Genomic DNA, 144,179 nt, shown 5'->3' with positions numbered 1-144,179 from the left:
CCAAAAGAAACACACGAAGAAACTCACAGAAGAAATCGAGCAATGTTTTATCAGCAGCACAGGTACACCAGATGCAAACAGAATAGCAAAACAACTTGTGGAAATGAAAAAGTACAAGTTAAAAGAAAAATATTCCGACTGTGTATGGTTCCATGATTCCTGTCAGTACGATCCTAAGGCAAGATCGCCAAATAAAAGTGGTGCCTTGTTCGTTTAAAGTACTGTTCTATGGGAATTGTGGACAGATTCCTCAAAAATTAAATTTAGTAAATCGGTGATAGTTGTTTAATCCAAACTCTCTATAGCCTCTTCAGTAAATTTAGTAAATAGGTGATAATTATATAATCGAAACTCTCTATCACCTCTTCAGGATAAGGCAAACAACTTTCACCATTTCAAGTGGAATTTTCTTCATTACTCGCAGTGAGCCTTGACTTTCCCTTATTCGGAAGTAAAAAAATTTGATTTAATTATCAGCGGCTTCGTAAGTGCAATGGTCGCAACGGGTCTGCGAACACACTCGGCCCCAACATAAAACAGTGCGAGATCCGCACATACTTACGAAGACCGACTAAGCAACGCATTTATTCATTAGTTAATTTTCTGATCATAATGGTTAATGGGGGGGGGGGGAGGTTGAAAACTGCTCTTATGTGCGAGGGGAGTTTCATAGAATTAATGAATATCGATAGACATCAGTATGAAATCTTTATTACAAAAAGAGCTTAAACGATATCTCTTATTAATACAAAGGAAATAATGTCGTTATTTTCGCTCATTCAAATGCTATGGAAAATAACTTTCCGGGGGTGAAGGAAAGATTGATTTAGCAGTCTGCCCTCTCCACGATGGCGAAGAATGAAAGGAGTGGTGGGAAGAAGAATAAGGGGTCTCATTGTTGCGACTAAATAATTGCACTGCCATTTTTACAAGAGAATGGAGTTACCAAGATGCGCTCGCCACTACCATAGACCAAACATAGTAAAGAGCAAAAGTCAGAATAAAAAAGCGTCAAAGTGGCCTCCCCACCGAAAATCAAGTAACTCAAGTGAATATGTATCATAGCGACACTCGTTTACATGAACAAAATAAAATCACTTCAAGGCTGAGAAGTTGCTATAGAACTGGAAATACGCAAGACCAACCGCTCACCAGGTGGTCGCGTGTCCCAGCACATAGGACCACGAGTTCATTTCACGAAGTTACAATCTAGAAACCTAACTCCACACGCGTGTCACGAGAAAAAGATTAAATAAAAGAGTCTGCAGGCGATACTGCAACTCTGAGAACAAGAATATTTACCCTGGTATGAGCGACAGATGACCTCGCGCTCGTAACGGCAAAGGTCAGACGCCATGTCCAACATTACTCACGAATCATCGAATTCACGAAGCAAAATTCATGAGGAACGAAAAGAAAATAGTGCTTTCTCACTAACGAATCCCTAGCGCTGTAAGTGCATTGTAACCAACTACGTTGGCATTCATTGAGTTCACAGATGCCTACCAGCGTCGTGACCTCAGGCCTCCACCAGCGAGCAGGAAAACAACTGAACTGACCTAGGTTCCACGTCTCCAGAGGATAGCTGTGAGCGATGGGTCGCGAGCAATGGCGCGCCCCTGCCCCAGACAATCAGAGGCTACGGGATTGGCGCGGAACACGACGCCATTATGGCTAGCCGAACAAACTCTGGGTAATGGCTCGAGATTCGTCAGAAGACAATCACAGTTTCGTCAGAGAGGCTATCTCCACCGTTAAAATGGTCGGTACTACATCTTGTGAGACCAGGAAAGCGGAACAACTTTGGCCACTATATAGCATTCAGACTGGTCCCACAGGCTCAGAACAGCAATGATCAGCGAGTGAAAAGGTAACCCATTATGGCTACTGCAGGAGACTGCTAAATTGGGCCTACAAATATCGAAAAATACCCTGCACTCATCCTCTCTCATTGAATCAGCGTAATATTGCTACATAAAATTGTCTAGACATATAGGCATCCTACTGCAGTTGTAAAACGATGAAAGAATTGCAAAAAGAATAAAATACGAAAGGTATGCATAGTGAATGGTAATAAAATGCACGTGTTTCAACGTTATTAAAAAATCAAAGTACATGCACATAATAACCGAAATCAATAATTCCGACAACAGACTTAAGGCAACATTGAACGTAGTGAAGCGAGAGAAAGGAATACTAGCCACAGGACAACACAACAGCGCCATTGAACGAAATGGGAGTTCTATAAATGATGAGTCACAGGCAGCATATGCATTCAAAGATAATTCATTTCTTAGATGTAGTACAAAGCATAGTGAGCAACAGTTGAAGAGCAGAATCACAGCAATGTGTTGAAAATATAACTTCCATAAAATTCAGTCATCAGGTTGACTTCCATTAGAAAAGTTGGTGCACTCACCGACTGTGATATTATTCATAAATTATTGAGCGCAGCAATCAGTCGTCCTTTTTTGTGTGTTTTATTTGGCAAATCCAGATTTCGGCTAGTGCCTAGCCATTATCAATGCACTATTTTCTAGTCTCGATACACGTCAGTTCCCTCTTGTTCGGGAGTCAGAAATTAAGAAAAATTATAGATTCTCTCAAAGATAAAATCTCACTTGGTTTTGATGTTATTTCCAGAGAGTACTAAAAATTTGTTCCCATGTAATAAGCCCAATCTTATCGAAATATGTAATGCATCACTGATTGAAGGCATTTCTCCAGAGAGACTGAAATATGCCATTGTTAAACCCCTCTTGAAGGAAGTGACACGAAAGATGTCAATAACTACCGACCTGTCTCACTGCTGACATCATTCTCCAACATTTTTGAGAAGGTGATATATTCTAGAATAGTAACTCACCTTAGCAACTATAGTATTCTTAGCAAATCACAGTTTGGGTTTCAGAAGGGTTGCTCTAATGATAATGCCATTTACACGTTCACTCACTTGATTTTTACAAGCATTAAATAATAAAATAGCACTGGTTGGTATTTTCTGCGGCCTCTTTAAGGTAATTGACTGTGTGAATTAGAGTATTCTCCTAGATAAATTAACATTTTATGGGAGTAACCAATCGATAATGTCATTCTAATCAATAGAATGCAAACAGTTGTAATTAGTAATACAGTGAATATAGCCCAGGGACATAATTCTGACTGTGGAGAAACCACGAATGGGGTTCCCCAAGGTTCAGTATTAGATCCACTACTGTTCCTCATATATGTAAACGACGTTCCGTGTAGTATACAACGGGCAGAATTAGTTCTTTTTGCAGATCCAACCATATCTACAGAAACGAAAGAAATGGAAAACATTCTTATAAGTATCACTGACTGGTTTTCCGTGATCAGTCTCACCCCCAATTTTAAAGAGACTCAACATATTCAGTTCTGCGCAGCTAGAAGTACTACACCATTGATAAGAGTAACACATGGTGAGGAAATAACAAAGAGAGTGGAAACTTCGAAATCCTTAGTCTTCATATTGACGAACTTCGTTCAGCCACATTTGCGCTTAAAACCATTGCAAATCTCGGGGAGAGAAACATCAGTATGTTGACATATTTTACATATTTTCATTCAGTAATGTCATGTGGGGTAATTCATCTTCATGAAAGAAAGTCTTCGTTGCAGGAAAACGTGCTGCGAAAATAATATGTTGTGTTAATTCACGATCATCTTGTCGACATCTGTTTATGGAGTTGGGCATTCTGACTACTGCTTCACAGTGTATTTATTCCCTAAGGAAGTTTGTTGTATATAATCCACTGCAGCTCAAGAGGAACAATGATGTACATAACAACAACACCAGAAGGAAAAATGACATTCATTACTCCACATTAAGGTTGTCTCTAGCATAAAAAAGGTGCGCACAATGTTGTACGAAAAATGTTTGATCGTTTACGCAATAATATAAAATGTCTGAGAGACAGAAAAGTAAAATTTGATAACAAACTGAGAAAGTTACACCTTGACAACTCCTTCTATTCGGTAGAAGAATTTCTGTTATTGTAATGTGCAAAAGTTTGTGGGTAGAAATTACTATCTCACATCTGTATATCTTCTTTCCTTTTTGAAAAAAAAGAAAATGTTCAGAACGTAACTATATGTGCAAATTAATTTACAATGTGAACGTATAATGATTCGTTCCACATCTTTATCATCTATCTTGTAAAAGATCCATGGAACATGTTAGTAACTAACTAACTATCCCTCCCAACATCACCACTGGCAAATACCATGTCGATTCCTTTAAAATGGAGATGGCCGACTCCGTGTCTATTCCACGCACGCTTCTAAAGTTTTTCATATTGTGGTTTCTTCGTTTGGAAGAAAGGTTCTGAAAGTGAAATAAATCCGTTGTTTAAATCACTGTCCAGGCGGCGGTCCTTAAGAAGAGGACGATGAAGGCTACAGTTGTACAATGCGGAGTGTGAGCTGTTAGAAGTGTCAGTATTGCTGGCAGACTGCTGAAATTAAAGAGTAATCTTTGAAATGACAAGGAAGTTCGACAGAGACTTCTGGTGATTATAGGACAATGACAACAGCCTCTAGGAAATGGTGTTGCAAATGATAACCTTCTGAAAATGGGTGGTAAACTGACTTAATGAGACCAGCACAATGATAAAATTATTTTATTGGATCTACAAGGAACCACTGACACAATCTATTGGGTGATGTCCCTATAAACCAGGTCACAGAGCCTGACATATTTCAGACTCCAAAAATTGTAACGTACAGCATATGGCCCAGACATTTATTGTTTATGGGATTTCGTGCTGCACCTTGCTTCTGCCCTTCCTGTTGAAGTTGAAAGTCACTCAAGTTTCGTTGATTCAGGTCCTATACTGAAGAAATTATATACACTCCTGGAAATTGAAATAAGAACACCGTGAATTCATTGTCCCAGGAAGGGGAAACTTTATTGACACATTCCTGGGGTCAGATACATCACATGATCACACTGACAGAACCACAGGCACATAGACACAGGCAACAGAGCATGCACAATGTCGGCACTAGTACAGTGTATATCCACCTATCGCAGCAATGCAGGCTGCTATTCTCCCATGGAGACGATCGTAGAGATGCTGGATGTACTCCTGTGGAACGGCTTGCCATGCCATTTCCACCTGGCGCCTCAGTTGGACCAGCGTTCGTGCTGGACGTGCAGACCGCGTGAGACGACGCTTCATCCAGTCCCAAACATGCTCAATGGGGGACAGATCCGGAGATCTTGCTGGCCAGGGTAGTTGACTTACACCTTCTAGAGCACGTTGGGTGGCACGGGATACATGCGGACGTGCATTGTCCTGTTGGAACAGCAAGTTCCCTTGCCGGTCTAGGAATGGTAGAACGATGGGTTCGATGACGGTTTGGATGTACCGTGCACTATTCAGTGTCCCCTCGACGATCACCAGTGGTGTACGGCCAGTGTAGGAGATCGCTCCCCACACCATGATGCCGGGTGTTGGCCCTGTGTGCCTCGGTCGTATGCAGTCCTGATTGTGGCGCTCACCTGCACGGCGCCAAACACGCATACGACCATCATTGGCACCAAGGCAGAAGCGACTCTCATCGCTGAAGACGACACGTCTCCATTCGTCCCTCCATTCACGCCTGTCGCGACACCACTGGAGGCGGGCTGCACGATGTTGGGGCGTGAGCGGAAGACGGCCTAACGGTGTGCAGGACCGTATCCCAGCTTCATGGAGACGGTTGCGAATGGTCCTCGCCGATACCCCAGGAGCAACAGTGTCCCTAATTTGCTGGGAAGTGGCGGTGCGGTCCCCTACGGCACTGCGTAGGATCCTACGGTCTTGGCGTGCATCCGTGCGTCGCTGCGGTCCGGTCCCAGGTCGACGGGCACGTGCACCTTCCGCCGACCACTGGCGACAACATCGATGTACTGTGGAGACCTCACGCCCCACGTGTTGAGCAATTCGGCGGTACGTCCACCCGGCCTCCCGCATGCCCACTATACGCCCTCGCTCAAAGTCCGTCAACTGCGCATACGGTTCACGTCCACGTTGTCGCGGCATGTTACCAGTGTTAAAGACTGCGTTGGAGCTCCGTATGCCACGGCAAACTGGCTGACACTGACGGCGGCGGTGCACAAATGCTGCGCAGCTAGCGCCATTCGACGGCCAACACCGCGGTTCCTGGTGTGTCCGCTGTGCCGTGCGTGTGATCATTGCTTGTACAGCCCTCTCGCAGTGTCCGGAGCAAGTATGGTGGGTCTGACACACCGGTGTCAATGTGTTCTTTTTTCCATTTCCAGGAGTGTACAAACAGTTCTACGAAAGACAAATACAGCGCACCGAATTCGATGTCCTGGACAACGTCCATTAATAAGGAGTGCTACCATAACTGTCAGAAACCCATCCCTCTAACACACGCAGGAACTGACGCAACTAATAACACAAACAGGCAAAGGTACAAATCGCCGTCGACCAGGATGAGAGGCTGGCGGCGAGCCGTTGCCTGTCGCCAACACATGGCGATATTACAACCCCCAAATGCAGATACCGATACTAATGTAATGCCTCAGTGCTGGGAGACAATACAGTGCAGGTCCTGCAGCATTACCGACTATATAGACGATATGTGCATGCACGGTGCAATAGAATATGAGGTTGCCAGGCACCTGAAACATCACATGTTTGATTGGGCCATCTTCCAGGCTGGTCTTTCCTTTTACGAGTGGACGAACTGGAAGACGAAATACTGCGAGATAGTACAGAGAACTACAACGACGTCCTTGAACTTCCTCAGAATGAAGATGTCACTGAGTTCACAAGAAATCCAACACCACAGGCAAACACAAACAAAGATAATTGCACACTACCCGCGCAACAAGTAGAATATGATACAACCACATGTAGACCCTATATTACACCAGTTCGTTTTGTCTACGGGGGTAGCGAACAGTCACTACGAAAAACGAAACAGTAAGGTAGCTGAACAGAAAGACACATCCTGCACCGGCACAACACCAGACACAAACACCACATAAACGGACATAAAATAGTCACATTTTACGGACAAGTCCCCGGTAGAGATCAAAAACAAGTCACTATCAGGGGAAATGTTCAGCGAAAACACATCGAACTCCACACTACCAGAAACCATAAAGCAGGAAAGACGTGCTGCACTACAAAATTACTCGAAATCGGAGAAACAAACAAACAGTCAATAACACCAACCAGATACAGCCGGAGACCCCAAGCTGAATACCGTTAATTACGTAAACTACGAAAACTTAGAAGTTAACCTACGGCTTAGCAGATTATAAAACTAGGATATATTTCAAAGAGCTCTTCGCTATCTAATACGAACTAAGCATGAAAACGGGGATAAAATCTGCTTTCCAACTGCAGAACAAACTGACAGGATGATCCTAAGAGTTGAAAATTTGCCAGCGAACCTCAAAGAGCTATGCAAACTTCTAAAGGAGGGATGTGCGCGAAAGGGATAGGGCCTAAACCCAGAGAAAGTATACGATGACTTCGTGAGAGCACATGGACGTGTGTTTCTGGATTTTAGAGAAACCACACCCAAGTGTTTTTCCTTCACTAGATATCCCTTCTGAAGGTAATACAACTAAATTGCCAGGGCAGTACCCTAGTAGACATAGAACTACGATGACTCTTAGAAGAAACAAAAGCAGACATCACCTGCGTTCAAGAACCTTTTCTGCGAGGCGGGAAAATTTCAGGGCTCCCCTCACATTACATCACAATATCTGGAACACCAAACTCGAAAGCCGCGATAATAGTGGTTAATAAAAACCTCATAGTAACACAGATAACCCAGTTTTGTTCTGAACACATTGCCACACAGAAATAACAGACGGACAGGATGTATGGCTCATGTCGTCTATTTACGCTCAGTACTCCTATGATATAGAACCTTTCTTAGACAAAATAAAAGACATTGCACGACACTCAGAAAGAAAAAGGCTGCTCATTCTAACTGATATCAACGCAAAATCCCCCTTGTGTAACTCAGGTAGAACTGACGACAGAGGGCAACTAGTGCTTGACGTGGTAAACGAATGTAACCTCTTCCTACTGAATAGGGAGGGTCAGCCACCTACCTACCGTGGAGACGCCGGTGGTGTAAGTAACATAGACCATTCCCTAGTATAGTATGATAAAAAAATTAATAGGTTAAATATATTTCAATTCTTTCAATTTAAATCTGTGTTTCATACTAGAATGTCGTGTTCCCAGTTTGGCACAGCTTTGCCACAGGAGACACGAAAGCGGTCGAAGACGTCCGTCTTCTGGTCGGCTCCTGATCCTTGTCAGAAGGAGGCTAGTTTTTTGATTACGCAAAGACTTCCATTATTTGGAAAAGAACAACCCGGATTTCTTTACGTAATCTGTATGAATTTTGTAATTACCTAAGGGACCTTTAACAATGAACAATAAAAGAAATTGCATTTGCAAATGAAATCATTAATAAATGGGGCAGCTATGAGTTGTATAGAAGACAAGGGGCGGCCTTCTGTACACGACCCGCAGTATTCTCTGCTGTAGTAAAGGCTGTTTGACATTTATAAAAATAATATGGCATGGAGGTTAAAAAAGTATATAGGAAAAGAACAGAATAAGAAATCTGGTAAACACTAAATACATTCAAACAATTCTCACTAGCAAATTAGGGCTTATTTATAAACAATATAACTTACATAATTACTTTTCTAACTGTATGGTGCGATCAGATTTCAACCTGCCCTGTGCCGTCTCCTTGGTTCACGTTTTTGTCACAAATTACAGTCATTACTTTTCTTCTTCGTTAAAGACAATTCTTGCACTGTCCAACACCTTCATAACAATAACTTGCCGATTTACAGTTTCGAACATAAATTACTTGAATTTTATTAATTAATAATGTTGTATGCACGCTGGCAAGACTGCTCACTTTTCTAGCTTAAAGTCGACCTTCTTTACGTTTTCACATTACAAGCAGAAGTACATTAAAATCTGAAGATCTACAAACGTTTTTTACTGTCATCTGTTATTTAGATCGAAGCGGAACGTCAGTTCAGCTTCTGTTAAAATGTTTCTTTGACTGTGCAATCGATGTATTAGCGTCCGTGCTAGATGCGCATCTTTACAGTTACGTAAATTATATAAAACAAATGTCTTTCAAAGAATATGTCTCATCTCATAGGTTGATCATTTAGTATACAGATAGGTGAATGCCTTTCCAAGGGTACTCACAGCTTTCATACTACGGAAATCCCAATAATATTACATCGCTTCCCGCGTGAGGAGTAATGATTCTGAAAGATCGTTACGACTCACGCGCAGTCGTAATATTATTGGATTCACGTACTTAGTGAATGAAGTATATGAGGCACATAGAATTATATACGTTTCACACTAAGTCGTCAAAGCTACTCACAGTTGCTTGATCATTAACAAACTTAGTTGTGGCATGATGCCATCATAAGTGTTCAAGGATTCCTTTTTTTGCGTGTTCTCAAGAATTACTCTCATTCAGTCAATTGAAACATTGAAATACTAACATAGATACAAGTACAAATTAAATACACATACAGATACATATATACATAAATATTGACAAGACGAAAAAAATTCTATTACAGTATTGGTGCATTTCCGCCAATTGTGAACAGAACATAAAACTTTTATCAGTCTTTCTCGCAGCGACATCACTCTTCACTTTGTAGTTGGGAGTATTTCCCATGAACTCGGATGATTTTCACAGGGAATTCTTTCATCATCTTTCACTTTTCACTGCACTAAAACTGGGGATCACCTTTTCACATTCTGGTGGAAAACACTGGGAATTTCACTATGTGAAGGGGGAAGTGATATTTCTTGACTCGACGATCCGTCGGGTCATGTCGGGAATCAGGAAAGTTGATGACTGGTTGAATGACGAATGAGTCAGTTTGGTGGCTGTTTTAATCTCATTCCAATTCATGTTTCAGCACATGAAAATACAAAAAAAAATCTGTATTAGGACTTGCTCATTAACTAGTATCTTAATCTAAGGGAATATAGAGTAAGAATTTAAGACAATAAAAATTACTACATAGACTATGTACATATACTTTATATATTACTCATATTTTGTGTCTAGGTTTTATATTCTTTCGTTAGCAAATATTAGCAAAACACGTTTCGTCTTGTACAGGTCTTTCTTAAGCAATTTATTTAGCAATATTGCCGTAGCAATTTTCATAGTTAAGGAAAAGTCATCATTAGTGTCCTTTTAATGTAAATATAGTAAAATCGTGCGTAGTTTATCAACGTCTTATTATTTTTATGTCCATTTTCATCTCAAATCTGGAGCACGCTCGCGCCCATTACGGAGAGGAGTGCTTATTGTTGAGTACGGGCCGGCGAGCAGTCATTGAATGTTGCCACAGTGCTTCACAGTCACGTGATAACGAACTGACTGTTTAACAGCGTTGGCAGTCCGCGTCCTGCACGTGGCAGATAATTCAGTGGCTACCAATCGTTTTATAACTTGTGCATTTTGTTGAATCATGGGTACTGGAGCAGCTCGTCAAGGTAACATGGTCAACCTGGACGGTAAATTGACTGTACCAGCGACGAAGAACAGTCATCGATGAAAATGACTACTGTCACCTATTGCAGTGAGTACAATTGCTTGTCTATCTTTTGACTGATAGTCACTGTATCGTCGTTGCAACGTGAGAATACTTGTAATGCTACTTCACACGCGGAACATCACTCGTGTCCATAAGTTTATTACAGTTTTGATTCACACAAGAGGTAACTAGTTTTTCGTGTCCATACATGTGTCAAATTACTATTTTACACACGTGTCCATCATTTTGTCACTGAGTCACACGCATCAATCCATACGTGTACATTTAGGTGTCTTTATACTACAGAGTAGTACAGGTAATGCTAAAATTACTTATCATGAAAGGATCATTTACAAAATATACATAGTTTTTTTTTTTTATTACTGTCCAAGACGTAACGAGAAAACGTGTTTGCTATTATGAATGGTGCTTCTGAAGCACATTAGATTTTATATGTAATTTAAATCTGATTCTTTTCCCTTTCTTATTGTTCTGTAACAGCCTTCTTTTTTCATTTATTCGGTTACATCAATAATCAGTAAAATATACCCACTTTGGCGTGCCGAACAGTTCACGTTCAAAACTTCATCCAACAGATATCTGGAAAATTATTCATGTTTCCTAGGATGCTTTTGCTCACAGCAAATCAGATTTACATCACGTTTCGATAAGTAACTGCAGATACGCATTAACCAACGAGCCACGATCGTCAATACACACAATATACACACGTCAAGTCTTTTGAACCAATCTCCAAATTTCTTCCCCTACCGGGTAGGGTAGAAAGGTAAGAATGCTGAAGAAGAAAACTACAATAGGATAGTGCAAGGAAATGAAAGATACGAAAATAGATAATAGGTGAAATAATCAGTTGAGCAAATTCATTCTTCGCCTCCACCGTTTCTAGTGTCATCCACGCGGCATAACTTGACTTCAGTATTAAAATGTCGCACAAATCCGCTTCCAAAGCATCTTCAAATATATCTCAAAATCACGGCATGTGGACATAGCAGAAGAATATAAGCAGATTATCTCAGTCCTCAACTAGGTATCTTAATATCGAAGGTTTCTGTATAATACTCGTGACATAGGAATAGTCTCTCTAAGTTTCTCCAATGCAGGACCTAATTATCATTATAAATACATATTTCTTAACTGGTTGACTCATAGTAATAAATAAATTAAAGTTTCTCTCCAGTTGCGGGTACCATTATTCATTTCTTTGTACATTAACTATATGTTGCTGCTTATACTCGGTGTAATCTACAGATTACAATGCATCAGTTTTGCATCGTACATGGTTCTAGCGACTTAAAATATCAATCCTTTGAAAGCTTAACTTAGGTCATTACTTCACATATACGGACATTCTGGTCTGAATGAGGGATTTAAAGAAAACCTTTAGTTCTTGGTAAAAAAAAGGAGATTTGCCGTAACTTAAAACTAAAGCAGCAGGTGGCACTTTGGCACATCCCTTACTCAATTCAACGACTGCAGTCTTCTATTGCTCAAGCAACTTAAAACTACCTTAAAACTAAAGCAAATCTTATTTTCCAAATACGTAGAGTACCTTCTTCAATCACTTCATATCTTTCAAGCTCCATCATTACTTTGTGTCCACCTCACTCAAATGATTACGTCACCTGCAGAATACATGTACATGCTGTTGACTCACATACTTTCTAAACAGATCACACTCTTGTTTCAAGTTGCAGCATAACATAATAAATGATATTTTTTAAATGTTTTTCATGGTACTTCTTTAGGTCTACATGGTGGTAACGTCCTTTTATTCGTCCACTAACTGGATCTGCCAACACGTAACAACCAATATGTGGCTTCCTGACTATAACAAACGGTCCTTCGTATAGGTGTTGCCACTTACGATTTTTACGTAAGATGAGAGATGGTTTGAAGTGTCCTCAGAAGAACACGCTCGTTCAGGCGATACGACAGAACTTTATTGACATGCTTGTCAAATGCCTTTTTTCTCAAATTGGCATGAGTTGTGAGAGGGATCAGGGCTTGTCTTAACTTATTATCTAGGTTGACTTCTGGACCTTGTATCTTGGGGATAGGATCAGCCCATTCATTGTTTTCCTTTAGCCTGGAGATTAATTCTGCAGGTGTGAAACCGGTCGAAGTGTGCGGAAGATTATTTACAATCTCTTCAAATGGAGTAACGAAATCGACCCACCGTGTTTGCTGGTTCGGTACATAGGTGCGAATAAAATGATTAAATTCTTTGAAGACTCGTTCTGTCGGGTTACTTTGCGGCCTAAATCTTCAGATTGGAATCTGTCTAATACCATTATTGGCAAGAAACTGTCTCCACTCTTTTCCAACGAAGTTTGAAGCATTATCAGACAACATGGTTTCCGGCTTACCAAAACGAGGAAAATAATCCTTTTCTATTCGTCTTATTAAAGATTTTGCACTGGAAGACTTCATCGCGTATAAACGCACGTGCTTAGTGAAGAGGTCTAGCAAAACAGCAAGGTACTTAGCACCTCCTCTTCCTCTAGGAAGTGGACCCGCATAGTCGAGACTGACTATTTGGTTAGGACGCTCAGTGTGGATAGGATTCAAAGGTATGACATTCGAAAGATTGAAAGGCTTTGCCTTCTGACAGATTAAACAAGTGCTTAGCAGTTTATGAATTCTCTTATGCAGATTGGGTACGTAGCAATAGGCAGAAATCTTTCTTTTACACTTCTCGGGGCCATAATGTCCCCAGGATAGGTGAGTACCATATGAGATATTCAACGTACTCCTCAGGAATACAAAAACACCATTGCTCCGTCAACATAGATGTACGATGAAATAAAACACCATTGTGTGATTTATAAAATTTCGACAAACGATGATTGGGGTTGTCTTGTAGAAGCTGTTTGACTTTCTTCCATTTACGGTCACTTTCTTGCAGAGTACCCATCTGTCGGCAAAGACGTGGAAAACACAGTAACTACGATTCAAGGGATCTTTCATAAGGAGTATCTTGTGATTGGAAATCTGTTCTACAAGTTCCGTAGGCTCCGGCATACCTTCCGGCATGTGTGACAGTGCACCTGCAACGATGTTGTTCTTGCCTTTCACGTAAACAATTTCGAAATTGTACTCCTGTAGAAATAGGCACCAGCGAGTAAGCCTCGGATGATAGAGCTTACACGAAAGGAGAAAGCTAAGAGCTTGATAGTCGGAATACACTTTGATCGGATGGCCATAAATGTAATAATTAAAACGGCAGAACGCCCATACAACTGCCAATCCTTCTAACTCTGTAACAGAGTACGATCTCTCGCACTCCGTCAGCACACTACTGGCGAAACTAACTATCCTAATCTCTTCTTTATCTCCAGTTTTCTTCAGCTGGAACAAACAAGCGCCCAAGCCTTGAAATGAGGCGTCACAAGAAATGCAGAATTTGGAGTTCATATCCGGATGACTGAGGATATTGCTATTCAGAAGAGCTTGTTTGATTTTGTCAAAGGCTTGCTGACATTCAGAGGTCCATACCCAATTAACGTTTTTCTTTAATAGATTGTGCAACACTGGACTGTTCATGGATTGATTTGGTATAAAGCGACGAAAGAAAGACGTTAACCCTAGAAACCCTTTTAATTGTCTTTTGGTGCAGGGCACAGGGAAGTTCCTTATTGCAGACAGTTTGTTAGGATCGGGAGAGATTCCCTCAGAAGAGATAATATGACCAAGGAATTTTACTTCCTTTTTTACAAACTTTGATTTCTGTAAATTGGCAGTAACGCCAAAGTTAGCAAACCTCACGAAGATTTTCCGAATCAAGTCAAGATGTTCCTCCCATGAAGTCAAGGCTACTAAGTTATCATCGACATAGACAGTTATTTTGTCCAGTAAATCATGACCTAAGCCATGGTCAAATGCGGCAATAAAGACACCTGAACTAATATTCAAGCCAAAGGGTTGTTGTTGTTGTTGTTGTGGTCTTCAGTCCTGAGACTGGTTTGATGCAGCTCTCCATGCTACTCTATCCTGTGCAAGCTTTTTCATCTCCCAGTACCTACTGCAACCTACATCCTTCTGAATCTGCTTAGTGTATTCATCTCTTGGTCTCCCTCTACGATTTTTACCCTCCACGCTGCCCTCCAATACTAAATTGGTGATCCCTTGATGCCTCAGAACATGTCCTACCAACCGATCCCTTCTTCTGGTCAAGTTGTGCCACAAACTTCTCTTCTCCCCAATCCTATTCAATACTTCCTCATTAGTTATGTGATCTACCCATCTAATCTTCAGCATTCTTCTGTAGCACCACATTTCGAAAGCTTCTATTCTCTTCTTGTCCAAACTATTTATCGTCCATGTTTCACTTCCATACATGGCTACACTCCATACAAATACATTCAGAAATGACTTCCTGACACTTAAATCTATACTCGATGTTAACAAATTTCTCTTCTTCAGAAACGCTTTCCTTGCCACTGCCAGTCTACATTTTATATCCTCTCTATTTCGACCATCATCAGTTATTTTGCTCCCCAAATAGCAAAACTCCTTTACTACTTTAAGTGTCTCATTTCCTAATCTAATTCCCTCAGCATCACCCGACTTCATTAGACTACATTCCATTATACTTGTTTTGCTTTTGTTGATGTTCATCTTATATCCTCCTTTCAAGACACTGTCCATTCCATTCAACTGCTCTTCCAAGTCCTTTGCTCTCTCTGACAGAATTACAATGTCATCGGCGAACCTCAAAGTTTTTATTTCTTCTCCATGAATTTTAATACCTACTCCGAATTTCTCTTTTGTTTCCTTTACTGCTTGCTCAATATACAGATTGAACAACATCGGGGAGAGGCTACAACCCTGTCTTACTCCCTTCCCAACCACTGCTTCCCTTTCATGTCCCTCGACTCTTATAACTGCCATCTGGTTTCTGTACAAATTGTAAATAGCCTTGCGCTCCCTGTATTTTACCCCTGCCACCTTTAGAATTTGAAAGAGAGTATTCCAGTCAACATTGTCAAAAGCTTTCTCTAAGTCTACAAATGCTAGAAACGTAGGTTTGCCTTTCCTTAATCTTTCTTCTAAGATAAGTCGTAAGGTCAGTATTGCCTCACGTGTTCCAGTGTTTCTACGGAATCCAAACTGATCTTCCCCGAGGTTGGCTTCTACTAGTTTTTCCATTCGTCTGTAAAGAATTCGTGTTAGTATTTTGCAGCTGTGACTTATTAAACTGATAGTTCGGTAATTTTCACATCTGTCAACACCTGCTTTCTTTGGGATTGGAATTATTATATTCTTCTTGAAGTTGAGGGTATTTCGCCTGTTTCATACATCTTGCTCACCAGATGGTAGAGTTTTGTCAGGACTGGCTCTCCCAAGGCCGTCAGTAGTTCCAATGGAATGTTGTCTACTCCGGGGGCCTTGTTTCGACTCAGGTCTTTCAGTGCTCTGTCAAACTCTTCACGCAGTATCATATCTCCCACTTCATCTTCATCTACATCCTCTTCCATTTCCATAATATTGTCCTCAAGTACATCGCCCTTGTATAGACCCTCTATATACTCCTTCCACCTTTCTGCTTTCCCTTCTTTGCTTAGAACTGGGTTTCCATCTGAGCTCTTGATATTCATGCAAGTGGTTATCTTTTCTCCAAAGGTGTGTTTAATTTTCCTGTAGGCAGTATCTGTCTTACCCCTAGTGATATGCGGCTCTACATCCTTACATTTGTCCACTAGCCATCCCTGCTTAGCCATTTTGCACTTCCTGTCGATCTCATTTTTGAGACGTTTGTATTCCTTTTTGCCTGCTTCATTTACTGCATTTTTATATTTTCTCCTTTCATCAATTAAATTCAATATTTCTTCTGTTACCCAAGGATTTCTACTAGCCCTCGTCTTTTTACCTACTTGATCCTCTGCTGCCTTCGCTACTTCATCCCTTAAAGCTACCCATTCTTCTTCTACTGTAGTTCTTTCCCCCATTCCTGTCAAGTGTTCCCTTATGCTCTCCCTGAAACTCTGTACAACCTCTGGTTCTTTCAGTTTATCTAGGTCCCATCTCCTTAAATTCCCACCTTTTTGCAGTTTCTTCAGTTTTAATCTACAGGTCATAACCAATAGATTGTGGTCAGACTCCACATCTGCCCCTGGAAATGTCTTACAATTTAAAACCGGGTTCCTAAATCTCTGTCTTACCATTATATAATCTATCTGATACCTTTTAATATCTCCAGGGTTCTTCCATGTATACAACCTTCTTTCATTATTCTTAAACCAAGTGTTAGCTGTGATTTTATTGTGCTCTGTGCAAAATTCTACTAGGCGGCTTCCTCTTTCATTTCTTAGCCCCAATCCATATTCACCTACTATGTTTCCTTCTCTCCCTTTTCCTACACTCGAATTCCAGTCACCCATGACTATTCAATTTTCGTCTCCCTTCACAATCTGAATAATTTCTTTTATTTCATCATACATTTCTTCAATTTCTTCGTCATCTGCAGAGCTAGTTGGCATATAAATTTGTAATACTGTAGTAGGTGTGGGCTTCGTATCTATCTTGGCCACAATAATGCGTTCACTATGCTGTTTGTAGTAGCTTACCCGCATTCCTATTTTCCTATTCATTATTAAACCTACTCCTGCATTACCCCTATTTGATTTTGTGTTTATAACCCTGTAGTCATCTGACCAAAAGTCTTGTTCCTCCTGCCACCGAACTTCACTAATTCCCACTATATCTAACTTCAACCTATCCATTTCCCTTTTTAAATTTTCTAACCTACCTGCCCGATTAAGGGATCTGACATTCCACGCTCCGATCCGTAGAACGCCAGCTTTCTTTCTCCTGATAACGACATCCTCTTGAGTAGTCCCCGCCCGGAGATCCGAATGGGGGACTATTTAACCCCCGGAATATTTTACCTAAGAGGACGCCATCATCATTTAATCATACAGTAAAGCTGCATGCCCTCGGGAAAAATTACGGCTGTAGTTTCCCCTTGCTTTCAGCCGTTCGCAGTACCAGCACAGCAAGGCCGTTTTGGTTATTGTTACAAGGTCAGATCAGTCAATCATCCAGACTGTTGCCCTTGCAACTACTGAAAAGGCTGCTGCCCCTCTTCAGGAACCACACGTTTGTCTGGCCTCTCAACAGATACCCCTCCGTTGTGGTTGCACTTACGGTACGACTATCTGTATCGCTGAGGCACGCAGGCCTCCCCACCAACGGCAAGGTCCATGGTTCATGGGAAAGGGTACAACACGAAATTGATATGACCGACCCGCAAAGATAAAGGCCGTGTACTTCCTTGAAGAAGGCGACAACTTCACCTGCCAATAGCTACTTCGAAGGTCGATGGAGGTTAGAAATTTGATACCATAAAACCTTTGCAGTTGCTCCTCCAATGCTTCCGGTCGGGTACACACAGGAACAATAATTTTGTTGATGTTCCTAGCGTCTAGAACAAGCCTAACACTTCCGTCCTGTTTAAATATAGACAATAATGGGCTCGAATATGGAGAGTCAGAGGGCTCCATTATTTTCCAGTTTAACATTTTGCGGATTTCCTGTCGTACTGCTTCCTTGCGGGATTGCGGAACTGCATAGGTGGTTTTACAGTAGGTGCTGTGGGGCTTAACCTTCATGTCGAATACATAGTTGACTATGATTCCCGGTTTTTTAGAAACACGTTGACAAATTGTGTCAACAGGTTGTATAGTTCCTTTCTTTGTCGGTCACCTAATCCTTCAGATTCATTAGCCTTCGTCAGTAATTCTTCATGTGTCGGTAATAAGTCAAAGTCTTCGTCCGCATCTCCTGACTCGTCTAAATAATTGAAATATTGTTGCCGAGATGTGAGCTTGCGGAGCTTTACTTTATGTTCTTGGCTGGACAACTTAACTTTGGTCCTCATAAGTCGAATCACTATACTCTTATCACTGCATCTGAGAGTACATGTACTGTACCTTCATACAAATCTATGATGACACGATTCTTACGTAGAAACTCCATTCCTAGGAGGCAAGGCAATGACAGATTTTTAACAACTAGAAAAGTACATGGTACGGTGTCTGATGCAAATCTCACTGGTACATGAATTTGTAGCGTCACCTTTTGAACTAGAGAGCCTACAGCTCCGGATACGGTACACCCTTGTACTGGCAATGACAGAACTTTTGCCACAGAACACACTTTCTTATATACACATAAAGACAAAACATTGATATTGGCACCAGTATCTATTATAGCGACAAGTGGTACATCATGAATATGAATCATAGTGGATGCCTGAACCTGGTTTTCCCATAAATCCTCACCATTCCAAACGTCATTCTCCTTCAGCAAGTTATCTCGTAAGTCACAGTCATTGTCATATCGTATAAGGTTGATTTGCCCCCTAATGAAATCGTCCCCAACATTTTCCGCAGCTTCCCCAAGGAGGCAAGAAAAAGAAGCTGCTTTTAGTTTTCCGCATGTTCATTAGATTGAATTTCGCTCACAATTAATTTTGAAGTACCGGGCGGTACGCTCGGTACGAAGTTTGCTTCCGTATTCCACCTAAGTTGCGCCGAGATGGTGTGTGTTGGCTGGTTTTCTTGGGCATAATAGATGCGAGAATTTTGAGGTTCATGATTTTGACTTTGATAATTAGTAAAAGCTGGAGGACTGTTCCTAAAGTTTGGAGCATACTGTTGTTTGTATTGCTTGGAAGGATCTGGAGCATTTCTCCCTTGAGAACAGTGCTGGAATCTAGGCTGGTTACCGTACTGCTGTTGACTGTTGGTGTTACTCCAACGTCCTTTTCCATTGAAATTATTGTTTTGGCGATCGTTATTGTAGTGATAGCGATCATTGTAATTTACTGGTGAATTACCATATTGCTGTTGTATTGTCTGGTATATGGGGTGGTACCTGTTTTGATCCTGGAATTTATGTTTGTGCTTCCCGTTACGGCGATAGTAGTTGTTATTATCGCACGGAACGTCGTTTCCTTTACTGTTGTTGGGTTGGTATGACATAGCTGAGTCTGCGCCTACACCGTGCGGCTGTATAGTGTGCGGGCCAAGATTACAATTACTCCGCGCACAAGCACGCACGTCTTCTTGAATCATGTCAAGGTTGTCAAGTACTGACAGAAAAGCCTCCGTGTCGTCGTCACTGACATTTACTAACTTCTCCCTGATTGATACCGGTAGCTTTGACTTAAGGATCATAATTACGTCCTTCGTGGAAATGGGCGTGTCCCAGTATTGTATTTTTCGCAGGTATTTCTCGAAGTACCTACGGAGACCAGCACTTCTCGTGTTAAACGGTTCAGCATTATATACTTCCTTTCTAAGGCGTTGTTGTATACCTGAACTCCAGAATTTGTTCAGGAATTGCTTTTCGAAGTCAGCGTAATTATTACATCTGTCAATTAGTTCTGTTCCCCAGACAGAACCCTTTCCTTGAATGTAACCTACTATAAAGCGCATACGTTGCTTGTCATCCCAGCTCTCAGGAAAAACACCATTAAATGACTTCAGAAAAACCATTGGGTGGATGTTGCGTTTCTCTGTCAGAAAAGGCTGGAACACGCGGTGCTTGAGAACGATTTCTTCTTTCATGAGCTCGACAAGAGTTACTTGATCGTTCTGGTTGCGTACTGACGGATTCTTACTGCTGTGACCATGTACAAGTGGAGAGAATTTTACACGAGACACGGGATTATTATTGTATTCATGTTCTGAAGAAAGCAAGTGTGAATGCTCACTTCTATTGTCATTAGGAAAATCATTGACTTGTTGTTTCAACTGCTCGATTTCCTCAGTGAGGTGTCGTTTCCACTCGGGAAGATCTCGGTGAAAAACTCTACGAATCTCTCCTAATTCAGTGAGAATCGTATCTCCTGATGTACCTGGAGCAGCTAAAACTTCAACTGTGGCTGACTTAACGACCTCTTTTAAGTCGTGTTGAACCTTGTTTTCTATGTACTGTTCCTTAGTCTCGACCCATTCTACAAATTCTTTTCCTATCGTGGAACGTACGTTTGCTGCAGCATCATTCACCTTCTTTTCAATGTTAAGTTCTGATAGTGCCTGTGTCACGTCATTGACCTGGCCTTGCAGAGTGATGACATTGTCTGCAAGCTTGTTTACTTTAGCTCCGACCTCAACGGACTTTTTTGAAACTTCCGTTGTAACTGCCTGGCAACTTTCGATTTGTACTTTGATGTCTTTGTTGACGTTACCTACTGTGCTCTCACATGCATCTACCTTCTGCAGAATACCTTCTATCCTGTCATTAACTTTAGTACTTAATCCCGAGATATATTCCACCGTGACTGTCCTTATTCTTGCCTCTAAGTTGGCATCAATATTATCTAACCTATTTTTCATTGTACCAATCATGGTATTTAGGTCAAACCATTTTCGCTCTGTCTCCCGTTCCTTTTCCCTTTCTTTTTGTTCCCTTTCTTTTCTATCTCGTTGTTTTTGTAATTTATAAGCTTCCCTTTCCCGTTTCTCTTGTTCTCTATCACGTTGTTCTTGTAATAAGCTTCCCTTTCCAGTTTCTCCTGTTCCCTTTCTTGAAAAAAAATTCTCATCATTTCAACCATCGAATTTTCTCCCGCTTGCTGTGACGATGATTGCTGTGACGATACGTCACGCATACCATCATCGTCTACCATTCTCTCCATTCGCGAATCGGGTCTGCCTGTTCCCGTTCGCGAACGTAGTGGGTATGACTTGACAACTGTGTCATCACCGTCATCCACACTGTTTGTCGGTTTTCCTTTGTCATCTGCCATGTTTATTTTCAAGTTTGTGACGTAACTGCTCAAAGAAATATTTCGCGGCACGCCGATCGTCAACTCTCAGATGCGTGCGCTGATAGTCAAACGTCACACCGCGGTAGCTGACAATTGCAGAGCTATACCGGGTAGAAGACAAGATGGCACCTAACTTTGAAAATAAGTGACAAACACCTACTAGACACTGAATCCTGCTATTATGGCATCCATCTTGTGTTCTTAACCGTAGCAACAATGAAGATGCTGATAATACTAACAAATAAACTTTGTATGAAGAGATGATCAGAAATGAATTCTAACTACGTAAATAAGTAACTCTGCAAGGAAATATCAGCGATAGGATAAAATGAAGCAGTAAGGAAAGAAATTCCGGAAACCAGTTTTTTTTTATACAAGACGCGAGATTTTATGCGTAATGAAAACCGTACTTACATCAGTCGTTTTGCGCACTGCTGTTATTTTTCGAAAAAATTTTTTTAATACTTCCACGGTTTTGTTCAGTACTTCCTTTACGGCTTCCCGATGTCCACCGGATGATGTCATGAAACAATAACAGAACAGATTAAAAATTTTTTATCAGGTCCCTCTTCGGGCGCCACATCTAGTATGATAAAAAAAAATTATAGCTTAAATATATTTCAATTCTTTCAATTTAAATCTGTGTTTCATACTAGAATGTCGTGTTCCCAGTTTGGCACAGCTTTGCCACAGGAGACACGAAAGCGGTCGAAGACGTCCGTCTTCTGGTCGGCTCCTGATCGTTGTCAGAAGGAGGCCAGTTTTTTGATTACGCAAAGACTTCCATTATTTGGAAAAGAACAACCCGGATTTCTTTACGTAATCTGTATGAATTTTGTAATCACCTAAGGGACCTTTAACAATGAACAATAAAAAAATTGCATTTGCAAATGAAATAATTAATAAATGGGGCAGCTATTAGTTGTATAGAAGACAAGGGGCGGCCTTCTGTACACGACCCGCAGTATTCTCTGCTGTAGTAAAGGCTGTTTGACATTTATAAAAATAATATGGCATGGAGGTTAAAAAAGTATATAGGAAAAGAACAGAATAAGAAATCTGGTAAACACTAAATATATTCAAACAATTCTCACTAGCAAATTAGGGCTTATTTATAAACAATATAACTTACATAATTACTTTTCTAACTGTATGGTGCGGTCAGATTTCAGCCTGCCCTGTGCCGTCTCCTTGGTTTACGTTTTTGTCACAAATTACAGTCATTACTTTTCTTCTTCGTTAAAGACAATTCTTGCACTGTCCAACGCCTTCATAACAATAACTTGCCGATTTACAGTTTCGAACATAAATTAATTAATAATGTTGTCTGCACGCTGACAAGACTGCTCACTTTTCTAGCTTAAAGTCGACCTTCTTTACGTTTTCACATTACAAGCAGAAGTACATTAAAATCTGAAGATCTACAAACGTTTTTTACTGTCATCTGTTATTTAGATCGAAGCGGAACGTCAGTTCAGCTTCTGTTAAAATGTTTCTTTGACTGCGCAATCGATGTATTAGCGTCCGCGCTAGATGCGCATCTTTACAGTTACGTAAATTATATAAAACAAATGTCTTTCAAAGAATATGTCTCATCTCATAGGTTGATCATTTAGTATACAGATAGGTGAATGCCTTTCCAAGGGTACTCACAGCTTTCATACTACGGAAATCCCAATAATATTACACTAGGGAACGCAAAATCTCTTCCACTAGTCAATACATGGAGGGGATTAGATAGAGCCACACACAGCGACCACAACGCAATTCTCATAACCACGGACAGATATATCAATACACATAACATGGACCACTCATAGGGAGAGCCCACTGGCAAAAAGTTCGAGATTTTGTTAAGTCGTCGTCGCTATACACTGTTCAAGGCAGTATAGATTAAAAAACGCATGTACGGACAGAGGTCCTAGAAAGAGCACAGGAAGCAGGTATACCACGCGCAGAAACTGGGTGGGGACAGAAACAACCGTGGTCGACAGAACTGGCTAGACTAAGGAAGGATTCACGGACGGGACAAAAGAAAGTACTACCAACAAGCAAAGACAGTTCCTGAAAGACATATAAGACTTGATATGCATCGTGACGCTAAACAGAAATACCATAAACAACTAAAGACAACAAGGCAAGACTACTGGACCAATTTTGTAAAAAACCAGCTACAGAACGACATCTAGGGACAACCATTCAAGATAGAAACAGAACGAGTTAAGACACCGACAGTTCTGTCAACACTAAAACAAACTGACGGCACAATGACCAGAGGATGGAGAAGCACAGCAGAATATCTTCTGAACAGGCTACACCCGGATAACGACCCCACAGAAGACGAGCGACACCACGCTGACCTAAGACAGAGCATGAGGCAACCATACACCAGTGACAGTGTAACCATGCCATTCGCGCAAGAAGAAGTAGCGACGGCAAACAGCAGGCTTAAAAACCGAAAAGCACCCGGCCCAGACAAAATACTTTCAGAAACATTAAAACAAACAGTAACACAAATCACACCTTTTTTGACTAACATGTTCAACGAGGCACTACTAACAGGCAGAATTCCAAACCTGTGGAAAACTTGGTTCAAATGGCTCTGAGCACTATGGGACTTAACTTCTGAGGTCACCAGTCCCCTAGAACTTAGAACTACTTACACCTAACTAACCTGAGGACATCACACACATTCATGCCCGAGACACGATTCGAACCTACGACCGTAACTCCAGACCGTAGCGCCCAGAAGCGCTCGGCCACTCCAGCCAGCTGTGGAAAACTGCTAATGTAGTAATAATCAGGAAATCACAAGACAAAGAGCCAACAGACCCCAAAACGTACCGACCGATCTGTCTCTTAAACACTCTCGGAAAGGTACAGAAAAGGCGCCATTCTAATCGATATAGCCGGGTCTTTTGACAACTTGTGGTGGCCGTCCCTCTTCGTCAGGTTAAGGTAAATGAGGCTATCAGCTTCCCTCTGGAATAGCCTCCTCGATTACTGCATAGTCAGAGTGGTGGAGTGGAGGGCTGGTACACGGAAGGTTGTCAAGAGAATAACAAAGGGATGTCCACACGGCTCGATCTGCGGACAAATATTTTGGGATATCGCAATCGAGCCCTTGCTGAACACCGTCAACAGTGACGAGAGGATAAGAGGTGTGGTGGCCTACGCAGGTGACCTGCTCATAGTGGTGTCAGCCAACTCGAGAGCAGCACTAGAGACAAAAGGCACGCAACTGCTTCAGAAAATTAACAGTTGGTGCAAAGAAAATAAATTAAAAATAGCTCCCAACAAAACTGTATATTTACTGCTCAGAGGGACACAGAGGAATCCAATTCTAAAATTAGACAATACAAGCATGCAGAGGAAGCAAGCCACACGTTATCTCGGACTGCATCTGAACGAAAAACAGACTTTCAACCACCATATAAAATTGACAATTGACAAAGCCTCCAAAATTGTGCACAAACTAGCAAGACTAAACACAACTCAGTACAAATTACCTATTAAGACGATAAGGACCTACCACATCGCGATATTTGAATCCATCGCATGCTTCGCCGCAAGTGCTTGGACTCACAGACTGAACATACAGGCTAACAAGACAATTGCAATACGAGGTCAACGTAGTGTACTCCTGAGAATGAGCGGAGCCTTCAACACCACGTCACTAGAGGCACTTTGCGTTGTGATGGGGACCTGCCCTATAGACATAACAATACGTTATAGAGCTGCACTTTACTGGCTTAAGAGGGACAGGTGCGACACTGACAGGCCACGGACCGTGTCCGGTACATTTAAACTATCTGGGACTAACTAACGATGAAGAATGCGTATGCGGAGAAACTGGGACACCAGAACATGTCACACTGCTGTGCCACACGCTAGTACAAGTGATTCCTATACAGAATGACAATGACATCGCCCGAATAATACGTAATCCCGATGACTGGAACAAAATAAATAGCGTAGCCGATATTGTACCGAACACTCTGCACCAAGAATACAAGCGCCAAAACCCATATGGAAGGAGGTGTAGACAAGCACAAACAACACAACAAACCACATGGGAGGACACAAACACGACCACAGATTCCGATACCGAAGAAGGAACGCTAAGTGAACATGACCCAGAAGGGATCAACATATAAGGGACCAAAACCAACAGTGTATGACACTGCATGCCACAACACAGTCACAAACAACACAACAATCATAAAACAAATAAACACCGGCACCGCATACTAAGACTGTAGTAATAAGGTATTGTCACTTGGGAGGAGAAGGCTCGAAGAACTTTTATCCCGAGGCTCCTCCTCACCAATGGCATCCTGCATAGTCTTTAAAATATACTACACACAAGCAGTCATGTATTGCTCGGTTATTGTGTGCAGACAGAACTATATTATCTTCTCTATTCAAAGCTATAATCAATGAATTTCGTATATCAGAAATGTATTAAGTTATTTAAGGAACAATGCATTCAATTAGCAATGAACTATATTCTATTTCAACTAACAAGTTACAGACATAAGTATATTTCTCATGTGAAGCTAAAATTCATGTATTCCATGTATGAAGTGCTCAATCAGCATTTAATCTGTATAATATGTCTAAACTTACATTAGCGCAAACCATATCAGATGAGAATAGCTCAAGGTTGTACCGAGACCTTCTCATATGAAATAGATAGAAATAGGCCATTACTAACCAACATGCTACTTAGACTGTATTACTCATCCAAATACAGCATATCACTTCCCTCTATACATTACAAATTATTCTTAACTACTCTCATTGTGTTACGTTTTTTATTTTCTTTTTTTTTCTTTGACATTCGCATTGTATAAATTGAATGATATTCTCATAAGGTAAGTAGTAACTAATTATATGGAACCCTTTTAACAATTGTTAACCATTCAATTCGCTGTAACCTCAGAGAAATCTTTATACATTATGTTCTTTATATTATTTAAAAAAAGCATTAACAACTGTAAACAATAAGACTGTGACAATGAGAAATCTTTGCTATTAGATTCAGAAGCATCCGACCCACCTTACATTTCAAGGCGGTGGGTTACTCTGTACTGTTAATGAAATAAATAAACAAATAAATAAAGTTCCAGACCTGCAGGACTTGTTGGGATGTCCGGCGTTTAGGAGCATCCCAGATGAACCTTCCCCCCCCCCCCCCCCCCCCGGCCCCTCCCGCTCCACCCAACCAACTGAACCATGTGTAGTGCTGTCGTGCCAACCACCCAACAAAAGGTTCAATTTTTGTCACTGCAGGCAGGATTAAATGGTTTCTAACATACATACGAGGCAGGTGAAACTTTAAAGACAGCGGGTACGGAGAGAGTTTAAGGGGACACGTCGTGTGAGGAGTGTAGCAATCGAGACGCAAGGAATGAACCATTTGAACGTCCAGTCTATATCTAGTCCTCTGCTACGAAGAGCAAAGTGTGGTACACTTTTTACAGTTCTGTCGACTACTAAATGCTTCATTTCTTTTGTATCTGTTGTTGTTTTTATTAGGTGATGTACACCACCAGCATGTGTCGTTTTTCTTTAATTTACAGGACATCTTTTATGCTGTTTACATAAATAAATTACGTTTATATGAACGCCGTTTGTTTTATTTATTTTGCTTCACCACGATGTATTTCCTCAGTCAACTACCAATCACGTTGCAGGGTACAGGAATCATTTTAGTTAATAACTGTGGCGATACTACAGTACTGAATTGGTTGGTGGTCTTCTAAACTTCTGCCAGAGGCTAGAAGCGGTAATGTAGTTAACAGAGTTTCCTCGCAGCTTACAGCCACGAGAGAGGCTGTAATCGTTTTAGTTAACATTCGTTTGATGATGTTCAGCAACTCCGAAATGCATGATTCATCAATTCTTAGATAATTACGAAAAATCGTCAGCTCTAAGCCGCTTAAGTAATAGAACGTGGCTGAATTTCTTCCAGTGCTTTAGCCCCTTTTCTGCTCACAGCTTTCTCTCGGCATTTTTGGCCTTGTTACAGCCAATGCAAACCCAGTTTTTGTTTCTTTGTAAAAAGAAACAGGATCTCGTAGCACATAAACTCAATGACCTTACAAACAACTCACGACAGGGCGGCGCTGCAATCGCTTAGTGGAGTCGGTAGTGACACGTGAAGGCGAAACTGGTCAAACCGGTCGATAAATTGACCCAACCTTGAGTAGGTTTAAGTGCGCAGCAGATTGTCGCAGTAGACGGAGCGGTACACAGTCGTCTGAGCCCCTAGGCTGTGAGTACGTACGACTTTTCTGCTGAAAATTCCCACTAGTTAGTAACAAAAAGTATCAGAGCGGGTATTTCTGAATTCCGGAAGGAAATTGACACATTCTCTTTCCTGAAAGTTATAGGAACTGTTTTACGTCTCGATTCAGATGTATTTCACTTAAAAATCTTGGGCGATAAATAACGTAGTTTGAGTTTTATTCAGTCTCAACCATGACAACTTCCTATCAGTATCCGTTATGGCTAGCTTTCAACTCCTTGATCTGATCTTCTATGCGAATCTATTTTATTGCGCGGTGTGCGTAGTGGTTAACTGATAGTGTAGTAGTTTTGGGTCAATAACGGAAAAACCTGTCCTTTATGTGTTATCGCTGGCCACGGTGGCCGAGCGGTTCTAGGCGCTTCAGTCCGGAACCGCGCTGCTGCTACGGTCGCAGGTTCGAATCCTGCCTCGGGCATGGATGTGTGTTATGCCCTTAGGTTAGTTAGGTTTAAGTAGTTCTAAGTCCTAGGGGACTGATGACCTCAGATGTTAAGTCCCATAGTGCTCAGAGCCATTTGAACCATTTTTAAGTGTTATCTTCACGTGATGCTTAAAGTGTGAGAAATTCATTCCAGCGTCGTTGATTGCGAGAAGCAGTCATATCCAGCGACATTCTGCAGTAACTTTACGCACTGTTTCTGAGCTGTTGAGATTCCAGTTGCTGTTCTGGGTCAAGAGTTGTACCAGTTCCCGGTCGAAAGTATTCTAATAATATCGTGTGAACCCCTGCGTATGGGAAGAATTTTATCTCGTCAAGGAATTATCGATGTCGACTTGTATTGTCTACAGTTTGAACTGTTTCGAACAGCTGTCAAATGTTCCGGCCATAAGCATGGACCCATCGTTAGCTTTCAAAAATCTATTATCTTCACTTAATTTCAAAATCTTTTCACTCAGTTGAACCTCCGAACTATAGCCAGGTTTCTAGGTTGTACCAATAGCTCCTCTCAACAGTGGTCTTGGAATTCTCAAGATTTGACAAATTTGCGACTTGAAATTCTTTTTAAAAAAATTGAAAACCTGCAGTTTCTTTGCGTGTACTCTCTTCCTAAAGTTATACATTCGTTTCTCAAGGTGCGCATCTTTTTCGTCAGGTGGACGAGGAAGATTGCTGTTCAGCTACGATTCCGCTATTTGAAATTTTTGAAAGGCTCTCGGCATTTATTCCGTACGGAAATCCCACACAACCAGTTCGCATACATAGTCACCACAGCCCATGTGCGACGACTGTCCTTCAACACAGTTTCGTTGTTACTTCTTTACATTACTACAAACCAGTGGCACTCAAGTAGCTTACGAAACTGCACGGAAACGAAGGTTGTCGGCGAGAGCACTGCTGACTTGCGATGACAAATAGGGTTGCCACATTAAATTGACCTGAACATTGCTTGGCGAAATAGTTTTCTGAGCTGAAGGTGAACACAATAACACTCTTGGTGACAACTAAAAATTAAATTTATTATTGCTAGCGAAGGCTTTCAGCAAATTTTTGTTAGCTTTAAATTTTTGGTAAAAGTCGTTGCAGGCTGCAAACTTCAAATTACAACGAATACATAATCCTTTAACTACATCGATACTTGTTTCTAGCGTCAGACCATAAGTATGTCATGCGACAGAAGACTTTTATACGCATTGTTGCATGGAACAACCATTATCCTTCCGGTAATTTGTATGTTAGGCATTTCTTCTCCGTTAAAAGCATTTACCATGAAAAGAAGTTGGACTAAAGACTTGACTTTAGAACAATTATAAAGTCAAGCTTTTACATGCACCAAAGTTTGATTTGGTGTACAGATCTTCGTATAAACACACTCTGGTTTATACACTCACCGCCTTTCATATATGATCGTTATTCCCACATCGACTAACAGAAAATTAGAAAAGGTGGGTTTTCGTAGTCAAACCAGTGTATATGTTCAGCTATGAGAGCTTCATTTTTGAATTTATTTTGCTCAGCCCCATTTGGTTTTCACATTCCTCCCTTAACTTCTAGTGCGAAGAAACAATTTTTTTACGTGATTTAATCTCTTTCAATGTGACCATAAGATATAATTCTACAAAATGTATGTAGTTGGGTTCCAGAAATTTAATACGTGTACGAAATTTAGGTAACTACGTACAAAATAAAAGTAGCACTCGAGTTCGTTCACTAGCAACAAAAGATCAGATAAGCTTCCTGCACTCTTGCAGGAAATACCCTTTGACTGCTTTCCAATCAAGCAAAAGCCTTTCCACAGCTGGCTCTAAAGTTGCTCACTTAACTGTTGCATGGCGAAATACGGCACGACTATCTTAGCAAAGGCAAAGCCTTAAGTACTTCTTTTAGCACTGACAGAAAATTCACCAAATACATTCCAACGAGACTTTCAATATTAAGGCAATTTCATGCAGTGTTTTGCAGGATAACAGCAGAGAGCTTTAACGATAATTAGGATGAGATTTTGTAGCTTCTGAAACACCAAGCAAGTGTAACTACCATTGACAGAGTTAGCACATTAGACTTCCATTCGGAACGACGACAGTTCAAACTGGCGTCCAGCAATGTCAAGTTAGGTTTTTCGTATTTTCCCTAAATTGCTTCAGTTAAATGCCGGGATAGACCCTTTGAAAATGCACGGCCGGTTCCCTTCACCATCCCTCCCTATTCCGTGCTTGTGCTCCATCTCTAATGACCTCATCTACGGCACGTTAAACATTAATCACCTGACCTACAATTGACCGAAGCATTGTCAGCACTATGTATAACATTAGTAAGCTCCAGACAAAGTTTCGGCAATGCTTTGATAATCGTTTTCCTGGTAGACTCTGATCCACATCCGGTTCTCTATAACAATCTAAATAGATAATTTACTATTCCTTCATCAAAGAAAATAACTACAAATGGGAACAATTTTTTTTACTTTTGTTGGTAGTGTCAATATATACTAAAATGGAATATTAAGATCTTTGTTTTCTGAAGACAGTTCCTATATAATATTGCGCCAAAACTTTACTCGTGAGTCTCCATTTTTGTTCTATCTAACTACACCTTTGAAACCAATTCCACCATTTTATAATACGGAATCTAAATTTTTTACCAGTCAGGAAACGTAACTGTATTCATGTCTTAGCGAGTGACAGATTTTAATGAGTTGAACTTCAACTATTTTCTCTTTAAAATCTTCAGAAGGTGGAACAAGAAATTTTCTGATGCTGCCTGAATCATTTTTAGTAGTAACGGTAAAAGACGTTTCTTACCATTACTGTGCTGAATAAGAGCTTTCACCCCATCATTCTTCACACTAAAGATGAACAAACCGTACATCTGACCTGGTGTTCGCCTTCTACTTAACTGATCCAACTGGAAAATCATGTCGGGGCATTTCCCTTTTTTTATCCTCCCGTATCATTAACGTCGATTTTGGAATGTCTACTGTGTTCGAAAGTTACGAATTACCTCGAAGAAAACGGTTGACAACCGACACGGATTCAGAAAATACCGTTCTTGTGAAACGCAGCTAGCTCTTTATTCTTTCCAAGTAATGAGTGCTATCGACATAGGATGTTACATTGATTCCATATTTTTTAGATCCCCAGAAGACTTGACAACGTTCCTCACAAGCGACTTCTAATCAAACCTTCAGTCGAGAGGCTGGATTAGTGAGCTTGTCAGAAAGGTCATAGATAGTTCTTCACAGAAAGTCGAATAAAACAGAAGTAATATCTGGCGTTCCCCAAGAAAGTGTTATAGGCCCTCTGTTGATCGTGATCTAAATAAACGATTTAGGAGACAATCTGAGCAGCCATGTTGGTTTTCAGACGATGCTGTCGTTCACCGTCTTGTAAAGTCACCTGCTGATCAAAATAAATTGCAAAATGATTTAGATAAGATTTCTGTGCCATGCAAAAAGTGGCAGTTGAGTCAAAATAATGAAAAGTAAGATGTCCTTGACATTAACACTAAAAGGTATCCGCTAAATTTAGTTTACACGATAAATCTCACACACCTAAAGGCTGTAAATTCTACTAAATACTTAAGGATGAAAATTACAAATAAGCTAAAATGGAACGATCACACTGATAATGTTGTGGGGAGAGGAAACCAAAGACTGCGATTTATTGGCAGAACTCAGAAAATGTATTAGGCCTACGAAAGAGATTTCTTACACTGTGTGTCCACCTCCTTCTGGAGTACTGCTGTGCGGTTGGGATCCGCATGACGTAGGGTTGAGGAAGGATTTCCAAAAAGTTCAAAAGAGGGCAAATCGTTCTGTATTATCGCGAAGTGCGGAAGTGTGTGCCACAGACGACACATGAATTACGGTGGCAGTCTTTAAAACAAATGCGTTGTTCACGGCGGTAGGACCTTCACATGAAATTTCGATAATAGTTTCTCCTCAGAATGTGGACATATTTTGTTTGCGCCCCCGTAGGAGAAACGGTCATCATAATAAAAGAAGAGAAATCGGAGGTCGCACAGAAAGGTTTAAGTTCATTTTTTTCCGTGTGCCGTTAGAGAGTGGAACGGTAGAGAAATGGCTTATCGTGGTTCGATGAATCCTTTGCTAGGCACTTAATGGTGAATTGCGCATTAATCATGTAGATGTAAAAGCACAAGAACCATGAAGATGCTTAGCGTTTCTAGGTGAAGAAGCCATATTTTAAGTACATAGCTAATATTCTTTCCAGTATTTCCGTAACAATCAAAAGAATACTAACGTATCACAATAGGTGTTAAAGAAGGTTGGTTATACGAGAGTAAACCCAAAAGTAAGGTCTCTTCTTTTTTTTTAGAAGTACAAAGACCTGTTTATTTTTACAGTGGTTTACATCAGTTTACAGCTTGAATATTTAGCTATTTTTCGACATATTCACAATTTCTGTCGATGCATTTTTGTAGACGTTGTGGCAGTTTTTGAATGTCCATGTCATAAAAGTTAACCGCCCCCCCCCCCCCCTGCGGGTCCGGGGTAAGAATAGGCCCGAGGTATTCCTGCCTGTCGTAAGAGGCGACTAAAAGGATTTTCAACCGTTTCGGCCTTCCATGTGATGGTCCCCCTTGGGATTTGACCTCCATTTTTCAAAATTCTACAGAAGTACGAGCCTTTTGGGGTAGGACGCCTTACGTGGTGTACCACTGGTCCTCAGTGCACTAAGACCTTGGCACTCAGCATTGTAACGGCGTTGTCACCATACCCACTATTCCTCAAATTGGGCCTAAACGCCTGATGGGATGTACAAGTTACGCCCATAGTGCGTCCCCATCTGCACCTACGATCATGATGGACTTTCCATGGCACTCGAAATCCAGCACGGTAGCCAGCCCGTTGTGGTGGGGTCGTCATGTACCCTCTAGGTTGTAGCCCCCTGACAACACAGGGATCGTACTGCCAATACCTGAGCTGCATCCTCCCCATGTCTGCCAAGGAGTAGATGCCCGTCTCCTTGGGGCATCAGGACTCCCGGCAACGGTCATCCTGCCAGGTGGCCCTTGCTGAGGCTGGGTGGAGCCTGTGGGGAGAGCCCTGGTCGGAGTGGGTGGTATCGGGGCGGACGTTTCGCAGATGAAACGTCAACACGTATCAGGTCGCTCTGCGGCCGAGTCTTTCAAAAGGAAAGGTACTGTCTCTGGTTCTGGTTCTCCTGCCCTTTCCCCCTTGGCCACTCCCTGGGAGGAGGGACCGGCGCGCCTGCTTGGGGCGAAGTACTTCCCCCGCTATTTGGTCTGTTCTCGAACCGATGGGGGGACATTCGCCACCTCCAAGCCCATGTTCTTTGTTCAGCACATCGAGGACATCTTCGGGGAAATGCGTTTGGGGCCCGTTCTTATAAAGATCACCTCCACCACGCAGTCGGCGGCGCTCCAGGCGTGCGACCGACTAGGGGACATCCCAGTGTCCATTGTCCTGCATCTGGCACTGAATAGGACGCAGGGGGTTATTTTTCATCGGGACCTCCTGCTGCAATCTGATGAGGAGCTCAGGGCCAACCTGGAGCGCTGAGGCGTACATTTCGTCTGGCGAGTCCAGCGCGGCCCCAAAGACCGTCGCATCGACACTGGGGCCTTTATCCTCGCCTTCGAGGGGGACATTCTCCCGGAGAAGGTAAAGGTGATGTGCTACCGGTGCGACGTGCGACCTTACGTCCCGCCTCCTATGCGCTGTTTTCGGTGTTTGCGCTTTGGGCACATGTCGTCACGGTGTGAAGCTGAGCCCCTTTGTGGCGATTGTGGACGTCCTCTTCGTGAGGAACATACATGCACACCACCACCTCGGTGCGTTAATTGTCCTGGCATCCACTCGCCTAGATCCTTAGACTGCCCCACGTATCAGAAGGAGAAGAAGATTCAAGAACTCAAAACTTTGGATCATCTCTCTTATTCTGAGGCCAGGAAGAAGTATGACCGCCTCCATCCCGTGACGTTGACCACTTCGTTTCCCTCAGTCGTGTCCACCCCTTCCACGGTATCCTCACCCCTATCCTGTCCCCCCTCCACCTCTTCCCCCCATCCGGGGTCTATGCCTCCGCCTCCCAAATCCCTCCCTTCCAAATCCCCCTCCCCCGCGGCCCCCGCCCCCTCTGCCCCAGGGGCCACCCTTCCTCCTCCTCCTCCTCCCCCCCCCCGCCGCCTGAGAAGCGGTCCTCTTCTCAGGCGTACATCGGGGAAACGTTCCGGACCCCAGCTTCCGAGGTCCGGCGTCCCAAATCGGACCCCGCACGTGAGGACCTTCTTCGGGTCCAGCCCACCATCCCTGTGCCTCTCGGACTTCCAAGAAGGCCTCCAAGAATAAGTCCCTATCCCCCTCTCCACCCCGGCGCGTTTCGTCTGACGCTCCATCCGTGAGTTGCTGCTCCCGGCCGTCCTCAGTTTCGCCGGGACGCTCTGCTGCCAGGCGCTCAGCTGGCCTCTCGTCGGCAAATGATGCTGCCCCTCCTACACAGCCCGGGACAGCGGCCACAGCTGGCGACGACCCGATGGAACAGGATCCGCCTCCAGCTGGTTGTAGCGTTGTTCCCTCGAAACCTGGCCCTCCGCGGCCGTCGAGGTGACCAGCTCTTCCCCCGTCTCGTTCCCCCTCTTTTTTGACTAGCGATGGCCTTGTTACATTGGAACATAAGAGGTATTCGATATAATCGGGAGGAATTACAACTGCTCCTCCGCCTGCACTGTCCGCTCGTCCTTGGTCTCCAGGAAACCAAGTTGTGCTCGACTGACCATATTGCCTTTACTCACTATACCTCGGAGCGGTATGACCTCACCCCTGTGGACGGTATCCCAGCTCATGGTGGGGTCATGTTGCTCGTTCGGGACGATGTCTATTACCATCCCATCCCATTGACCACCCCACTCCAAGCAATAGCTGTCCGTATTACTCTTTCTGCTTTTACTTTTTCAGTTTGTACCATCTACACTCCGTCATCCGCAGTTAGTCTGGCTGACATGATGCACCTGATTGTTCAGCTTCCTCCGCCGTTTTTATTGTTTGGCGACTTCAATGCCCATCATCCCCTTTGGGGTTCTCCTGCATCCTGTCAAAGAGGCTCACTCTTGGCGGATGTCTTCAACCATCTCAATCTTGTCTGTCTCAACACTGGCGCCCCGACTTTCCTCTCGGACTCTACTCATACCTACTCCCACTTGGACCTCTCGATCTGTTCTACCACGCTTGCCTGTCGGTTCGAGTGGTATGTCCTTTCTGACACCTATTCGAGCGACCACTTCCCCTGTGTCGTTCGTCTTCTGCACCACACCCCATCCCCACGTCCTTTGAGCTGGAACATACCGAAAGCTGACTGGGGACTTTACTCCTCCCTGGCGACCTTTCCAGACCACGATTTTCTCAGTTGTGACAGTCAGGTCGAATACCTCACGGCTGTTATCCTCAATGCTGCCGAACGTTCCATTCCTCGTACTACCTCTACTTCACGTCGCGTTTCCGTCCCCTGGTGGAATGAGGCTTGTAGAGACGCTATCCGTGCTCGACGACGTGCTTTACGCACCTTTCACCGCCATCCTACGTTGGCGAATTGTATTGGATACAAACGGCTCCGAGCGCAATGCCGTAGAGTCATCAAAGACAGTAAAAAAGCTTGTTGGGCCTCTTTCACCAGCTCCTTTAACAGTTTTACTCCCTCTTCTGTCGTTTGGGGTAGCCTGCGCCGGCTGTCGGGCATTAAGGCCCACTCCTCGGTACCTGGCCTGACCTCAGGTAATGAGGTCCTTGTTGATCCCGTGGCTGTCTCCAACGCCTTCGGCCGGTTTTTCGCGGAGGTTTCAAGCTCCGCCCATTACCACCCTGCCTTCCTTCCCAGGAAAGAGGCAGAAGAGGCTCGGCGACCTTCCTTCCACTCGCTGAATCTGGAAACTTATAATTCCCCCTTTACTATGCGGCAACTCGAACGTGCGCTTGCACTGTCCCGGTCCTCTGCTCCGGGGCCAGATGCCATTCACGTTCAGATGCTGCCACACCTTTCTCCGGCGGGCAAAAGCTTCCTTCTTCGTACCTACAATCGCGTCTGGACCGAAGGTCAGGTCCCCATGCGTTGGCGTGACGCCGTCGTTGTTCCTATACCCAAACCTGGGAAGAATAGACACCTTCCTTCTACTTACCGCCCCATTTCTCTTACAAGCTGTGTCTGTAAGGTGATGGAGCGCATGGTTAATGCTCGGTTAGTCTGGATTCTTGAATCTCGACGGCTACTTACCAATGTCCAATGCGGCTTTCGTCGCCGCCGCTCCGCTGTTGACCACCTTGTGACCTTGTCGACATTCATCATGAACAACTTTTTGCGAAGGCGCCAAACGGTAGCCGTGTTCTTCGATTTGGAGAAGGCTTATGATACCTGTTGGAGAGGAGGTATCCTCTGCACTATGCACAGGTGGAGCCTACGCGGTCACCTGCCCCTTTTTATTGATTCCTTTTTAACGGATCGAAAGTTGAGGGTACGTGTGGGTTCCATATTGTCCGACGTGTTCCTCCAGGAGAACGGAGTGCCTCAGGGCTCTGTCTTGAGCGTAGCCCTTTTTGCCATCGCGATCAATCCAGTTATGGATTGCATTTCACCTAATGTCTCAGGCTCTCTCTTTGTCGATGACTTCGCGATCTACTGCAGTGCCCAGAGAACATGCCTCCTGGAGCTCTGCCTTCAGCGTTGTCTAGACAGCCTATACTCATGGAGCGTGGCAAATGGCTTCCGGTTCTCTGAAGAGAAGACGGTTTGTATCAACTTTTGGCGATATAAAGCATTCCTTCCGCCATCCTTACATCTCGGTCCCGTTGTTCTCCCATTCGTGGAAACAACTAAGTTTCTAGGGCGGCCCGTTGTACACGTTCCCTTAATGTCCTCAGAGTTCTTAGTGGTTCATCTTGGGGAGCGGATCGCACTGTCCTGCTTCGCTTGTATCGGTCCATAGTCCGATCGAAGCTGGATTATGGGAGCTTCGTCTACTCGTCTGCTCGGCCATCCCTCTTACGCCGTCTCAACTCCATCCACCATCGGGGGTTACGTCTTGCGACCGGAGCCTTCTACACTAGTCCTGTCGAGAGTCTTTATGCTGAAGCTGCCGAATTACCATTGACCTACCGGCGCGACGTACTGCTTTGTCGGTATGCCTGCCGGCTGTTGTCAATGCCCGACCACCCCTCTTATCAGTCCTTCTTCGCTGATTCTCTCGACCGTCAGTATGGCTTGTATGTGTCTGCCCTGCTGCCCTCCGGAGTCCGCTTCCGTCGCCTGGTTTGACAATCGGATTTTGCCCTCCCTACCACCTTCAGAGAGAGTGAGAGCCTGACACCACCTTGGCTCCAGGCTCCGGTTCATATTTATCTCGACCTCAGCTCACTCCTGAAGGAGGGTACTCCGGCTGCAGTGTATTGCTCACGGTTTGTCGAACTTCGTGCTCGACTTGCTGGTCACACCTTTATTTACACCGATGGCTCCAAAACTGACGATGGTGTCGGCTGTGCCTTTGTCGTCGGGGCCGCCACCTTTAAATACCGGCTCCTCGACCAATGTTCCAGCTTTACGGCCGAGCTTTTCGCTTTCCATCAGGCCGTTCAGTATGCCCGCCGCCACCGCCATTCATCGTATGTACTCTGCTCTGACTCACTCAGTGCTCTCCAGAGCCTTGGAGCTCCCTATCCGGTCCATCCCTTGGTTCAACGGATCCATCAGTCCCTCCATTCTTTCGCTGATAATGTTTCTCCTGTCAGCTTTCTGTGGGTTCTCAGACATGTAGAAGTGCCTGGGAATGAGGCTGCAGATGCTGCAGCCAAAGCTGCAGTCCTCCTGCCTCGGCCAGCCTCCCATTGTGTCCCGTCATCTGACGTTCGTGGGGTTGTTTGTAAGAGGCTTGTGTCGTTGTGGTGGGATGCTTGGTCATCCCTCCAAGGAAACAAGCTCCGGGCAGTAAAACCGCTCCAAACTGCTTGGACAACCTCCTCCCGACTATCTCGGCGAGAAGAGGTCCTTCTGACCAGATTGCGGATTGGGCATTGCCGGTTTAGCCACCGCTACCTGCTCTCCGGTGACCCAGCCCCGTAGTGCCCTTGTGGTCAAGCATTAACAGTGCGCCATGTTTTATTGTCATGTCCCCGCTTCAGTCAACCTCGTGTTGTCCTGTCCCTGCCATCTACTTTACCGGATATTTTAGCTGATGACGCTCGAAGCAGCTCGTGGTGTTCTGCGTTTTATAACTTTGACTGACTTGTCCAAAGACATCTAACCTTTTTACTTATTTTATCTGCATCTTTGTCAGGACTTTCTGGTGTCCCCCCCTCCCCTTGAGTTTTTCTAGATTCCATGTGCTCTAACAACTGTGACTGGGCGCTAATGACTTCAGTAGTTGAGCGCCCTTAAACCCCCCCCCCCCCCCCCAAAAAAAAAAAAAAAAACAATTCACCGCCATGCTGTTCACAAAGTTACGAACCTCTTTTTTCACCTCGTCGTTGGAGATGAATCGCTTTCCGGCCAAATGTTCTTTTAACCTAGGAATAGGTGAGTCACTGGGCGCCAAGTCAGGACTATAGGGTGGGTGGATGATTATGTTCCACTGAAACTGTTGCAGGAGAGCTACGGTTTGCCGAGCGATGTGTGGGCGAGCGTTGCCATGGAGAATGTGTAGCCCTTGCTCAACATTCCTCTTCTCCGGTTCTGAATTGCCCTTTTGAGTTTTTTCAGTGTCTCACAGTACCTGTCATCGTTAACTGTGGTCCCAGTGGGCATAAAGTCGAACAAGAATACCCGTTTCCGATCCCAAAAAACGGTTGTCATGACTTTACCGGCAGACTGTTTGGATTTCCGCGGCTTTGGCGAAGAAGGATGCCGCCACTGGCATGATTGTTGCTTGTTTCAGGTGTAAAGTGGTATGCCCAGGTTTCGTCACCCTTGACAATTGAATCCAGAAAGTTGTCCTGTTCGGCTGCAAGGCGGTGAAGAAATGCGAGGGAAGCATCAAGTCGTTGCTGCATGTGGTCCTCAGTCAGCATGCGTGGCACCCATCTTGCGCACACTTTCCGGTAGTTGAATGTCAACGGGCAGAGATAATCCAGGGTGATCCGCCGATCTTCACACATGCTTTGTTCAACCTTCAACACTGTCTCCTCAAAAATTAACGGTGTCCCTCTCCTTTGTTCCGTGCGGTTAAAGGCGCTGCAGTCTGGAACCGCAGGACCGCTACGGTCGCAGGTTCGTATCCTGCCTCGGGCATGGATGTTTGTGATGTCCTTAGGTTAGTTAGGTTTAACTAGTTCTAAGTTCTAGGGGACTAATGACCTCAGCAGTTGAGTCCCATAGTGCTCAGAGCCATTTGAACCATTTGAACCTCTCCTTTGTTCGTCGTGAATTTCGGTCCGACCAGCTGCAAAACTCTCTACACCACTTAGAACATTTTTGGCATGCATGCACGACTCGCCATACACTTCCGTCAACTGGCGATGTATTTCAATCTGCGCAGTGCCCTTTGCCATCAAAAACCGAATAACTGCGCGCAATTAGCACTTGGCGGTAACATCCAACAGGAGCTCCATTCTCAACGGCTGCCAAGCCAAGACTGAGCTCCTCGGCGCGGCGTACGCATGTTTACACACAGCGCGTGAAGCACTCCTCATAACAGTGTGAACAACTGCCACACAAACATTGTTCTGTACTTACAAAAAAAATAGACCTTACTTTTGGGATTACCCTCGTACATACTAAAATTGTTGCCCATAAAGAAAGAATTAAATAAGATTGAAATGATACACTAATACTAACATTAATACAGATCAGTAGTAACCATCATTCGTATTATTTTTTATTAAATTCCCAAATACGTCAGATTCGCATACGAAACACTGCACACAGTCCAAACGCCACTATGCTGCCGGCTGGCAACAGCGTAGATGTTAGCTGACTTGATTTGGGAGTTCTAAGAACAAAGTACCACTTACACGTTGGTACTGATCACGCTACTGAAATACTGAACAGTTCGTTAAGGAACAGAACACTTGACATCCAAGGCAGCAACACATCCGCTGTTGGTGAACGACTGGGCAAAATCAACTGTGTAGGTAGGTCTGGTCCGAAATACTGTGGCGTTTATGCCACATCCCTCTCCACGTTGATTACATTTGAGCAGAGAGACAGTGGGGATTCAGCAAACACACTGGGCGCCAAGAAGCGAATGGTTTATTATTTATATTTAATGTTCAGACATTAGTATTAAGCTCCAACCGTGATGATAACATTACTTGTACTGGGAACTTATTAATAATAATTTCTACTTCACGCATTTCGTTAGGAAATGCTAATTACAAATTTTAGGCACTGTCGGTGCTTACTGATGGAAAGGATGGACCAATTGCCAGCGCTCCCTGAGAGAGTAGGCGCCAAACTGTTAAGATCGCTCATTACTAGTCTACGATAGGTTTCTGTGGAAGTAATACGTGAAGCCATGTACAAACCTGATCCCGTGTAAAGATGGAACAGTTTGTTGAAAAATTGCCTCCAAGGCAGTTTACGATCGGTTTTTGAGGAGGCAACTCGCATAGAGAGGGAATTGTTAAAGTTGCCACGGAAAACATATTGTGCGATGTCATTTTGATTCTGAGATAGTGCAAAGTATTGTTGAGGCTTTTGCGGTACTCGGGAACTAATGATTAATGACCAGGAATCTCTTTATGAATATTAAGTATAGACTACCTGTAGAAATAGTTCTACTAATTTTGAGACTGGTGAAATGAAACAGTTAGTTGGCATCCTAAAACTTTGCTATTATGCTTAAGCGTTTTAAACCCATCCCTTTCTTTTGCTTGTGCCGTTTTCCCGCAATGAGGCAGGGTCGGCATGGTTAATCGGATTTGGCAAGGTTAATTTAAGGGGTGGCCAGATGCCCTTCCTGCCCCCACCCCGTATCCCCTGGGACAGAATTAGTGTACCCCAACTGTCGGTGTCTAGTGTCATCCATGGAACGGTGCGAATGTGTTCAGATACCTGCGAGCTGTGTAACTGAGGCGGGACGTGGGGACGATCACGGTATTCACCTAGTGGGATGTGGAAAACCGCCTAAAAACCACAACCAGGCTGGCCGGCACACCGGCCTCCGTCGTTAAGCCGCCAGACGGATTCGATCCGGGGCCGGCGCGCCTACTCGAATCCAGGAAGCAGCTCATTAGCGCTCTCGGCTAACCTGGCTGGTCCATTTTTAAACCTACCCCCTTGCCACATTATTATGCACTGTGAACTGCACAAGTGTCAGAGCTCTGGACCGAGCGAGAAGAAACCAATTCGAAAGAACCAGTTGGGGGCAAAGTCTAAAAGATGCGAGGTAAGCAAATTGCCTAAAATTCAGTTAGAGGAAGTTAGGAGTGGACACAGTGGACTTCCATATATAAATCACACATGGCATCTTCATGCGTTCCCTTGTAGCAGACGATATTTGGAACATTCATTCCTACTGTAATAGTGTTGCACTTGGCACTCCTTCAGTGAGAAAAAAATGCCTTTATACAGTGGTTAATTTAAATAGGAAGCATTAAACTCTTCTTATAGTGTTATTATATCACAGTGGAAAACCGGTTGGTCGGAAGTGCCAAGGTACCTGTGGCACCTACAGTCGGATACATAACGCCACGGTCGAAAAGCCAGAGTAGCCTGGTCAAGGGCTTGCGACACTGACATTTAGTCGTCAGTGAAAACCAAAAAAGTACAGTGATACGGGCGAGGGGCCATGAACAACAGACTAAATCTCCTGAATGGTGGGCTAAGAGTGTCGGGTGGGGTGAGGAGGGGGCAGCGGGACGCCATTTAAGGTCACATCTATGTTGTTGCATGTTGTTGTTGTTGTTGTTGTTGTCGTCTTCAGTCCTGAGACACGTTTGATGTATCTCTCCATGCTACTCTATCCTGTACAAGCTTCTTCATCTCCCAGTACTTACTGCAACCTACATCCTTCTGAATCTGCTTAGTGTATTCATCTCTTGGTCTCCCTCTACGATTTTTACCCACCACGCTGCCCTCCAATGCTAAATTTGTGATCCCTTGATGCCTCAGAACATGTCCTACCAACCGGTCGCTTCTTCTTGTCATGTTGTGCCACAAACTCCTCTTCTTCCCAATTCTATTCAATACCTCCTCATTAGTTATGTGATCTACCCATCTAATCTTCAGCATTCTTCTGTAGCACAACATTTAGAAAGCTTCTATTCTCTCCTCGTCCAAACTATTTATCGTCCATGTTTCACTTCCATACATGACTACACTCCATACATATACTTTCAGAAATGACTTACTGACACTTAAATCTATACTCGATGTTAACAAATTTCTCTTCTTCAGAAACGCTTTCCTTGCCATTGCCAGTTTACATTTTATATTCTCTCTACTTCGACCATCGTAAGTTATTTTGCTCCCCAAACAGCAAAACGCCTTCACTACTTTAAGTGTCTCATTTCCTAATCTAATTCCCTCAGCATCACCCGACTTCATTGGACAACCTTCCGTTATCCTCGTTTTGCTTTTGTCTATGTTCATCTTATACCCTCCTTTCATGACACTGTCCATTCAGTTCAACTGCTCTTCCAAGTACTTTGCTGTCTCTGACAGAATTACAATGTCATCGGCGAACCTCAAAGTTTTTATTTCTTCTCCATGGATTGTAATACCTACTCCGAATTTTTCTTTTGTTTCCTTCACTACTTGCTCAATATACCGATTGAATAACGTCGGGAAGAGGCTACAACCCTGTCTCACTCCCTTCCCAACCACTGCTTCTTTTTTGTGCCCCTCTACTTTTATAACTGCCATCTGGTTTCTCTACAAATTGTAAATAGCCTTTCGCTCCCTGTATTTTACCCCTGACATCTTTAGAATTTGAAAGAGAGTATTCTAGTCAACATTGTCGAAAGCTTTCTCTAAGTCTTCAAATACTGGAAACGTAGGTTTGCCTCTCCTTAATCTATTTTCTAAGATACGTCGTAGCGTCAGTATTGCCTCACGTGTTCCAATATTTCTACGGAATCCAAACTGATCTTCCCCTAGGTCAGCTTCTACTAGTTTTTCCATTCGTCTGTAAAGAATTCGCGTTAGTATTTTGCAGCCGTGACTTATTAAACTGATAGTTCGGTATTTTCACATCTGTCAACACCTGCTTTCTTTGGGATTGGAATTATTACATTCTTCTTGAAGTCTGAGGGTATTTCACCTGTCTCATACATCTTGCTCACCAGATGGTAGAGTTTTGTCAGGACTGGCTCTCCCAAGGCAGTCAGTAATTCCAATGGAATGTTGTCTACTCCCGGTGCCTTGTTTCGACTCAGGTCTTTCAGTGCTCTGTCAAACTCTTCACGCAGTATCGTGTGTCCCATTTCATCTTCATCTACATCCTCTTATTGTTGCATAAGTCGTTGAAAACATTGTTGGAGAAATTCAGCGATTTCAAAATAACATTTGAAATTAATTATAAAACTGTTTAGATCACAAGGCACCTTTATTAAAAGGTGACTGACATCGATCATTATATTATCATCCTAAGACGTTAAATTGTAATATAATGCAGGATATAAATTAGACGGGATACGTAAGAAGTACTTAAAATACGCTATAAAATTACAAAACATAGGTATACTCACACTGAACTATGACAGGAGATAGAATCTGTGTCCCTACTCCTGGCACAGCCATTGTCCATAAATATGGGTACAACAGAGTTCTAATTTTATAGATAATTTTAAGTTCTTTCTACGTAATCCTCTTTGATATCATCTGTTATTACACTCAAACGTCTGAGGATGATAATTTAATGATCGAAACCGGCCACCTTTTAATAAACTTGCCTTGCGATCTAGATTGTTTTAAAATTAATTTAAAATGAACTACATGTTGTTGTTGTTGTTGTGGTCTTCAGTCCTGAGACTGGTTTGATGCAGCTCTCCATGCTACTCTATCCTGTGCAAGCTTCTTCCTCTCCCAGTACTTACTGCAACCTACATCCTTCTGAATCTGCTTAGTGTATTCATCTCTTGGTCTCCCTCTACGATTTTTACCCTCCACGCTGCCCTCCAATGCTAAATTTGTGATCCCTTGATGCCTCAAAACATGTCCTACCAACCGATCCCTTCTTCTAGTCAAGTTGTGCCACAAACTTCTCTTCTCCCCGATCCTATTCAATACCTCCTCATTAGTTACGTGATCTACCCACCTTATCGTCAGCATTCTTCTGTAGCACCACATTTCGAAAGCTTCTATTCTCTTCTTGTCCAAACTGGTTACCGTCCATTTTTCACTTCCATACATGGCTACACTCCATACAAATACTTTCAGAAACGATTTCCTGACACTGAAATCTATACTCGATGTTAACAAATTTCTCTTCTTCAGAAACGCTTTCCTTGCCATTGCCAGTCTACATTTTATATCCTCTCTACTTCGACCATCGTAAGTTATTTTGCTCCCCAAATAGCAAAACTCCTTCACTACTTTAAGTGTCTCATTTCCTAATCTAATTCCCTCAGCATCACCCGACTTAATTTGACTACATTCCATTATCCTCGTTTTGATTTTGTTGATGTTCATCTTCTATCCTCCTTTCAAGACCCTGTCCATTCCGTTCAACTGCTCTCCTGATAACGACGTCCTCCTGAGTAGTCCCCGCCCGGAGATCCGAATGGGGGACTATTTTACCTCCGGAATATTTTACCCAAGAGGACGTCATCATCATTTAATCATACAGTAGAGCTGCATGTCCTCGGGAAAAATTACGGCTGTAGTTTCCTCTTGCTTTCAGCCGTTCGCAGTACCAGCACAGCAAGGCAGTTTTGGTTAATGTTACAAGGCCACATCAGTCAATCATCCAGACTGTTGCCCCTGCAACTACTGAAAAGGCTGCTGTCCCTCTTCTCATGAACTACATGAGACTTGCAAATTGGTTGAGGCTTTAGTGGCCACTTACGGACAAACTGCCTGTTGGCTTCTATCTAGGGTTCTGATGTTCGCCAGCACGAGTGGCCAACATTGTCACAGCTTCACCCTCGACTGCTAGTGGTGGACTGGAGTCGAGCTCGCAGTTACAGGTTATATGCATCTGGCTCGCCAACATCGGAGGGCCTTGTATCGTGTATGTACTGACACAGGGACATAGAAACAACTGAGCGGCGTCGTCCCTGCTGTAGCCCTCAGTGGTTCACAACCTAACAGGCTACAGCAGTCCACCCACCCCACTGCCGCCCCAAACTGAACCCAGGGTTATTGTGCGGTTTGGCCTGCAGTGGACCCCCAGGAACGTCCCATACCAGACGAGTGTAAACCCAAAGGTTTGCGTGGAAGAGTAATTAAGGTGTACGCTTACGTGGAGATAGTGTTTGCGCAGCAATCGCCCACATAGTGTAGCTGAGGCGGAATAAGGGGAACCAGCCCGAATTCGCCGAGGGAGATGGAAAATCGCCTTAAAAACAATCCACAAGCTGTCTAGCAAACCGGACCTCAATACTAATCTCCCTCCCCCTCCCCCCCCCCCCCCAGGCGGATTCGTCCGTGGTTCGGAGGGCCTTACTGTGGACATCGCCAGTCCAGTTTTCCCCTTGCTACAAGCAATGGTCGTTCGGTGCTGCACAGGAATCCAGGATCCGTTCACCTTGAGCTTAAAGCTAGTTTCCTCTTCGTGTTTGTGTATAGCTTCCCCGAACAAGCGTATGTGGTAACTCTACTCGTAGCTGTGTTGGAAAAGTACCAGAGCTTAAAGCTCTGATAGAAGCTGAAATCGTTACAGGAACAGAAAACTGGCTAAAGCCGGAGATAAATTCTGCCGAAGTTTTTACAGAGGCGCAAACCGTGATCAGATAGGATGGATTAAATAAAGGTGGTGGTGTGTTTGTGTCTGTTGGTAGTAGTTTATCTTGTAGTTAAGTTGAAATATAGTTCCTGGGAATTACTGTGGGTACAGGTTATACTCAACAGCTATACCATAATAATAATTGGCTCCTTTTACCGAACCCCCGACTCAGATAACATAATAGCTGAACGGTTCAAAGAAAATTGGAATCTCATTACAAATAAGTACGCCACCCATACAGTTATAATTGGAGACTTCAATTTACCCTCGATTTGTTGGCGAAAATACATGTTCAAAGCCGGTGGTAGACAGTGAACATCTTCCGAAAATGTAAGTTTTCTGTGAGAATTTATTTGAACCACTAAAAATAAACTCAAAATATATCTATTTAAAACAGCGGATGAAAATTCGCTTGATGCCTTCCTAATAGTGTCTCCATTCCTTCCAAACTAATTATGTAAGTGTAGATCAGATATGGCTCAAATTCAAAGATAAAGCAATAGATAGATTCATACCGCACAAGTTAATAAGAGACGGGACTGATCCACCATGGTACACAGAACACTGTTGCAGAAGCAACGATAAAACCATGCCAATTTCAGAAGAACGCAAAATACCCAAGACTGGCTAAATTTCACGGAAGCTCGTAAATTAGGGCGGACGTAAATGACAGATGCTTTTAATGGTTTCCACAATGGAACATTGTCTCAAAATATGGTAGAAAACCCAAAGAGATTCTGGTCGTATGTAAGGTATACTACTGGCAAAAAAACAGTCCATACCGTCACTGCTCGATAGTGATGGAAATGTTACCGATGATGGTGCCACTAAAGCGGAGTTACTAAATACAGTTTTCCGTAATTCCTTCACGAAAGAAGACGAAGTAAATATTCCAGAATTCGAAACCAGAACAGCTGTTAGCATGAGTGACATAAAAGTAGATATCTTACGTGTTGCGAAACAACTCAAATCACTTAAGAAAGGCAAGTCTTCCCGTCCAGATGGTATACCAATCAGGTTCCTTTCAGAGTATGCACACACAATAGCGCCTTTCTTAGCAGTCATATACAACCGCTCACTTGACGAAAGGTTTGTTCTTATAGACGAAAATAGCGCAGGCCACATCAATATTAAAGAAAGGAAATAGGAGTAACCCATTGAATTACAGACCCATATCACTGACCTCATTTTGCAGTAGGATTTTGGAGCATATACTGTACTAGAACATTATGAATCACCTTGAAGAAAATGACTTATTGATATATAAACAGCATGGATTCAGAGAATATCGCTCTTATGCAACGCAGCTAGTTCAGTATTCCCATGAAGTAATGAGTGCTGTCGACAAGGGATCTCAGATTGATTTCATATTCCTAGATTTCCAGAAAGCTTCGGATACCGTTCCTCACAAGCGACTATTAATCAAATTGCGTGCATATGGAGTATCGTCTCAGTTCTGTTACTGGATTCGTGATTTCCTCTCAGAGAGGTCACAGTTCGTAGTGATAGACGGTAAATCATCGAGTAAAACAGAAGTGATATCTGGCGTTCCGCAAGGTAGTGACATAATCCCTCTGCTGTTCCTGATTTACATAAATGAACTACGTGATAATCTGAGCAGCCCCCTTAGATTGTTTGTAGATGACGCTGTAATTTACCGTCTAGTAAATTCGTCAGACAATCAATTCCAATTACAAAATGATCTACAGTGAATTTCTGTATGGTGCAAAAAGTGGCAATTGGCACCAAACAAAGAAACGTCTGAGGTTGTGCACATGGATACTAAAAGAAATCCGATACATTTAGGGTATACGATAAATCGCACAAATCTAAAGGCTGTCAATTCGCCTATATACCTGGGAATTTCAATTACGAGCAACTTAAATTTGAAAGACCACATAGATAATATTGTGGGGAAGGCGAAACAAAGACTGTGCTTTGTTGGCAGAACACTTAGAGGTTGCGACACACCCACTAAAGAGGCAGCCTACCTTACACTTGTCCGTCCTCTGCTGGAATATTGCTGCGCGGTGTGGGATCCTTACTAGGTTGGATTGACGGAGGACATCAAAAAAGTGCAAAGAAGGGAAGCTTGCTTCGTGTTACCACGCAATAGGGGTGAGTGTGTCACTGATAGGATACGCAAGTTGGGATGGCAGTCACTGAAACAAAGGCGGTTTCCTTTGCGGCGAGATCTATTTACGAAATTTCAATCACCAACTTATCAATATTTTGTTGACACTCTCCTACGTAGGGAGAAATGATCATCATAATAAAATAAGAGAAATCAGAGCTCGAACGGGAAGATTTAGGTGTTCCTTTTTCCCCATGCGCCATTCGAGCGTGGAATGGTAGAGAAGTAGTATGAAAATGGTTCGATGAACCCTCTGCCAGCCAGTTAAATGTGAATTGCAGAGTATACACGTAGACGTCCACGAAAAGAACTTTCGTGTCGGCGAATTTTATGTCGTCGATAACACTCGGTGAATGCTCCTACACGGTCGATTTCTCCACCTGTACAAAATTTTCTATAAAAAAGTTCTGTTTATTTTTTTCTGTAGGAGTAGTCGTTGACACGTTTCGGGTGATGGAAAAATCGCAGATTATTAAAAATAGTGTTATAAAAGTTTAAAATTCTAACAAGAGTTGTTTTCAGCACAGCAGAAGCGTGTTAAGAGTTGTTGTGAGGTTGTGATGTGCTTGAGGGGAATAAGTGGATGGGTAATGGGGAAGGTAGTTAAGCGAGCTGCCGACTCCCAGCTATCTCTATCCCAATGTGTTACAAGCTGTAGCTACAGAGTTATTTACAATGTTACACCCTTCTGCAGCTCACCTTACGAATAACCGGTGGCGCAGTTTGGATACACGCAGGGGTTGGGGGGTGGGGTGGGGGGGTTCACAAAGTGCTATCCCCCCTGCGGGTCCGGGGATTAGAATAGGCCCGAGGTATTCCTGCCTGTCGTAAGAGGCGACTAAAAGGAGACCATCCCCCTCACGGGGGTAGTTAGCGCCTGCGTCCGGAGACGGACGGTTTCCCGACCTATAATCGTGGTCTTTTTGGTTTTTCACTTCTCGTTTCTTCATTCCTTTTGTTGGTTCCTTTCTTTGCTCTTCTCCACTTCACTGTCTTCCTTACTCTTTCCCTTGACTTCTCCTTGCCTTCTCATTGCCTTTTTCTCCTTGCCTTCTCATTGCCTTTTTCTCCTTGCCTTCTCATTGCCTTCTTCTCCTTGCCTTCTCCTTGCCTCCTTCTCCTTGCTTTCTCATTGCCTTCTTCTCCTTGCCTTCTCTGGTCTCCGCCTCGGCGTTTGAGACAGTCTGTCCTCTTTCTCCCTCTCTCTTCTTTTTCCTCTTCTTCCTTCCTCCCTGTGCGTGTCTGAAGGCCGACCCACGCGTTCGCACGCGTAGCCGGTGATGGGGTAACGCGTAAGTCCCCGCCCTGGGTAGACATGTAAGGCACGCGCGTACCCCCTGGTAAAGGCCAGGCCCGGGGAGGGGTGATTGCCTGAGCTGATACCTTCTGACCATGCCGATTGGTCCCTCCGTCTGTTTCTCGGGAGGTGTGACCTGAGGTGTAAACATTCACCTAAGGCGGGAGTGCCCTCTGAGAGGGTCCCCACAAGGAAGGAGCGCGCCATCGGAGACGCTGGCAATCATGGGGGATTCCTCCGCAATGGATTCTACTCCATCGCTTTCGACTTCGACCCACAAACGGAAACTTGACCAGCCAACAGTGACAAAAATACTACCGCCTGCCCCACAGTTCCTCGTCGTTTCTCGATCTGAGGAAGGAAAGGATTTTTCTTCTGTCAACCCTTTCGTTATCCAGAAGGGCGTCGATGCCATAGCTGGATCTGTCAAATCTTGTACCAGATTGCGTAACGGTACCCTATTACTCGAAACTGAGAGCGCCTTTCAGGCACAAAAACTGCTTCGGGCCACACTCCTTTACACATTCCATGTCCGGGTGGAGGCTCACCGAACTTTGAATTCGTCTCGTGGTGTGGTCTATACTAGATCCCTCGACGGCTTGACTGACGAGGAGATTCAATCTTTCCTCGCTGAGCAGGGCGTGACGGCTGTCCATAGGGTCATGAAAAAGGTCAACAATGACCTTGTACCGACCCGGACACTTTTCTTAACCTTCGATAGTGTTAAGCTGCCATCGCGCATCAAGGCGGGCTACGAGGTCATTTCAGTTCGCCCCTATGTCCCGACACCTACGCGCTGCTACCAGTGTCAGCGTTTCAATCACACTCGACAGTCTTGTTCCAATGCGGCTAAATGTGTCACTTGTGGCAGGGATGCCCATGAGGGTGACTGTCCACCTCCGTCTCCTCGTTGTGTGAACTGTCAGGGTGACCATGCCGCATCCTCCCGCGACTGTCCTGTCTATAAGGAAGAACGCTGTATCCAGGAAATTAGAGTCAAAGAGAAAGTGTCCACCTCGGCTGCTCGCAAGCTATTGGCTAGTAGGAAGCCCACGCTGCTCCCAGCGGGGAAATACAGCACTGTCCTCGCCTCTCCTCGGACTACCCGGGAGGTAGCAACCCAGACATGCGATCTGACCTTCAGCACCACGGTCGTCCGTTCGGCCAGTGCTAAGATCGCGCGGTCGACGTCTCCTCTTCCTCCCATCACCCCACAGACACCAGCCACTTCCTCAGCTTCTGCTCAGTCGAAGACCCCGAAGTCAGATGCACGGGCCTTCAAGAAGGAACCATCCCGTGCAGACTTCCTCCGTTCCTCGACCTCCCAGCCTTCGACCGGTACTTCCACCAAACGTCCTTCTAAAAAGGCGCATAGGAAGCACAGTTCTCCTTCTCCGCCGCGGCGCCTTTCTTCTCCTGCGCCACCCAGCGGTTGCCGCCCCAGGCCGTCATCCGTTTCGCCTGGCCGCACCGCTGGTAGCCGAACATCTGGCCGTTCACCGGCGGAGGAAGCTCCCCCTCCCGGCCATCCTCCTGAGATGGCCGATGACCCTATAGACCCCATGGACGATGACTGTCTGCCTCCTGCTAGCGGCGGCAGTGCTCGCTCGAAGCCAGGCCCTAAGCGGCCTTCGAGGTGACCCCTTCTCTCATCTTCCTTTTCTTACGATGGCACTTATTAACTGGAATATTCGCAGCATTCGCTCCAACCGAGAGGACTTGAAGTTGCTGCTCCGCTCGCATCGTCCGCTCGTCGTAGCCCTCCAGGAAACGAAGCTACGCCCATGCGATCAAATTGCCTTGGCACACTACACCTCTGTGCGTTTTGACCTACCCCCTGTGGTAGGTATCCCAGCTCATGGAGGGGTTATGTTGCTGGTCCGGGATGATATTTACTACGATCCCATCACGTTGCACACCGGCCTGCAGGCAGTAGCCATCCGCATTACTCTCCCCACTTTCACGTTTTCCTTTTGTACCGTTTACGCTCCATCGTCATCTGCCGTTACCAGGGCAGACATGACGCAACTTATTACTCAGCTACCTGCACCATTTTTGTTAACTGGAGACTTCAATTCCCACCATCCTCTTTGGGGCTCTCCAGCATCCTGCCCGAGGGGCTCCTTGTTAGCAGACCTTTTCAACCAGCTCAATCTTGTCTGCCTCAATACTGGCGCCCCTACTTTTCTTTCGGACACATCTCATACCTATTCCCATTTAGACCTCTCTATATGTACTCCCCAACTTGCACGCCGGTTTGAGTGGTATGCACTTGCTGATGCATATTCGAGCGACCACTTCCCGTGTGTTATCCATCTCCTGCAGCATACTCCCTCTCCGTGCTCCTCTCGTTGGACCATCTCCAAGGCAGACTGGGGGCTCTTCTCTTCCAGGGCGACCTTTCAGGATCAAACCTTCACAAGCTGCGATCGTCAGGTCGCACACCTCACGGAAGTCATTCTCGCTGCTGCTGAATATTCCATCCCTCACCCTACTTCTTCTCCACGTCGCGTACCGGTCCCCTGGTGGACCGCAGCATGTAGGGACGCTTTACGTGCTCGTCGACGTGCTTTACGCACCTTTAAACGCCACCCTACAGTGGCGAATTGCATTAATTATAAACGATTACGTGCTCAGTGTCGTCGTCTTATTAAAGAAAGCAAGAAAGCCAGCTGGGCTGCTTTCACCAGCACCTTCAACAGTTCTACTCCTTCTTCTGTTGTCTGGGGTAGCCTGCGCCGGCTATCTGGCACTAAGGTCCACTCCCCAGTTTCTGGCTTGAAGGTCGCGAATGAAGTCCTTGTGGCCCCTGAGGCTGTCTCCAATGCCTTCGGCCGCTTTTTCGCCGAGGTTTCGAGCTCCGCTCATTACCACCCTGCCTTCCTCCCCCGCAAACAGGCAGAGGAGGCGAGGCCACCTAACTTCCGCTCCTCGAATCGTGAAGGTTATAATGCCCCATTCACCATGCGGGAACTGGAAAACGCACTTGGCCGATCACGGTCCTCCGCTCCAGGGCCTGATTCTATTCATATCCAGATGCTGAAGAACCTTTCTCCTGCGGGTAAAGGTTTTCTTCTTCGTACTTACAATCGCATCTGGATTGAGGGACATGTTCCCGCATGCTGGCGCGAGTCTATTGTTGTCCCGATTCCTAAGCCGGGGAAGGACAAGCACTTGCCTTCCAGTTATCGACCTATCTCGCTTACCAGCTGTGTCTGTAAAGTGATGGAGCGAATGGTTAACTCTCGATTGGTTTGGCTGCTCGAGTCTCGACGCCTACTTACCAATGTACAATGTGGATTTCGAAGGCGCCGCTCTGCTGTCGACCAACTGGTTACCTTGTCGACCTTCATCATGAATAACTTCTTGCGGAAGCGCCCGACCGCGGCTGTGTTCTTTGATTTGGAGAAGGCTTACGACACCTGTTGGAGGGCGGGCATTCTCCGCACCATGCATACGTGGGGCTTTCGCGGTCGCCTCCCTCTTTTTATTCGTTCCTTTTTAATGGATAGACAGTTTCGGGTGCGTGTGGGTTCTGTCCTGTCCGACACCTTTCGCCAGGAGAATGGGGTGCCACAGGGCTCAGTTTTGAGCGTCGCTCTCTTCGCCATCGCGATCAATCCAATAATGGATTGCCTCCCAGCTGATGTATCAGGCTCCCTTTTCGTGGACGATTTTACCATCTATTGCAGCGCGCAGTGTCCACGTGTCCTGGAGCGCTGTCTTCAGCGTTCTCTTGACCGTCTTTACTCTTGGAGTGTCGCCAATGGCTTCCGTTTTTCTGCCGAGAAGACGGTCTGTATAAACTTCTGGCGCTACAAAGAGTTTCTCCCACCGTCCTTACGACTCGGTCCCGTTGCTCTCCCACTCGTGGAGACAATCCAATTTTTAGGCCTTACCTTTGACAGGAAACTTAGCTGGTCTCCACATGTGTCATATTTGGCCGCCCGTTGTACCCGTTCTTTAAATGTCCTCCGTGTTCTCAGTGGTATGTCGTGGGGAGCGGATCGAACCGTCCTACTTCGTCTATATCGGTCGATCGTCCGCTCCAAGCTGGATTATGGGAGCTTCGTATACTCCTCTGCACGGCCATCCATCTTACGCCGCCTCAACTCCATACAACATCGGGGTTTACGACTTGCGATCGGAGCATTTTATACCAGTCCCGTAGAGAGTCTTCATGCTGACGCTGGCGAATTGCCACTCACCTACCGGCGCGATATACTGCTTTGTCGGTATGCCTGTCGGCTACTGTCAATGCCCGACCATCCTTCTTATCGTTCCTTTTTTGACGACTCTCTTGACTTTCAATACGGGTTGTATGTCTCTGCCTTGCTACCCCCTGGAGTTCGCTTTCGTCGCCTCCTTCGACACCTTCATTTTTCACTCCCTGCAACCTTTCGAGTGGGCGAGAGCCGCACGCCACCTTGGCTCCAGGCTCAGGTCCGCGTTCACCTCGACCTCAGCTCGCTCCCAAAAGAGGTCACCCCCGGTTCGGTCTACCACTCCCGTTTTTTGGAACTTCGTTCGAAGTTCAACAACATGACTTTCATTTATACAGATGGCTCTAAGACCAATGACGGGGTCGGGTGTTCCTTTATTGTCGGGGCACAAAGTTTCCAATACCGGCTCCATGGCCATTGTTCGGTCTTCACAGCTGAGCTCTTTGCCCTCTACCAGGCTGTTCTGTACATCTGCCGCCACCGACATTCTGCTTATGTCATCTGCTCAGATTCCCTGAGCGCCATCCAGAGCCTCAGTGATCCGTACCCGGTTCACCCTTTCGTACACCGGATCCAACGCTCTCTTCAGCAGCTGGTGGACGTCGGTACGCCGGTTAGCTTTATGTGGGTTCCTGGCCATGTCGGTATCCCTGGGAACGAAGCTGCAGATGCCGCGGCCAAGGCTGCGGTCCTCCAGCCTCGGACAGCTTCTTGTTGTGTCCCTTCGTCCGATTTTAGCAGGGTCATTTGTCGGCGCGTTGTGTCGCTGTGGCATGCCGATTGGGCTGCACTTACCGACAACAAGCTTCGGGCCTTAAAACCTCTTCCCGTGGCTTGGACGTCCTCCTCACGCCCTTCTCGGCGGGAGGAGGTCGTTTTAGCAAGGTTAAGAATTGGACACTGCCGGTTCAGCCATCGCCATCTGCTGACGGCTGCGCCGGCGCCGTTCTGCCCATGTGGGCACTTGCTGACGGTTAGTCACATTTTAATGTCCTGTCCCGATCTTAAAACACTGCACCTCGATCTTAACCTGCCTACTACTTTAGATGCCATTTTAGCGGATGACCCACGAGCAGCTGCTCGTGTTCTTTGTTTTATCAATTTGACAAACCTCGCTAAGGACATTTGATGATGTTTTTTAATCCTATGCCTGTCAGTCTGTCTTTTATTGTGTTTTCCCTTTTAGTTGTTGTTGTCAACTTGTGCCTCGCGGTGCATTCTTAGAGTAGTCAGGGCGCTAATGACCATTGAAGTTGTGCGCCCGAAAACCACAAAAAAAAAAAAAAAAAAACAAAGTGCTATTACACTACATAGAAAACAGATAAGTCGCTACTAATACTAACGCAAGGAACGCATATGAACAGACTACACAGGGTGTTTCCGTAAGAGCGTGCAAAAATGTAACAGGACATACAGAGTATTCCACTGAACAATTTGAGCCAGGGGACCTGGGGTCGGTGAAGCCAAGTTAAGGAGATAGGGAAGAAAATTTTCTGTTGATTTGTCTAGCATTACTGTTTTCCAGCTTATTTACAAGTAACATGCCTACAACTTAACACGTACTGTGGTGTTCAGCTTCTTTATTTCAAGCAAGGAAAACAGGACGACGAGCCTGATTACTAGGATGTCATGATGCAGGTTCTGTTTACTACTAGCCGGCCGCGGTGGCCGTGCGGTTATAGGCGCACCAGTCCGGAGCCGCGCTGCTGCTACGGTCGCAGGTTCGAATCCTGCCTCGGGCATAGGTGTGTGTGTTGTCCTTAGGTTAGTTAGGTTTAAGTAGTTCTCAGTTCTAGGGGACTAATGACCACAGCAGTTGAGTCCCATAGTGCTCAGAGCCATTTGAACCATTTTTTTTTGTTTACTAGTCCATAAGGTGGCTCTGTTGTATCGTGTTTACATTGCCCCATGACAGAATGCGCTATGAGTCAACGACACACCCGTTCATTACTCACTGCTGTTCAGAGACATACAGTACAACACGATGGAGTAACACCGGTACAGTTCCGCACTGACATGCATCTTGTGTACGGGCAAGTACGTTATAATGCTCTCGCTGCTGAAAGCACCTACAGGGAACGATTTCCTAACAGGCATCATCCGTCCCGACGAGTTTTTCTCTCGATCGACGAATGCGGGAGACTGGTTCATTGGAAATAAGGAACGAGGGACTGGCAAAATGAAGACCACTCGCACACCCTATTTTGAAGAGGAGGTACTGGAACGTGTTGCAGCGGTATGAAACACACCCGTTTAAATTCCTTTATCGGGTTTTGCGTAATTTATCGAAGCCGCCAAACAGTTAAATATTATGATTATATGATTGTGTGCTTAATGGATGAAAGGCTATCGGCTTTTCTGTTGTGGTTTCGGGGGCATTTCAACAGAATGCGGCTGTTCTGAGACTGAATAGTGGAATGATTGAAAGTTCGTCTATTATTACGGACCACAAAGGTTGCGATGTACTAACTGATATGTATTTTCTATAATAACACACAAATTTTGCTACCTTCGCCTTACGCATCTAATCAGTTATCTTTTATCGGTTGCTGATTTTAGGTACTTCGTCACATGCAATGATGATGGTTAACATGCACAATTAATCCTCACTGCAATCCATGGTTGTTGCTGGCCGACGCGGTTGACGCGAAACACGAAATTCGGCACTTGTCACTTTCAGTTTCATATCACTCGAGAATCGGTATTAGTGAAGATCAACCCCACGACGATCAAGGCGACGCGCTCACTCGTCATACTCCGGTGAATTTACCGTTTACTACTCACTCGACCACCATTCTTGCCCGACTCTCCAGCATCACCGCTCGCTCGACACACCAGTGCTACTCTGCACTTGACACTCGTCTCACTGCCTCCTGCAGCGCTCGACAATCGACTCCTGTCTGCTATCGACCTAGGCGTGGGATACTAGCATCTATGTTCGTGGGATCACGGATCCCTTACAGGTACCATTATAAGTACTCGTCGTATTTCATGTGAAAGGGCCGCTGCACATATTAGCCTGTGGCGAGCTCTCCACTAACAACAGTTACACCCTTATCACCCACAACCAATCCATGCAATACGTGTGAAGGATTTTTCGCTAAGGGTAGCATTGTGTCAGTGGTTGCTCTAACAACCGATTGATCGACCAGAGTTCCTCCAAATCAGCCCCCCAGGGGATCCACAGCTCTTTTGTGGATACGTGCGTGGCGAGCACGGGGCCCCGAGCTATTGGAGCCTTCTTTCTCTCCAGGGCTACATTTCCTTCCCCTTGCCCTCCTTTCCCCTCCTTGCTCCTTTCCCCTCCTTGCTCCTTTTCCCTCCTTGCTCCTTTCCCCTCCTTGCTCCTTTCCCCTCCTTGCTCCTTTCCCCTCCTTGCTCCTTTCCCCTCCTTGCTCCTTTCCCCTCCTTGCTCCTTTCCCCTCCTTGCTCCTTTCCCCTCGCGCTCGCCTCTCCCTCTCTTGGTGTCCTTGCTTATGTTGGCCCCCACTTTCCTCCTGGTTCCGTTGGTTTTACAATTTGGCTTTGTTGCATAAGCACCTCCTCCTTTTGGCATTCCCTGGTCCCCCTCTGGGGTTTGACCTCCATTACTAAATTTCTCCTCCGTAGTGTGAGCTATTTGGGGAAGAGCACCTTACCTAGTGTCTCCGACGTGTGCCCTCCTAGTACATTCCACCCTTTCTTTCATGTCGTTCTCTGATGCTAGGGTGCATAGCCAGCACGGTAGCCAGCCTGTGTGGTGGGGTCGCTATGTACCCTCTTGTTTGAGCCCCCTGAATACACAGGGATCACACTTCTGATACCTGAGCTGTGACTTCCTCATGCATGCCTTGCAGTGGTTGCGCGTCATCCTGGAGCATCGGAACTCCTGGCAATGGCTGCCGTGCCAGACAGCCCTTGCTGTGGCTGGGTGGTGCCCGTGAGGAGAGCCCCTGATCGGAGTGGGTGGTATCAGGGCGGACGCTATGCAAATGAAATGCATATGGGTCCAGAACTCTGGCCGTTCTTTTGTGGCTGTCTCTCTGCATGGAACTGATTCTTAGAGTGCTGCCCCTTCAGCCTTCCCTTCCATGGCTACCCCCCTGGGAAGAGGGTCAGGCCCGTCGGCTAGGGGCGAAACCTTTCCCCCATTCTCTAGTTTGCAACAGGACTGATTGGGATACTTTAACCAATACCAAACCTTTCTTCTTTGTGGAACACATTTAAGACAATTTTGGCGAAGTGGACTCCCTAAGCAAGATGCGGTCGGGTTCGTTGCTGATCAAAACTGCTTCAACTGCCCACTCTGCGGCCCTTCGTGCCTGTATCCATCTTGGCACAATTCCTGTGTCCAATACCCCCCACGAGTATCTAAATATGGTTCAACGTGTGATTTTTCACAGGGACCTCATCCTTCAAACTGATTAGGAGCTTTGGGACAATCCGGGTAGCGGGGTATTCACTTTGTTCGGCATGTTCAGAAGGGTCCTAAGGACAATCACATTCATACTGGTGCCTTTATCCTGGATTTTAAATGGGATACCCTCCCTGAGAAAGTAAAGATTATGGTTTTTTGATGTGATGTGAAGCCGTACATCCCACCTCCTCTGAGGTGTTTTAAGTGCTTGTATTTTGGACACGTCTTCCCGCTGTTCCCAGACCCCTCTCTGTGATGACAGTGGACGTCCACTCCATGAGGGGAGTCCCTGTTTTCCCCCTCCTGTGTGTCTAAAATTGTCATGGCAGTCATTCTCTACGTTCACCAGATTGCCCTGTATATAAGAAGGAAAAGAAGATACAGGAGTATAAGTCCCTCGATCGTTTAACCTACACAGAGGCCCGTAAGAAGAATACACGTCTTCACCCGTGTCCATGACATCTAGTTACACTTTGGTTACATCTTCACCCCTTCCTCCCCCTTCCTTACCCCCATCCTGGACCCCTCTCCTCCCCCCCCTCCCCTGCAGCTCCCACACCTTCTCCTTTGGGCGCTGCACCCCCTCCCCAGCCGGAGAAGTGTCCCACTCCTTTGGCGTCTGCTGGTCAAGGGCGCCTCTCCCGGGATGCCCCTTCCCGGCACCTTCCAGGCCAAAGGTCTGCTGCCACGCGACGACCGCGAGAGCCGCGGTCTGTCGGCACCCAGGTCGCCTGGTCTGTTTCTGTTCCTGATCTTGCTGCAGCTGGCTCCTTCATGTCACACAGTCCTCCTCGATCTCAGCCTGAAAAGAAGCAGCAAAATAAGTCCCGGGACAAAGAGCCTCTTGGGGTCACCGGAGGTCCCATCCCCAACTTCACAACCGGATTCTGACCTGTCGTTCATGGATGTCGCCCCCTCCTTATCCGTGACAGGTGGGGACTCGGCAGTATGACTGGCTTTAGCGTGTTCAGCTCCCATTTAAATCATCGTTCTGTGGTTCTCCAATGGAATTGTAATGGATACTATCGTCACCTTCTGGAATCGAAATCCCTTCTTTCGTCTTATTCTGCAGCTTGTGTGGTTCTCCAGGAATCTCATTTTACTGATGCACACTCACCGACCCTCTGTGGGTTCCGTGTTTTCTGTCAAAATCGGGTCGGACCCCTGTGGGCTTCTGGTGGCGTTTGTACGTTTGTCCGTACAGACATTGCTAGCACATGGATTCCTCTTCAAACTACATTGGAAGCTGTTGGTGTTAGGGTTCACCTGGTCTCTGAGGTCACTGTTTGCAATCTTTATCTCCCTCCTGACAGGACTCTTACACCTGCTGCCTTAACTGCCCTTCTTCAGCAACTTCCTCCTCCCTCCCTTCCTCCTCCTTGAGGATTTTAATGCTCATAATCCCTTGTGGGCAGTGCCTTTCCATCTGGACGAGGTCTTCTCATAGACCAGTTTACGACTTGTGCCTTCTTAATGATGGCTCCCCTACTCATTTCAGAGCCGGTAATGGTACCTTTACTGCCATTGATCTTTCTTCTCCCTCTCTCCTCCCTTCGTTACACTGGTCGCCACACGACGAACTTTGTGATAGTGACCATTTCCTGTAGATTCTCTCTCCATCTTACCGCTCCCCGATGGACAGGTTACCTCGTTGGTCGTTCCACCGCGCCGATTGGCCTCTATACACTGCACAGGTCGTGTTTTCTCCCTCTTTGTCGGGTTGTATTGATGACGTCCTACGTGACATGTCTGACGCGATTGTTCGCGCTGCTAGCTTTGCTGTACCGCGCTCATCTGGACCATTTCGTCGCCGGCAAGTCCCGTGGTGGAGTACGGCCATTGCCATTGCCATCCGTGATCGCCGTCGACCTGTGCAACACTTTCAGAGGCACCCATCCATAGCCATCCTTACTACCTTTAAACTTCTCAGCACTAAAGCTCGTTATTTAATCAAACAGAGCAAGCGGATATGTTGGGAACGATTTGTTTCTTCCCTTGGTTCTACTGTCCCTCTGTCACGGGTATGGGCTACACTTTGCTCTCTCCAAGGTTGCTTATCGGCAGTCGACCCTCCCAGGCCTTCACCTCCCAGATGGCCCCCTGCGGGTCCGGGGATTAGAATAGGACCGAGGTACTCATGCCTGTCGTAAGAGGCGACTAAAAGGAGTCCCTCCCCCTCAAGGGGGTAGTTAGCGCCTGCGTCCGGAGACGGACGGTTCCACGACCTCTATTTGCGGTCATTTTGCTTTTTCACTTCTCGTTTCTTCCTTCCTTTGGTTGGTTCCTTTCTTTGCTCTTCTCCACCTCACTGTCTTCCTTACTCTTTCCCTTGCCTTCTTCTCCTTGCCTTCTCATTGCCTTCTTCTCCTTGCCTTCTTATCCTTGCCTTCTCTGGTCTCCGCCTCGGCGTTTGAGACAGTCTGTCCTCTCTCTCCCTCTCTCTCTTCTTTTTCCTCTTCTTCCTTCCTCCCTGTGCGCGCCTGAAGGCCGACCCACGCGTTCGCACGCGTAGCCGGTGACGGGGTAACGCGTAATTCCCCGCCCTGGGTAGACATGTAAGGCACGCACGTACCCCCTGGTAAAGGCCAGGCCCAGGACGGGGTGATTGCCTGAGCTGATGCCTTCTGACCATGCCGATTGGTCCCTCCATCAGTTTCTCGGGCAGTGTGACCTGAGGTGTAAACATTCACCTAAGGCGGGAGTGCCCTCTGAGAGGGTCCCCACAAGGAAGGAGCGCGCCATCGGAGACGCTGGCAATCATGGGGGATTCCTCCGCAATGGATTTCACTCCATCTCTCTCGACTTCTGCCCAAAAACGGAAACTTGACCAGCCACCAGTGACAAAAGTACTACCGCTTGCCCCACAGTTCCTCGTGGTTTCTCTATCTGAGGACGGAAAGGATTTTTCCTCTGTCTACCCTTTCGTTATCCAGAAGGGCGTAGATGCCATAGCCGGATCTGTCAAATCTTTTACCAGGTTGCATAACGGTACCTTATTACTAGAAACTGTGAGCGCCTTTCAGGCACAAAAACTGCTTTGGGCCACACTCCTGTACACGTTCCCTGTCTGGATGGAGGCTCACCGAACTTTGAATTCGTCTCGTGGTGTGGTCTATACTAGATCCCTCGACGGCTTGACTGACGAAGAGATTCAATCTTTCCTCGCTGAGCAGGGCGTGACGGCTGTCCATAGGGTCATGAAAAAGGTCAACAATGATCTTGTACCGACCCGGACACTTTTCTTGACCTTTGATAGTGTTAAGCTGCCATCGCGCATCAAGGCGGGCTACGAGGTTATTACTGTTCGCCCCTATGTCCCGACACCTACGCGCTGCTACCAGTGTCAGCGTTTCAATCACACTCGACAGTCTTGTTCCAATGCGGCTAAATGTGTCACTTGTGGCAGGGATGCCCATGAGGGTGACTGTCCACCTCCGTCTCCTCATTGTGTGAACTGTCCGGGTGACCATGCCGCCTCCTCCCGCGACTGTCCTGTCTATAAGGAAGAACGCTGTATCCAAGAAATTCGGGTCAAAGAGAAAGTGTCCACCTCGGCTGCTCGCAAGCTATTGGCTAGTAGGAAGCCCACGCTGCTCCCAGCGGGGAAATACAGTACTGTCCTCGCCTCTCCTCGGACTACCAGGGAGGTGGCAACACAGAAATGCGGTCTGACCTTCAGCACCACGGTCGTACGTTCGGCCAGTGCTAAGATCGCGAGGTCGACGTCTCCTCTTCCTCCCATCACCCCACAGACACCAGCCCCTTCATCAGCTTCTGCTAAGACGAAGACCCCGAAGTCAGATGCACGGGCCTTCAAGAAGGAACCGTCCCATGCAGACTTCCTACGTACCTCGACCTCCCAGCCTTCGACCGGTACTTCCACCAAACGACCTTCCAAGAAGGCTCATAGGGAGCACAGTTCTCCTTCTCCGCCACGGCGCATTTCTTCTCCTGCGCCACCCAGCGGTTGCCGCCCCAGGCCGTCATCCGTTTCGCCTGGCCGCACCGCTGGTAGCCGAACATCTGGCCGTTCACCGGCGGAGGAAGCTCCCCCTCCCGGCCATCTTCCCAAGATGGCCGATGAACCTATAGACCCAATGGACGATGACTGTCCGCCTACTGATAGCGGCGGCAGTGCTCGCTCGAAGCCAGGCCCTCAGCGGCCTTCGAGGTGACCCCTTCTTTCATCTTCCTTTTTTTCTTACGATGGCACTTATTCACTGGAATATTCGCAGCATTCGCTCCAACCGAGAGGAAGTTGCTGCTCCGCTTGCACCGTCCGCTCGTCGTAGCCCTCCAGGAAACGAAGCTACGCCCATGCGATCAAATTGCCTTGGCACACTACACCTCTGTGCGTTTTGACCTACCCCCTGTGGTAGGTATCCCGGCTCATGGAGGGGTTATGTTGCTGGTCTGGGATGATATTTACTACGATCCCATCACGTTGCACACCGGCCTGCAGGCAGTTGCCATCCGCATTACTCTCCCCACTTTTACATTTTCCATTTGTACCGTTTACACTCCATCGTCGTCTGCCGTTACCGGGGCAGACATGATGCAACTTATTGCTCAGCTACCTGCACCATTTTTGTTAACTGGAGACTTCAATGCCCACCATCCCCTTTGGGGCTCTCCAGCATCCTGCCCGAGGGGCTCCCTGTTAGCAGACCTTTTCAACGAGCTCAATCTTGTCTGCCTCAATACTGGCGCCCCTACTTTTCTTTCGGACACATCTCACACCTATTCCCATTTAGACCTCTCTATATGTACTCCGCAACTTGCACGCCGGTTTGAGTGGTATGCACTTTCTGATACATATTCGAGCGACCACTTCCCGTGTGTTATCCATCTCCTGCAGCATACCCCCTCTCCGTGCTCATCTAGTTGGACCATCTCCAAAGCAGACTGGGGGCTCTTCTCTTCCAGGGCGACCTTTCAGGATCAAACCTTCACAAGCTGCGATAGTCAGGTCGCACACCTCACGGAAGTCATTCTCACTGCTGCTGAATATTCCATCCCTCACCCTACTTCTTCTCCACGTCGCGTACCGGTCCCCTGGTGGACCGCAGCATGTAGAGACGCTTTACGTGCTCGTCGACGTGCTTTACGCACCTTTAAACGCCACCCTACAGTGGCGAATTGTATCAGTTATAAACGATTACGTGCACAGTGTCGTCGTATTACTAAAGAAAACAAGAAATCCAGCTGGGCTGCTTTCACAAGCACCTTCAACAGTTTTACTCCTTCTTCTGTTGTCTGGGGTAGCCTGCGCTGGCCATCTGGCACTAAGGTCCACTTACCAGTTTCTGGCTTGACGGTCGCGAATGACGTCCTTGTGGCCCCTGAGGCGGTCTCCAATGCCTTCGGCCGCTTTTTCGCAGAGGTTTCGAGCTCCGCTCATTACCACCTCCCTTCCTCCCCCGCAAACACGCAGAGGAGGCTAGGCCACCTAACTTCCGCTCCTCGAATCGTGAAAGTTATAATGCCCCATTCACCATGCGGGAACTCGAAAACGCACTTGGCCGATCACGGTCCTTCGCTCCAGGGCCTGATTCTATTCATATTCAGATGCTGAAGAACCTTTATCCTGCGGGTAAAGGTTTTCTTCTTCGTACTTATAATCGCATCTGGATTGAGCGACATGTTCCCGCATGCTGGCGCGAGTCTATTGTTGTCCCGATTCCTAAGCCGGGGAAGGACAAGCACTTGCCTTCCAGTTATCGACCCATCTCGCTTACCAGCTGTGTCTGTAAAGTGATGGAGCGAATGGTTAACTCTCAATTGGTTTGGCTGCTCGAGTCTCGACGCCTACTTACCAATGTACAATGTGGATTTCGTAGGCGCCGCTCTGCTGTTGACCATCTGGTTACCTTGTCGACCTTCATTATGAATAACTTCTTGCGGAAGCGCCCGACCGCGGCTGTGGTCTTTGATTTGGAGAAGGCTTACGACACCTGTTGGAGGGCGGGCATTCTCCGCACCATGCATACATGGGGCCTTCGCGGTCGCCTCCCTCTTTTTACTCGTTCCTTTTTAATGGATCGACAGTTCAGGGTACGTGTGGGTTCTGTCCTGTCAGACACCTTTCGCCAGGAGAATGGGGTGCCACAGGGCTCATTTTTGAGCGTCGCTCTCTTCGCCATAGCGATCAATCCAATAATGGATTGCCTCCCAGATGATGTATCAGGCTCCCTTTTCGTGGACGATTTTACCATCTATTGCAGCGTGTTTCCTGGAGCGCTGTGTTCAGCGTTCTCTTGACCGTCTTTACTCCTGGAGTGTCGCCAATGGCTTCCGTTTTTCTGCCGAGAAGACGGTCTGTATTAACTTCTGGCGCTACAAAGAGTTTCTCCCACTGTCCTTACGACTCGGTCCCGTTGCTCTCCCATTCGTGGAGACAACAAAATTTTTAGGTCTTACATTTGACAGGAAACTTAGTTGGTCTCCACATGTGTCATATTTGGCTGCCCGTTGTACCCGTTCTCTCAATGTCCTCCGTGTTCTCAGTGGTATGTCGTGGGGAGCGGATCGAACCGTCCTACTTCGCCTATATCGGTCGATCGTCCGCTCCAAGCTGGATTATGGGAGCTTCGTATACTCCTCTGCACGGCCATCCATCTTACGCCGCCTCAACTCCATACAACATCGGGGTTTACGACTTGCGATCGGAGCGTTTTATACTAGTCCCGTCGAGAGTCTTCATGCTGACGCTGGTGAGTTGCCACTCACCTATCGGCGCGATATACTGCTTTGTCGGTATGCCTGTCGGCTACTGGCAATGCCCGACCACCTGTCTTATCGTTCCTTTTTTGATGACTCTCTCGACCGTCAATACGGGTTGTATGTCTCTGCCCTGCTACCCCCTGGAGTTCGCTTTCGTCGCCTCCTTCAACACCTTAATTTTTCACTCCCTGCAACCTTTCGAGTGGGCGAGAGCCACCCGCCACCTTCGCGTCCACTTCGACCTCTGCTCGCTCCCGAAGTAGGTTACCCCCGGTTCAGTCTACCACTCCCGTTTTGTCGAACTTCGTTCGAAGTTCATTAATATGACCTCCATTTATACAGATGGCTCTAAGACCAATGACGGGGTCGGGTGTTCTTTTATTGTCGGGGCACAAAGTTTCAAATACCGGCTCCATGGCCATTGTTCGGTCTTCACAGCTGAGCTCTTTGCCCTCTACCAGGCTGTTCTTTACATCTGCCGCCACCGACATTCTGCATATGTCATCTGCTCCGATTCCCTGAGCGCTATCCAGAGCCTCAGTCATCCGTACCCGGTTCACCCTTTCGTGCACCGGATCCAACGCTCTCTTCAGCAGCTGGTGGACGTCGGTTCTCCAGTTAGCTTTATGTGGGTTCCTGGCCATGTCGGTACCCCTGGGAACGAAGCTGCAGATGCCGCGGCCAAGGCTGCGGTCCTCCAGCCTCGGACAGCTTCTTGTTGTGTCCCTTCGTCAGATTGTAGCAGGGTCATTTGTCGGCGCATTTTATCTCTGTGGCATGCCGATTGGGCTGCACTTACAGACAACAAGCTTGGGGCCTTGAAACCTCTTCCCGTGGCTTGGACGTCCTCCTCACGCCCTTCTCGGCGGGAGGAGGTAGTTTTGGCCCGGTTACGAATTGGACACTGCCGGTTCAGCCATCGCCATCTGCTGACGGCTGCGCCGGCGCCGTTCTGCCCATGTGGGCAATTGCTGACGGTCCGCCACATTTTAACGTCCTGTCCGGATTTTAACACACTGCGTCTTGATCTTGGCCTGACATGTACTCTAGAAGCCATTTTAGCGGATGACCCACGAGCAGCTGCTCGCGTTCTTCATTTTATCAATTTGACAACCCTCTCTAAGGACATTTGATTATGCTGTTTTCTTTTTTTTTAATCCTATGCCTGTCAGTCTGTCTTTTATCGTGTTTTCCGTTTCGTTGCTGTTTTAAACTTGTGACTCGCGGTGCATTCCTAACGTAGTCTTGGCGCTAATGACCGTTGAAGCTGTGCGCCATAAAACCACAAAAAAAACCCTCCCAGATGGCCTTTGTACGGACCCATTAGTTCTTGCTGAACATCTTGCGACCCATTTTGCAGTGGCATCGGCCTCCTATCCAGCTTCTTTCTTTCACCAGAAACAGCGGGCTGAAGCTTCCACCTTACGTTTTACCCCTTGAGAGTCAGAATCTTACAACGAACCTTTTACTGAATGGGAATTTCTTTCTGCTCTATCTTCTCATGATACGGCCCCTGGTCCGGATTCCATTCATAACCAACTGCTTCAACATCTCAGTGCTCCACAACGGCAACATCATCTTCGGGTGTTTAACCGGATCTGGCTCCAGGGTGACTTCCCTTCTCAGTGGAGGGATAGCATTGTGGTTCCTGTCCTTAAACCTGGTAAAAAACCCCCTATCTGTTGACAGCTATCGGCCAATTAGTCTGACCAATGTTGTATGTAAGTTACTTGAACGGATGGTAGCCCGATGGCTCAATTGAGTCCTCGAATCTCGGGATCTATTGCCCCCTTACCAGTGTGGCTTGCGAGAGGGACAGTCTCCAATCGATCATTTACTTCGCTTGGAATCCGCATGTCGGCAGGCTTTTTCCCAACGCCGCCATTTGGTTGCAGTGTTTTTTTGACCTTCGCAAGGCCTATGACACGGCCTAGCGCAATCACATCTTTCTTACCCTTCATTAGTGGGGTCTTCAGGGCCCACTCCCGATTTTTATCCGCCAGTTCCTGATCCATCGGTCATTCAGGGTTCGAGTTGGTACTGTTTTTAGTTCTCCACGGATCCAGGAGACGGGCATCCCAATAGGTTCTGTCTTGAGTGTCCTTTTCCTCACTGCTATCGATGAACTTGCGGCTTTTGTCGGTCCTTTGGTCGCCCCTGGCTTGTATGTGGATGATTTCGGCATTTGGGTTAGTTCCTCTTCGATGGCATCTGCAGAGCGGCAGCTCCAGGGAGCTATACGGCGCTCCTCTGCCTGTACCCTCTCTCACGGGTTTTCAATTCTCTCCTCTGAAAGCGCGGTCGGTCCACTTCTGTCGTCGTACTATGATCCACCCTGATCCAGAGCTCTATCTCGATGCACAACGATTGCCTGTGGTCCCACAGTTTCGTTTCCTGGGTTTTCTTTTCGACAACAAGCTCACTTGGCTGCCCCATATCAGACTTCTGAAGGTAGGATGTTTCCGTAAACTCAGTCCATTGCTTCCTTGCCCACTCCTCTTGGTGTGCGGACCATTGCCTCCTTCATCGTCTTTATTGTGCTCTAGTTCTGTCTCGCTTGGACTTCGGTTGTCAAGTTTATGGTTCAGCTGCTCCTTCCACACTGCACGTGATCTATCCAGTCCACCATCGTGGTATCTGTTTGGCCACCGGTGCCTTTCCTACTAGCCCTGTTGATAGTCTCCTAGTTGAAGCTGGGATCCCCCCCCCCCCCCCTTTCTGTTCGTCGGTCCCAGATTCTCGTGTCTTATGCACTCACTATCCGTTCCTCTCCCACTCATCCTTCCTATATTATCCTGTTCCCAGGCCATGGACGTCGCCCACCCGACTCCCACCCTTGGGAGGGTTTACTGGTTGGGCTCTGCCTTGCGTCTCTTTGCTGTGATTTTCAGCTTCCTTCTTTGTCCTGTCTTCCTCGCTCCCCCCCCCCCCCCCCTTGGTTAGTTCCTCGGCCTCGAATTCGGATGGATCTCCGCCGAGGTCCGAAAGATTCCATCACCCTGGTGGTGTTCCATTCCTTTTTCCGCCAAATTTTATGGGAGTTTCGGGATGCTGTTGTTTTTTACACTGATGGCTCTAAATCTGCTGATCATGTGGGGTATGCCTTCACATCCTCTGTTGGAACGGAAAATCATCTGCTGCCACCAACATATTGGGTGTTTACTGCGGAATTGATGACAATTTCCCAGGCCCTTACCTTTATTAAACAGTCCCAACACAACCGCGTTTTGCTATGTATGGACTCGATGAGTGGCCTTCTTGCTATTGACCGGTGTTTTTCGCGCCATCCCTTGGTCTCTGTCATCCATGACCATCTCGCTGATATTCACTGTGCTGCTTGTTCCATTGACTTCCTTTGGGTCCCTGGCCATGAGGGTATCCCGGGTAATGATCTCGCTGATCGTTTGGCTGGGGGAGCAATCACTTACCCCCCGTTTTCTGTAACCCCCCCCCTGCTGCGGATTTACGGCTTCGCATCAAATCTCACTTTGCACAGTCATGGGCCAACTCTTGGGAGGCTACTCTCCTGTCTAATAAACTTCGTGTGATTACGGTGACACCAGGCCCGGGCGTTCATCCTTTCGCCTCTCCCGAAAGGACTCGACCACACTGTGTCGTCGCTGCATTAGCCATACCAGGCTGACCCATGGTTTTCTTTTGCGTGATGAGCCACCCACACTTTGTGGTTGTGGAACCTTCCAGTGAGTAGCACACATTTTGGTTGAATGCCCCCTTCTTTTGGCTCTGCGTGCTAAGTACGGACTCCCCCACACTTTACCTTTGAAGTTGGCTGACGATTCCTGGATGGTCTCTCTGGTTCTCGGTTTCCTCCGGGAAAGTGGTTTTTATTCTCAGTTTTAAGGTTTTTAATCTCTCTCTGGTGTTGGGGCAGGGCGGTGAGTGTTTGGGCATCTCCCACTGTAAGCCGTGTTTGGAGATTCCCAACTCACCTCCCTGACAGAGATCCTCTTTTCTTCCCCTTTTACTCTGTTTTTACCCTTTTCTAAAGGATTGGTTAGTCTCCTTTTCCCATACGTACTTCTACATTCTAGCGGTTGCACCTTTAAAGTCGCAGGTGGTCTTGCCTAGGTGGTATTGCCTATGCTGCTTCAGCATAGCTTTGGTTTCGTTCTCTTGCTAACTTCCCTCATTTTGTTTTTACCATTGACAACATGACTGCCCTTTCACGTTTTTAGCCTTTTCCCTTTTATTGTTCTGACTTTCCTGAGATGTCACACTAGCGGAATGGACCACATTTGAAACAAGGGACTGATGACCTTGCTGTTTGGTCCCTTAAACCCCATACAACCAACCAACCAAACCTCCAAATCAGGCTGTTTACTGATGAGGCCTCATTTGATTGTGATTGTATTTCCAACAGCAGGAATAGGCATGTGAGGGAGGAGATAAACCTCCACGCTGTAGTAGTCACACCATCAAGTATGTTTAGCTGTGAATACCTTGGGTTGCAATGTAGATGACAATCTCATTGGTCCATATCTTCTACGTGTCCATCTGAATGGCCACCTGTATTAGAGGTTCGTGAAAAGAGTTCAGAGTTCATGGAGAAAATAAACTTTGCTGTTTGTGAGAGGATGTGCATACAACATGGTACACTCCCTCACTTCAGTGCGTGTGTGTCCTAAACCATCTCAATGGTGCAGTTCCTGGTCTGCTGGCTTACGGTTATTGGGAGAGGAGTGAGGTTCAGAAGCTGATCAGCAGCATAGGAGGGAGAGACGGAAGCCACAGTGGGTAACAGGATGCAGATGGTGTTGGTGCAGATGGTGGTGGATGCGTTAGGAGAGAATCCATTCAAAGCACTTCGTAAACACTGCGGTGGGGAAAAAGGAGCAGTTCAAGGAGGTATTGGTAGGCGTTTGTTTGGTTTGAGAAAAAGAGGATCTCTGGCGGTTTTTCACAGGTTTGAAAAGTAGCACGTGGAAAGGATAGTGTTAAACAGGGTTTCAAGGGTGATGAAAATGAAGATACGGCATTCTTTGAAGTGGTGACAGGTACTACGGACGCGCCCAGGTAATGCATTGTTTCCTGTGAAAGACTTGTTTCATGTGATTGGCGTATTTAATTCTGTCTGGTATTTTGGTCAAGTATCAGAAGCTGGGATCCAAAGGTGATCTACAGTATCTGTGCGTTTATGAACAGTAGGGAACTGGGACTAGTCAAAGTGAGGGTTATCAGAGGTAGAGAATACATCAGATAGGATGCAAAGTGTTTGGCTTCGCTCAGGTCATTAGGTAAGGGAAGGTTGTTGTGAAGGATCAGGTAATGAGGGATGGGATGGATGCCAGTAAGTCGATGGAATGCTTTCCAGTACTTGGAAGAGTTAAATGGGAGAGTAGCATTGAGTCTGGTATGTCTGGCGCCAGTACCAGCGTTTTTCAGCATGGAGTAAATTTCTAATTGTTGTTGCAGTTGATGGTAGCATGTTAGTGTGTTCCGGTCACGAGTCCAGAGGAAGGAGCTATATAAGCGTCAGGACTCACGAAGGGGGGTACAGCTTGTGATAATATAGTGGGGCGATAGGAATATATGGCCTTAGTAGGAATATGGGCAGATATAGCATCTGACAGGGTCTGCTGCAGAAAACCTGTGGCATGGGGATATCATTGTGTTGCTGGAAGGTTAGGGGGTTGCTTCCCATCTACAGGTTCCCTGTAGGCATTACAGTTGCAAGGAGTAGTTGTGGATCATTTTCGGAAGGAGGTGGGGATGTGGCGCATGAGGACGAGTCACTGTCTAACATACCGTGAGGACAGGTAGGTGGTCACTTCCAGCTAGGGCGAGGACTTCTGCGGGAGGTTAGCAGATGTGAGAATTGCATCTAGGATGGTGTTGCTTTCGGGACAAGAGTTCTGTGGGATGGGGACGTCGTCACATTGGAGTTCTGTAAACTGACGGCACCACCAGAGTTCTGCAGGGGATCTACTATAGATGTTAAGATCAACAACAAAATAGGAGGAAAAGGTGTGGGTGAGGAAATCATAGGAGATGGAACGATTAGGTCGAATATATATAATCACAGGTAACAGTTAAGGTTTTGAAGAAGAAGGTAAGAATAAGGTGTTTGGTGGGATTATTGATAGAGTTGTGGCTGAACAGATGTTCTCATGGTGTCCAATGAAACTCCACGTCTGGCCAGGGGAGAGGATTATCCGTACATTGGAGGATACGGGGAGCAACTGGGATGGTGCGATATGGGTGCTGGAATAATTAATTAAGGATAAAGGTATCAACGTCTTGGGAAAGGGAGTGCATGGAAAGGGGCTTGTTTGTTGGTAGGGATCAGATGTTGTATAAGATACTGTATTGCTGTTGCACCAGGATGGGAGCTTAGAGGGCATGTTGTGTGGATGAAGGGATGGAGAGCTATAAACAAGGGTGCTGACACACGCAGGTCCAGGGGTTAGAATAGGCCCGAGGTATTCCTGCCTGTCACAAAAGGCGACTAAAAGGAGTTTCACACGTTTTGGCCTTTATGTGATGGTCCCCTATAGGGTTTGACCTCCATTCTTCAAAATTTTCCGAAGAGAGAGCCAATCGGGGAATGGCGCCTTATGAGGTGCATAGTGTCCATCATGTATTGAGATCTTTAGCCAACTTTCTCGTCATCGTTTTGCAGTCCCGCCTATTCTCCATCTCTTGGGCGAGGACACCTTCCTGGGTGTGTTTTCCACCATGCACTATGCAGTGTCGCTTTCTGCATCGACGATGACCATGGACCTCTTAGCACCTGATATCCAGCATGATAGCCAGTACGTTGTGGTGGGGCCGTCACGTACCCTGTTGGCTGTAGCCCATTGACCACACAGGGATCACTCTGCTGATGCCTGCGCCATTAACTCCCCATCTATGCCAAGGGGAAGATGCCCATCCCCCTGGGGCATCAGGACTTCCAGCAATGGCCATCCTGCCAGGCGACCTTTGCTGTGGCTGGCTAGTGCCCATGGAGAGGGCCCCTGGTCAGAGTGGGTGGCATCAGGGCGGATTACACATGATGAAGCGTAGTCCATCATACGTTGCTAGTGGTGAAACACAAGTAGTCTCTAAGCATACACGAGCTTAATTCAATGCACAGAAGTATGGCCTCGAATCGTTCCCCTCCCTGGCCACACAAAGGGAGGATGGAAGCGGATCTTAGCCTGGTACTTCGTATGTTCAAGAGCTCATGGGGAATCTTTAAAGACAATCAAGCCTCCTTTTTTGTTGAGCATTCAGAGGACACGTTTGGGGAGCTGGAGGGCTTGTCCAAAATGAGATCTGGGTCAGTCTTGATCAAAACAGCAGCCTCTGCCGAGTCATAGACGTTACTCGCTTGTGACAAGATGGGGGATGTTCTGTAACCATCACGCCCAATAAGATCTAAAATATGATCCAGCGTATCATATTTCACAGGGACCTTCTTTTGAAGTCCGACGATGAACTGTGCTCCAATTTAGAGTGGCGGGGTGTGCATTTTGTTCAGTGTGTCCACCGGAGTCAAAGGGATAATCAGGTTGCTACCAGTGCCTTTATCTTGGCCTCTGAGGGTGATACATTGCCCAAGGGTCTACCACTCTGCTGTAAAACCCTATATCCCTCCCCTGATGAGGTTCTTTAAGTGTTGGAAGTTCGGCCATATGTCTTCCCACTGTACTTCCAGAGTCAAATGCCGAGATTGCGGATGCCCATCCCAATACTCCATGTCCCCTGCCTCCATCTGTGTCAACTGCTGAGAGCACCATTTGCCTTGTTCGCCAGACTGCAGGATTCTCCAGAAAGAAAGGAAAATTATGGAGTGCAATATCCTGGACTGACTGACAGATAGTGAGGCTAAGAGAGAATTTGAACGCCTGCATCCTGTGCCTATGACATCGTCTTACGATGCCGCTTCAACGGCCAACCCAAGTTACCTCTGAGCTGGAAGACTATACCTGCCCCCTTGATGGTGGGGGCCATTTCCCTCCCTGTGGTCCCTGCATCACATACTTCGGGAGCAACACCCCCAGCTATCGGTGATGTCCATCCCCACTTCTAAACTAGAGAAGCGTAACTCTTATTTGGCTTCTCTCGCTAGGAAGGGTGTCCCATGGGTCACTCCCTTCACAGGTTTCTGCTAGTGGGAAAGACAACACCCGCCAGTGGCTGAAGAGCCAAAAAGCAGCTGGTCTTAGGGCTTCACACTCACCCTCCATCCTGGAAACTGAGCCAGTGGACTCCTCCCAGGCAGGAAACCCAAGAAGCAGCGAGAGAAATCCAGAAAGAAAACCTCTAAGACAAAGGAAATTATGGTGGCACCCACACCGCTGCTACCTACAAGCTCTGCATCTGAGGGTGGGGTGGAGATTCTGGCATTCGACATTGACCTAGGTCTCACCAGACCTCCAGACACAGTGGATATAGACTGCCCAGGCAATAAGTCAGTGACAGCAGGTGACTCTGAGGCGTAAACTGCCTCATTGAATGTTCCATGCCTTCCCAGTCTCACGATGTCATTCTCCAGTGGAATTGCGGCGGTTTTTTCCACTGCTTGGCTGAGCTATGGCAGCTGTTAAGCTTTACACCTGCTATCTGCATTTCCCTCCAGGAAACCTGGTTCCTGGCAATGCGAACCCCTGCCATCAGCGGCTATAAGGGATATTACAGGAAATGTAGCGACTATAATCGAGTGTGAGGTGGAGTTTGAGTTCATGTCCTAAACTCAGTCTGTAATGAACCTGTGCCCCTTCAACCCCCTCTGGAAGCTGTGGCTGTCAGAATACGGTCGATGCAGGAAATTATCTGCAATGTATATCTTCCTCCATATGGTGCAGTACCTGTGGATGCTTCACTGATTGATCAACTCCTTATACCCTTCCTACATTTGGAAGATTTTAATGCCCATAACCCCTTGGGGGGTGGTACCATGCTTCCTGGCCAAGGCAGAGACGTAAGAACTTTATGGTCTCAGTTCAACCTCTGTCTCTTAAACAATGGGGCTGCCACACGTTTCAGTGTGGTTCATGGTAGTTACTCGGCCATTGATATATCAATTTGCAGCAAGGAACTTCTCCCATCTATCCACTGGAGAACACATGATGACCTGTGTGGTAGTGACCATTTCCCCATCTTCCTATCACTGCCCCAACGTCAGGACCACAGACCCCCGCCCAGATGGCCTTTAAACAAGGCGGACTGGCAAACTTTCACCTCCGCTGTCACCGTTGAATCTCCACCACACGGTAACATGATGTGCATCGATGTGATGGTTGAGCAGGTGACTACAACAATCGTTTCTGCGGCAGGAAACGTGATCCCTAGCTCTGTAGGGTGCCCAAGGCGTAAGGCAGTCCCTTGGTGGTCACTGGGAGTCGCTGAAGCAATTAAGGAGCGTCGGCGAGGTGTACAGTGGCATAAGCAGCACCCTTCCCTGGAGCACCTCATAGCCTTTAAACAGCTCCATGCCCGTGTTCGCCAACTTACCAAACGACGGAAGCAGGAGCGTTGGGAAAGATAAGTCTTGACCATTGGGTGCCATACGTCACCTTCCAACTCTGGGCACAGATCAAATGTCTTTTCGGGCACTATGCCCCAACAGGTGTCCCCAGTGTTACCATAAATGGTTTGTTATCTACCGACGCAAAGCACTTTACTCGAGCGTCTGTGTCGGAGAATTCCATCTCCTCCGCCTCCCCAAGCCTTTCACCCACTCAATCGGCAGCTGGAAGAGGACGTCCTCTCATTCACTACACGCCGCAGTGAAGCCTCTGACCCCCATTTACAGGGTGGGAGCTCTTCAGTACCCTTGCACAATGCCCCGACACAGCTCATGGGCCTGATCGGATCCACAGCCAGATTAAACATCTCATCACTCGCTCCCTCATCTTCGTCACCTTAAGCAGAAGTGCTTGCAGCATCTCAATGCTCTCCGTTGCCTGAGCAACACCAATTGGGGTTCATATCGATCTATGCTGTTGCGGCTCTATAGATACCTTGTACAATGCCGAATTGACTATGGGAGTGTGGTTTATGGTTCGGCAGCGCCTTCAGGTTTTTATTTACTCGACCCTGTGCACCACTGTGAGGTTAGGCTAGCGACAGGAGATCGTAGGATCTCCACCGAGAGAGCCTGTGACCTACGTACGTTGGCTGGTGCGAGGCATCACACACAAGGTTGAGATAAGTAACACTGACTTGGTACATATGTACCGTATATTTGTAAAAAATTTGTATGGGGTCTTCCCGCTATAGGTGTTGATTTAGCCTTTGACTATGCCAATTTAGGCAAGCTGTTTTATATTTGTTCTTGAAGAAGGCGTGGTTATCCACGCTGAAACCTAGGTAAACACCAGGTAGTTCGTGCAATCGAGGCGAATTATTCATAATTATTTCGATACTTACGATTGCTGACGCGCTGCGATGCTGAAAGTTCTTAAAATGGATTTGGTTTTGGGAATTAGTGGTCTGGATGTTGATGGAAAACAGAGCAGCTGGCAAGAGAAATTTGTTGTAAGGTACGCAGTTGTTAGACGGAGTGGATATTTTGGAGGGCAGTGGTGAAGAATCTGTTGATGTCTTTGGATTGGGAATTGGGCAGAGTAAATTATTGGGATGGGTTGGTTGGGACTTAATTCTGATTTAACAGGTTGGGTTTAGCCCTGCACTTTTGAGAGTAGCTATGATGGGTATTATTGCAAGTAGAAGGTGAGGTTGGTTCAAAATGGCTCTGAGCACTACGGGACTCAACTGCTGAGGTCATTAGTCCCCTAGAACTTAGAACTAGTTAAACCTAACTAAGGACATCACAAACATCCATGCCCGAGGCAGGATTCGAACCTGCGACCGTAGCGGTCCTGCGGTTCCAGACTGCAGCGCCTTTAACTGCACGGCCACTTCGACCGGCGAGGTGAGGTTGGGACAGTGTTTGAAGAAGTTGGTCTCTAAAGTGAGGACAGATGGAGTGACTCGGGAGTGAGGCGGTCATTATAAACGATGTAGTTTTGGCAATGGTTGGACGGGGGGGGGGGGGGGGTTGGAGGGTTCGACTTAATGTTGGCAGTTGTCAATCAGGCTCCCTCTTTCAGCAGGTGATCGATGGAGGGGCAGACTCAATGAAGACTAGCATGAGGTAGGGGGCACTTGAGTCTTTGTAGATATGGTGGGTTGTACGGAGGTCTAAAGCAGGATTACAACTGTTAGGAAACCATTACCTCTGATGTGATCCGAGGGCCTTTCTTTATCAGGCAGTGGAGTTGGGGGGATGGCGAGGATGCTGGTGTTTCTCAGATGTGGAAATGATGCTGAAAGGAGTTACGGAGGTATCAGGGCCAAAAGTAATACGTGAGATTTTGAGGTGGTCAGAGTGGAAGATGGGATTTGTTGAGGACGGTGCCTTTGCAGGGTATGACTGTTCTCCACAATAACGTCAGCGGCAGCATCTGTCCGTCGTGATTTGGCACACACAACTCGTGGAATTCATCATTAAATTATTTCGTTATGTTGTTGCTTGCCATCATTTCTTTGCGAGATGTGATACGTCATTAATTTATACACGCCACACCTGGGTTTCACGTAATGTTCTCCTGATACTGTGCTACAAATCTGCGTTAACAGGACCAGCCTGCTTCGGAGTTCTACAAAGTTACTCAGGCGGAATGTTATGTTCTCTTGGAGGCGACGTCTCGCATATTCGGTGACACCTAGATATATACCCTGCGATAAGACAGCCGGGGGTTGACTGGTTAACATGGATGACCTCCAAGTGTAGAGTAGAACTTCCTTAATATATTTATACTGTACGTCAAATACCAATCTCAGGAGTGTGCAGTGTTACTGGAAACTAGCTTTTAGATAGTTTAGTGTCCAGATATGCACCTACGGGAAACTTTTACGTCTCCCTTGGCTACAGAACATGTTAAGAGGATGGAGACATCTACAGAATGGATCGTGTTTGATCCCTGTGCCAGACTATTTGGGTATGTATACAATGACTTGGATCTTTCCTTTCAATTACTCTTAAGGAATGTAATGGTCAGCACCATCTTCTCTGCAAACCAGAACTGTTATTCTTCACTGCAATGTGGTTGTTGTTGTGGTCTTCAGTCCTGAGACTGGTTTGATGCAGCTCTCCATGCTACTCTATCCTGTGCAAGCTTCTTCATCTCCCAGTACTTACTGCAACCTACATCCATACCTCGTAATATTTACAGCCATTTTGTTCAGGCTTTGCTTATTGGAAATTCTAACATGAGAAATGTTGTTGAGGGCTTGATATTAAGCATACATTTCTGCTGAAACAGCATCATGGGTTAGTAGAATCTCACATTTCCGATTGTGACCCACTAAATTTTAGAACACAACTTCCACAACTGCAGCTACATATCTAAACGTTATAGAGAATAACAGCCTTTGAATACGTGTTGCAACATTTGTTTAGCATTTGTACCAACGGCGGATGGTCAGACAAGTCCTGCGTTAGGCGTATTTTGATGTCTTATCGTGTTTGCAAGGCTTAAAAAGTAATATTTTCATAGTGATTTTGCTTATATTACGATAAACATATATTTCACTGAGTTTTACAGTCAATGTAGATGGGATAATATTTAATTTGTGCTTGAAAACTGTGTGTCATCTCAAAATATATTCTAAGTTACTTTATTTATTTTCTGAGGTATTGACGCTGACATTCTTTCAAAATGACACATCTCTCACTGTTACCGTCTTTGATTGTGTGTTCATAAGCAGTTCATACACGGCACTCTTGTACTTGATGTGGGGAAACTGCCCCCAAAGGCGGAAGAACCACCAGTGATAAACGGCATGAAGATGCAGAAGGCAATGGAAACCACTGCATTAGATACACAACTTTATCCACAGGACATGTGGCCCGTGATTCAAAAAGTGCCATGATGATTTCTCCATTGGCAAAAGAGTCCAGAATAGTCCTTCATTCTGATCTCCTCGAGGGGACTGCCAAGGGCAAGGTGACAATTAGAAAAAAGTTGGTTATTCAACGAAAGGATAACGTTCTCAGCCAGGATGTGGAATGTTAGAAGCTATAATGTGGTAAGGAAACGTGAAAAATCTGAAAAGGAGAATGCAAAAGCTCACTCTAGATATAGTAGGGATCAGTGAAGTGAAATGAAAAGAAGGCATGATTTTTGGTGAGATGAGTATAGGGTAATATCAACAGTAGCAGAAAATGGTATAACGGGTGTAAGATTCGTTAAGAATACGAAGGTATGATAGTATATTACTGTGAACAGTTAAGGCATGTTCCTATCAGAATCGAAAGCAAACCAACATGGAAGGGGATAAGTCAGGTATATGTACCGACTTCGCAAGCTGAAGATGAAGAGATAAAATACGCGAGGATATTGGAAGGGTAACGCAGTACGTAAAGGGAGATAAAAATCTTACAGAGATGGGGTATTTGAATGTAGTTACAGGAAGGGGTGGAAGAAAATGTTACAGGAGAGTATGGGTTTGGTGCAAGCAATGAGAGAGGAGAGAATACCAATTGAGTTCGGGAAAAAGGTTCAACTAGTAAGAGCTAACTCTGTTCAAGAATCACAAGAGGAGGAGGTATACTTGGAAAAGGCCGGGTGATGCGGCAAGGTTTCAGTTAGATTACGTCGTGATCAGATTCCGAAATCACATACTGGATTGTAAGGTGTACCGAAAAGCAGATACAGACTCAGATCAAAATGTAGTAGTGATGAAGATTAGGCTGAAGTTTAAGAGATTAGTCAGGAGGAATCAGTACCCGAAGCAGTGGGATACACAAGTACCAACGAATGACGAGATACGGTTTGAAGTTCTCTAAGGCTGTAGATAAAGCAATAAGGAATATCTCAATATGAAGTACAGATCAACAGGAATGCCCATCTCTAAAAAGGGAAATGACAAGTTGGAAAGAATAACATGGGACAAACAAGGTAACTGTAAAGAAACCATGGGCAGTACAAAAATGTTCAGGGAAATTCAGGAATAGAGAGATAAAAGTCGCTGGGAAATAAACAGGAGGTGGAGGAAAGCGAAGACGAAATGATTGCATAAAATGTGAAGAAATCTAAAAAGAAGTGTTTGTCAGGAGGACTGGCTGAGCACTTAGCAAAGTCGAAACAACCTTCAGTGAAATTTAGAGCAAGGGTGTTACCATTAAGAATGCAATCGGAATGCCACTGTTAAATACAGAGGAGAGAGCGGATAGATGGAAAGAGTACATTGAAGGCTTCCACGTGGGGAAAGATATGTCTGATGTGACAGAAGAAAAAACAGTCGATTTAGAAGAGGTAGGGGAACCAGCATTAGAATCAGAATTTAAGAGCTTCGGAGGACTAAGGATCAAATAATGTAGAAATCATTGTGGGAAATGGCACACTGGTGTGTAGAATGTGTGAATCTGGCGACATACCATCTGACTTTGGGAAAAAATTTCATCTCACAGTTCCGAAGACTGCAAGAGCTGACAACTGCTAGATATATCGTACAATCAGCTTAACAGCTGATGCCTCCAAGTTGCTGATAGGAATAACATTCAAAAGAATGGAAGAGAAAACTGAGGATGTATTAGATGAGGATGTTCGGCTTCAGGAAAGGTAAAGGCGCCAGCGAGGCAGTTCCGGCGTTGCGGCTGATAATAGAAGCAAGACTATAGAAAAATGAAGACACATTCATGAGATTTGTCGACCTGGAAAAGCCGTTCGATAATTTAAAATTGCGCAAAATGTTCCGGATTTTGAGAAAAATAGGGGCAAGCTACAGGGACAGAAATGTAATATAAAATATGTACAAGAGCCAAGTATGAGTGGATGGCCAAGAACGAAGTGCTTGGACTATAAAGGGTGTAATACAGGGATGTAGCCTGTCGCCTCTACTATTCAATTTGTAAATCGAAGTAGGAATGATCCAGATAACAGGAAAGTTCAGTTGCGGGATTAAGATTAAAGGGTAAAGGTTAAATAAACGAACATCTCAAAAACTATAATACCAACGACAGTAAGCAGAAAAAAATTGTAAGGACCCAAGGAACTTGATTTTTCACTATACGTAAAAGACTCACTCATAATGGCAACAATAATGAGGGTAAACTTACAGGTAAAATGGACGACGCAGAGCTGTACGCCAAATCGAGCAGCCTTCAGCAGCAGTTCGTGAACAAGGTGCTGCAGGAGCTGTGGCCGGCGCTGGACTGGCAGTGCGAGCAAGGCACTGTGCTGGACGTTGGCTGTGGCGCTGGTGACGTCACGACATACGAGCTGCTGCCGCGACTGCCACCAGGAGTCAGCGTCCTCGCTGTAGACATCAGCCCCGCCATGGTTGCCAAGGCGGCAGACAGGTTCTCTGGGCCACGTCTGTGCTTCCGTCAGCTGGACATTGGCACCCCGCGTATTGAAGAAACCGATGTCTGGAGGCTAGGACCGTTCCCAAAGGTGTTCTCCTTCTTCTGTCTGCACTGGGTGCAGGATCAGAGGTAAGCAGTTTCATCACGCACTACACTAGATAAGTTATTAGTCGCAAAAGACAGATGTCTCGCCTGAAATTGCTGGATTTGTCCAAAGAAGGCACTCTACTTCGGATCTTCTGTCGGTCCTACCTAGTAAGTTCCACGCTGACTAGGTGAAAAAAGTTCAGAGATTTTTGAGCTATTTCTTTTTCTTGACGAACAATTCTTCTTTGGGGCGCTTCCTGAGAATCTCAATAAAGCTTTTGTATTTTGTTCAATGAGTTTCATGTGGTAAGTCATTTTAAACGATTGTGAATACATAAATCGAGCTATTTAATGCTGGTGGCTGGATCCAGCGACTAAGTGGAATTAATGTAACGATATGTCAATGGGTCTTGCTGTCTGTGTGTGCGGAATATGTTAAATCTGTCAGTCAGCCAACACCATTTGCTCCAAGCGTCTATTGTCTGCAGGTCTTCTTGCATCTGGCTATGATTTTTCTGATGTCACGACTTTCTTAAACATATCACATCTGAGAACCTCTTCTCTCAATTCGCGGCATTATCCTTCTCTTTCCTGCTTTTTCCTTACGAAGGGACAGCAATGATGTGTTGCGAACGACTTATAAAAGTCAATCTGAAATCTGAATCTCACCCCTCTTCCGTTCTCCCGGGGGCTCGCAGTTCTTTCGTAAGCTCGCGCATGGCGCGCTTGGGTCCCCAACTTCTTGCAGCCCAACCTTCCTTCCCAAGCTGCATTTCCTTCATCGTGCCTCTCCTTCCCCATTCTGCCTCCTTCCTCGCTCCCCCCTCCTTCCCCCTCTCTCCGTGTTTTTATTTACGTCGACCTGGCTATCCATCTGGTTCTCTGTATTCCCTAAGATTTTCTCCTCTTGCCTGGTCTTTCATCGTTTGTGACGTTCTTGTTTCCTCTAGGAGTTTGACCACTTCTTCTAAATTTTCAGTGTTTAGTGTGAGCCACTGAGGAAGAGCTCCCTCCCTAGCATCTACGGTGTGGATTCATCTCCCCTCCCTTCCATCCCCTCTTCCTTCAGTGCTTTATGCCCCCTCACCCCACTGGGTTACCAGCTCATGCAGCCAGTCTGTGTGGTGGGGCTGTTACCCTGATAACACAGCGGTCACACTACTGATATCTGAACTGTTCTCCGCCCCCCCACCCCCCCTCCAATTCCTCCATGTATATGTATGCTTGTCATACTGGAGCTCTCCATGAGGTGGTTTTGGTGCTTGCATTTTGGGCATATGGCTTCCTGCTGCACGGGAGACTGTGTGTGGTGACTGTGGCCACCCACTCCGTGAGGAAAGCCCCCTTTGTTATGCCATCTGTATGTGTAAGCTGTCATGACCGCCACTCTCCATGCTCACCAGATAACCCAGTTTACAAGAAAGAAAAGGTCGCTGAGTAAAAGTCCCTGGATAGTCTATCTTATGCTGAGGTTCGCCATAAATATGACAGACTACAACCAGTATCGATTTCCTCTACTTTTGCCTCTGTTACAGCCTTCCACCTGCCCGCATTTCCACTTCCTTATGCAGCTCTTTCGCACTCCCATCTCCCCCTTCCCTGAAGTTCCCACACTCTCCCCGCCAGGTGTTCCTCTCCCAGCATATCCTGCTACCACTATTCAGAAATTGGACACACCATCTGTGCACCCCAATGTCGCACTCTCTCTCTTTCAGTCCTGGATTGTGCTGAATCCTGCACTTCCTCTGTGCCATTCCCTCCTCAACCTCTGAAAGAGGAGGAGGAGGAAACGTAAGTCCCAGTACAAGGCCGCCACCCCCCCCCCCCCTTCCCACTCCCTAGTATCCCTGGAGGTGCCATCTCCCCATCGCATCGCAACCTGCGTCTGACAAGCCATTTGTAGATGTCACGTCAGCCTTGACTCTGTGACAGCCTCCCCTTGGGCTGTTAATTTCGAACCTCAACCTCAGGATAATGCATTGGAATTGCAACAGATATTACTGTAACCTACCGGAAATACAACTTCTTTCCTCTTATTTTATTCTGTCTTGCTATGTTACGACCACTCTCCAATGTTGTGTGGTTATACAAGGTCCGGCAGAAAAACCTCCCCTTTAAGGAAAGCTAATAAAAACAAAACCAAATAAGGTAGAACAATTTTATTTATACTAAATAAAAGTACATATTATGCCATTTTAGAAAATACTCTTATGGTCTTACTTTTTAAATAAAACATCCCTTAAATGGCTTCCTGCACTGTCGACACACTGATTGAGTCTTTCCCTGAAGTTATTCATTACTCTTTGAGTCATTTCAGGTGGAATAGCTTCAACCTCTTGTGTAATTGCTTATTTCAGGGCTCGTAAAGATTGTGGACGTTGTTCATAAACTTTTGCTTTTAAATAGCCCCAAAGAAAGAAATCACAGGGCGTTAAGTCCGGCGATCGTGGGGGCCAGCCAATGTCTCCATGCAACGAGATCACATGTCCAGGAAACATTTCCTTCACCAATGCCAGTGACTGCCGCGCTGTGTGGGCTGTAGCACCATCTTGCTGGAATCACACGTTCTCTATTTCACCAAAAAGCTCCCTTAGTTGCGGTTGGAGAAAGTCGCGGAGCATGGCACAATAGCGTTCACTGTTGACGGTTAAATTCCTGTCATTTTCTTCGAAAAAGTAAGGACCGATCACTCCGGAATTGTAAACAGCACACCATACTGCTACTTTAGGGCTATGAAGTGGTCGTTGATGAAGTTCTTGGGGATTGTGTTCACACCAGTACCTGCAATTTTGGCTGTTCACTGTTCCGGCAAGGTGAAAGTGTGCTTCATCAGAAAAAATCACAATATCGTTGGGACGAATGTTCCGAAGAAGGTCTTGGCACAAACTTACACGGACACCACAGTCTCGTTCACTCAGTTCCTGCGTAGTTACAATTTTGTAAGGATGCATTTTAAGATCTCGATGCAAGATTCTTCTCACACTTCGATCAGATATCCGTAATGCTGCCGCATGCTTTTTAGCGGATCGTCGAGGAGATTGTTGAACTGAAGCTCTAACTGCATCAACATTTCTGGGGCCTGTTGCAGTCCGTGGTCGTCCAGGTGGTTTCCTTTTTAATGCGGAACCTGTCTCACGAAATTTAGCAACCCAAGAATAAATTGTTTTCTTATCGGGAACAGGGTCCCGTCGTCCGAGCGCAAAGCGAACGCGAAAAGCACGTTGAGTATTAATAGGCGATTCGCCATTTTGAATAAAATCTTCCACTACGAAGGCACGATGTTCACCAGACCACGCCATGGCGTACACTGAAAACGGCACGTAGGCAGCTACTTAACGACGCGCCCTCCACCACTCTGCTCCTTCTACTGTCCGCTGCACGTTACTTTGTAATCGGGGAGTTTTTTATGCCGGACCCTGTATGTTCCATCAGAACTGTGCTGGACCTGGGATAGCGTCTGAAGGGGTATGTTCTTTGGTTAACACGGATGTCATTAGTGACTGGATCACCTTCGTACCAACCTGGGAGCTATGGCAGTAAGAGTGAAAACAACCCCAGAAATCACACCCTCAGGGGCTCAGCATTCGTTTGCTGAGTATGGGATTGGCGACTCCGTGGTTCCTGATGTGGGGATTGGTAAGCGCCACCAACCCTCTGTCACCATAAGCTCTGGGCATACTTAAGCGACCACCGACCGGTGCAGCCGTGGAATGTTGTGTGTTTCGGAGAACGGGCGTCATGGCTTCATCGCCTGGACCGCGAGGAAGGTTAACATTTCTATAAAAGACCCTCAACCTGAAAGTGTGCTACGTGCTGATGAGGTGAATGGCTGTTGAGATAAAACTGTCTCTAGCGGGTGGATCAGTCCTCTGTTTCAAGTGACACTGAAACGAACGTAGTTACTTTTATGGTTTTGTGGTATGACTAACTTGTTTCCAAAAGTTTTAGGAAAATAGTCTTAATGTAATGACAGGGTGACTGGCTCACCTATGGTTTTTTGTAAGTGGTCAGCAAATCATATTTCCCTATGCTTTTATTTTAGCTCTTCTCTAGTTAGTCGTTTAGCCATTTTATCCATTTCGTTTCTTTTAATATGTTTAAAGGCGCTGATAACACCCTCCTCCCCCCCCCCCCCAACACACACACAGCTAAGTTAGTATAGAATCAGTTAACGCCATTCTTGACCATAGTTTACCATAGTTTCCTTGAGTTTCTTTGAAAAGATACTGGAAAAAGCACAGACCAGACCTATCCACAAAAGAGGAAGGACGACTTCCCTATGTATTCGAAGCAGAATCCTAGAGCAAAAATATTAGAAGCAGAATCCTAGAGCAAAAATATTACTCTACGTCGAACCAAACAGCTTTCGAAAATCTTTTATTCAGTACCCCATGGACGCCTTCTAAGGAAACAAAGTTCGTGTAGCATATCTAACCATGTTTGTGACTGCATCGAGAGCTGCTTCTACATCTACATCCGTATTCTGTGAACAAATGAAGTGCATGGCAGAGGGTACATTTCATAGTACCAGTTATTAGGCCGCCTTAGTTAGATCCATGTATGGAGCACGGGAAGAATGACTGCTGAAACGCTTCTGCGGGCTGTGTTAATACTTTGTCCTCGCGATCGCTACGGAAGCAATACGAAGGGCTTTGTAGCATATTCCTAGATCCAGGATTTAAAGTTCATTATTGAAAATTGTAGATAAGTTTTCTCAGCATAGTTTATCTTCAGGTGTATACCAGTTCAGTTTCTTCAGCACCTCCGCGACATTTAAATGGAAGTTGCAGCCCAGATAGCAGTAGATTTTTAGTTTAAATTCTGATTACTGGTTTCGGTTTTTTAAACCATCCTCACACCAATGCTCCGCGTATGGAGAGCCTGTGCCCGGAGGCGCTATATGGTTCTGACTGGTACCCGTTACGCCCTCAAGTTCATAGCAGATAGCAGTCGTCCCAACATAATGGCTCCATGCACTGTCTTCTCACATCACGTTGAGTGTCAGTCTGAGAATGGCCTCAGAAACTGAAACCAGTAATCAGAATTAAAACTGAAAATTCATTGCGATATGGGCTGCGCTTTCTCAAAGAAAAAACGAAGTACCGTCGCAGAGTTAGATAACGTCAAAATCTATTATATTCGTGACACTTGAGCAAGATTTTAGGATGGGTAACACGATTGATGAGTAAGCAATCTCCTTTAAAGACGGACTAGCATTACCCCCGCATACCATCAGTAAACCGAAGTCTGCCACCCACAACTTGGGCGTATGTGACCACCCCATTTCGTATCCCTATAGACCGCTACATATAGGTATCAGTGAGTCGACATATTCTAATTGTAAATTGTTGATGTTACAGTCAAATGTTACTACATTTTCTTCGCTTCGTGAAGAGTGCAGTTTTTAGAACGCAGTATGTTGTCCTCCACGGCCAATGTTCCTCGGAGAAAAGGGTATCGTAAGGAGTGCCCCAGGGAAGTGTGATAGGACCACTGTTGTCTATATACTTAAATGATTTGGCTGACAGGATGGGCAGCAATTGGCGATTGTTTGCTGATGATGCCCGGCGTACTATAAGTTAGTTGGCAGCTAGCCATAATTGTAGAAAAATGTAAGTTGTTGGGGGGTGAGCAGGAAGATCAAACTTCTAAATTTCAATTAGAAGGAAGGTCAGCGTTGGCCGTAATATTGACGGTTTATTGACAGCAAAATCGATTGGAGCTTCGATTACTGATAGTAACTTGACACCAGTGCCTATGAGTTTAATTTGTGCAACACAGCACTGAAGAAGATCAGTATGTGATTGAAAATCGATTTTGCGGTCAATAAACCATCAATAATACGGCCAACGCTGACCTTCCTTCTGATTTCACGTATATGGTCGTTGTGCGCACAGCACTATGGAGTCGCCAATCAATTGTAATGTTCACATACGGTATTTCTAGGGTCAAGCTTCACACAGTCACGTCGTTTGACTATCTGGGCGTCACGTTGAAAAACGATATGAGATGGAACGAGCATGTGAGAACTGTGGTAGGAAGGCGAATTGTCAATTTCGGTTTATTGGGAGAATTTTAGGAAAGAGTGGTTCACCTGTAAAGGAGACCGCATACAGGACGCTGGTGCTACCTGTTCTAGAGTACTGCCAGAGTGTTTGAGACCCGGAACAGGTAATCAGAATTGAAGGAAACCATCGAAGCAATTCAGAGGCGGACTGCCAGATTCGTTATCGGTAAGTTCGAGCAACACGTAAGTGTTCCGGAGATGCTTCGGGAACTCAAATGGGAATGCCTGGAGGGAAGACGGCGCTCTTTTCGAGGAACACTATTGAGAAAATTTAGAGAACCAGTATTTGAAACTGACTGCCGAACGATTCTACTGCCGCCAATATACATTGTGTTTAAGGAGCACGAAGATAAGATACGAGAAGGTAGGGCCCATACGGAGGCATATAGAGAGTCTTTTTTCCCTCACTCTTTTTGCGAGTTGAACAGTAAAGGTAATGACTAGTGGTGGTACAGTGCACCTTCCGCCACGCACCGTACGATGGCTTACATGTACATATGTGCGAGGGGGCGTTCAGTAAGTAATGTAACACATCAGTCAATTTAATTGAAAAACTGCAAAATTCGTTTTGGGATCCCGTGGAATATTCTTTTCTTCAGTTGCTGTAGTTTTATGAAGTTCGTATAATTGGGGCGCCACACGTAGCCTACGGATTGGCGTCTGTAACAGAGATGCGATCCATGCAGAAAGCTGTCATAAATTCTTTTGGCGGATAACCAGAGCATAGCAGATATCGATAAACACCTGCAGAATGTCTACGGACAAATGGTTCAAATGGCTCCGAGCACTATGGGACTCAACTGCTGAGGTGATAAGTCCCCTAGAACTTAGAACCACTTAAACCTAACTAACCTAAGGACATCACACACATCCATGCCCGAGGCAGGATTCGAAACTGCGACCGTAGCGGTCGCGCGGTTCCAGACTGTAGCGCCAGAACCGCGCGGCCACCAGCGGCCGGCGTCTACGGACACATTGTAGTAAATAAAAGCACGGCGAATCTTTGGGCAAGGCGTCTGCCATCACCGCTGGTCGGCAGCGCACACCCTCAGGAAACAGAAGAAACGACTTCGCATTTGCCGTTACAAAAATGTAAACGTACTTCCCTTTATCCATGGTAACACAGGGCCTCATACAAGTCTGCACACCCGAGAGGAGTCAAAAAAAAAAACTTCATTGGACTGTTCTTTTTCAACCTCCCTTCGGCCCGGATTTTGCACCTTCCGACTTTAGCTCCGTGAAGGATGGACTCGGCGGTAGCAGTCCGTCGATGAGTTGCAGCAATACACGTTGGCTCAGACGTCGACCAGATGTGGTACTATGCTGACATAGAGGCTCTCCCAGTAAGGTGGTATAAGGCCGTCGGATTGAACTGAGACTGTGTTGACATAGGATTTTGCAGCCAAAACACTGGGGAATAATATTGTGCATGTTGTTGTGGTCTTCAGTCCTGAGACTGGTTTGATGCAGCTCTCCATGATACTCTATCCTGTGCAAGCTTCTTCATCTCCCAGTACCTACTGCAACCTACATCCTTCTGAATCTGCTTAGTGTATTCATCTCTTGGTCTCCCCCTACGATTTTTACCCTCCACGCTGCCCTCCAATACTAAATTGGTCATCCCTTGATGCCTCAGAACATGTCCTGCCAACCGATCCCTTCTTCTGGTCAAGTTGTGCCACAAACTCCTCTTCTCCCCAATCCTATTCAGTACCTCCTCATTAGTTATGTGACCTACCCATCTAATCTTCAGCATTCTCCTGTAGCACCACATTTCGAAAGCTTCTATTCTCTTGTTGTCCAAACTATTTACCGTCCATGTTTCACTTCCATACATAGCTACACTCCATACAAATACTTTCAGAAATGACTTCCTGACACTTAAATCTATACTCGATGTTAACAAATTTCTCTTCTTCAGAAACGCTTTCCTTGCCATTGCCAGTCTACATTTTATATCCTCTCTACTTCGACCATCATCAGTTATTTTACTCCCCAAATAGCAAAACTCCTTTACTACTTTAAGTGTCTCATTTCCTAATTGTGCATTGTAGTGCTTAATAAAACCAACCTGCTTTCAGCAAAACTGTTGCATATCTAAGTGAACCACCCTCCTACATTACTGTAAATTTAAATCACGTTACCAGTTTTTGCACCACCATTGAATCTTGTCAACATCTGACTGAAAATATATGCATTTTTTCATCCAGTCAGAGGCAGTTCACACACAATACCTGTTCGAACATCGTATCGCAAAACGTCTCGCTGCGTTTTTTTGTCACCAGAAGGTGAAGCACTCCATGTTCAACCCACCGTTATTGACTAGTGAATTATAGACAAACCGTTTTAAATAGTTCGACCGTTTGCAACTGATAAAGGATGATCGGTTAATATTTGCACGGGAGTTGTTACGTATCAAATCCAACAAAGCTAATTAGGATGTCTGGTAGCAATAATCGGTGCTTAGCTCGTTGTTAATGTTCTATATCTTTTGTCTAAACAGCACGAATTAAGCAGTTACTCCCTTCATCTGGCAAAGTAAAAACTATTAACTCATCACACGTCGCCTCTTAATGTCCTCACACGCCAGTATTTTACACGTGGCACTAAATACGCAATCCTCACTGCAGTCCAAATCGTGGGTGTCCGGCGTGGTTGTCGCGTAATCACGGGGCACAAATGAACTCTTCAAAACGTCAAACAAATCACTCAATTAACGCCATTTATGTTTTTGCTGGAGGTCAGGCAAACGGCTTTGGGTGACACGAACAGCCGTTAAACAATTATAAACGCCTTCGGTCGTCCTGCCGAAATCCGTCGAGCTCGCTTAGCAGCCAACAACTTACTTGCTCGGAATCACAACACGGACTACCCTCTGGCGCACTGGGCGCTCGACTACCGATACTACCTACTGCGACCTGCGTGAGGCAAAGATGTATTGTTTTCAGTACGTAAGGGGCGGTTGTCTTCTTACAAAGTCCACAGCACATGTCCCAACTTTGTTAACAGGACGACACCGCCTCATAAAAAAAAAAAACTAGGAGACATACACCTAATCTGACACACCTTCGACTCACGCAGTGAACCACACACTATGGAACATAGGATTCTGTGACGGACTATTGCAGATGTTTGGAAAACTAGTAAATCAATACTCAGCCTGATAAACAGAACTGCACCAAAGCTTTCGCCGCAAGAACAACCACGGCACAACTCTCAACCATTCCCTGCCTGCAAGAGATCTGCCACCACACAGATAGTTGACCAAACAGCGTGTCCCTTGCGACACAGCGAGAAATTACAATTTCTAACTTATCCGTGTGACGAACACGAGAAGACGAGGAAAGTTCCAAAATATGAGTTCTTATGGTTTCTCTAATCATCTGATGCAGCCTTCAAAAAAATTGTTGAGAACGTCGGCAACTAGGCCGGTCAACAAACTGTTTAACGACAAACCCGGTGGGTTGTCCAGCAACAGCTGGACAATCGACATATCCCTCTACAGTGTCTGCTTCCCAGTGACATCCAGCCGCGGTGAACTGTGTTGATTATCAAATCGTTTCCCATTTCCAATGTTTAAGGAACTGTGTAAGTATGTACTATGATGGCAAAATTTTGTTAAAGAGTTGGTTCTAGATCTGTCGAAGAGTCTCCACGAAAGATATATTGGTCCGTACTCCGTACGACAAAATTCTTAATCCATTTACACGTTTTGCTTGATACCCCGTACGATCCTACTTTCGAAAATAAGCGTACGTGTGGTACTGGTCGGTGACTTTTCGTAAATTGAGAAATACTGCATCTCGCTAACTGTCTTGATCCATGGCTTTCAGGATGTTATGTGACAAGATGCTAGTTGGGATTCACATCAATATTTTTTATAACCTTGCAGGTTGGTGTTAGGAAGTTACTGTTAGAGATACATCATTACGTTTAAGATGAGAGGATTCTATAACAAAAAGATGTCAAGGATATTAAACTAAAGTTAGGTGGATCACTTCTGCTACCCTTCCTGCAGGTGGGTGTCCCACAGGAACGGGCACAACTGTTCGTTAGACGATTTACGGTACATAATTGTTGAAAGAGGGGTTAACTCAGTTAGAAATTTGGTAAACAATATGATACGGACTACATCGGGCTCTGGTGCCCTGTTAGACCTCAGAGATTTGTTGCTTTTGACAATACACATACTAAGATCTAAACTGCCTAAAAATGTTGGGAACAACAAACGAAAGGATACTTCACAGGATGAGAGGGTTTGTAATGGTATTTCAGTTCTTAAGGAGAGGTGTACTATCTTTGGCCCGAAAAAAGCATGTTCATTGAGAATTATTTTCTCGGGATGTTATAGATACCAATATCAAATTTGCTCAAAATGTTTGATATTTTCTCTACAAACTGGAAGTTTTTCGTCCGGAAATGTCGAATAGCAAAGGCGGAAGTGCCATCGGAACGAAACAAAATTTCGATGTAGACCTCCACGCGCGGTATATCACAGGTCAGCCAGCTCGTCTGAAATAAACATTAAGTCGTCGTTAGCGAAGTACATAAGAGTCTTTATCAGTTGTACCTAGCTTAAGTTATTTGGACCATAAGAAACAAAATAGCGGCCATTTGAAAAAAATAGGGTTTTTTCATAGATTTTTAGACTTCGTCAAGTAAAAATATTTATAGTTGATGGATCGGAATAAGTGGTAAAACTCCTAGACAATTTAGTTACCTTCGTCGGAAACAAAGAATCATGCCAATCGGTTCAGTAGATTTGATGTCACCATACCGCGTGATAGTCATTTCGAGATAAGCGCATTTGAAGTTCTGACTACATATAAATGCAATATTATGCAACTTACGTTCAATTTGCTATTCCGGGTCCATAAACCAGTCCTTCCTCATAGAGGTCGTTCTGCTCGATCTGGGCCATCCTGCGCTGCTCCAGAGCCGCTCGTACGGCCGGTGACAAGCGGTTTTCGGCCGCTTGAATCCGGTGGTCGTCCGAATGCTTGGCGAACTGCGTCGAGTAGAGTCCCAAGGTGACATTTTCGTTGTCATGGTCTTCAGAATTGCTGAATACCCTCGGTTGAAGCTGCTCACTGCCAGGGAAGTCGCAATCTCCGTAGTCTTAGCACCAGAATGCAAATGCGGGGGGGCTAACTTCCAAACACACGTGTTCAAACTTTCATTTGAGTTTTTTGAATTTTGTGTGTTTCCTCTCAAGCACCGGTACAATAACTCGTCCTCCGAAAGAAAAAAAAAACTGGTGCGCGAGAAAGGCCGATTTCAGGGAGGTGCATTTTTTGTTCAACCGCGAATAACGAATTTCTGTATTCGGAAAAACCGTTGCAGGGGCGGATGCTAAACACTTTTGTGGATCCAAAAATGCATTAAAAAATCGATTTTTTGAACCAGTAGGTAGTAAACCTCCCCTTAAAAAATAGTTAAATTCACGAAGTATTTGGCAGTATGAGCCCACTTGTCAGTATGAAGTTGCACCCTAACTGGTCTGAATGCGGGCACTGGTTCGGTTGGGAATGGCGTCATGAAGGCGTTGTATCGCCTCCAGAGGCAAGCTAGTCCACAAATATTATCAGTGGTGCTTGAGACCCTGGACACTGGCTCTGTGATGGAGTTGACATCCGAGCTGGTCGCAAACATGTTCTATCGGGGACAGATCTTGGGATCTTGCCGACCACGGGAATACATCATCAAGCAGGCAGTTCATAAATTCGTGCCATGTGTGGACGAGAGCGTCCTGTTGAAAAATGGCACCACGAGACTGTCAGTTGAAAGATAACAAATGAGGACGCAGAATATCGCGGTCATAGTACGACCCCAGATAGTCTTTTTGTTGTGGTGTTAACGGCAGCCTTCACACGGGATAGTAATTCTTCTCGAGCTGCTGCTCGCCTCGACCAATGGTGCGGGATGACTCAGAATGCTGGAGGGAGTCCATCACTTGTTCACGGATGGCAGGTTCTGACGTAAAGGGTTTACGTAGTGTTGGGTGGACGACACGGGAATCCTCCCTTGTTGTAGTCAGAAGGTGTCGACCGAAACCTCGACAATGATTGTGCCTGTCCTTACAATCCCATGCAGTCTAAAATCGGGCCACTGTCGCATATCAATTCCTCACAAATGTAGACATGGAGCGATTCTACCAGACGGCGCAATGCAGACCCACGATGAGATCCTTTACAAGCTGTTAACTTGTGATAATGCTATCCTTGAAGTGTAGGCGGCATCTCTGTGTCCTTCACAGTATTCAATCATCAGACTATGTTCATACCACTTACGTATCCCCTGCGAGCACCGGCAAAAACACTAAACGTAGAAAACACTAATGAATTCTCATGGCCTATTTTCCTATCGCAGAGAAATAAAACTCTAATCATTTTCACACTAAAGTGCGCGTCATATATCTTGGCGGCCGAGTTTAGGTTCGTTCTGCGCATCTGACTTCACAAAACACAGTCAGCCAATGAGCAGAGAACGACGTTGCCAGATCTCGACTGCAGTGCAGAGCACTGACGAGTGTCTTCAGTTTTAGAAACGTTCAGTCATAAATAAGGTAATAGAAGAGAAGCAATGTCTTGATAGCAGACTTTCTTTTATAGAAAGTTTGGAAAAAGCATTCTTTATACCAATTGCTTCATATTCTATTAATTAATTAAACCAAACAAGCAATAAGACTCCTAATTCAGGCGATAGCAAGGAAAGGTGTTTGTTTCAATCTCACGAACTGCTTTTTCGCAATAAAGAACAGCGGTAATTGTTTATTTCCTATTGTACTTCGACGAAGTGTGAGTAATTCATAGTCATAACAAGTGTTTTTTTGCGTGGGCTGTTAGAGTCCGTATGGAGTTACACTGTTCGATGAGCTGAGATAGCGGAATGGTTAAGGTGATGGGCTGCATAGTGAGAGGTTATGAGTTCAAACCTTGTGCAGTGCTTAATATTTTTTTTATTTAAAAACAATATTGGAGTGCCTTACTTCACGAATTTTATTCGTTTGAATGAAATTTCTAGTGCTTTGCCTCTTCATTAACTTTTTCGCTGCTGCAGTCACGTGCTCCCCTCTTTCCGCGCTGTGCGCGATTTTGTCATCACTGCACTTCTCGCCTGTGCACACACATGGTGTTCCCACTGCTTTGACACACTTATCATTCGATTTCACAAAAACTATTTGGCCAAAAAATTTGATTTTTACACGTCTTCTTGACTGATACCTTCCCCCCATAAATGACTTAATTTTGTTTCGATGGTCAACGCAGTTATTATGCAGCATTACATGTAGTAAACCATTGCACGAAACTTTGAAGAGTTTGCAGAGGTAAAAGTCCATAGCGTATACTTTCCGTATGGTCGATTTTAGTTGCCATAATGTTGAGAATGAAATGTGGACAAGATACCTAAATTTCATATAATATTTACTGTATATCAATATCTTATTTAATTTAAGTACTACATAGGTGTCGTATGTAATATTGAGAAATACTCAGTCTTTCGCAACTGTAATAAAAGTTTTATTTACACAGGGCGCGTTTGGCTTTATTTTAAAGCCCTTCCATCGGTGAAAGGAATGGCACATACACAATGGTATTCATGTTCTATTTCTTGTTTTTGTTCCACAGTCGCAGTTTTACCAATGGCATTGAAATATATCCCTCTTCTGCAACTGTAATAAGCGACTTATTTAGATGGTTCAAATGGCTCTGAGCACTATGGGACTCAACTTCTGAGGTCATAAGTCCCCTAGAACTTAGAACTAGTTAAACCTAACTAACCTAAGGACATCACAAACATCCATGCCCGAGGCAGGATTCGAACCTGCGACTGTAGCGGTCTTGCGGTTCCAGACTGCAGCGCCTTTAACCGCACGGCCACTTCGGCCGGCACTTATTTAGACCAGACGCGTTTCTCTCTTTTGAAGCATCATAAGAGGACTGTATTTTGTGTCCTCCATTGCCAAGTCACCTTTCGTAGTTATGTGCTGCGGTAGCACAATATTCAACGTTTGTGTTGGCTCATCAGTGTTTTAGCAAATAAATGCTGTTTGTGTGTGCCACACACAAAATTATATTTGACATAGCTCTGAGCACTTCACTGACAGACGGTATATTCAAGTCCTAATGTTTTTGTAAGTCCACAGTTTTGTTTAATGTATTTTGTCTACTTCCTTTTCATTGATTGAAGTGCTTTAAAATAAAGTCAAACGTGCCCAGAGTAAGTAAAACTTTTGTTACAGTCGCGAAAGGTGGAATATTTCTCAATATTACATACGACACTTATGTGGTACTTAAATTAAATGAAATATATAGGTATCTTGTCCACATTTCATTCTCAACACTGTGGCAACTAAAATCGACCATCTGGAAAGTATACTCTATGGACTTTACCGCTGCAAACTCTTCAAAATTTCGTGCAATGGTTTACTATATTTAATGCTGCATAATAGCTGCGTTGAACATCGAAACAAAATTAAGTCATTTATCGGGGGGGGGGGGGGGGGGGGAGGTATCAGTCAAGAAGATAGGTAAAAATCTAATTTTTGAGCCAAATAGCTTTTGTGGAATCGAATTTTTGTCAAAGCAGTCGGAACACAATGTGTCTGCACAGGCGAGCAGTCAGTGACAAAATCGCCCACAGCGCGGAATGCAGGGAGCACGTCTTTGTAGCAGCGAAAGGGTTAATGCGGCCGTGGTGGCTTTACTTCATGAACTGCGTGCTCCCCCCTAAACGTAAGCTTGCGAACTATGCTATACTATGGCGCTGCTTCTCTTGGCGCGTGCGCCGTGTGCAACTGGCAACGCAGCAATCTCCCGCGTCTAGGCGGGCATGCGCGAGCCGCCAAGATAAAAGAATTGAACTATAGTTGACGGGTGTCAGTGTTGAAGTTACAGACACCAGGCCATGTCTTCCGGGTGCTTCACTTTTTGTTATATAGTGTTCTTCCTTTGTGAAGGAACATTTGAAAACCATTCAGCGTTTAACAACCCTCAACTTCAGTTTCCGTTTTGTCAATGAGTGTCTGAACATTATCTTTGGCTCCACTAAGAGCATTTACATAGGACCGATATTTGTGTTTTGCAAGACATCCTTCCATAACGTTCTGCTACGGTAGTCACTGAAGGTTTCACACATTGTCTTCATCACAGCCAAGCGCTTTTCGTCCAGCGACTCTCTCTCAACAGCCATATATTTATCTTTAAACAAAGCTGGGTTACAGTTAATCTCCAGGCTCTTCTCCAGAGAGCAATGCTCAAAATCCATTGGCGAGATACGCCACTACCGCTTTTTATCTAGTATGCTGAATATATAAATCTTTGTAGGTGTTCTAGTTGCCCTTTGCTCTTTGGCAGTCGCTATTGTTAAAACTTTCGCATGGTCACTAATATTAGAAACCTTCCCGTCTCCTCTATATCTCTTTTGTTTAACGCAACCTTCCCTTTTACAATAACCTATGAAACCTTCCCTTAGGATTTCTACCTCTTGCTTAATAATAACAAATGAAATCTTCCCTTTGAAATTAATTCTCTTTCTCAATGTTAGCATACAAATGTAAATACTGCTTATTAAGTTATATTCTGATTATTTCGACGAAACATAGAATGTGTCGTCGTGGCCCTCAGTCGTTACATGTAATAACACAAAACTGTTCCTTACCTTTTTACTGTTACTGGATCGCCATCTGACTGCTACATTGAACTGCGACATGAATATACTGAATATACTTCCTCTGTTTTACTATGTTCTATTAGCTGCTGGTGGGCTGTCATAATAAGTGGCTGTATTTATTACCAAAGCTGACGTTATTCTTTAATTAATTACGTAATTCATAGTTAAACTTTTTCTTGACAACAATAAAATTTGGCCAAGTTTTACGTTGATGGTTTTTGAGATGGATTATAATCATTAATGCAATATTGGTGGCAAAAATTAATTATATTCTGAATGAAATGATTTTACAAACGTTCAGATATGACTTAATTTTTACAATAATCTTACAACTAGCATTTCGCAAACATACCTTCAGTAGTCCTGAGTTTCTCAAAAAAAAATTCAATAATATTAGTTCCTCTTACGATAATAGTTAGCTGATGTCTCTGTACATCCGTTTATAATCTCTTGTATATCATAGCAGGTGGCTGACAGGCACACCGCTCCTCTCAACCTCTCTCTACAGACCTGCTACCGACTCGCTTCACATCTCGCTTACTACTGACTTCCTACGAACGCTAAAGTGCGGTCTCTTCTGCCAACAATGCTTTCTGATACAGACGATCCCTGCTAACATTACAAAATGTATCAATGTGCGGTCTTTCCCGCACTTTTCTTAAAATGTATCCATACGCTGTATCTCCCGCCCTTTGTAAAATTACATCGATGTGCGGTCTCTCTTGCCAACAATACTTTGGTGCAGACATTCCCCGCTACAACAATTATTTCCAACATGACAAATATTAATTATTCCTACTTAATCCTATTAATTAGGTATAACATCTTTGATAAATTGTGGTTTGACAATAGACAATAGAAATATACACGTCTTACACTTTCAATGCGGACGTCGTTAACGAGAACGGGTCTATTTCTTGCTGTTCGATCGAATCAATATTCCATCATTAGTAGGTATTAGAACAGTCTGTTTTAGGTAGCACTCAGGAAAGGCATTTAGTAATGTCTCGCAGGACGGCCTGTCACACATGCCTCTTAAGAAAACAATTTTCCCTATTGTCGGTTGGCTGAAAAGTGCCCTTAGAGGACACGATGATTAGAGATCTTACGTACTAGTGAATTTAAACTATCTCAAAAGATATCGGCTACATCTGCGAGTTAGTCTGGCGATCTACAGGATTCAGTTACCAGTTTTTACCCAACATCGGTACTGCCTTCCCTAGACTACGTTGCATTCCGTTTAAATTACTACCTAGGTACATTTCAACTTCTTGTATACTGCGACAAACACCACCCCATCCATTTTCCATTAGTCGATCTAGATTTCGCCAAATATGTCACTGCTATCAGTTTGAATCAGGGATGAAGTCTTTCACCACTGTCGTTCAGTACATACGCTGAAGAATAAATGACGAAAATTAAAAGAATTTTAAAGAGTGGGATTAAAATTCTAGGTCGAAGGATATCAGTTAGGATTCGCTGATGACATTCCTATCCTCAGTGAAAATGAAGAAATACAGGATCTGTTTAATGGAATGAACAGTCTACTAACTACCGAATAGCGAAAGAGAGTAAATCGAATAAAGACGAAAGTAATGACAATAAAATGAGAACAGCGAGACACGTAACTTCATAAAGGTGATCACGAAGCAGATGAAGTCAAGGGAGAGACAGCAAAATAACCCATGACGGACGGAGCAAAGAAGACATAGAAAGCAGATCAGCACTGACAAAAAGGGGCATCCTGGCAAAGAGAAGTCTGCTGGTATAAAACACAGGCCTTAATTTGGAGAAGAAATTTCTGAAAATGTACGTTTGGTGCACGGCATTGTACAGTAGTGAAACATCGACGGTGGGAAAACCGAAACAGGAAAGAATAGAGTATTTATTATGTGGTAATACAGCACAATGTTGGAAATTAGATGGGCTGATAAGCCGGCCGCAGTGGCCGAGCGGTTCTAGGCGCTACAGTCCGGAACCGCGCAACTGCTACGGTCGCAGGTTCGAATCCTGCCTCGGGCATGGAAATGTGTGATGTCCTTAGGTTAGTTAGGTTTAAGTAGTTCTAAGTTCTAGGGGACTGATGACCTCAGATGTTAAGTCCCATGGTGCTCAGAGCCATTTGAACCATTTGATAAGGTAAGGGATGAAAATAGGTTGGCAAACGAGAGGAATCCATTGTGGGCCACATTTAGCCATTCAGGAGCCTGATGACTCAAAGAAAAAAGCTATTTCAGGTCTTAACCAACTTTGTAATTAGTTTATTATGCAAGCTCCAGTGTTCGTGAAAGAAACGACGCAGCACGTTGTCACCAATGAAACGTAATCTGCTGACATTGGTATCCCCGAATGAGTGTAATAGGAAGTTTATTGTTCATGGTATATGATAATATTCATCGAATAAAATTAGCTACAGCTGCTACGTTTTAAGAAAATGATGCAGTTAGGTATAAGATTGAGCTCAGTCCAGTAAAAATTGCTGTAACGTCGCTTCAAATGTCGACAAAATAACGACCTGCTGCCAATACTGCAAACTAGATCTTAATGCAGAAAACCGAAAGTCGCGAACATCACGAAACGTAAAATTGTGGTACATGTTTATTACAAGATTGAGGCGCATCAAGAATTCATATTACAGCTTCAATAAATATATGGAAGCAACACTGCGAAAAATATGAAACAGAATAATCGCGTAGCCTCAGTTGCTGATAAAGCAAACGCTATAAAACCTTCTATTGTTAGAATACTGCGAAACTGCTCTTCGCCCAAAAGAGATGGCTTACAGAACACTTATACTGCCCAAATTGTAATAGTGAGAAGGCGAATTCAACTGCAATTTAATGATTAAGGCGTAGTGGAATGGATAGGTTCGTGGCTAAAATAAAGGCAGTGTGATCAGTGGCACTTGATACTGAACTCGTGTTCCGTGGATACACAAAAAATGAAACAGCATCTCCGTGTGTTCCTTGCATAGTGTTCCATTCTGTTGCTTCAATTAATTAATTTTAGCGCCATGTCTGCATAAGGGAAGAACATACACAGCAGCTTCTAATTCGGGAAATGACTCAGTAAGTCTGAATGTTTTAACAATACACCATCCATGACTCTCGTGAGTCTGCTGGTCGTAACTGTCTGTTTCAGGGTGTTGTTCCTTCAGCTGTAGCCTTTAGAATAGTTGAGCTACGAGTAAAGATTGTACACGAATGCAGAGTTTTACAGATAAATGATGTTGAGTAGTGTACACACATCACCGTATTTGTAAAAAAATTGTCCAGTTTTGTCCGTTTGAGGTTAAGTCCCTAATTAGTAGCACCAAGTAACTATATGAATGGCCTCTGAAGAGAACTGTGAGGCCATTGTCTTACAAACGTATTACGAAGGGCGTTCAGAAAGTAATGGAACATGCTTTTTTCTGAAAGCAGGTTGGTTTTATTCGGGATTCCAGTACACTAAATTATTCCTTCGTTTGACTACAATACCCTATTTTTCAATATAATATCCATTCATTCTCGTGTGCGCAGAATTGTATGAGGTGTTGTGTTATCATGGAAAAGCGGTAGTCAGTTTGCATTTTTGTGCCGACGAACGCGATTAAGTCGTTTCTTTAGGTCCCTGATGGTAGCGCCATGAGGGAGGACATTAAACACCTTCAGAGTTCCAGATACGTCGATCACCTCGGATGTGTGTCTCCTCTGCACGTGCCAGCATTCCGGGAGTTACAGCTTTGTGCGACCGGTCGGCATGCGGGAGATTGGACAGGTTTGCCCGACCGTACTGCGATACGCCACGCCCAACGGCTCATCTGCTTTTGTTCACTGCCAGGTCTCAGTAGATATTCAGCAAGTGCCCATGAATATCTGCGATGATCTAGATTTCCCGAAAAGATACATAATGACAGGTCTTTTATTAGGAACGCACTTCCGTTACCGACCCCCCCCCCCCCCCACCTCTTTTGAAGGCTACGTGTAGCGCTTCCATGTATCGGAACATCATGAAACGATAAGGCCTGAAGTGGAAATATTCCGTGGGGTCACACATTTATAAATTGAAATTTGCCGAGAAAAAAATGCAGCACGACTTCGTGAACGCCCGCAGTTCATTCGTTAATATGTCAACCAATATTTGGTATAATGGGGTCGTTGATGTAATTTGCTTGATTTGCTTGTTTTTACTGTAAGAGATACTATTTATGACAACGTGTAGCGGGTACATATTGTACTGTTCATTTCTCACTGACAGAATCTCTCTCTTGCTTAACACAAATACTGAATTTTCGATAGTTCTGGATTAGCACTATTTTTCTAGTCCAACAGGAAGAAATGATTGTTGTATTTTGTCACTGATACGCTGTAAATAATATTTAATAGTTCCTTCCAAATGTTGGTACAGATTTTCAGCATAGATTTTTTAATAACTCAGGTCAGAAACTGGCTCTTGAGCTTTGAGGAACTTGGTTCCTGCTCCTCGCACAGAATAGCCTCCCACGTCAACATCTATGAAATTATTTAACATAAACCTTTTTGGATTGTTTTTGTTAAGTATTGCATGTGACGTTTAGTTATTTTATTCACTCTGTAAAAATTCAATTGTTTAAAAAACAGGGTTATAAAGATATCAAACTCTTCGTTGCAGACTTGCCCTTCAGAACATCGGTAAGCTTCTGTCTCCCGGAGGCGAAACAGTTCTGATCATCGTGACCGGCAGTCCCCTCTATATGATGTTCGAAACACTGTCCAAGTCCTCTCGCTGGAGTGCCTACATGATGGTAAGCTGCAATTAATGTTTTAGTGGGTGGAGAAGTCACGATGATTTTTAACATTTAGGTCTAATGGACTGTAGAGCCATAGAACTTAACGGCTGTCTAATGCAGTCAGTCACACCAAAGAAAATACTCTGACACTCCCAGCTTGAAATAGAGCGCCACTGTGTGTGTGTGTGCTGGCCGGATAAAAGAGAATAACTTTGGTCTGTTCCAGGATTACCGTCAGTTCGAGCCACCTTACGTACGAACGGAAAATCCAGTGGCCGTTCTGACGAAATACCTGCATGAAGCCGGTTTCTCCGTAAAAGCATGCCGCAATGAGGACAGCAGCTATTCTTCCACGGATGAGCAAAAAGTTAAAAGTGAGTGAACTACAGTTCACAGAACACACGACACATACGGAATGAGAATAGTAAGAGTATAGTGGAGTCGTTCATTAAAGATTCAGATGGTTCGAGTACATAAATTCATTCTTTTGAAGCAGTAAATGCTACGACAAAGTATTACCAACAAGTAACTTAATATAACAGTAGAAAGCTACACTGGAATACATAATTTAATGACAGGCTTAGTGAGTTAGGAGGTACGTCCGTGAATTACATTGGGTTACAAATCATCCACAAAATTATTGTATCACGTGGGGTACGAGGAATGTGAGGTCCGCTTGAATATAAATTAAATGTGGGAGTAATTACAGAACATTTATAGAATTTTTTCGTTTGGATTAAGATTCTGTACGACAGCCGTCTAGACTGATACCGTTATTGTACCACTTAAACTCAGTCCAGAGATTCGTTTCTATGAACGAAAAGTTTGTATTGGTGGTCAGTGCTTTGTTCTGGGACAAAACGGTATTAGTAAATTAAATTTTAGAACTTGTTAATAGTGAATAATAGTTAACTAAAAATAACAGAAATACGTGCAATACGCAGAAAACATCTAAAAATTATGAAAGTAGAGGTCGTTGCCAAATGTAGTCCAAGGCTTCATCGGTATGAGTCATTGTATTAATGTGATGAAATGATCACTTACTCGATATTTTGTGGTACGTTAACATATTACAGCAATTCTAAACAAATTCTAATCCGAAATTACTGAGCGCAAACTGAAATTAACTTTATTTCTCGAAGACACGCCGACATTGAGCTTTCTTTAAGGAGATGATACCATCTGATAGGAACAAGCAGAAACTAAAACTAATGCACTGAAAGAACTGACGGAAAGAATTGCGTCAGTCAAGCGCGGCGAATTTAGTTTATTCCCTGAGTTAGGAAAACAAATAAAATTTGTACGTAGCATACACTAATCAGCCAGAACATTATGACGACCGACCTCGTATCTAGATATATTCGTCCATGCGACATCAGCGTCACCTGGTGAGGAACGACTGCAAGTCAGACACATGGACGGTGCATGTAGAATCAGCGAGCGTGCTGTCTGTGTGTGGAATGGGAAAGGCGCGCGATCTGTCAAGAGTTTGACTGAGGATAAATAACGATGGCCCAGAGGCTCGGCACGTGCATTTCGGATGCACGACTTACCGGATGTTAAAGGAGTGCTGTGGTGTCTTCAACAGGTAGCGGAACTAGGATGAAAGCACGTCTAGACGTCGTGGGGTTGGGCGGCCACCTATGACAGATGTGGCACGTCGTAGGCTGAACAGACTGCTAAACCAGTAAAGGCGGCGAACTATGGCCGAACTAATATCAGACTTTAATGCTGGGTGGAGTACAAGCGTGTCTGAACACAAAACGCACCGAACACTCCAAATGATGGGCCTCTGCAGCCGATGACCCACGTATGTGCCAATGTTAGGACCACGACATTGGCAGTTTCGATTGAAATGGGTACATGCCCATCGGCATTGGACGTTGGCGCAGTGATAGAGCGTTACATGATGCAATGAATCTTGATACCTTCATCATGCCGATGAGAGGGCGCGAATCCGTCGTCTTCCAAGGCAACAGTTTCTTGACACCTGTACTGCGGGACGGAGACAAACTGGCGGCTGCTGCACTATGCTCTGGTGAACGCTCACAGGGGCATTCATGGATCTAATGGAGCTCGTTTAAGGCGCCACGACGACCGAGGAGTATCGTACACTGGTTGCAGACGACGGACACCCCTTCATGACGATCTTGTCTTCTGACGGCAGTGCCATTTTTCAAAAAGGCAATGCGACATATCGCAGGGCTAGGAGTGTGGTTGAGTATTTCTGGGAACACAGTGGCAAGCCCCAATTGATATGTCAGCCTTACAATTAGCAAGATCGGAACACGATCGAACATAGCTGGGATGTGGCCTCCCTTCTCGGACTTTAGTTGAATTAGGTAACTGTGTGTGTGTGTTTTTTGTGTGTGTTTTTTGTGTGTGTATGTGTGTATTTTGTGTGTGCGTGTGTGTCTGTGTTTTTTGTGTGTGTGTGTGTTTTGTGTGTGTGTGTGTTTTTTATGTGTGTGTTTTTTGTGTGTGTGTGGTGTGTGTGTGTGTGTGTGTGTGTGTGTGTGTGTGTGTGTGTGTGTGTGTGTGTTTTGTGTGTGTGTGTGTGTTTTTTTTGTGTGTGTGTGTTTTTTGTGTGTGTGTGTTTTTTGTGTGTGTGTGTTTTTTGTGTGTGTGTGTGTTTTGTGTGTGTGTGTGTGTTTTGTGTGTGTGTGTGTGTGTGTGCGAGTGTGTGTGTTTTTTGTGTGTGTGTGTTTTTTGTGTGTGTGTGTTTTATGTGTGTGTGTGTTTTATGTGTGTGTGTGTTTTATGTGTGTGTGTGTTTCTTTTTGTGTGTGTGTTTCTTTTTGTGTGTGTGTTTTTTGTGTGTGTGTGTTTTTTGTGTGTGTGTGTGTGTGTGTGTGTGTGTTTTGTGTGTGTGTGTGTTTGTGTGTGTTGTGTGTGTGTGTTTTGTGTGTGTGTGTGTGTGTTTGTGTGTGTTGTGTGTGTGTGTGTGTGTGTGTGTGTGTGTGTGTGTGTGTGTGTGTGTGTGTGTGTGTTCTCTGTGTGTTCTGTGTGTTCTGTGTGTTCTCTGTGTTCTGTGTGTTCTCTGTGTTCTGTGTTTTCTCTGTGTTCTGTGTGTGTGTAGATGCGGTGTAAACTTCCTCCAACGACTTTCCAAGACCTCACTACTTCCATGCCACGACGCGGACGCATCGCCGCTGATGTGTCAAGAGGACATCTGTCGATTAGGTAGGTGGTCACAGTGGCTGATCATGCTATGTAAAGACTAAAATTAACTGGTTGACGAATACCCTCTGCATAAATAACTTGGGTTATTCCGAAAGTACGGAACAATCGGTCGCGACATGGAAACCACAGTGAAAATCTGAAGTTTTGCACAGATGAGTGTGTCGACTACGCCTATAGATAGCGTCACGTCACTCTTCTCAGTTACGAGCGTACATTGAGCGCATGAAGATGCCTAGAAAACAGTGTACCCCGCCAAGTATGAGTGTCTTCCGAGAGATTTCGTCTGATCTCATGCAGCACTACATAACGTAATTGTCATGCATTTCTGTCTTCATGGTGGCACACTTCAGGGGCAATGACGACCCACCCACAGAGCTGTTTGATCTCACACTACACAGCCGAGACTTGGCTCCCTCTGATTTTCACCTCTGCTCACGTGAACCTCTGGCTGTGAAGAAAACATTTTGGCCCAGAGAACGGCCTGCAGTCCAGTGTAGAAAACTATTGGAAGAAGCATAAGGCTGCTTTCTTGGACGAAGGTATTGGTGAAAGGTATGTTTACAGTTAATCTGAATATTGGGGGTAAAGTATGGCCTAAATAAAACTGTGGCGAAAACGGAATGTAGAAGGATCTGCCGTACATCAGAGCTGGATGAAACATGAAGTGGAATTTTTGCAGTGAGAGCATAAACAAAAATTGTGGCAAAAGAACATTTATTAGATTGGTAAATATAATTGTGTGCATGAATATATATAGTGAGTAATATGATGATGGTTGCTGTTGCCTGCAATCTACTTCGTCGCATGTTAATTAAACCTAGAACTTTACTTCGGAGTCCCCTTCAAGGTCTACGAACTATGGAAGAGGAATGATCAAAGGATGGTTTAATCATAAACACATACATTCACACGCACTGGAGAGACTAACGGGAAGAAAAATAACTAAAAACCTTGACCACATCACACGTGGGTAGCAAGAAGGGTTTCCTTGATTTTAACATGCGGGATGAGTAAAATTTCTATTACAGTTAATTGCTATAAAAATGAAGTATAAATAAGAATCACAATTAATTCAGATATTCTACAGCGTTAGATCACGACCACGTGGTCCTCACAAACAAAAGCGTGCAAAAAGAAAGTTATCAAGTGAGACGAATTGCGCAAAATTGTAATAAAATCACGGAAATCATGCGAAATATATATGCTCTAGCGAAGGGGATACTAAACAAAGTTAACTGGATCCCAATAAACTCTACACGGCTGCACGTGTTTAACAGTTCAACTGAACATAGCCTACACCGTACCTGGATTTTAACGCACTTAACATTCGCAAATTAGCAAGTAAAATTTGCCACACAAGTTAATAAACTATGAACGATGAAAGGAATCATTTACGTTGTCTGGCTTTCAAAAACTTATATAAAACACATGAACTTCTCACCGAAAATGCGCACTGACCGTCAGTGTGTCTCACCCGTTTCGCGTCGTACGGAACACTTCCACGAGATTTCGCTCTCCAATCACAATTGCTCCCAGTACCTACGAAAGTGGTTAGAGGAACCCCTATTGTGGTACCAACCTATACAAAGGGTTCGTCAAAGGCAAACAGAAACCTCAACGCTACCTGGTAGGTGTTTCCTACAGTTGGCTGTTCTCACAGTGGCAGACTGCTACACTCCCACGGATCTACACAATGAAATCCTTGCATACATTCAACTGGTCGGACAAGAAGTGGAAAGAACAGATACATAGAAATATGGCACGCGTGTGGGGGCTCCGACAAGTACCAATAACCTAGTGAAATGTTAAGAAGTGTGGATAGTGTACTGTGCCCACCACACACACTCAGCTGCTCACTCTTTTCGCTTTTCTTCTTTACATCTAGGGTAAGAGACGACTTGCAGCAACAATTGAAATGCCAGAGGCAAACAAATGAAGCTGTGTGGTATGGCAAAATCATGAAGAGGCTCATGCAGAGACCTTTTATTGGAAAGTTAGTACAGCGTTGCCACAGATGTCTGTCGGACCAGCGACAATGTTGAGAAGTAGCTGGAGGGCGTAGATAACTGCTGCAAAAAAATAAAAAAGTAAATCCGCTGTGGTTTTCATTTCGCGACCGACCTTTTCTTACTCTGACAAGCCCTTGTACAAACTTCCCGATATAACTGTCAGTCCATGATGCTGTGCTACATTTTTCTTGTCTACAGAGAATATGTGTACTTGGAGCCAATTCAGCCTACCAGGTTGGTGTTCAAAAACGTTCTTTTTTAACTGCAGTGACAGTTCGTATTTAATAACTGCAGAGCCTCGGCACTGACATTGCTGCGGATGGCTTGCCTGAGTTCTCGTGATAGTGTGAACCATCTCCCAAAATTTTGTTCCTGCTTCCATAAAATCTAAAAATAAAATTCCATCAGTGTACCAAAAGCAGTGGCCATAAACTTTATTAGACAGTTTCGTTTAGTTTATATTGGAATTGTGTCTTCATACTACAGACAGCTGTCAATTGGCAATACTGTATTATGTAAGACTTCTTGCTCCGAATCGCATCGCAAAAGCAAAGTTCCAAGAAACCATCTGCGGTTATCAGACATGAATTTCAGACGCCAAACGAACAGAGAAAGTGCGAGGCATTAGTTGTTTACTGACGATCTGATGCATAACGTTCTTTAAAAGTTGCAGAAACGCGTATGCCAGTTCAAATATCGTGTAATGATACTTCTTTACCAAATTTGTCACCAGCTTTCTGTATTCTTCTACTAGCTGAAGACCTTGTCTACCATGAAAGTTTCACCTTCCACTCTTAATCAAAATATACTATTGTTGCTCAAAAGTGGAACTGGTAACTACGATGCTCATTTTGAAAACTCGTACATTATCTACGTCTTCAGAATAAAGGGCTTAAATCTGAACAGAAACGTAACGAAAAAGGACCATTTAATATTTTTCTTCAACATTTTATTTACAGCCTTATGGAAGCTGCTTTCTGCATAATGCTCATACAGCGTTTTGGAAGTTTTCTTCCCTCTTCTTCAAATGGGAATTGTTTATATATTACCTAGAAGTCAATGGTGTGGATTTCGTGATTACTTTTCGGAGGCACAGACGCTGTACGTTACGCTGCGTTCACAGTGTCATCGGCAACGGACGTCAGACGCCATCGCCAGTGGTCGCCCGGCAACATATACCGACAGCTTGTTCACGGTGCATCCGGTTTCTCCCTTCAGTTTTTCGCTGGGGCAAGGTGGTTATGTTAGGTTAGTATCTGTTACGTGTATGAAGTAGGTTAGAGTTTAACCTCCCTGAGTGGTATGGCTACCATAAGGTCTCTGTGCCTGGAGATGAGGTTTGCCGTGTGGCGTTTGCTATTAAGGCTGCCGAATGCATGTAAACGAGCTATCTCTGTCTCGAAAAGAAAATGGTGAGTGCTGTACGCTCTGTCTTCAGATAAGTTTTACGGTTATACGAGGTGAAGGCGGAAACGCGATGCCATAGAAGTTAAGAACGCTTTAACTTTGTGATGCCACTTTCCCACCACCGATTAGTGTCAGAAGGGCCGCTAGCTATGAAACTAAAATGTTGCATTGATGATGTTTTCATATTTACACGTTTGTACGAAAATATGGAGTTTTAGTGATGTGTCGTTGCGGTCTTCAGTCCGAAAACTGGTCTGATGCAGCTCTCCATGCAACTCTCTCCCGTGCGAGTGTAGCCATCTCCGAGTAACTACTGCAACCTAAATCCTTCTGAATCTGCTTACTGTATTCATTTTGTGTTCTCCCTCTAAGACTTTAACACTCCCACACTTCCCTCCTACACTAAATTGCTGATCCCTTGGGGTCTCGGAATGTGTCTTACCAAATGATCCCTTCTTCTACTTAATTTGTCACAAAGTTCTTTGCTTCCCAATTCTATTAAATACCTCTTCTTTAGTTAAAAGATTAAATCTTCAGTATTCTTCTGTAGCACTACATTTCAAATGCTTCCATTCTCTTCTTGTCTAAACTGGTTATCGTGCATGTTCCACTTCCATATGTGACTACATGAAAGAATGACTTCCATGGTACTAGAGGGAGCTATAGAGGGCAAAAAACTCTAGAGGAAGACATGGATTGGAATACATCCAGCAAATAATTGATGTATGTTTCTAGTGCTCTCAGAGATGGAGTTTGGCACGAGAGAGGAATTCGTGGGCGAGCCGCATCAAACCAATCAGAAGGCAGGTGACAAAAAAAAGCTACACTCCATAGAAATACTCGATATTAACAAATTTCTCCAGAGACGCTTTCCTTGCCACTGCCGGTCTACATTTCATATCCTCTCCATTTCGGCCATCATCAGTTACTTTTCTGCCAAGTAGCAAAAATCATCCACCGGATTAAACATCTCTCCAAAACGCGATGTTCCGAACATGTTTTATTTTGCTAAAGTGGTAGGATGTGCTACTACGGTGTACAAAGGTTTTGCCAATGAAGTTATGATCTTATAATGGTGAACTTACGTGGTGAAAATAGATGATATTTCTATTATATGAGACGTGGATAAATTCGTGTGTGATTAAGCAAGTATTATTTAATCGGTAAAAGGAATATTGGTAGTCTCAAAGAAGCTCATTTTATTCTAATAATGGTGAAAATTAATGAAATACTGGCATATATTCGCATAATCAGTGTAGTACTGGAATCTTAAATACTCTTCAAAGACACACAAGTACACACAACATTTATTACGAGATACCCAGAATTAAAATTGTTAACAGAACGACTAGCTGATCAGATCCTTGTAATAATCAAAAATAACAGGATTCCCCAGTTAGAATTAGAAAACATCAAGTACAACAAATACTGGAACAAAATAATGTGCAACCAGAAGAAGAACAAAAAACAGTAATGGACTCAAACATCCCAGCCGGCCGGGGTGGCCGAGCGGTTAAAGGCGCTACAGTCTGGAACCGCACTACCGCTACGGTCGCAGGTTCGAATCCAGCCTTAGGTTAGTTAGGTTTAAGTAGTTCTAAGTTCTAAGAGACTTATGACCACAGCAGTTGAGTCCCATAGTGCTCAGAGCCATTTCAAACATCCCAGAGCAGACAAACAAAGAACACGCATCAATTAAACAATCAGAGCAAAACGAAATCTTAAGACAGCCACCAGAACGAGCACAAACAGAACACGAAGTGACACATGTTAAATATAGAAGGAAAAATTTCAGCCGACACATATACAATACAAACACACAAATACAGACGTTAGACCATTCTTGCATAGACCACCAAATAACTCACAAATCGAAACAACAACAACAACAACAACAACAACAACAACAACTATCAACACAATCATACACAACAAAATAAATGAAAATACAACTATGGAAGAGTTAAAACTACTGGTTTATATAGGAGCACTCACTACACTAAATATGCACACTAGGCAGAGCTCAGAACCATCCAACACACAGAAGAAACCCACAAAACCAGCATGGCAACACAGGCTACAGATCAGAATAGAAAAACTGGGAAAAGACATCGGACAGCTAACACAGTTTATAAGAAATGAAATATCAGACAAAAAACGAAAAAGGTTAGGTAAAATCTCACAAGAAGAAGCGATAGGGCAATTAGACGAAAAGAAGCAGAAATTACAAGCATTGGCAAAACGACTTAGAAGATACAAAAAAAGTGAAAATAGAAGGAAACAAAACCAAGCATTCAACACAAACCAAAAGAAATTTTACCAGACAATAGATTACACACACGTTAAAATAGACAATCCACCAAACATAACAGACATGGAACACTTTTGGAGCAACATATGGTCAAACCCTGTACAACATAACAGGCATGCACGGTGGATAAAAGCAGAAACACACATAAAAGATGATACCACAAATGCCTGAAGTGATAATTTTGCAACATGAAGTCACCCAAGCAACTAATTCTACTCACAATTGGAAAGCCCCTGAAAAAGATAAAATAGCAAATTTCTGGCGAAAGAAGTTCACCTCAACACATTCACATCTAACTAAATTATTTAACAGTTACATTGCAGACCCATACACATTCCCTGATACACTTACACATGGAATAACTTATCTGAAACCTAAAGATGAAGCAGACACAGCAAACCCAGCTAAATATCGCCCCATAACATGCCTACCAACAATATACAAAATTTTAACTTCAGTCATTACACAGAAATTATTGACACATACAACACAGAACAAAATTATAAATGAAGAACAAAAAGGCTGTTGCAAAGGAGCACGAGGATGTAAAGAGCAACTGATAATAGATGCAGAGGTGCCATATCAAGCTAAAACTAAACAAAGGTCGCTACACTACGCATACATTGATTACCGAAAAGCTTTTGATAGTGTGCCCCACTCATGCCTACTACAAACATTGGAAATATACAAAGTAGATCCTAAATTGATAGTTCCTAAACATAGTAATGAAAAATTGGAAAACCACACTTAATATCCAAATAAATTCATATAATATCACATCACAGCCAATACAGATTAAGCGTGGAATATACCAAGGAGACTCATTAAGTCCTTTCTGGTTCTGCCTTGCTCTGAACCCACTATCCAACATGCTAAATAATACAAATTACGGATACAATATTACTGGAACATACCCACACAAAATCACACATTTGCTATACATGGATGATCTAAAACTACTGGCAGCAACAAATCAACAACTCAACCAATTACTAAAGATAACAGAAGTATTCAGCAAAGATATAAATATGGCTTTTGGAACAGACAAATGTAAGAAAAATAGCGTAGTCAAGGGAAAACACACTAAACAAGAAGATTACATATTGGATAACCACAGCGACTGCATAGAAGCAATGGAAAAAACAGATGCCTATAACTATCTAGGATACAGACAAAAAATAGGAATAGATAATACAAATATTAAAGAAGAACTAAAAGAAAAATATAGACAAAGACTAACAAAAATACTGAAAACAGAATTGACAGCAATAAACAAGACAAAAGCTCTAAATACTTTGCTATACCAATATTGACCTACTCATTTGGAGTAGTGAAATGGAGTAACACAGACCTAGAAGCACTCAATACACTTACACGATCACAATGCCACAAATATAGAATACATCACATACATTCAGCAACAGAAAGATTCACATTAAGCAGAAAGGAAGGAGGAAGGGGATTTATCGACATAAAAACCTACATTATGGACAGGTAGACAATTTAAGAAAATTTTTTCTACAACGCGCAGAAACTAGCAAAATACACAAAGCAATCACTCATATAAATACATCAGCTACACCACTGCAATTTCATAACCACTTCTACAACCCTTTAGATCACATAACATCAACAGATACGAAGAAAGTAAATTGGAAAAAAGAAAACACTACACGGCAAGCACCCGTATCATCTAGCACAGCCACACATCGATCAAGACGCATCCAACACATGGCTAAGAAAAGGCAATATATACAGTGCAACGGAAGGATTCATGATTGCAATACAGGATCAAACAATAAACACCAGATATTACAGCAAGCATATTATTAAAGATCCCAATACCACAACAGATAAATGCAGACTTTGCAAACAACAAATAGAAACAGTAGATCACATCACAGGCGGATGTACAATACTAGCAAATACAGAATACCCCAGAAGACATGACAATGTAGCAAAAATAATACATCAACAACTTGCCATACAACATAAACTAATAAAACAACATGTTCCCACATACAAGTATGCACCACAAAATATACTGGAGATAGATGAATACAAATTATACTGGAACAGAACCATTATAACAGATAAAACAACACCACATAACAAACCTGACATCATACTCACCAATAAAAAGAAGAAATTAACACAACTAATCGAAATATCCATACCCAATACAACAAATATACAAAAGAAAACAGGAGAAAAAATTGAAAAATACATCCAACTGGCTGAGGAAGTCAAGGACATGTGGCATCAGGATAAAGTTGACATTATACCAATTATACTATTAACTACAGAAGTCATACCACACAATACCCACCAGTACATCAATGCAATACAGCTACATCCAAATTTATATATACAACTACAGAAATCCGTAATTATTGATACATGTTCAATTACCCGAAAGTTCCTAAATGCAATATAACATATACCGTACAGTTAAAAGGAAGTGACGCTTGATAAAGGTCCGCGTCACTCCATTCATAACCAGACTTAACGTCTGAGAAAGTAAAGAAGTAATAATAATAATTAGTTGACAGCTAATTTCCACTTCCCACAACGCAAGAAAGATCCACTACAGAAACTTACCATACACCCTAATTCCCACTTCAACAAATTATTTTTGTGGTGTTATAATTTATACATGAAATTCCAATAAAGATGTTGCCTACTTCTGGTTTCTCATGAACCTGCGATTTCAGTCCATAGTTTCTAACTGCATACTGATTATCACATTATGTCTTTTACTAAACGTATCAGTTTTTCACACTCAATGTTTCGTAGCAGCACGTAGTGGATTACGGATTTTTTCAAGATTGTCTGTCTCCGGTCGACGTCTGTAATCGGCAAAATCCGGCGATGTCGGTGCCATTGTGACCGCAGCCTTGGACCGAACGGCTCAGGCAGGTGTACCGACTTCTACTCAGTATCAAAAGGGACACCAAACTTCTTCCAAAAAAGAAGTCAGAGGTTATCCTTGTATCGTGCTGAATGTTGATCGGAGAATATTTCAATGAAATATTTTCTCTTATAGCGTTTCATGGTAACCCCCCATACAGTGACCGAAAGCAAAAAGTACATTCTGCGATAACGTTGGATATTCATTTAAGTTAATAAAACAGATGTCACAGCATACAAAAAATTTCTCTACTCTGAATGACACTAAAAATACGAAACGACTCTTAGACAAGAAATGTCTAGCTTTCAATAAATCCCTAAAAGAAAAGTATTCACAGTTGCAAATACGGATAACCATCTACTGTACAATTGAATAACAATGAATATTTGTGCCGGACCGACACTCGAACCAGATTTCCGCTTATCGCAGGTGGTCGCCCTACCAGTAGTCTATCAGAACATTTCACAGCCAGATCCAAACTTCGTCAACCGTGTGTGTACAGCCTGCACTCCTACATCCATTATGTACATTTCCGTACAGTCCGAAGCCACAATGCAGCGTAATTATGGGCAACACAGGCACTGCAATAGCGTACTAGATCTCTAGTACTGCGATAAATTTCAACACTTAACAAACTCCGGAAACTCCCGACTGACGAACCACGAATTTTTGCTGGAGATGTCTAATATTTGGTTGTTAGATCCTGTTCCTCGCGATTACGCTCTGTTAAGCGACTAGATAAAGGACGTGGTCTTCTCATTCTTAACATATTCCTTATTCTCTGGATTTACAATACCCCTTCTAGCTTGACCTAATGTCACAGCTGCAATAACCAATCTGTTGAGTCTTGCGTCTTAACTGTGCGTAAACATAATTGTAAATCTTTGTACGTCTCCGTTTCAGCCATGACTGTGGAATAAAGCGTACAGTGTCTAGCGTCTCAGCGAAAACCACAATATACCTTCACCGAGGAATCGAGCAGTATATTGTTCCCTCCTACGTCCATCTCGCGAAGAGACCATGAGGATAAAATCAGAGACATTAGGGCGCACACAGAGGTATACCGACAGTCTTTTTTTTTCCACGAACAATACGAGACTGGAATGGAAGGGAACCGATAGCGGTACTCAAGGTACCCTCCATTTGCGGAGTATGGATGTAGATGTATTCAAGAATAGATTAAAGGAGAAATATGTTGATAGGGCCCACTTTGACACATCAAGGGATTGTTAATTAGGTAGTGAGAGTAAGTGTGGGGGTAAAAAAAATTGTCGAAGGAGGCAGACTTGACTGGAGCAAGCAGGTTAAAGTTCACTGACTGATACAGTGAAGCACACAAAAGACGCTGAGTGATATTTGTAAATGACATTGAGATTTCGCATACTAGGATGTGTCAGCTTTATCACGACCTGACAGTTGGAAATGGGCCTCGTTTTGGTTCAAATGGCTCTGAGCACTATGGGACTTAACATCTGAGGTCATCAGTCCCCTAGAACTTAGAACTACTTGAGCCTAACTAACCTAAGAACATCACACATAGCCATGCCCGAGGCAGGATTCGAACCTGCGACCGTAGCTGTCGCGCGGTTCCAGACTGAAGAGCCTATAACCGCTCGGCAACACCGGCCGGCGCCTCGTCTTGCGTCTCCTTTTGGTTCGCTTTTCGAGTTGTGCAGTATCCAGATTTGTGTGGCATTCGGATGTTACAGTAGCCTGTAGCTGTACTGTATGAGCATACTGCTGTCAAGGTTTTGGTCGACCACCTGCGACCACCGCAATGTAAGATGGTCGTATTGTGCACCAGTCACTCCGTAAACTTTCATACCTGCGCCCGCCATCGGAGCACAAGTAAAGGATTCCCTGCAACATTGTCATCCCACACCGTTGATCACAGACTAAAAGCTCCAGGATGGGAGTTACCGTCCCATGTAGAGCCTATCTGTTTGGAGTGCTGCCATTACAGAGAATCCTGGACTGTTGATGAATGATGTCGAATTGGGTTAAGTGATCAGACGCGGCTCCACACTACAATGGAAGGTTGTCACCGGCAAGTATGGCAGAAACCTGCGCAGAAATAAAGTCACGGCTGGCGTAGTGACTGAAAGAATTCTGATGACACATCATCACAGATATGGTGTGCCTTCTCGTGCTAAAAGTGTGGCGTAATTTTTCAACCGGACGGTGCTTCTCTACACATGACAAGTCTCTATTGTCTGCATAGTGTTGACGTAATACTGTGGCTGGCAAAATACCCAGATCTCTAGACAACAGAACATTTACAATTTACATAAACGATCTGGTTGATGGTATTGACAGCGGCATTAGACTGTTTGTCGATGATGCTGTAGTCTACAGGAAAGTATTATCACACATAAGTTGTGAATAAATCAGTGAGGATTTGCAGAAAACAAATGCGTTGTGTAATGACTGGCAGTTATCTCTCAATATTAGCAAGTGTAACTTACTGCGTATAACAAGGCGAAAATCCCCATTAATGTAAGAGCGCAAAATAAATGGAAGCGGTAACATCCGTCAAGTATCTGGGTGTGACTATTCGAAATGATCTCAAATGGAATGATCAGATCACAGAAGTAACGGGCTAGGCGAACTGTAGATTGTGGGTTATTGGTAGAATCCTGAAGCGATGCAGTCCTTCAACAAAGGAAATTGCTTACAATACGTTAATTCAAGTCTCACAGTACTGTTAGTCTGTATGGGACCCTTACCAGTTGGGTATGATTCAAGAAATTGAGAAGGTCCAAAGAAGAGCGGCAAGATTCGTGACTGGTACATTTAGCCGCCGCGAGAGAGCTACAAATCTCATAGAAAGTTTGAAGTGGGACACACTTGCAGATAGACGACGCGCTAAACGGAAGGGGTTGCTCACTAAATTCCAAAATCCGATCTTCACAGAGGATGTAGAGCATATATTATTACCACCAACTTTCAAATCGCGCAATGATCACCATTCAAAGATACGGGCAATTAAAGCTCGTACTGAGGCGTTCAAACAGTCGTTTTTCCCCTCGCGCGATTCGCGAATGGAACAGAGGGGGAAACGTGGCTTTGGAGCGAATTGTGCCCTCCGCCACACACCGCTTGGTGGATAGCGGATTATATATGTAGATGCTTGGGACCATTTCAGAAGTACACACAATCCCAGTGCCATTATCCAGGATATCAAAGACCAGTGCTGTTGCTGAATAAAGATGGAGTGGCAGTGTCCCACTCAGGTGTCCAGAGCAAAGCAGATTGGTGGTCACCCTGGTGAGATAGTGGTGGCGCTGGACTGATGGCTTGGTCAATTCCTCTAGCAGTGTCGGATCCCAGCAGTACAGTGTTGGGAGGACATCAGGTCATACCCTGGCCTGTGAGGTGGCACGAGAATCGTCTGGCGGTCTTGTGGAGTCAGTGGCAGAGCGAGGAATCCGTGATGACTCAATCTTATTTCCCTACAATCAATCCTATTGGAAGTACCAGAATGAGATTTTCACTCTGCAGCGGAGTGTGCGCTGATATGAAACTTCCTGGCGGATTAAAATTGTGTGCCCGACCGAGACTCGAACTCGGGAACTTTGCCTTTCGCGGGCAAGTGCTCTACCATCTGAGCTACCGAAGCACGACTCACGCCCGGTACTCACAGCTTTACTTCTGCCAGTATATCGCCTCCTACCTTCCAAACTTAACAGAAGCTCTCCTGCGAACCTTGCAGAACTACCACTCCTGAAAGAAAGGATATAGCGGAGACATGGCTTAGCCACAGCCTGGGGGATGTTTCCAGAATGAGATTTTCACTCTGCAGAATGAGATTTTCCAAACAGAAGCTCTCCTGCGAAGGAGAGCTTCTGTTAAGTTTGGAAGGTAGGAGGCGAGATACTGGCAGAAGTAAAGCTGTGAGTACCGGGCGTGAGTCGTGCTTCGGTAGCTCAGATGGTAGAGCACTTGCCCGCCAAAGGCAAAGGTCCCGATTTCGAGTCTCGGTCGGGCACACAGTTTTAATCTGCCAGGAAGTTTCTATTGGAAGTACATCCGCAACTCCGTTCTGCGCTTTTAGGTAACACACCGCGCCTAGCACACGTCCACGGCGGTGCTCGGGGGCCAGAGCACAGTTAAGACACCTAAAGATGGGCTTATAAGAGCCCGAAACCGGTCGTGTAATAATAAAAGAAATTTACAACTGAAGCGGTATTTTCAATCTCTTACTTCCTTAGCTGCTTTGCTGGGGCAAGGTTACAGATACGGCCAATGCGAAAGATAACCACTGCCGCATTTTTCATTGCCATCGATACTTCCTGAAAGCTGGTCGTTGTCTGGATAACAGTCCCTATTGATATTTCTGGCCCTCAGCGGCTAAGTATTCGTTCGCCGAGCACCGGATTCGCGACCCCGGGATTGCTGAGATAGGGAATGGTAAGCGCCACCAGCCACTGTCTCCGTAATCTCTGGACATGTGTCATTGGAATTTTGTGTGTGACAAGGAATAGATTTTCGCTTGACTGCCCGGATTGTGGGGATGGTAAATACAAAAAAGCCCTCAATCTCGAGGTATGCACGGAACCAATAAGGTCCATCGCTGATGCGGTGGAACAATCATTGGTGGGGAACTTGGCGCACCTCAGTTTATACGGCTTACTCTGGCACACGGGGCTAAGTTTTATTTCCCTAACTGCTTGTGATACCGAAATGATACCTTCAAAGTTTTCTCCTCCGCCCAGCTGAAAGGATGGGTCGCTGGTAGACAAGTGCCCTATAAAATAAGAGGAATCACGTAGCTAGTCCTCCAGACTCAGAGGTTTCACAGAATTTGTCCATGAATAGTAATAAAACAACTGCTGCGGGTAAGAATGTGTTTTTGATTGTTATAAACGGAATGAGGGCAGTTTTAAGGTTTCGCCTTTTTCTATTCATAAACGTTTGGTCTAGGGCTAGCGTCTTAGATTCATAATCTAAACGTCTTCGGTCCCGGGTTCGATCCCTGCCACTGCCTAAATTTTGTTAAATAATCAGCATTGGCGGCCGAAGATTTCTGGCATAAGAAGTCAGCCTCATTCTGTCAACGGCCTTGTCAGAGAGGGCGGAGGAGCGGATATTCAGGACACTCTCTTGTCCTAGGGGTGGAAATTGCCCGTAAAGGCGGAAGAATCAGCAATGATCAACGACATGAGGATGCAGAAGGCAATGGAAACCACTGCATTAAAGACACGTAACGTGTATCCACAGGACATGTGGCCTGTATTTGAAGAAGTGACATGATGATCTCTCCATTGGCAAAAGATTCCGGAATAGTCCCCCATTCGGATCTCCGGGAGGGGACTGCCAAGGGGGAGGTTACCATGAGAAAAAAGATTGAATAATCTATGAAAGGATAACGTTCTACGAGTCGGGGCGTGAAATGTCAGAAGCTTGAACGTGGTAGGGAAACTAGAAAATCTGAAAAGGGAAATGCAAAGGCTCAATCTAGATATAGTAGGGGTCAGTGAAGTGAAGTGGAAGGAAGACAAGGATTTCTGGTCAGATGAGTATCGGGTAATATCAACAGCAGCAGAAAATGGTATAACAGGTGTAGGATTCGTTATGAATAGGAAGGTAGGGCAGAGGGTGTGTTACTGTGAACAGTTCAGTGACCGGGTTGTTCTAGTCAGAATCGACAGCAGACCAACACCGACAACGATAGTTCAGGTATACATGCCTACGTCGCAAGCTGAAGATGAACAGATAGAGAAAGTGTATGAGGATATTGAAAGGGTAATGCAGTATGTAAAGGGGGACGAAAATCTAATAGTCATGGGCGACTGGAATGCAGTTGTAGGGGAAGGAGTAGAAGAAAAGGTTACAGGTGAATATGGGCTTGGGACAAGGAATGAAAGAGGAGAAAGACTAATTGAGTTCTGTAACAAGTTTCAGCTAGTAATAGCGAATACCCTGTTCAAGAATCACAAGAGGAAGAGGTATACTTGGAAAAGGCCTGGAGATACGGGAAGATTTCAATTAGATTACATCATGGTCAGACAGAGATTCCGAAATCAGATACTGGATTGTAAGGTGTACCCAGGAGCAGATACAGACTCAGATCACAATATAGTAGTGATGAAGAGTAGGCTGAAGTTCGACATTAGTCAGGAAGAATCAATACGCAAAGAAGTGGGATACGGAAGTACTAAGGAATGACGAGATACGTTTGAAGTTCTCTAACGCTATAGATACAGCAATAAGGAATGGCGCAGTAGGCAGTACAGTTGAAGAGGAATGGATATCGCTAAAAAGGGCCATCACAGAAGTTGGGAAGGAAACCATAGGTACAAAGAAGGTAGCTGCGAAGAAACCATGGGTAACAGAAGAAATACTTCAGTTGATTGATGAAAGGAGGAAGTACAAACATGTTCCGGGAAAATCAGGAATACAGAAATAAAAGTCGCTGAGGAATGAAATAAATAGGAAGTGCAGGGAAGCTAAGACGAAATGGCTGCAGGAAAAATGTGAAGACATCGAAAAAGATAAGATTGTCGGAAGGACAGACCCAGCATACAGGAAAGTCAAAACAACCTTTGGTGACATTAAAAGCAACGGTGGTAACATTAAGAGCGCAACGGTAATTCCACTGTTAAATGCAGAGGAGAGAGCAGATAGGTGGAAAGAATACATTGAAAGCCTCTATGAGGGTGAAGATTTGTCTGATGTGATAGAAGAAGAAACAGGAGTCGATTTAGAAGAGATAGGGGATCCAGTATTAGAATCGGAATGTAAAAGAGCTTTGGAAGGCTTACGGTCAAATAAGGCAGAAGGGATAGATAACATTCCATCAGAATTTCTAAAATCATTGGGGGAAGTGGCAACAAAACGACTATTCACGTTGGTGTGTAGAATATATGAGTCTGGCGATATACCATCTGACTTTCGGAAAAGCATCATCCACACAATTCCGAAGACGGCAAGAGCTGACAAGTGCGAGAATTATCGCACAATCAGCTTAACAGCTCATGCATCGAAGCTGCTTACAAGAATAATATACAGAAGAATGGAAAAGAAAATTGAGAATGCGCTAGGTGACGATCAGTTTGGCTTTAGGAAAAGTAAAGGGACGAGAAAGGCAATTCTGACGTTACGGCTAATAATGGAAGCAAGGCTAAAGAAAAATCAAGACACGTTCATAGGATTTGTCGACCTGGAAAAAGCGTTCGACAATATAAAATGGTGCAAGCTGTTCGAGATTCTGAAAAAAGTAGGGGTAAGCTATAGGGAGAGACGGGCCGTATACAATATGTACAACAACCAAGAGGGAATAATAAGAGTAGACGATCAAGAACGAAGTGCTCGTATTAAGAAGGGTGTAAGACAAGGCTGTAGCCTTTCGCCCCTACTCTTCAATCTGTACATCGAGGAAGCAATGATGGAAATAAAAGAAAGGTTCAGGAGTGGAATTAAAACACAAGGTGAAAGGATATCAATGATACGATTCGCTGATGACATTGCTATCCTGAGTGAAAGTGAAGAAGAATTAAATGATCTGCTGAACGGAATGAACAGTCTAATGAGTACACAATATGGTTTGAGAGTAAATCGGAGAAAGACGAAGGTAATGAGAAGTAGCAGAAATGAGAACAGCGAGAAGCTTAACATCAGGATTGATGGTCACGAAGTCAATGAAGTTAAGCAATTGTGCTACCTAGGCAGTAAAATAACAAATGACGGACGGAGCAAGGACGACATCAAAAGCAGACTCGCTATGGCAAAAAAGGCATTTCTGACCAAGAGAAGTCTACTAATATCAAATACCGGCCTTAATTTGAGGAAGAAATTTCTGAGGATGTACGTCTGGAGTACAGCATTGTATGGTAGTGAAACATGGACTGCGGGAAAACCGGAACAGAAGAGAATCGAAGCATTTGAGATGTGGTGCTATAGACGAATGTTGAAAATAGGTGGACTGATAAGGTAAGGAATGAGGAGGTTCTACGCAGAATCGGAGAGGAAGGAATTTGTGGAAAACACTGATAAGGAGAAGGGACAGGATGATAGGACATCTGCTAAGACATGAGGGAATGACTTCCATGGTACTAGAGGGAGCTGTAGAGGGAAAAAACTGTAGAGGAAGACAGAGATCGGAATACGTCAAGCAAATAATTGAGGACGTAGGTTGCAAGTGCTACTCTGAGATGAAGAGGTTAGCACAGGAAAGGAATTCGTAGCGGGCCGCATCAAACCAGTCAGTAGACTGATGACAAAAAAAAAAAAAACCTTTGGAGGTCTTCACAGGTACGCTGAAATCCATCAATTGTGTAACGGCACACTGTTCGCTGAAACTGCTAGTTCTCAATAAGCAACAATCTCTGGAAAGCTAAATGCCTTGGAGAAGGTACCATAGAACCGGAACCCCACAACCCATTGACCTGCAGCAACAGTGTTGTCGTGTAGGGATCTGGTAGACCCCCCAAGGAGGAAAGGAGAGGATTCAAGGAGGGATCGTTGATGTGCAAAGTATATTGGAAGGGGCAGATAGGGATCTAATAAAATCTGACTCCATCATTGTCTTCAATAGCATGAAACTCCCAGAGCATCTCAAGTCTTGTTTCCTTCGCCTAATTGTGTAGCTGTATGTCCGCACCCCAATGTGTTGTTTTAAATGACAGCGCTTTGAGCACACCACCTTCTGAAGTAAGGGTGGAGCCAGTTGTGGCAAATCTGGTACTGCCGCCCACGGAGGAGTTGATAGCTCCTCGCCTCCGAAGTGTGTTAACTGCTCTGCGGATCACCCAGTCTGGAGTAGGAATTGCAGGGTCTTCCTTGAAGAAAGAAAGATACAGGAAATTAAAAAATTGAAGCACATATCATATGGTGAAGCCAAGATGATTTAAAAAGCCTGCAGCCTCCCACACTCAATACATATTTTGCTTCAGCCATTAAGAAGCCTATTTCGACAGCCATAGCTTCTTTGAAAATGGGGTTCGCTAGTGTTAGCACGAGCACCTGCGTTCCTGCGTTTGTCTGTGTACCGCAATTGTCTCAGTGCCCATATCCTCCTCCCCCCATCCTTAAAGACCATCAAAGAAAGCGACTGTTGCCACCGATGCCGTGCTCTCAGTACCTCCAAAGTCAGTCTTGTAAGAAATCCAGAACTGACTCTGCTGCTCCTGCTACTTGGAGACAATTTTCTCGTGCAACTCTGTCAATAGGGCTTTCGTAGCCATTTACCCATGTTCACACAATCCTCCCTGTGTAAGAGATTTGTTAGGTTTCGAGTTGGTGACGTGGTGTCGGATTGTTTTGAGCAGCGGAGTGGTGTTCCCGAGGGCAGTGTTCTAAGTGTTACCCTGTTTGCCATGGTTATAAACAGTATCACGTCTACGGTAAGGAGTCCTGAACAGTGCTCCTTACTGGTGGATGATTTTTGCTGTTTTACTGTTCCTCCTCCAGTGTTGTAACAGCGACTTTTCAGTGTCGTCTTAAAGTGCGGAGGACAGAGGACTGGGCTGCAACAACGGGTTTTCTATTTTCTGCTAAGTGTGTGTGCGTTTGTGCGCTTACATTTTAATCGTTCTTATCGTATTTTTAATTTGCTTGACTTGCGTATGAGGGGCACTGAATATCAAGTGCCTTAGCTAGAGGTCTTGCGACCTCATCGCTGTCAGAACAAATAAGAATATTTTTTTATTAAATGAACGAGTCCTTTCTAACACTGCTGTGGTCACATTCTCAGACATTACTACGAAACGTCCATTGTTCTGTGATTCACTTTACTATAATAATCTCTGTTCTCTCAGACCTCTGAGCCCGAGCGACTAGACAAGCGTATCATGCAACATGAGCTCTCTGGTATAGCTGACTTACATCCTCGGCCACAGTAACTTTTCAGCTGTCCTCTTCACCTCGTACGTGTTAGATACATCTAATATTTTTTTGAATCCGTGATGCGTTCCTCACTTCAGTCATATTTTTAGCTTGGACAGGTACCTCAGTGGATTTTTTGCTATTATGATCGTTGTATGTCGAGGACCCTGGAACGGTTTGACATCACGGCCAGTAACTGATATTGCACCTATGACGTCTCAGTGTCTTGCTGCTTCCTCTGTGTTGCATGATTCAAAGCCAGGAAACTATAACTGCACCATACTGTTGCGACACTTGGTCATTGTTCTTCCTTATCAGCATTGCCATTGTTTACATCTACGTCATTAGAACTAACAGTGTTCGCCACATATTGGCCCATTGGTCACCATACTACAACATTATAGGTTCTTTGTCTCTTACCGATTATTATATTTCTTAGGCGGAACGTTGTCTACAGCATTCACTCTACTTTATGTAGACCTGTCATATGCACTTGTAAACAGAGATGTTGGAATGTAGTAGCCTGTACATCTACCCATGCTTGTATTTGCCTGTTGTTTACGATGACCTAAATTCTCTTGCAATGAGTTTTCGTTTACTGCCTGGCGCTAATGTCTTCAGTGTCGGTGTACCCACTATGCTATATCGTTAGATTCGGCGAACGGTGCTGCGTTCCCAGGTAGATTACATTTGGTACACACAATCGGTGTCGCAGGTTTCTCCCTCTGAACCCCGCCCCCTCCCACAGGCACCATAACTTAGTCTATCCCTGACGTAACTGGAACAAAACGACAGGAAGAGGATGAAGGCAAGAATACAAGGACACTCAGTCATATAAGCCACGCTCTTACTGCTATGTGCATTTGTTGTTGTTACACACTTAGAACCACAATCGAAGCCCTCCATTGCTCAACCACTTCAATCTCCAACAGAGTTCCTGGCACCAAGTGTAAATGGTGTTCGGGAGAGTGGAGTAGGTGAGTTTTTGTGTAATGGAAGTGAAAGCCTAGACGATGAAGCAGCCAAATGTTGTCGAAGTCCTTTACTGTTAATCATAGAGATATAGTGCAGCATGCCTGCATTAACACTTTCCCACTGGTGCTGAGAGTATTTTTTGCTGTTTTGTGGCGGCGCTCACTCATGCTATCTTTCATCTGGAGACGCTGCTTTCCTGTTTATCACCGCGGAGCGGCGGTCGTATTCAAATGCTCTAGTCCACTATTTTGGTATATTGACCTTTTATTTTGAAAGTGGCGTAAGCCCATGTTTTGAAAAAGGGGCACACATTTGTATTCACAGCGGTCCGTTGCGCCCGAGTGACAGGTAATGCGACATACGTTAGTGTATTGTTCACATATTAGGTGGAATCGAGTACGATCCTCCGGCGGTACACGCCGCCCAGTGGGAGGATCAGCATCCTATGTGAGCCACCAGTGGTACACACCAGCGTGAACGTGATAGGTAGACAACGGCAACGGACGTCGAACTCTGCAGCCGGGCGAGCCAGTGTGGATGCTCCACTGTAAGCGCTTCTTAAAGAGGCATCCCCGTAGCGAACGGCCTTGCTTACCATTGCATTTCAAACGGCCTGCTGTGGTTGTATCAGGATGGCGTGGTAACGTCCCAATTTGGGTGGCCAGAGTGAAGTCACAGTAGGCAGTGACGAAGCCTGGACCAATGTGTGGGACCCCAGGGGTGCAATAACTGAAAGTGCGTGGGGTATTCAGGGATGGTTCAAATGGCTCTGACCACTATGGGACTTAACATCTGAGGTCATCAGTGCCCTAGAACTAAGAACTACTTAAACCTAACCAACCTAAGGACATCACACACATCCATGCTCGAGACAGGATTCAAACCTGCGACCGTAGCAGTCGCACGGTTCCGGACTGAAGCGCCTAGAACCGCTCGGCCACCGCGGCCGGCTATACAGGGTGACACACCTAAATCTTTTACTGCAGATATTGCGCAAACGGGAAGTGCTACTGATACGCAGTTTTCACAGAATGGATTGGTAATCATGGGCCAATCAAAAGATTGTAGTAATAGTTATGAAGTGTATTTTTGTGCATACATAAGATTTCAAAATCGAAACAGCGTATTGACATAAAAACTAAAAGTAGTGTAAATTAGAACGTCTGTCGTGCTTGTTGCAGGATTCTAATGCAAATCGTTTACGAGGTATGTTATTGAAACGTCCCCTTAGAAAAATTAATGAATTACTGTGCTGATAAACTTCTTACATTATTTGAGTTTCACACAGCTGAGCAGAACTGAACGTACTCAGACATTTCGCTCTTTACCTATTCTGATCAACACTAAACTGACACACACTATTTTTAGCGCACCGCAATCTGGCTTTCAATGATCCCTACAAAAGAATGGCCCTGACTAACATTAACCTATACCTTTCACAAATCACTTACCTCACAGAAATCTTCGTTACACGATCTACTGCAATACAGCTAGCGCCACTACTGCCAGCTAAACAAAAGATTCATACTACTGAAGGCACTAACTACTGATAGGCATAGTTAGCAAATGAAACATTTTGATAGAGAACAAACAATGTATTTACCTTAATAGTGTTCAAAAGTCATTATATATTATAGCAGTTCATGGCATCCAGTCTTACAAATTTACTGTCTCTGATGGACACACGCCCAGATCATCCGCTCTCAAAACTCCGCGCTATTAACAGCCAACTGCCCAACACTACAATAGCGAATTCCAACAATGCAAACCAACAACAGCCTTCACACAGCACAGTCAGTGATTTTCATATACTGCTACGTGGCGTTACCAACATAAAAACCTAAACAGCCTACTTACACTATTTTGAACAGTTTCTGCACCGACACTGGCTTGTGCCGTTCAAACAGCAACTTAGTGTGCTTGTGTGTTCCTTCAATGCATTGCGACTTGCTAATGAGTGTGACAATCCAAGCAGTAGGTCATGAGTAGACGATGGGATTTACCAGTGCAGAAAGGTCACCATGTTCATCGTGTACGGAGAGTGCAGGAAAAATGTAGTTCGTCCTTGTACGGTATGTGTGTCAAGATATCCCAATAGACGTGAACCATCTCGGCAGTTACTTAGTTACCTCTTCAACCAGTTACGTGAAAGTGATAGTGCAACACCTAGACAACCAAACAGAAGGAAACAAGTGATGACAGAAGAGGGGAAAATTTACATCCCTGCTGCTGTTGCAGTTGATACGCGTGTTAGCTCCCGCGCAATCGCACAAGTCAGGCAAGTGTCATACGCATTCTCCATCGACATCCATTCCACCTCTGCCACTTCCCTCTCTATAGAGAGCTGCATGGAGACGATTATGAGAATCGTATTAACTTCTGTACATGTGTATTAAGACAGAATATTCCAGAACAATCATGTATCTCGTTCAGTGATGAAGCCATGTCCAGGTGAACCGGCGAAAAAATGCACTATTGGTCTGCTGAGAATCCCCGTTGGCATCGTCGGGTGGAACGTCAGAGTCCATTGAGTGTACACATGTGGTGTGGAATTGTGAACCATCAATTCATAGGCACTTTGTTAGCAGAACGCGCACAAGTATTACAGCCTCCTAACATTCTTCCACAGACCCTAAAAGACGTTCCCCTCCAGACTAGGAGGAAGCTGTTGTACCAAAACGACGGCTGTCCAGCCCTTTGTGCACAAAATACTACAGTATATATTCACGAATTGTTTCATAATCGATGTATTCAGCAGGGAACCCGTAGCGTGACTGGCCTGTGGGGAAAGCTGAAAGACGCTCTCTCCCCTGTGGGTCTGTGGGCTAGAACAGGCCCGAGGTATCCCTACCTGTTGTAAGTGGCGACTAAAAAGTGTCTCACACTTTTCGGCCCTATAAGTTCAGGTCCCATTTTGTGGTTTGACCTGCCAGTTTCCAAATTCTACAGAAGTGCGGGCCATATGGGGAAGGACGCCTTACGTGGTGTGTGTGTTATCCATAGTGCCCTTAGATTCGATCTCATGAACCTCTTGTCATGGCTTCGCATCTCCACTGGCAATTCAACTATTTGGGCGAGCACACATTCCAGGGAGGACGACGGTTCAATCCCGCGTCCGGCCATCCTGATTTAGGTTTTCCGTGATTTCCCTAAAGCGCTCCAGGCAAATGCTGGGATGGTTCCTTTGAAAGGGCACGGCCGACTTCCTTCCCAATCCTTCCCTAATCCGATGAGACTGATGACCTCGCTGTTTGGTCTCTTCCCCCAAACAACCCAACCCCAACACATTCCAGGGTATGTCATCTTCTTCCATTGTCCCCTGTCCTCTTCGCCCCCATGACAGTATTGGATTTATCTGCACCCAATATCCAGCACAGTACCAGTCCCTTGCGGTGGGGACTTCATGTACCCATTTGGCGGTAGCCCCCTGACAGCACAGGGATCGCACTGCTGATGCCTGAGCTGCAAACTCCCCATGTATACCAAGCAGTAGATGACTGTCTTCGTGAGGCATCAGAATTCCAAGCAACGGCCATCATCTTTGCTGTGACTGGGTGATGCCTGTTGGGAGAGCCCCTGATTGGAGTGGGTGGCATCAGGGCTGATGACCCACAATGAAGCGGACTGTCATCTCTTGGTGGTGACTGTACTGCGCCAGTAGTCTTTAAGAAGGGCAAGATCGAGTACAATGCTGACAGATATGACCCTAAATCGCTTCCCTCCTTCGCTACACCATGGGAGGAACGTAGGGCTACAGAAAGAGTGCGATATTCGCTTCAGTATTTAGTCTGTAGCAGAATGGACGGGGACTCCATTCTACCTATGAAGCCTCAGTTTTTTGTTAAACACCTTGAGGATAAGTTTGGAGAAGTGACAGCGCTGTCCAAGATGAGAAGCAGTGTACTCTTGATTCAGACAGCATCCCAGCCCAATCCTAAGCGTTACTCGTTTGTGACCAGCTTGGTGATTTTCCGTTTCCGTCACTGCACAAAAGTCACAACATGGTCCAGGGGATTATTTTCCATTGCGACCTCTCCTTGCATTCTGAAGGCGAGTTCTGCGCCAATCGAGAACGGCAGGGTGTTCATTTCGTCTTGCACATTTACAGGGGGCCCAAAGACAACAGGGTTGCTGCTGGTGCCTTCATCTTGGATCTTGAGGGTGATTCATTGCCCGGAAAGGTCAAGGTGATGGTTTACCGCTGTGACAAACTATACGTTCCTCCCCTATGCACTGCTTTAACGGCTGGAAATTAGGGCTCATGTCTTCCTGCTGCACTTCCAGCGCCACATGTCGAGACTGCAGACATCCACTGCATCCAGATACTGAATGTGCGCCTCCTTCCAATTGTATCAACTGTGGAGAGCAGCACTCCCCCTGTTCGCCAGATTGCCCATTACTCCAAAATGAGCGGAAAATCGAGTACAAGACCCTGGACCAGATGACTTATCAATAGGCAAAACGTAAATTTTAATGGTTACACCCTGTTCGGTTGATGTCCACATATGCTGTAGCTACATCACCATTGCCATCACAAGTACCAGTCATACAACACTCTGGGCCACGAACTGTGGGTCCTCCAGGCCTCCAGAATACATCTGCCCCCTTGCTGGTAGGGGGAAAATCTTCCATTGCTCCCAGTGTACCTACTTCGGGAGCAAGGCCCCTCAAACGCAGGGGACATTGGTCCCCTCCCCCAGCCGGAGAAGCAACAGACTCCTCTGGGTCCTGACACGTGGAATGGGTCCCTTGTGACCCCCTCCCCCAATGTGATAGCGAACATTCGCTAGTGGCTAAAGAAGCCAAACGCTGCTGGACGAAGAGCTTCATGGCCTTCCTCTGTGTCTAAGGTACTTCAGAGAAGTCCTACCAGTAAGACCCTAAAGAGAAGCAAGAGGGAAATCAAAGAAGTATGCTAAGAAAAAGGACCCTCTGATGGTCCGAACACCATCACTCCCTATCAATTCTGCACTTGAGATTTTCACTCTGCAGCGGAGTGTGCGCTGATATGAAACTTCCTGGCAGATTAAAACTGTGTGCCCGACCGAGACTCGAACTCGGGACCTTTGCGGGCAAGTGCTCTAGTCTCGGTCGGGCACACAGTTTTAATCTGCCAGGAAGTTTCAGTTCTGCACTTGTGGATGAGGTGGAGATCTCAGTGTCCCCTGAGGACCTGGATCTCACTGATGCCTCATCCACAAAGGGAATGATACAAATACTCAGTCGGTGCAGCAGGCGACCCTGAAGTGTAACCCACCTTCTTGCAGCTACAGGAGATGTTGCAAGAACCGTAGCGAATATAATAGTGTGTCATGTGGAGTTTACATTTGTCCTGAACTCGGTATTTAGTGAATCTGTGCCCCCTTCAAACTTCCTTGAAGCTGCGGCTGTAAGGATAAGGACGACAGAGGAAATAACTGTCTGCAACGTATATCTCCGGATGGTGCGGTACCCCTGAACGTATTGGCTGAAATGATTAATCAATTTTAACGCCCATAACCCTACGTGGGGTAGTGCCATGCTTACTGGCCATGGCAGCGACGTCGAAAATTTGCTGTCCCAACTCGACCTCTGCCTCTTAAATACTGGGGCTGCCACACATTTCAGTGTGGCACATGTTAGTTACTCGGACATAGCTTTATCAATTTGCAGCCCAGGACTTCTCCCATCTATCCACTGGAGAGCACATGACGACCTGTGTGGTAGTGACCACATCCCCATCGTCCTGTCACTCCCCCAATGTCATACCCAGGGACACCTACCCAGATGGGCTTCAAACAAGGCAGACAGGGTAGCCTTCACCTCTACCGTCACCGTTGAGTCTCCCCTACGTGGTGCCATCGATGTTGATCGAACATGTCACACCAACGATAATTTCTGCGGCGGAAAACGCGATCCCTCGCTGTCTATGGTGCCCCCGGCGAAAGACAGCCCTTGGTGGTCGCCGGAAGTCGCTATGGCAATTTAAGAGCGGCACCCTTCCCTAGAGCACCTAATAGCCTTTAAGCGGCTCCGCGTTCGCGTTCGACAGCGTATAAAAAGACGGATCAGGCGTGTTGGAAGAAGTATGTCTCGACCATTGTGTACCTTCCCAAGTCTAGACGAAGATCAGACATGTTTGTGGGTACCAAAACCAGATACGTGTTACTGGCATTAACGTCAATGGCGTGTTATCAACCGACGCAAACACAATTGCCGAGCTCTTTGCTGAGCACTACGCTCGAGCCTCCGCTTCAGAGAATTATCCCCCAGCATTTCGCACACTCAAACAGCGGGTGGAAAGGAAAGCATTCTCGTTCACTGAACGTCACAATGAACCCTATAATGGTCCATTTACAGAGGGGGAGCTCTTCAGCGTCGTTGCACATTGCCCCGACACAGCTACTGGGGCAGATCGGATCCACAGCCAGATGATCAAACATCTCTCGTCTGACAACAAGCGATATCTCCTCGTCATCTTCTACTGGATCTGGTGCGATGGCGTCTTTCCATCACAATGGCGGGAGAGGACCATCACTGTGGTGCTAAAACTCGGTAACAATCTGCTTGATGTGGATAGCTATCGGCCTATCAGCTTCACCAACGTTGTCTGTAAGCTGCTGGAACGTATGGTGTGTTGGCGGTTGGGCTGGGTCCTGGGGTCACGTGGCCTACTGGCTCCATGCTAGGGCAGTTCCTCGGCAGGGTCGCTCTATCACTGATAATCTTGTCTCCCTCGAGTCTGATATCCGAACAGCGTTTTCCAGACGCCAACACCTGGTTGCCGTCTTTTTTGGTTTAAGTAAAGCATACGACACGACCTAGCAACATGATATCCTTGCCATATTGTATGAGTGGAGTCGCCGAGGCCATGCTCCCGGGTTTTATCCAAAACGTCATGTCGCTCCATACTTTCCGGGTCGAAGTTGGTGCCTCCCATAGTTCCATCGATGTCCAGGAGGCTCTGTATTGAGGGTATCTATTTTTAGTGGCCATTAACAGTGCAGCAGCAGCTGTCGGGCCCTCCGTCTCACCTTATGTTTGCAGACAACTTCTGCATTTCGTACTGCTGCTCCATTACTGGTGTTGCTGAGCCATCCACAAGCAGTAGTCATGGGCTGTAGAGCATGGCTTCCAGTTTTCCGCAATGAAGACGGGTCTCATGTATATCCGTCAGCGTCGTACTGTTCATCCGGAACCAGCACTTTACCTTAATGAGGATCCACTAACCGCAATGGAGACATCGATTCTTAGGTCTGATTTTCGACGCTCGTTTGACTTGGCTTCCTCATCTTCGTCAGCTTAAACGGAAGTGTTGGCAGCACCTCAACGCCCTTCGCTGCTTGAGCAACACCAACTGGCGTGCAGCTCGCTCCACGCTGCTGCAGCACTGCAGAGTCCTTGTTCATTCCCGCCTTGACTATGGGATTGTGCTTTATGGTTCGGCGGCGCCCTCAGCATTGCGTCTGCTCGACCCATTGCACCGATGCGGAGTTCGACTAGCGACAGCTTTTAGGACGAGTCCTGGTGGAGGCTGGAGTCCCTGCATTGAAGATCAGACGTGCACAACTACTCGCCAGTTACGTTGCACACATTAATAGCGCTCCTGGACATAATAATTGCCGTCTTCTTTTCCCAACCACGGCGGTTCACCTCCTGCATAGGTGGCCCAGGTCAGGGCTAAGGACTGAGGTTCGCGTGCGATCGCTTCTGCCTGGAGTCCTTCCCTTGATCACCTTTCCTCGAGGTCCATTCCGTACACGTCCGTGTAGACGTAGGCTGAAGCCCTAAGGACTCTGTTAACTCTTCGGCTTTCTGGTGTCACTTCGTCTTGATTCTTGAAGTGTTCCGGGGCTCTGAAGTGGTTTACACCGACGGCTCTATAGCTGATGGTGTGGTTTTCTTGTCCTGTTTTGACCACTGTAGTATTTGTTGTCCTTCTTTCTTCTGGTTCTTCCTTTCTCCTGTTACGTCGTCTTTGTTTTCTTCTTTCCCTTAGGTAATTGTTCTACTGGGAACAAGGGACCGATGACCTTGGTTTGGTCTCTTCCCCCTCCCCCATTAAACCAACCAACCAACCCCGTGATCCAGGGGCGGCAACGCTAGTTACTACACCACGAGCTCCGGACGAAAGTGTGGGGTCATCCACACGAGTAATCCGCTAAACTTCAGTTACATGATAAATCAGTCAAATCTAAAGGCTGTAAATTCAACTAAATACCTAGGAATTACAATTACGAACAAATGAAATTGGAAAGAAGACACACAAAATGTTGTGGGGTAGGCAAACCAAAGACTAGTCTTAATTGTCAGGACACTTAGAAGACGCAACAGATCTACTGAAGATACTGCCTGTACTACACTTGTCCATCCTCTTTTGGAGTATTGCTGCACGGTGTGGGATCCTTACAGGAAAAGGTTAAGAGAGTACATCAAGGAAGTAGAAAGAGCAGGACGTTTTGTATTCTCGCGAAATAGGGAAGAGAGTGTCAGCGACATAACATTTGATTTGGGTGGACAACATTAAAACAAAAGCGTTTTTCATTGCGGAGCAATCTTCTAACGAGATTTGAATCACTAACATTCTCCTCCGAATTCGAAAGTATTTCGTTGACGCCGACCTTCAATGTGGAGAAACGATCATCATAATAAAACAAGGGAAATAAGAATTCACACGGAAAGATACAGGTGTTCGTTTTTTTTCCACGCGCTTTTAAGAGAGTGGAATAATGGAATCATTGCGAAAGTGGTTCGATGAACCCTCTGCCAGGCACATAATGTGATTCGCGGAATGACCATTTAGATGCAGATGTACATGTTACTTCTCTAAATGACAATTTCTATATTTTCCACACTTGCAAGTATATTCATGGTGAACAATTACACATTATTCACGCTGTACTTGATCCTGTCTGTAGATCGCATTGCTTTGTGTGTTGCAGACACGATAACTGCGATAAACCCGTTCGTCGGCAGGATTCCGCAGCAGCAGCTGGAGGCCTTCATACAGGACTGCGTGGCAGAGGCCTACAGTAACGGCACGATACGCGCTGACACTCTGCCGGGCGGCACCGTCTACTCCTTGCCGTACAGCGCCATGTTCGCCCACGCAGTCAAGGCCTGAGCTTGGTGGCTTCTGCAGTCGTGATCTCCGATGATTCGCAAAGATCGCATTTTACTCTATTTTCCTCGTATCGTCTGTGTGCGCAACGTTCTCGTTAAATCCATACTACTTCGCGACCACTGTCCTTCATATGTGTTTGTGGAATACCATCTCAACTCATTCTTGACAAGAATACTTCAACACTTGCCTAGCGTTATTCAAAAGCCAGTCTCTCACAAAAAACTAGTATACACGAGAGAATAGCAGAATTATACTATGATTGAAAATATGAGTTGAGGATTGGCCCAAAATTCTATTCCTCCGGCATATACTCCAGAAACAACTTTCTTGACAAACGCTCAGAATTTTTCTTCACTGCCATGAAGCAATCGTCAATGGTGGTTTAACGTTGCCTTGTCGGATCTTAGGACGGGCTCTACTGTTTTTAGTGTATCGTCGTCGTCGTCGTCGTCGTCGTGTGTGTGTGTGTGTGTGTGTGTGTGTGTGTGTGTGTGTGTGTAAGAAATACTCAAGTCATAGAGGTAATAGAGAAGAAGAATATTTTTCCCGTTTTTATTATTTGTTTCATATAAATGCCGAATGTAGGAAGGTAGTGCTCTTGAATAACAGACAAGAAATAAGCTGTGGAAACTTAAACATTGTTTACGTAAGGATAGGTGTTGTGAAAGGAACTTGGTTAAAAAGCCTGTAACGTAAATTGGTAACTTTTAATAATTAGTAACTTTTAATTACAGGCAGTATTTAAAAATGATTTTTTTATCACTAGAAACAGTAAACGATGATGCAACCTGGCAATCCATTATTTCGTGTGTACTATTTATAATGACTTTTAACTTAAAGCTACTGAAAACGTATCAGAACTTGGTCTTTCAAACTGTTTTACCCTAATATTTTCATAGCCGGTTAATTGCATGTATTTATTGTATTAACTGCTAAGTGGATACAATAAATTTCTCTTCAGACGATTTCTGAAATAATTTTCTAATGCTGACCTAATTCCCACACTCAAGTAAGCGAAAGGGTAACTTTGTCTTAGAAATAACGTAATCATATTGTTGCCGCGTGGGATTAGCCGAGCAGTCTAAGGAGTTGTAGTCATAGACTGTGCGGCTGGTCCCGGCGGAGGTTCGAGTGCTCCCTCGGGCATGTGTGTGTGTGTGTGTGTGTTTGTCCTTAGGATAATTTACGTTAATTAGTGTGTAAGCTTAAGGACTGATGACCTTAACAGTTAAGTCCTATAAGATTTCACACACATTTGAACATTTGAATCATATTGCTCTCAAAGTAACGTCTGTTCGAAATTAACGTTTAAAACTAAAAAAAAAAAAAAAGTCGCACAAGTCACACCAGCCACACCAACGCCTCGCATTAGCCACATCCCTCTCTCTTTGTTAATTTGTATTTGGTTCGGAACACGAAGTAACAGCTTGTAGTTTACGAGAATTGCCACAGCAACAGAGGATGGACTTAGGCACGCGTTATTTTCTTTTCACGGTTGTCCTTGATTCCTCAGCTGATGCTTAACCGCATTCAGTTGCCATCAACTGCTACTGGTAGCATGAATGTTGTTTTCTTACGTTGGTCTGCTTTCTTACTCTGTACGAATTTTTTATTTTAATTTGTAAGAACCACTGCAGTCTCATATAGTGGTACCATTTTTATATCAAGTATGAGGTGAAACTTTCCACTTTAAATGTGTATGAATTCCTAAGGGACCAAACTGCTGAGGTCATCGGTCGCTAGACATACACACTACTTTAACTAACTTATGCTAAGAAACACACACACACACACACACACACACACACACACACACACACACAACCAAGGAGGACTCTAACCACCGGCGGGAGGGGTCGCGCTCTGCAATTTAAATTTCAAAGAAATATGTCTGTGTTTTGAAAAAAGATCCGATAGGGCAGGTTTAAGAGCCTCTGCTATGAAAAATAAATTTTTATTCGACGTAAGAAATGCAACGAAATTTATATGAAAGACGGTGGTGAAATAGAGTTTAAAGAGTTAGAGGAAAGATAATTCGAGACAATGTGTCGGAAAAAATCTTCCATTCATGAGAAGATTCGAAAAATAGGATATGCGTCTGAAATTACAACTAATCAACATAAACGCACGCGCGTTTGTTTGTCGGTTTTCATCTACTCGCAAACCACGGCACAGATTACAACTAAAGTTGCTGCACTTCTCCTTTACTATCAGACAACAATCCCTATGGGGTAAGAACCACCAACCTATCATACTTCAGGAGATATGACGTCATAAAAACAGACGCGTGAAAAAAAGTTGCATCGTGTATGGAATTTTCATTTGTTCTTTACTGCTACGACAGCCCTACAATCGAGTTCAGTTACAGAAATGCCTGACACCTGGCAGCACTTTCGAGAACGTTTAACTACGAAGCGCAAAAGGCTGTAGGCGAAAGCAATAACAGAGTACAGAGCGATGGAGAGGCGTTGCCACAGGCGTTTATGAAATAGCGCTGTAGATACGTGAAGCAGCTGCACCCAGCGTACAGCAACTGTACGTTTCTAATATAAAACGCCACCCGGGGACTGGGTCTTTGTGTCGTTGGGGAAGTGGCGAGAATGGACAGTGAAGAGACGGGGAATCTGTACGGGTGCTGATAACTGCGCAGTTGAGCGCCCCGCAAACCAATCATCATCATTTAATGTAAAAATTGGAAAAATGGATACTCACGCAATGCCGTGTTTGTCAGCTAGTACACTTCTGGCCATTAAAATTTCTACACCACGAAGATGGAGTGCTACAGACGCGAAATTTAACCGACAGGAAGAAGATGCTGTGATATGCAAATGATTAGGTTTTCAGAGCATTCACACAAGGTTGGCGCCGGTGGCGACACTTACAACGTGCTGACATGAGGAAAGTTTCCAGCCGATTTCTCATACACAAACAGCAGTTGACCGGCGTTGCCTAGAGAAACGTTGTTGTGATGCCTCGTGTAAGGAGGAGGAATGCGTACCATCACGTTTCCGACTTTGATAAAGGTCGGATTGTAGCCTATAGCGAATGCGGTTTACCGTATCGCGACATTGTTGCTTGCGTTGGTCGAGATCCAATGACTGTTAGCAGAATATGGAATCGGTGGGTTCAGGAGGGTAATACGGAACGCCGTGTTGGATCCCAACGGCTTCCTATCACTAGCAGTCAAGGTGACAGGCATCTTACCCGCATGGCTGTAACGCATCGTACAGCCACGTCTCGATCCCTGAGTCAACAGATGGGGACGTTTGCCAGACAACAACCATCTGCACGAATAGTTCGACGACGTTTGCAGCAGCATGGACTATCTGCTCGGAGACCATGGCTGCGGTTACCCTTGACGCTGCATCACAGGCAGAAGCTCCTGCGATGGTGTACTCAACGACGAACCTGGGTGCACGAATGGCAAAACGTCATTTTCTCGGATGAATCCAGGTTCTGTTTACAGCATCATGATGGTCGCATCCGTGTTTGGTGACATCGCGGTGAATCCACATTTTAAGCGTGTATTCGTCATCGCCATACTGGCGTATAACGCGGCGTGATGGTGTTGGGTGCCATTGGTTACACGTCTCGGGGTGGCATTGGTTACATGTCTCGGTCACCTCTTGTTCGCATTGATGGCACATTGAACAGTGGACGTTACATTTCTGATATGTTACGACCCCTGACTCTATTCTTCATTCGATCCCTGCGAAAGCTGCGTTTCAGCAGGATAATGCACGACCGCATGTTGCAGGTCCTGTACGGGCCTTTCTGGATACAGAAACTGTTAGACTGCTGTCCTGGCCAGCACATTCTCCAGATATCTCACCAACTGAAAACGTCTGGTCAATGGTGGCCGAGCAACTGGCTCGTCACAATACGCCAGTGACTACTCTTGATGAACTGTAGTATCGTGTTGAAGCTGCATGGGCAGCTGTACCTGTACGCGCCATACAAGGTCTGTTTGACTCAATGCCTAGGCGTATCAAGGCCGTTATTACGGCCAGAGGTGGTTGTTCTGGGTACTGATTTCTCAGGATCTATGCACCCAAATTGCGTGAAAATGTAATCAAATGTCAGTTCTAGTATAATATATTTGTCCAATGAATACCCGTTTATCATCTGCATTTCTTCTTGGTGTAGCAGTTTTAATGGTCAGTAGCGTATTTTCAGTAAAAAAACTGAGGGAAAAAGAAAAGAATCGCATAACACAATATTGTGGACAGAATACGTCTATCGAAGTGCATACATAGCATTGAATTATAAGTTAGAGAAACAGGTAATAGAACACAAGAATTCGGGTAATTTTTCGTCCAAAAGGCACACTCCTGGAAATAATAGTAGGGTAATGATTTCTTGACATTTGCGTAGAACGACTAGCAATAGGTTAACAAAACAGACCTTCAGGTATTCCTGGAGAAGTAATTAACAAGCAGCTCCAGCTTAGAAATCAAAAATTTAGAAACACACATAGCATCAAAGAAGCAGCATGGCAAAGAAATATTTACGAAAGGGAGTTAACCTTACCAGATTTCCTTAATAGACGAAATGGAAAAAAGTGTGGAGTACGCATGTTGACCAAAAATGTGAAGCGCCCAGGAGACAGGCAGAGGTCAGTCTAACGTCGTATACGCACACACTATCGGCGTCTATGCAAGTTACTAGTAGCAATTACTCAGATAGGCAGAACGGCCACCGCATTGCGTTCGCTCTTACTGTATGCACTGTAGAGTCCATGTTCAACGAATATTTTTTGTTGATTTGATCGATACCAACACCTCTCAAAATGTGGACAGCAAAGAGCTTGCAGTAGAAGAAACTAGTTTCACAGTTCCGGAGACGAAGTGGTGATAGCTCTTAAGGCATGCCATGTTTGCTAGAGATTTTTTGTTTCGAATTATCATTCCTGTCGTATCCCTGAATACTGAACATTTGTCCTGGGACACGTTGTACAATGCTTTACGCCTCCATGGCTGAGTGGTCATCGTGTTTGACTGCTTTCTAGAGGACTCAGGTTCCATCACCAGTATTTTCAGGGATTTCCTCTTGCCGACAGAACAGGACCGAGGTCCAAGCTGCCTTGTGATGCCAGTTAAGGAGACACTGCCGTGAGAAGCAGGTGCTTAAAAGTCCGCCTGGTGAGCGATGTGCTGACTCCATGCTCCACCATGTCACTTCCAAACAACAAGGCTGTCCGTCGCCTTTGAATTGCTGCTATAATAATAATTATAAAAGTTGGCAACTTTATTTACGCACTGTGTTTTAAATAGATATGATTATGATACTAAAGTACTAATGCAAAGAAACGTAATGATGCTAAAATGCTTTAAATTCTTGCTATGATTTAATCTTTAAAATTTAATAATTCTCTTCCTGTTAATATTTAATTAACTTACGTCGTTCAGATTTCGTAACGCTGACGGCGTTAAAATTTAAAATTGTTCAGTCGCTTTTTCTGTTTTCTTTCAATTGTTGCGAGCCAGCGATAGTGCAATGCTGTTCGCTTTCAAGTCTACTCATTTATAAAAATCAGGTCCAGGAAACACTTTTGTGATCACGGTTGCGATTTAGACGGTATTCGCGTAATTGTACTGATAGTTATCGTTTCCGAAAGATGCAGGTTCGATTAAAGCTGTGTGCACTTTTGGGCGTATAATGAAAATATTACCAACACGTCGCGTAACAAAGGGTAACATGTGAATCACAGCCGTTGTCAAACGAAGAAAACATATGATGACATAAACGTTCTTCGCTGTTATTCAGGATAGGTTTAGTTTAAACACCGCAATTTTCAGTCTTTAGAGATCACAAGACGATATACTTTAGAGATATCTGTTTTGAATAACTTATATTTACCTTTTCTTATACAATATGGTGATTGTCCGCAAGGGCGGCCGGAGTTCTAGGCGCTTCAGTCCGGAACCGCGCGATCGCTACGGTCGCAGGTTCGAATTCTGCCTCGAGCATGGATGTGTGTGATGTCCTTAGGTTAGTTAGGTTTCATTAGTTCTAAGTTCTAGGAGGTTGATGACCTCAGATGTTAAGCCCTATAGTGCTCAGAGCAATTTGATTGTCCGCATATGTATATGTAATCTTTTATAGCCTTTATACATTTACATTACATACATCGATTAGGAAACTTTTTTTTCTCTACCGACCAGTACGCGAACAAAATCCGCCCAGACAAAATGTCTTACATAGACCAAGTTCTCACTTAACAATCATATATAGTTTCGTAGTACAAAAACTACTAGTTTATTTCGTGCACTAGAAAGTCTTTGATTCACTGAGCACAAAAACTAAAATAATATAATTATAATTACATTTTTAATATCGCCAGTTCTCCTATATATCATGAAAATAAGGTTTGACATCCTCGTAATATTATTTTTCATCGTTGTAGCACTATTGCGTCAATACCTGTCTCAGGCCAGAATGGCAGATCCTTGTTGTTAGAGACTGCGGTGAGTGTTATGAACGGTATTACAAGGAAACACAGTAGACTGCTAAACATTGAAATTATCTACGGCAGAGTAGAAGACGAAATGAGAAAGTTCTGTACTGCAGAAGGCTTGATTGTAGTAAGACGCCCAAAGTAATGAAGCTCTCTCACGTGCATTCGCATTAGTGACAAAATTTTCTTGAAAGACGATCACAGCTTGTAAATAATATTGACAAAATTCTTGAAATTCTATTTCTAGTGTACATAATTGTGGTGATGTCGTGTCCCAAAACCTGAAGTTTGACACACTTTCCCGCTTCAGCCACACTCTATAAGTAAACGAAATGTTTATTTTTGTGTGGTTAGCACAATAATTGATTTCCGGTATTTTGTATTATGTTTCACGTCCACCGTGTGAGTCGAGCGACGTCCACCCCGAGCAACCTGCATTCAAATCACACAGCTGGCCATAAGCCGACTGCGTGGCGCCAGTCAGCGATTGCACTCGCCCAACGGCGCCCATCGGCGCTGGGCTACTGTGTCATCGGTGTAAATCGTTACGGCAGCGAAAAATTATACAGAACATTGCAACTAAAATAAAACTGCTCAGTTGCTTTTGAACTGTCTTTTTTTCCTTCAAAATAACATTTTTTCACCTCAATTATGCACATCTTTGTGTAAAGAACTTTTATGAGGATAGTCATTTCACAGACGATATAGTACTGGTTTATTGCAAAGTAACCTTTAAAAAATCTATCAGCTACTTCAGTAGAAATCTTTTTCCGAAATTACGAGGGTCGTTAAATAAGTAACGCCCCCCCCCCTTTTTTTATTTTTTTAAAAAGCCACTAATTTACATAGGCAAACGTCCTTGTTGGTGCTTTACATTTGATGTTTGTTCTATTCTCCGGGGAAGTTTCGAACCGTTCTGGCAGACGGCAGAGCCGTAGTACAGCATCAAAACGGCTTCTACGTACGTGCTGTAGCCGCGTGGGATTAGCCGAGCGGTCTAAGGCACTGCAGTCATGGACTGTACAGCTAGTCCCGGCGGAGGTTCGAGTCCTCCCTCGGGCATGGGGATGTGTGTGTGTGTGTGTATGTCCTTAGGATAATTTAGGTTAAGTAGTGTGTGAGCATAGGGACTGAAGACCTCAGCAGTTAAGTCCCATAAGATTTCACACACATTTTTTCGTACGTGCTGTTATTGAATTCTTGCATTCAGGAAAAGAAACGGTGGTGGAAATCCATAAACGTTTGCGTGCAGTGTATGGCGATGCTGCAGTTGATATCACAGTTAGGCGATGGGTAGAGAAAGTTACAGCCTCTGGAAATGCAGAAACAGAGCTCCATGATCAGCCACGCTCGGGATGTCCTGTCACAGCCAGTGCTCCAGATATGCTGAATCGAGCGGATGCCAGACCTGCGCATCACAACTCCACAATTGGCTCTACAGCTGTCGGTCAGCAATGGAAGTGCGTCTGCAATGATGGAGACTCTCGGATATAAAGAGGTGCTTACGATGGGTTCCACGAAAGCTCACAGCTGAGCACAAGATTCAAAGGAAGGTCATTTCATCTGAATTGTTGCAGCGTTTTGAGACCGACGGAGAGGACTTTGTCACGGATCGTTAGGGGGGACGAAAGCTGGGTGCACCACTTTGCGGCGGAAACAAGAACGCAGTTCATGGAGTGGTATCATCCTCATCCAATACAAAAGAAGGAATTCAAGACAACCCCCTCTGCCGCAAAAATCATGGTGACAGTCTTCTGGGATTGTGATGGCGTCGTTCTCGTGGATGTGATGCCAAGGGGGTCGACCATCAGTTCAGAGGCATACGTGAAGACTCTCAATAAACTCAAAACCCGTTTCCGACGTGTTCGATCGAAGACAAGAATCCAGCAGAAATGTTGCTCCAACACGATAATGAACGCCCACATGCACGTCTGAGAACCCGGGAACACGCAACGAAATTGGGTTGGACATCACTGCCTATTGCCTCATCGACGCTACAGGCCAGACCTGCCACCCTCGGACTTGCATCTCTTGGGGCCGCTTAAAGACACTCCAGGGGGACCCCCTTTTTGAAGATGACGAGCGTATCAGTCATGCAGTGAAAACATGGCTACGCTTGTAGGACAAGAGCTTTTACCAGCAGGGAATACGTGCTCTTCCACAACGTTGGCGTATGGCTGTAGAACGTGATGGAGACTATGAAGAAAAACAGGACAAGACATGTTATGTGTTGTCTGACTTTTAACAATAAATACGTTCTGAGAACAAAATGTGAGGCATTTCTTATTGAACGACCCTCGTATATTAACAGCACGTCTACAGATGAAAATGAAGTGATGGGTAATACATTTTATTTTGTTTAGAAAAATATTGTTATGTAAAAACAGTTACAGCAGGGATATTCAGAGGTTGATTAAACTCTTCTACGGTGACTATGTGTCACACTTCGGAAGTACCGATTTACAAAAAACTTCGGCATATCCTCTGATTAGAAGCTCAAAAGAACCTGGTAAGAACAACTACTAATTTTTCAAAAGTTTATCTAAACAAAATGGTACAGCATTGTAAAGTTTATTTAGGTGCTTCTGCGTAGGTGATACCGTCTCTACCTCACTCCTTGAAATTTTGTCATATTTTATTCAGTTACGCGAGACGTGTAGCAGAATAAAGTTTTACATTACCGGCGCTGAAAAGCAGTTTTTTACAGTTGATGAGCAGAAGTACATGAATGTAACACTTATAAACGGTGTAATAGTACCGAAGACAACAATTAAAAATCAAAAAACCCAGCAAACGCAGACTGTGACATGAAGATAGGGCCGATTTATAGATGGATTGTGGGAATTAAAAATCTTACCATATCAACACAGCACGTACGTCATAGTGGTACGAGATGTCGAAGGTAAGACTGACAAAGAAAGCATGAAATAAAGATCCACTAAAGCCGGTCGGCAAGGAAATAACGATGTAGAAAACGTTTGCCAGCAGAAGCTGTTGATCGATCAGTGTATCTGCTGAGGCGCACACGCCCTGGAGGGAGCAACGGAGAAAGCATAGCAGACTAATACAGCTTTGGAGGATGTCGATGTTGCATGTATGTATAAATGACCCGACTGGTATAAGATAAGAAGCATGCCAGACCGAAGGTAAAACTGAAAAGTGAATTAAAAACATTCAGTGGTTTGGGACAGAATGTGACAACAGACTGCCAACAGCAACAAAGACGAACTATAATCTCTACAAATTCAATGATAGTCGGAGGAACAAAACACAAATTGGCACAAAAGGTTGTTGAAAATGAAACTGATGGGCAATGTGCATTTGGCAGAACTAGTAGATACAAAAGATGAAGAAAGAAGTCGGTGGATCAGACATATCAAAATAGGGTCGGAAAAAGCATCAAACCAGTCGAAGGGGAGGTGTTATTTTAGGGAAGGAAAATTTGGCTTATGTTAACAAAACGTGTACTCTGTACCGGACTTAACTGTTTTGTTGTGGGTAACACTCCGAACAAGAAGTCCAGAGACTGGTCTCAGTGTTGACCGAGACAAGAATGTGGGCGTTACTAAAACCTACACAGTGGTTGATTTGCTGACACATCTGACGTTATCTCTCCACAGCTCAGAAACCATATGTTTAGCGGCCACAATCAGCTCAGTGAGTTACACTTGTTGCATGGACTTCAGACGAACTCAAGCATTGCGACCTATTTCCACGAGTGACGGCAGGACAGTGAAATATGAATTTCCTCAGTCCAGCATGTCACGAATGTGTCTTAGCAGTGTGCATGTTTGGCTGTGACGAGTGTTTATGTAATGTGGCGTCGTGTTTGAGTTGTTGATAGAAGAGGAGGAGAGAGAGAGAGAGAGAGAGAGAGAGAGAGAGAGAGAGAGAGAGAGAACTCGCTATCTTACTCCCCATAAAGGCCGTAAAAGCCACTACCAAGCCTAACGTCTCCATCCAATGGACGAATAAGCCGGAGGTCATTAAAAAAGAAATAGGGACAAACAAACAAAATCAGAACAACATACTAATAGAAGATGTAAACTATATGAAACGTCCCCTTTGTATAATAGTACACTACTGTGCTTAAACTGACACACAATATTTTGTTAGCGCAACGCAATCTGACTTTCAGAATTCCCTACAAAAGAATGGCCCTGACTAACATTAAACTATACCTTTCACAAATCACACTACTGCCGGCTAAATAAAAGATTCAAAGTACTGAAGGCACTAACTACTGATAGGGATAGTTAGCAAATGAATGATATTAATAGAGAACAAACAATGTATTTACCTTGATATCATCATATATAAATATAGCAGTTCATTACAAATTTCAAAACTCCGCCATCTCTCTCCCCACATCCACCACTGCTGGCGGCTCACCTCCAACTGCCCAACGCTATGCGCTGTTCACAGCCAGCTGCCTAACACTACAATGGCGAGTATTACAACAATGCAAAGCAGCCACAGACTGCACACCGCACAGCCAGTGATTTTCTATACAGAGGTGGCGTTACCAATAAAAAAAACCTAAACAGCCTACTTACATAGCCACCATGCTCCCCACAAAAAAATTTACAAATTGGTTTGGGCAGTGCCCAATACAGATTTGAAAAAAATTTTCATAATTACAATAACAAAGAAATCAAATGCACACACTTATTGATACAATGTTGGTCAAAAGCTAAAATTTTCTCACAGTCCATAAAGACAGTCCTAATCGCTCATCACAGTAAAATATCAGTCTTTTTCTCAAAGTCTGAGCAGTAAAAGAAAATGCACACGGAAGTAGTGGATTTCCATGCAGTATTGAAGAGGTATTGTTGTCCTTCCAACGAAAAGACAGTGCTAACTCTACATGCAGACAGGTAATGGGCCACAACAGAGTAAACCCACAGCGGAGTCAGTCGAAATTTTGAAGAGTATTGGTGGGTAGGTCATCACAGAGCAGACCCACTGTAATCCTGGTAGAGATTACGGTATTGGTGGGCCACCAGAGGCGCAGACCCACTGCAGTCCTTGTAGAAATAATGGTACTGGTGAGTCAGCAAAGACGCAGACCCACTGTAGTCCTTGTAGAGATTACGGTACTGGTGGGCCACCAGAGGCGCAGACCCACTGCAGTCCTTGTAGAAATAATGGTACTGGTGAGTCAGCAAAGACGCAGACCCACTGTAGTCCTTGTAGAGATTACGGTACTGGTGGGCCACCAGAGGTGCAGACCCACTGCAATCCTTGTAGAGATGGCCAGCAGCCATCTGTTGTGACTGTGCAGGTGCACAATCACCATTGAAGAGTCTTGTGGATAATATAGCAAG

The 144,179-nt window shown here is 44.7% G+C and overlaps 1 protein-coding gene across 1 annotated transcript; it reads left to right on the top strand.

The window, feature by feature from the left end:
* Positions 1-27,639: 27,639 nt before the first annotated feature.
* Positions 27,640-133,345, top strand: LOC126260951 (juvenile hormone acid O-methyltransferase-like). The gene is made up of 5 exons (XM_049958462.1): positions 27,640-27,678; positions 79,849-80,224; positions 100,554-100,686; positions 100,898-101,045; positions 132,214-133,345. Exons 2-5 carry the CDS (start codon positions 79,854-79,856, stop codon positions 132,393-132,395), a joined length of 834 nt encoding a protein of 277 aa, XP_049814419.1. The 5' UTR covers positions 27,640-27,678; positions 79,849-79,853; the 3' UTR covers positions 132,396-133,345.
* The last annotated feature ends 10,834 nt before the right edge of the window (positions 133,346-144,179 follow it).

Source organism: Schistocerca nitens, chromosome 5 (genome assembly GCF_023898315.1).
Source record: "Schistocerca nitens isolate TAMUIC-IGC-003100 chromosome 5, iqSchNite1.1, whole genome shotgun sequence".
Lineage (NCBI taxonomy): Eukaryota > Metazoa > Arthropoda > Insecta > Orthoptera > Acrididae > Schistocerca > Schistocerca nitens.
The sequence above is the reverse complement of the archived record's forward strand: the minus strand, read 5'-3'. Positions and strand labels throughout refer to the sequence as shown.

Excerpts from the sequence above, each read along its gene's own strand:
- LOC126260951 (XM_049958462.1), top strand. The coding sequence starts at position 79,854 with ATGGACGACGCAGAGCTGTACGCCAAATCGAGCAGCCTTCAGCAGCAG. Across the intron at positions 100,687-100,897 it reads GCTGGAGTGCCTACATGATG|GATTACCGTCAGTTCGAGCC; the intron begins GTAAGCTGCAAT and ends GGTCTGTTCCAG. Across the intron at positions 101,046-132,213 it reads GGATGAGCAAAAAGTTAAAA|ACACGATAACTGCGATAAAC; the intron begins GTGAGTGAACTA and ends TGTGTGTTGCAG.